Genomic DNA, 142265 nt, shown 5'->3' with positions numbered 1-142265 from the left:
TGCCGGGGCAATGTTGAACTAGTTTGGTTCCTAAACACACTATACTGTTCATGCCTCTGTGCCTTTTCACATGCTGTTCCTCCTTCCTGAAATACTCTTCCCCTTCTTTACACCTGGTAAAAAACACATCATGCAAAAACCTCTTTCTTCGGCATTCAAGTTCTCTAAAACCTTCCTGTATCACCCTTCTACTAAGGGTGATATGTATGCTTCATTCCATACATATCTGAGGCACCTCCCAGGCAAATTACCATTCTACTCTTTCTCTGACATGTATATTATATTAATCTTTGCATGAATCCCAAAGTTTTATAGTTATTTCATTATGGGCCTTTCCTGCCCCCACTAGACTATAATCATGTAGTGAATATTTGCTAAATACTTATTCAATCAAATTGGCTCCTGCTTTAAAATATTTTAAGTGACATTGTGAGTAGAAGCAATGGTTAAAACAAAGGAAATCTTAATAACTAGATTTTTTTTCATACTATCAATCAGTAGAGGAAAAATAATAACCACCATAGCTGCTTAAAGTGGTCACCTCAAAGACTAACAGATTCTTGTCAAAGAGCATATTATTATGACTCCAGTCATAGGATTATTTTGAATCAGTTAAGAAAACACTGGAAAACCTTAAATGGAGATTAATGTCATGTAGACATGTCATGTCTTTCTTATATACAATAACCATATTTGGGAGACCCCTTGAAGAGAATTAGGCATTGAAAAAAATGTAAAACACTGATTAGTAACACTGGTAACATTTATCAATTCTTTCCATACATTTTGTTGATTATTTATGTAATTATCTTGCTTCTCTTTTCTTTTTTTAACTTACTTTAAAAAATGTATTCATGCAAACAGTTCAAAGATCCAGAAAAGAGTAAATCATCTCTCCTCCCCCCCCTGACCTCTACCACTTCCACCTCTGCTGCCACTTTCTGCTTCATAACAACAACTCTTTCTACACTTGCAACCGACTCTTCCGGTATTTACTGCATTGTTGTACACAGCATGCTCACATAGCCCTCTCATGATTTTTCAGTTTGAGTCATTAGGTTTTATAATACTTCTGCATAAGAAAGATGAGGCTTTCTCACACACAACCTCCATTTCAACCACACACATAGGAAAATTTCCTGATCCTTAATCCTACTAGTATACTAGGCTCGGAAAACGTAACTCATCCCTTTCAGTTTTGTCTTTTCATTATGAGTCACTCAGTCCAGCACAAATCAAGGAAGGGAAATAGTCTCTATCTTTTGAAAGAAACAGTTTCAAAGAATTTGTAGGCATGTTTTAAAATGACGACACTCTATCTAAAAGGGGTCTCTGATTTTTTCCAGTAAAATATTAAGGACTCATAGTTTTATTAAAATTTAAACTTTTTTCCACTCCAACTCTTGAGATATAGGGCTAATTGTATTACGGAGGAGCTGATTTTGCCATCATGTAGTGTGCTTTCCTTTCACCATCAAGCTTAGGGATTTCCTTCTGCATCTTGCATAGGGCAGCTTGTTCCTTGATCCCATTACTTCACCTTGGTGTACTCACTTTTCTGAAAGAGTGCATATTTTACTAGCTCCCTTATAAAGAGTGAATAGGAGATAAAGTTCGTAAACATATGATCATCTAGCTTCCAATTGTTTTTCAGAATTTCCATGCCATTTGATTCTTTATGCTCAGTCTGTTCTTTCTCTCTGGAAAACTTCAGGATTTTCTCCATATCCTCAGTGTTTCAAAATGGCACCATGATGAGTCTCAATGTGAGCCTGTATCCTTCCTCTGTGCTGATTACCTAATGGAATTCTTCAATCTAGAAATCCATGCTCTTCCACTTGAATTATTTATTTGATAATTTCTTATCCTATTCTCTCCATTTTCCCTGCTTTCTCCTGGAATCTTATTAGCAGAATGTTAGATCTTCTAGACTGGGCTTCTAATTTTCTTTACTTTTAATTCCTTTCTTCCTATCTCTTTATCCTAATCCTTTTCTTCCTGAGAGATATCCTCAATTGTATTTCTAGACCTTCGATTACATTTGTAATTTCTAACATGCTGTTAATTTCTAAGAATTGTTGCATTTTCAACTGTTTTAAAATACCATTCTATCTGTATTTTTTATATACAATGTCTGTTCTTATACCTCGAAAATCACTAAGGGTAGTTTAAATTTTTTTTTCCTTTAAAATGCATAGTTTCAGGTTCCTCCAAGCAATTGTCTTTCTGTTTGTTTTGGTCTCTGCCTTTCATACTTTTCTCAAATCTCTGGAGCTCCTTGGTGCTCCACTTATATTGTATAAAATGTAAACTTTGATGAAACTTGTCGATTATGGGCTTCAACGTAGAATAAATTGGGAATTTAATTGTGATTTTCAAAATGTGTCATTTTTTTGAAGTCACTTCTTTGGGGGCAGTCAAATTTCTGATAAAGAAGCATCAGAAATGAGTCTTCTGATCTACTGCCTGGAGAATATTGGTTTAATTCCAGCATTCTACAAGCCAGGTGGGAAAGAGAGTGGGGAAATAAAATTTCAGTATGTACATTTTAACTTAATTTCCATTTGTTCAATATAGTATCCCTGCATTCAGCTATATCTATTGTTCCTCAGTCTGGAAATATTTTTGAAAAACTCTATCTAGAGGTTAAAACTCTCATCTTCTGCTAGGGTAGGGAGAAGCAGTTTGCTTGGCTGCATGGAACAGGGACAGATAATCTGAGAAAAAATTTTTCTTAAAAAGGTTTTCAACCAATTCTGCTTTTAACTCCACCTCCAGCCCCATATCTAGAGGTGAACGGTGCTGCTAATTCCTGAGAATTTTACAGATTTCACGGTGTAAAGTCGTTGCTTATCTTTTTTCACTTCTGACTTGGGTTTCAGATTTTTTTCTCAGGTCTATTAAACCAATGATCAGTTACCATCTACGCTTTTTGTTTGTTTTTTGTTTTTGTTTTTGTTTTTTGAGACAAGGGCTCTTTTCCATCACCCAGGCTGGAGTGCAGTGGGGCGATCACAACCCACTGCAGCCTCAACTTCCCGCCTTCAGGTAATTCTCCCAACTTGGCCTCCCCAGTAGCTGGAACTAGAGGTGCGCGCCACCATGCCTGGTTAACGTTTTGTATTTTTAGTAGAGACAGGGTTTCACCATGTTGGCCAGGCTGATCTCGAACTTCTGGGTTCAAGTCATTCACCCACTTTGGCCTCCCAGAGTGCTGGGATTTGTGTGAGCCACCAGACCTGGCCACCATCTACTTTCCAGGTCTCCAAAACTGTGTTGGTTTTTGTTCTCCTTCTTGTTCTCTGCTTGCTTTATGTCATTAAAAAAGATCCCTTCACTTTTTTTATTGTGGTAAAATGTGTACTTTCAAATCAAGAATTTTGAACAGAAATACCTATTCCGAATATTATTCATTGCCAATGATCATATTTACCAAAATTATTGTTAATAAGTGTAAATTGTTGGATCTCAAATTGAAGGGGGAATATAGAGGATGTGGAATAAAGGTGTAGATTTTAAGAAAATAAAATGACATTTTTAAAGAGTGGACTTTATCATACATCTGCAGCGAAAGTTAGGCTGCTTCTAGCTGGGATAAATGTGCTTGGCAGCCTGGAAAGATTGTGGAATTCTGTTGGTATGAACAGTGTCAAGCAGACTTAAACGTTAAAGAATGTGGACTTGTTAAAGTTAGCCCTCTTAGATTACATATGAATTGAATAGGAACAGTTGTTTCATCAAGAAATACTGAGCAGAGCTGAGAGCAGACAAAGAAGTTAGGATTGTTTTGATTTTTAAGAGGAAAAACATCTGTTTTTGATTTTATGCACTGCCCTCTCTCCAAGTGCTTTTAAGTATCTTTAAAGATGCCTGGATGCATGATGATCTATTCTCCATGAAATAAACCATGTCTTAATGAATCCCCTATGCATCCATCTACTTGCTTGGCCATTGAAATAAGTTGCCCTACAACTTGACCATATCTCAGATATGAGTTTATTTAAGTTGCCTTTTTTGGATTAGACTGTATGACTTAAATATTGTGAAGTCAATTAAACAGCTGTTGGTGGCCTTCTGCCTCTGATTATCTGAGGTACCATTTTACAAACTGCGTGTTCTGGGAAACATCAGTAACCCCTAAGTTGGTGCATACTACATGGAAAAAAACTTTCTTTGCTTTTAAAATTTTCTTTCTTTGCTATATAAAATAAAAATATGAAATATATTTATATAATTTTATAGTGCTATATATAATCTGCCCTTATGAAATGGAATGCCATACGAATAACACAAATAACATTAGCAATCACCTGATTTATGAACACATGGTTTTGAAGTCTAGGAATGATAATGCATTTACCAAAATGCCACATCTTGTTTCAGATTTATTATCTATGGTTATATAACTTGTGCCTTAAATTTCAATAAATATTTGCAATACTTAAAATTTTTTTCTTCTTAAAATAAAAACATATTTTTTCTCAAGTGTTTTTTAAATCAGTTTTGTCACTGTTTGTGGGAGTTAAAAACAGATTTTTAAAAAAATCTTCAGATGCTATAAAATCATCCTGGAAAGAGGAAACACAGTTTTATTATAATACAACAAGGTTTATGGTCAAGTTTTACAGTAAGTTTGAGAGGTGAAGTCATAGAATTCAGAAGAGAAAATTACTGTGGACTGATATAGTTGGGGCACACACTGATGAGAAAGTATGATTTGAAATAAGACTTGGAAAATACTGACAGGTGGATGATTGTCCTCCTCAGTCTCTCACACTCTCACATGTCTTGCTACATGCCAAGATTGCAAAGCTCTGACTGCTTTTTACCCAGGTCATTTCTTATCTCTTAAAGTTGCAGTAAGCAACTTTTAAAGTCTCCTTTTTGGACAAACAGCAGGTTTGATTAATAGTTCCTATAAAATGGCAGTTCCCCAAGCTTACTTTTCTCTCCAGTAATGTGACCTGCTGTGTATGCAAATATCTATCTTAGCCATCTCTGGTGCCCCTGTCAGGCTTAGGGACAAGGGGAACCGATGCAAACATGATGCTCATGCTGTGTGTGCTGTTGTGATTAATACAATTTTTGTCACTGGTCTAGACATTTCATCTCTTCTGCCAATTTTCATGATATAATAATAAGCTATTAGCTTGCAAGTAGGGTAAACTAAAATTCCAGACCTGACATTGGAGTAATGAGAGAAAAAAGAAATCAGTTGAGTGGAGAAGTGCAACTAAGCCAGGTATGTTTCAGCTGGTTGAATGATCAGAAGGCCTGATTGAGTCAGACATTAGATATTATTAGATAATATTGAAAAAATAAACATAGATAGATGGAATGAGGTAAGGGGGCTATTTTCCCAAAACTCTATATAATATTAGCAGATACATCTAAAGAGACCGTGACCTACAACCACAGCTCTCTTTGGCTTACCAAGCAATAAATTCAGCTTGTGTTAGAAATTGGGCAGTATTCTCCTTTAATACATGGAGCTTAGAGCCTAGATTTGATAAAACAGACAACAGGGATCTCTCAGTCAGGATGATACAATCAGTGTTTTAGGAAAATTGATCCTGCATTTTCATGAATAGACATGTCTCAAAAGAAGATACACAAACAGCCAATAAGCATGCAAAAAAAAAAATGCTCAGCATCACTAACCCTCAGGAAAACGCAAAGTAAAGCCACAGTGAGATACCACCTTACTCCTGCAAGAATGGCCATAATTAAAAAGTCAAAAAACAATAGATGCTGTCGTAGATGTAGTGAAAAAGGAACATTTTACACCGACAGTGGAAATGTACATTAATACAACCTGTATGGAAAACAGTATGGAGATTCCTTAGAGAACTAAAAGTCATTACATCAAGAAGACACATGCACATGCATGTTTAAGCAGCACAATTTACAATTACAAAGATATGGAACAAACCTAAATGCCCATTGACCAATGAGTGGATAAAGAAAACATGGTATATATACACCATGGAATCCTACTCAGCCATTATAGGGAACAAAATAATGTCTTTTGCAGCAACTTGGTTAGAGTTGAAGGTCTTTATTCCAAGTGAAGTAACTCAGGAATGGAAAATCAAATATAGTATGTTTTCACTTGAAGTGGGGGCTAAGCTATGAGGATGCAAAGACATACAGAGTGATATAACAGGACCGGGTACTGGGGAGGATGGAAGGAGAGTGAGCAATAAAAGACTGCATATTGAGTACAGTCTACACTACTCAATTGATGAGTTCACCAAAATCTCAGAATTCACCACTATAGAATTTATCCATGTAACCAAAAACTACTTGTCCAACAAATATTATTGAAATAATAAAAAATTTTAAAAAGAGGAAGAGACTGCAGATAGATAAACCAGGTAAGAAACTATTAGAATAACTCAGGATCAGAGGAGATAGTCTGTGAAATTTGAACTTCATCTCAGCATCTTACATCTGACCTTTTATACAAAGTGATTCAGTGCATTCAGCTATAGCAGCAAACATTACTAAAAAAACAGATAAATGACTCTAAAAAGAGGAAAATTGCTGACAGAAAGAAAAAATAAGGAACCACCTGAGAGCTGCATATATAGGGAGGAGTTGGTTTGTTTTGATCTACCATGAATGTCAAACCAAAATTATTTGTTGATATTGGGCTCTTGGTGACTGGCACAGTTTAATACAGAAGGAAGGATCACCAGAACACTGTGAACATGCTGAGAAGAGTTCTGAGACAGTTAGTTTTCCATTGGTTTGAGTTAGATTTTTAGGCTGCCACTATTTTTTTAAATCCCATTCATGGCAGGGAGCAGTGGCTCATGCCTGTAATCCCAGCACTTTGGGAAGCCAAGGCTGGTAGACTACCTGAGGTCAGGAGTTCAAGACCAGCCTTGCCAGCATGGTGAAACCCTGTCTCTACTAAAAATACAAAAATTAGCTGAGCATGGTGGTGGGCACCTCTAATATCAGCTACTCGGGAGGATGAGCCAGGATAATGGCTTTAACCCAAGAGGCAGAAATTGCAGTGAGTCAAGATCGCACCATTGCACTACAGCCTGGGCAACAAAAGTAAAACTCCATCTCAAAACAAAAAACAAAAAACAAAAAAAACCTATCCGTATTGAATGAAATATTACATCGAAAAATATAACAACCACCCCTGCACCGCCACCCAAAGAGAATGAACTGAAGAAAAGAACATGCCAAAGCGATGGGCCATTGTGGAGAAACCCTGAAACGACGCTTTGGTGGGGAATCCTTGAGGGTTTGATACTGATTAGCATGCTTTAGAAAGCACTGTTCAGTAGGAGTGTAATGGAAGGGACCTTCACTGGGGCCTCCGAGTAGCCAGCAAGTTTATGAGGCTATACTTTCAGTAGACCTGACTTTTCAGCCCTGATTATTGGAATCTAACTCATTCTCAAGCCTTAGCTAAAATATTTCCTCTTTAATGAAATTTATGTGAATATTCCTAGGGAGATCTGTTTTCTCAAAACACTTTGCTTATTCTTTTATTATAGTTTCTTTTTTTATTCCCATTATGGCTAATTGTTTACATATTTGCCTACTGATTCTTTGAGAGTAGAGGTAACATCTTATTTCTCTCCTTTCCTCTGATCCCTTTAACCTACTGCCTTATTATAATAACAATAAATTTTGTTTATTGAGCATTTTCTAGGCATTATCTCATTTAATCCTCACAAAATCATCTGGGTAAACTATATGATTATTCTACATTTTACAAATGCTGAAACTGAGATTTGGAGCAGCATTTAAAGTCACATCCTTAGTAGAGGCCAAGCCATAAACCCAGTGTTACCTGCCTCTAGTGTCTGAGCTCTGCATCATGGGATTATAAAGACGCCACATGTAGTATCCCCTTTCAATACAATCAGCTCTCCATATCCATGGATTCTACCAATTATAGATCAAAAATATTTGGGGAAAAAATTTCTACCATTGCAATTGTACTGAACATGTACAAATTTTTTTCTTGTCATTATTTCCTAAACAATACAGTATAACAATTATTTACATAGCATTTTCAATGTAGTAGATATTAAAAATAATCTAAAGATGATTTAAAATATACAGGAGGATGTGTATAGGTTATATGCAAATTCTACATTATTTTACAGAAGGGACTTGAGCATCCATGAATTTGGACTCCATGGAGGGTCCTGGAACCAAATTCCAATATATTAAGAAGTAGATGATGACCCTGAGGGCATTAGTTAAATAGGGCCCAAAACTTGATGAGGAGGATCACTGAAAAGTTAGTTGCAGCATTTTAAAGCAAACTATGACTAATGACTATACAAGTTCACTTCTCACCATTATCAATAATTTTATCAAACCAAGTTTCTCATGTAATATTCACCTAGCAAAGCAAACTATTTAAAAAGGTACTCAAAATACCATAAGAAAACTCATGCACAACATGCATATGTGCCCATACACTTGCCATCTGACTTTAATTCCTCAGTAACACATTCTATTTGGTCTTAGGTATCTTTCCTTAGCTCCAGGATTACAGCTACCTACATTCTAAAAGGGAGCATCACTGCCTGTCTTTTAAGTCAGCATGTTTTTATCTTCTGTTGATTATCCCAGAAAGTCCAATGGTCAGCTTCAGTCATCAGATCATTTAGGTATTGTAGGGAAGGGGTCCTTCACACTCCATGGCCTATTAGGAACTGGGCCACACAGCAGGAGGTAAGCGACGGGTGAGCAAGTGAAGCTTCATCTGTATTTACAGCTGCTCCCCATTGCTTGGATTACTGCTTGAGCTTCACCTCCTGTTAGATGGGTGGTGGCATTAGATTCTCATAAGAGTGCAAGCCCTATTGTGAACTATGTATGTGAAGGATTTAGTGAGGGATCTAGGCTGCATTCTCCTTATAAGAATCTAATACCTGATGATCTGTCCTTGTCTCCTGTCACCCCCAGATAGGACCGTCTAGTTGCAGGAAAACAAGCTCAGGGCTTCCACTGATTCTACATTATGGTGAGTTGTATAATTATTTTATCATAATTTAATAATACTAGAAATAAAGTACACAATAAATGTAATGCACTTGAATCATCCTGAAACCACTCACTCCCACCCCTGTCCATGGAAAAATTGTGTTTCACGAAACCAGTCCCTGGTGCCAAAAAGGTTGGGGACTGCTGTTGTAGGGAATGTGTGATGTAGTTATTAAGGTCATTCAGAATAAAAGCCAGAGTGCTTACAGTGGTCCAAAGCCTTATATAATCTGTCCTCAACCCCTTTATCTCCCTGACTTTGTGGCCTACTTCTGTCTCCTAATTCGCCATTCTCAGACCATGCTGATTAATCCTTCACCCCTTCAATCTTGGCTCAAAGGTCACTTCTCATGAGGGCAACACATCTCCAATCTCTAGTATTTCTAATGCTTCTTGGGGTGCTCTCCTTTTTCTTTTTTTCACAGTGTTAATCTTCTCCTTACATATCCAATTATTTACTTATTTATTATGTCTGCTCTTTTTTCCTCCTCTTCCCTCTAGAATGTAAGCTCCACAAAGACAGAGCTTTGGTTTTGCTTCATCGACATATCCTAGAACATGCCCAGAATGTATCAGGCACTCAATAAATATTTGTTGGTTTAAGTGAATGAAATAATAATGAAATCCTGCAAATCAATAAGAAAAAGGCAGACAAACTAAATATAAAAAATGGGCAAAGTGTTTGAATAGGCATTTCATAAAAGAAGATATACAAATGACTAGAAAAGAAATGTATAGATGCCTAAAGCCTGTAATGATTAAGGAAATGTTAATTGAAACCATAATGAGATATACCATTACATATTTCCCTGACAAAATTAAATAATTAGAAATACCAAATGTTGCAAAAGTGAGAAGCTATGAGAACTCTTATAGTAGTATAAATTGATACAATCCTTTATATTCAATATGATATAACAAACTGGAATATGTGCAGACTCCTTTGCTACCGTACATTCCCAGAAGCACACTCTGAAGAAACACTTGCTCATGTTTATCAGAGTACAAGTCCATGAATGTTCATACCAGCAGTGCTGATGAGAGCCAGAACTGGGAACAATCCAAATGTCCATCAGTAGTTAAATGGACTACATTGTGGTATATTTGAACAATAAAATACTACACAGTAATCAATAGAAACAAATTGTCCTAGGCATAATATGGAGTAATCTCTCAAAAACAAAAAGAATATCACAAAACAATTATCATAGCCTGATTTTATTCATTTAAAGTTCAAAAATCAGCAAAACAATTATTAGAACATGATTTTATTCTTGAAAGTTCACAAACCAGGATGGTTTAGGAATGCATATATATGGGTTAAAACTACAAAAAAGGAAAGAAACAATCACTCTCACTTCTAAGTGGAAAGAGTTGGAATTGTGAAGGGGTGTGTGAGGGGTTTCTGGGGTACTGGAAATGTATATTTCCTTCCACTCTGTGGTTGTTATAGAGATGTTTGCTTTGTAATCATTATTAAGTTGTACATAATGTTTCATATACTCCTGTGATTCATATCTCACCATTTTTAAAATGGCAATAAATTGCCAGGTCCTGTAGGATATTCATTTGGAACTTCTTAATATTCTAGTTCTTATGGCAAAGAGTCTTAAATGAATATACCCTTTTTTGATTTTGATCTTTTAAAAAATTACTTTACTTATGTATTTATTTATTTAGAGACATATCTTGCTCTGCCACCCAGGCTGGAGTACAGTGGCACAATCATAGCTCCCTGCTACCTTGAACGCCTGGACTCAAGTGATCCACTCACCTCAGCCTCCAGGGTAGATGGGACTACAGGTGCACAGCACCACACCCAGATAATTTTTTATTTTTATTTTTGGTAGAGACGGGATCTCGCTATGTTGCTCAGGCTGGTCTCAGAACTCCTGGTCTCAAGCAGTTCTCCTGCCTTAGCTTCCCAAAGGGCTGGGATTACAGGCATGAGCCACTGTGCCAGCCTTGAATTCAGTCTTTTTCACTGGATAAGCATATAATACTATCAATCCTACAGTCCTTACATTGCAATTTATAAGAGATATTTCGTAAGTAGGTAATGAAGACGAAAAGACAAAATTAGGTCAACTAAAGGCTTTGCTTTTGGGGTAGGCTGAGTGTGTGAAACGTGCTAGGCACAGGGTGGGAATGCGCTGCTGTCAAAATAGGCCCTGGCAGCTGCTGCTGGGGCTGACTCAGGGAGGAACGGTTTCTCCATCTTTTGTCTTGGGAAGAATAATTTACTGTAGGCCACCTGGTAGATAAGATGCAGGATGTTGTGAAATTTAGAGTTCCAAGATGTTTTTTTGGTCAGAGACATTAAGGTATTTGACTAATTCTATTTTCAGATACTTCCCTCAGGACTTGCTTCTTTAGACAGTTCATTGAGCACTGATATTTCTAGCCATGGCTTTGGATAGGGCAAGGAGACCATTCTTTTTTTTTTTGCCAATCAGTTTGAGCTTATGAGGTTGCTCAGGTTAGCCTTGAACTGATGACCTCGCCTTCGCGAGAGCCATGATCTCTGGCGGGAGCCACTTTGGACCCCAAGGAGACCATTCTTAACCTTATGCCTTGTAAGTTTATTATCTGTTCAGTACTAATACAATGTAGAATCATCTCTTATTACTGCTGGGCGCAGTGGCTCACGCTTGTAATCCCAGCACTTTGGGAGGCCGAGGCGAGCGGATCACAAGGCCAAGAGATCAAGACCACCCTGGCCAACATGGTGAAACTCCGTCTCTACTAAAAACACAAAAATTAGCTGGGCCTGGTGGCGTGCGCCTGTAGTCCCAGCTACTCGGGAGGCTGAGGCAGGAGAATTGCTTGAATTCCGGAGGTGGAGGTTGCGGTTAGCCGAGATCACACCACTGCACTCCAGCCTGGCGACAGAGCAAGACTGTCAAAAAAAAAAAAAAAAATCATTTCTTATTACAATGTGATTGTTTTTCAGCAAATATTAACAGCAGATTCTACATTCAAATCTCTTTAAAGGTTAAGGGTTCAGGACAGCATAAAGCTGGATAATGGTGAAGAATCATTTGGTAAACCAGCAAATAAATACGTGCTGAGTGTAGAAATGCTTCTTTAGTCCATGATGCAGACTGTTTGGGCCAGGCCTAGAGCAGTGGTGACTTCTGCGAAACAGCAGTGACCTTGCTCCCACCAAGAAACAACTTACTGTGTCTCAGTCTCACCATGTTTATTCAAAGTGATCTTTGCTATTAGTAGTTCCTGAGTTTCAAGATAAAAATGTCAAATATTGAGGGTCACTAGGGACATCTGTATCTCTTCTACTCACAAAGGCACATGGTGTAAGAAGGGAAAAATCTGACCCAGTAATAAAAAGCCAGTGTTCACATTAAACTACATCATCTAGGGAGGATCCATATCCTACCTTTAGTTCTACCTTCATTGATGTGTAACCTTGGATTAATAATGTAACCTCTTTAACTTTCAATTCCTCATTTGTAAATGTGAGTGAGGTGTTTCATAGGTATCCTGGAAACCTGTGAAAATGAAATGAAAGATGCAAAACTGCTTTGTTGACTTGTAAAAGTCTACACCAGGGTAAGGTTACTTTTTAAAATTTTCTAATTATACATTTAATATTTATTTTTCATTACTGCAACCCCAAAGATCAAAAGTACATGAAATTAAAAAAATTCCTGCACTAATCTTAGTCCTCTGAAGGACCACATTTGACAATCTAGTGCTTACTTTTCTACACTTTACAAATGTGTGTGCATGTGTATGGGAGCTGATGGAGGGGGATAACAAAAAAGGGATAATATCCTACTAACCAGTAAAATATTAAGTAGTAATTTTTTTTAATTAGGTAAATTGTCATATACTGACATGGAATAATGATGTTTTATGTGAAAAGTTACAGAACAACACTTATGATAGTGTTATGCAAACACAGAGTTCATGCATGGGTACCTCTGAGAAGAATATATAGCAAAGGAATGAAGTAATTATACTTTTCACTTCTCACCATTCTCTACCATTACAATTTTTTTTCTTAAGCAAATATATTTTCACAATAATTATTAAAGACTGTGCAAGAGGACATGGAGCATAAATCAACAAAATGGAGACAATATGATACTAATGAAGATGCAAGTATAAGTGATAGAACATAAAAATGTTTTGAAAGGGAAGAGTGTACAAAAAGATATTGGAGGCTGGGCACAGTGGCTCACATCTGTAATCCCAGCACTTTGAGAGGCTGAAGTGAGCAGATCGCTTGAGCCCAGGAGTTTGAGACCAGCCCGAGAAACATGGCAAAACTCCATTTCTACAAAAAGCACAAAAATTAGCTGGGCATGTTGGCACATGCCTGTGGTCCCAGCTACTCAGAAGGCTGAAGTGGGAGGATTATTTGAGCCAGGGAAGCAGAGTTTGCAGTGAGCCAAGATCTTGCCACCGCACTCCAGCCTGGGCAAGAGAGTGAGATTCTGTCTCAGAAGGAAAAGGAAAAGGAAATTGGAAAATGAAATAAAGGAAGTAAAACTGAAAGTAGGCACAATATGATTTTCAAAAGCATTCCTTTAGGGAATAGAAAAAAACTGACCATGCTGTTTCTGCTGCGAACTTTTTTGTTACACTTGACTCTCAACAACAGGATATTCTGCCCTACAGATTAGTTATTTTTAAGACCCTTATGCAGGAAAGTAAACAGAACCAGCATAAGCATTTCACAAAAGAGGAAGAATTGCGAAATATGACCAGTGCTCAATTGTTTTATAGTCTAAAGTTTTATATCTCTTTTTAAAACTCAAAAAACAGCCATATATTTGATGAATGGGCAGGAATGGAAAGCTAATAGAAGACAAGGATCTCTGAAAAGTCCCGGCATTATAAAGTCACAGAATTTTATATATAGATATAATTGCTCTCACGAAACCTTTAGAGTCTTTCTATCAACAAATCCTGTCACGTCTACATATAAACTTGACCTTGAATCTATACAGTTTTTCCATTTTGGTCTCGATCCACTCAGTTCAAGTTCACTCCCACCTATTTCTACTACAGTGGCCTCCTGATTAGTCTCTGCTTCTACCCTGGCTCTCTTGCTTCCTGTGTTGTTTCTTTTCTCTCAAAATAAAGCAAACCATCTTCCTAAAATGTTCACATGATGAAAACCAAAATCGTACTCATGGTTTCCAGGCACTGCACACTCAGTCCCTTGCTCATGTTTTCAGCTGCCTTTCAGGTTTCCAACTCTGCTAAAATCTTTCTCACCCCAATCTTTGCACATACTGTTACTTCAGTATGACTGAAATGCTTCTTCTTCCTACCCTACAGGATTTGGCTTTTTAAACGCTTCCCCAAATCCCTTCTCCCTGAATCTAAATCAGGTCACAATTTGTATTTATTTGTATGGTATAGGTTTTATCTGACTTCCCAACTCTGTTGAAGCTGCATAACAACTACTTAGGGCTCATAAAACTATCCTCTCGACTTTAGTGTTTATTTTAAATTTACCATAACATATAAGTTTTAACACTTTCCCTCTGATCCTACAAACTGAAAAAAAAAAAAACCTTTATTGCCTGCAATTCTCATAACTACTTTTTCAAATTTTGTATTTTACAAAGTTTATTTTCCTTTTCATGATTAATTTATTATCGTAACCTTAATAGAGTCATAAAATGCTCTAATTTTTGAATGACCACAGCAGGCTCAGCTAGAAGTCCAATGTGTCATCCATTGTGCTATAGAGCCAGCTAGAATGCCATAATTTTAAAGCTCCTAACAAGATGTTGTGGCCAAGAAAATGAACTTGAAATTAACATCAGATAACCTAACAGAAATGTCTTAAGTTCAATTGTCCTGTCACTGTTTTTGCTCCAAAAGTCTTTTATTTGAAAAGGACTCTAGAACAAGGATATAGGACTTCTTTTAGTTCTAGTTTTTACTACGGATGAATCACTTTTTTTTTAGTTTGTTTTACATAATATTATAAATAAAATAAATTATATATGTAAATATTATAATATTAAATATTATAAATAAAAATACATGTATTTAATTTCAGATATAAAATTCCACAATTTGGAAATAAAAAAGCTTTCATAAAAATACTAATTTTTATTTTTTAATGAAGTGGTAATTCAAAACTTTTTTTCCCTATTCATTCAAAAGGTCATAGCCCAGGAGTGCTATTTATACCAGTTGAATCTACAAAGCCAAGAATAGGAATCACTGTATCTCCTTCAGTAGACCTGATACTGTGAGTCTTCTCTTTTTTGTTAACATATTTGTGCAACAAGCTGTAGTACTGGTCCTTCGGGTTGAAAGTATACAGTGATGAAATTTGCTGCCACTCTTTCATGCTTGGAGTGTTGCATTCTTTTGGGCGTGAGCCCTCAAAGAAACATTTAACATTCTCTTTTGCCAATTCAGTTGCATGCTCTGTGGCTTCACTTTTAAGGATGTGCTGCTCCTGTTCCAAATAGATTTTCCAGAATTTCAGCTGCAGAAAACTAACTGGAGATAGGCATCGGCTGACAGACGTAAAAATCAGAAGGACGATGATAACAACTGCTATCAAGATCCAGCCCAATACCTTAAGAAAACACAACGGAAGAGTAATTTACTTTTTTTTTTTTACAAGAATTTTTAAAATCCTCAGATAAAGTTTGAACTACTCGCCAGTTATGATGATGAACAAGCAACAGTTTTAGGTCTTAATTCCTTAAGAGTAAAGAGTCGCAGTAACCTCGCTAGCACACCCCGCCCCCCCACCCCGCCCCCTGCCGCCAGTGCAACTGCTTGCTTGGAAAGTCAACCGTAGTCCAAGTCGTGCACTATGACTCTGCCCAGGGAGGAGACCATGTCATTCCCTTGGAACTCAAAATGTGGAATTTCTGCAAATCCTGGGAAAGAAGTGTTCGTTACTTTTAAAGAACCTCTGAGCTTTCTAAGCCCAGATACAATGTGGGGTGGTGGCTTTAGAGCCAGACGACCCATTTTATTGTATAGACCTCTTTAACTGTCACAATTCTTCTGCTTTCTATTGGCTGGGCAAACAACTCTACCTAGACTCAGTAGAAGTCGCTTTGTAGTGGAGATACGAAACGGTTACCTGTAATGGCAAAACAGCAATTTTGCACCCAACACAGCTGTTGTGAGACGTAAAAATAATGCAGGAGGTCAAGGGCCTAGCGCATTATCTGGCACAGAGTAGGTGTGCCCATTCTCACTCCCACTTTCCACGATTCATGTACAGTGCCAGATACTACGGGAATGCTTTTTTCTCCTTTTCATTCGTTTTATTCAGATACTCGTTTGTCAGCTCATGAGATGCAAGAAGCCTAGATTTTTGTAGGGCATTGTATATCTGGAGAAAAGTCACCGATTTTTCTCTCACCCGGCGGCCCAGCGAAACCTCAGCCCCTCAGCTCCTCCCAAACGCCCCCAGCGCCAGCGCCTGACCTGCGACTGAGCCTTCAGATCCTTCAAGAGGTCCTGCACGTCGGACGCCTTGGCCTGGTGGCAAGGCACCAGAGGCAGCTCGTCCGCGCAACTGGAGTGGCGGCCACTGCACAAGCGCTGCGCGAAGGCCGCGCTCCCGCTGGCGGCGCACTCGTAAAAGGCGCCCCCGAGCAGCGCCACGGCCACCCAGGTGAGGGGCGCGAGCGCGGCGGCCGCGCTGAGTTGCGCGCACACCAGGTAGCCGCGCAGCCCCGACCGGCAACATCCGCGGGCGCTGGGCGCACAGCATCCGGTGAGCAGGCGCCACGTGCGCGCGCTCAGCATGTAGCCCAAGAGGAAGAGCGCGAGCGCCGGCACCAGCAAGAAGACCAGGCCGTAGGGCAGGTTCCAGGTAGCGCTGCACGGGCACTGGAACACCACGGTGGAGAAGATGCGCTCCCCGCCCGCCGTCAGCAGGGTCACCAGGCCGTAGCCCAGCGCGCTGTGGTGCTTGAGGTGCAGGTCCAGCACCGCCCGAAACTTCTCCATGGCCCTTGTCCTTCGGGGTGTCGCGGCCTATCCCAGATGCTTCTGCCTCTTCGCTGTCCTGCTTGTCAAATGGTTTGGGTGAGCTGAGGGCCGGGGCTTTCCACTCTGCCGAAAAAAGGGAAGAGGGCTTCTCAGGCCTTCCTATAGTTTCACTTTCTCCTTTGGTCACCAGCTCTAGTTAACAGACACCCTGGCAAACAAAAACAGCCCTAGGACCCTTGACCTCTCTGGCACTCCCCATTCCAAAGGCAGAGGTACCAGTTATCTTCCTCCCCCAATTCAGGAACACTGACAGAAGATTGACTTTGGTCCTTTATTACCACCAATCTGACAACCAACCACGGGACTACGCCTTCTTGACCCAAGGCCACCAGTTGGGCAAACTGGGAAATAACAGATTTTCCTCTATTGCAGCCACCTTAGTTACTAAGCCAGATTGTAGTAAAACCAAATAATTAGCAACAACTGATTACTTACGGGAAACATTATTCAAGGACAAATTTCTGGTTTTTCTTTCAAAGGCTAAATCATAGCGAAGTCCAGCTCAGGTTATGGTACTTTACGATTTGCGGCACCCTTCCTGTCTCCCTCCTGGACAGAACTCCAGCCTAGTTCACACGGACTCTTCTCTCCTCTGCCTGATCTCCTTCAGGACGTTAGACCAAATATGCTGTATTGATTTACTCAAAAATACAATGTTCTTTTCTTTCAGGTATGTCATAGCACTGTCAGCGCCTGGAGGAGGGTCAAATTCTGACTCTGACCACCAAGTTGATCAGCACAGAAGGGGTTGAACTAATTCAAAGAATACTAGTTGAACCCAAAATTTCAAACTGCAGCTACATGTATCTAACATTGCTGTTTCCTTCACCTTCAGTCTTCTCAAGGCAGCATCGCTGTGACACAAACACTGTAATCACTTCTGTGATACTGAGCTTTACTCTGTGTGACTCCAGAGTGAGCTGAGGTGTGCTTGAAAGAACATGGACTTCGAAGTCAGGTGCATTGTGTCTGTGGTGTGTTTAACAAGTATGCCCCTCTAAGAAGCAGCATTCTTATCTGTAAAAGAAGGATAATCCACTTTTGAGGATTATTGACATGAGTAGACTGAGTAGCATATGTTGAAGTGCCTTTACATATAGGGTATGTCTATTAAATAAACGCTCAATGTGAGGGTTTACCCCTTAAAATGCAATTTGGATAATAGACAACAAATAATTACATTGTACATAACTTAAAAATACATATGAATACTGAATTTTGAATTTAAACCGAGGATCAATTCAGTGGATAGTATTAAGTGACTCAGTGACTCTACTACCTTAAGAGAATTGGTGTACACTTTAGCTCTCTGCTTCACCACAAGGAGGGTATCTGGATATGGAGCTTGCAGGGGAAGTTCACAATGAAATGGTTCTTATTGGTGCCCATCCACTAGGCTTGCCTTATTTTATCTGGGAAGAATAGATAACCCTTGGAACCAAGTGAATTGTTTGAGAAGAGACAAGAAATGTATTATTCTTTTCTTAGTCCAACTTGCCTTCTTAACTACTCTCCCTCCAAGACCACCAGGAGTGTGCCTAGCATAGTGCCAAAAACTATCATTCCATTGTGGTGTGGTAAATAGATATCTTTTTCTGTGTGTTTAGAGGTCATCCCTAGATGAGTGTCTTCATGGTCATGCGGGAAAGTTGGGACCCTCTTCTCTGAGCTTAGATGAGATACTGCCAGGCTTCCTGTCAACTTGCAGCAAAGTTGTATGTTTGAGGTGAATCACTTCTGCTATGACTATTATCTCTGTAATTTTTCATTTCCAAAGATAAATTTCTTCCCTTGTGCCTTGAGTAACTCCCCTCTTACTGCTGAACTCTTCTTCACCCCCACCATAATACTCTAAGACGTATCCTCCCTCCTCCACTCTTCCTATATTCCATCATGCACAAACATCAGTATATCCACAACCTTTGTGCAGATGGCTTTATCTAAATATCCCCTACTGAAACCTAATAAAACTATACATTTCTGTCTTCCTGAGTCAGATTAATTTATTCTCCCACATTTCTCAAATCAAGAGAGAAGGCTGGCATTTTCCTGGTTACATACTAACAGCCATACCAGGGTTTTACCACTGTGCTGTAATAGTTTATAATCCACTGAGGCTCAATCTAAACAGCACTCAGTGACTCTACCACCTTAAGTGAATGAATCTGAGGGACAAAGGAGCTTGGTTGGAAAGAAGGCCAGTGGGATAGGAGCACTGAGAATGACAGGTAAGTTGGCGCATCTTGCTGTGATGTGGAAGGTCAGGTTTAGGTGCTTCATAGACCAGAATATGTAGTCTGCAATTCTGCCTCTGAAACTTATCACAGACTGAGCTGCATCCTGATGTATTGTTTTGTCAGCTTATGTCTCTAAACACCACCTCCTGGGTTTGCTACTTCTGTGCTCTCCCAATCACAAATTTCCCAGATATAATGATTATTCAGAACTTAGTACAGGTTTCTATAATTGAGAGTCCAGGTTTTGCCTGCCAGCTTGAATGTTTCTCCAGCAACTGGCCTTGAGTCTAGTACCCTGCCATCTACTCCCAGCACCTCTGGATTGGCTATTTCCAGCTTTGGGTCTATTGAAGATTCCTAGCCCTCCATACCTAGCTCTGTTCTGAGAGGATATTGCTCAGAAGTTCAGCCCTTAGTGGAAATTGACGAACACCCTAATGGTGTGGAGAGGTAGTCTAAATAATGTTTTAAATGCCTTTACACTTTTGAAAGTCCGTTAAGAAATGAGTGGTAGAGTCTCACATTAAGTACAGTGTGAAGCCAATGGTTATGGGTTTTCTTTGGTTTCCTTTAACTGTAGTATTTGTTTTTCTATGTAGTACTTTGTTTTCTAGTCACTATCATTTTCAGTGTCAGGAATGGGTTTCAGAAACCACAGAACATTCTTGGAAAAGAAACTTCTGGAAAGTAAATGCACATACATGCTGTGAATCTGAAAGTGTCTTGCAATTGTCTTCATGTGTGCTAGTTCTCAAACATTGTTCCCTGCAGCTCTCACAAGAATGCAGACTAATGGCATGACCCTGCTTGGAATATGACTGCTAGATTCTAATACAGCATTAATCTTGGCTCCAGGACTCTCCTAAAAGAGGAAAATCAAATTAAGATTCAAATATCTTCAGTAACATGTGCAAGAAGAAGTGCCAGATGCCAAATTAACAAGTTAGTGTTCAAAATCTGACACTCTTACACTTAAAGGGACTATCTTCTGAATGTTACAATTTGTGGATATATTGCTCAAGTTAGATAACATATTTGAAAATATGGAACAGACTATTATCTTGAGATAGTTTAAATGTTTATAAAAGTTTTTCCAATGAAAGTATAAAGCAAAAGGAGGGAAAGATTAGACACTTTCCTTGGCACAGAGATGTCATTTGTTAAATGACAGTCCCATGACATTTCAGAAAATTCTTCTAAGGATTTTTTCCTCTCTTAGCATGAATTTCCTAAGCCTATCACAGAAGTTTAAATATTTAGTGTTTAACACACTAATTTTTTTTCTTGCAGCAGATAGTTATTTTAACTGTCAAAAAACCATAGCCAAATTAAATTTAACAGAGTTTACTTGAGCAAAGAATGATTCATGAATCTGAAAGCCTCTTGAGCTAGAGGAAGATTTATAGACAGAAAAAGGAAAGTGAGGTACGGAAAATGCAAGTGAGGTATAGAAACAGCCTGATTGGTTACAGCTTGGCATTTACCTAATTTGAATACAGTTTGAACAACTGACCCCCTTTGATTGGCCAAAACTTTTTGACTGGCACAGCAGTAGGTTACAGTCTGCTTACATTACAGAGAAACCTTTAAGCTGAACTTAAAATACATAAGGAGGTAGCATTAGGCTAAACTTGATTTAACAACCTAGAGAGCCTTGATACGGCCAAGTCTCTGTTGGCATCATCATTGCCACCATTGTTGTTGTCACCACCATCAGCAACATCATTTTATACTCTGAGGCTATTACAGATCCTAGTGTTCCTTTTTTTTTTTGAGACGGAGTTTTGCTCTTGTTACCCAGGCTGGAGTGCAATGGCACGATCCTGGCTCACTGCAACCTCCGCCTCCTGGGTTCAGGCAATTCTCCTGCCTCAGCCTCCTGAGTAGCTGGGACTACAGGCACACTCCACCACGCCCAGCTAATTTTTTGTATTTTTAGTAGAGACGGGGTTTCACCATGTTGACCAGGATGGTCTCAATCTCTTGACCTCGTGATCCACCCGCCTCGGCCTCCCAAAGTGCTGGGATTACAGGCTTGGGCCACCGCGCCCGGCCTTTCTTTCTGTGCTTTTAAACGCCTATGTCTATGAGCAATTTTGGTGAAACAATGTTTTCTCTATGTCTTAGTCTTTCAGTCTGATATAACAAAATACCTTAGACTGAGTAATTTATAAACAAAAAATTATTTCTCACAGTACTGAAAGCTGAGAAGCCCAAGATCAAGATCCTAGCGCATTTGGTGTCTCATGAGAGCCTATTCCTCATAGATGGCAACTTTCCTGTGTCCTCACATGGTGGAAGAGACAAGGCACCACCCTTCAACCTCTTTTATAAGGACACTAATCCCATTCATGAGAGTGAAGCCTTCATAATTTAATCACTTCTCAACAGGCCTCACTTCTTAATACTATCGTATTGGATATTAAGTGGCAACATATGATTTTTAGGGGACACCAACATTCAGACCATATCACCCATTAAATCAAATTGTTATTTCAAAGGTGAGAGAGAGACAGAGAGAGGCACAGAAAGAGAGAGAGTCACAATATATATGAACAATATATTCACAAATTTATATATCCACAATATATATCCAGAATATATCCACAAATTTTAACATTCAGAAAGATACTCCCTTTAGGATTAGGAGTGTCAGATTTTATAAATTAACTTGTTAATTTTGGCATCTAGCATTGCATCTTGCACATGATACCTAATATATTTGAATCTTAACTCGATTTTACTTTCTGTGGAGGGTCTGGGACCAAGATTAATTCTGAATTAGAATCTAGCAGTCATATTCCAAGCAGGGTTATGTTATTAGTCTGCATTCTTATGAGAGCTGCAGAGAGCAATGTGTGATAATGTATGACAGAGCTTTGTGGGCAATGGGCACTTATCATCACAAGCCCAATTATCCTGAACTCAAATTTGCTTTACTAATTTATTACATGTGTTAAAAGATATGGGTTTCCAAAGAAAACAATAATAAATAAGATTAAAGAGTAAGAATGAAGAAAATGAAAATAATAAAACAAAATTTTGAGTTCTTCAAATTATAGGTGACATTATCACAAAATATCAGAAATTTAAATGAACTCTATGGAAAGCATAAACTGTCACGGAAGATCTGTCCAAAAAGAATGTGTCACTTGAAACTTGCTGCATTGTCAAGTAGTAGAGTACTATTTAAATAAATTTAATAAATAAATGAATAAATAAAATAAAATAAATTATGCAGGATTTATGCATAGAATGCAAAATAGATTCATACCATTGAGGTAGATCTTTATGTACTGGTATGGATGAAAAGACATGAAAGACATACTATTTGGAAAAAGTAAGCAAAAACATTTCATGCAATCCATTTGTATATAAAAGAAAATTTACTTTGCAAGAATGCAAAATAATGGAATCATGTCTTGAAAAGAACTGTTGTTTTTTGTCAATAGCTAAGCTATTGACAACTTTAGCCTGCTGGAATCAAAGAGATAAGAAGTTTACCAAAATTTGGGAGAGATTTACAGTCAAAGTTTGACTCACAAGCCCAAGTACACCTATGGTCTTCTGACATGCACATAAGTAGGACATGCACTAAGAAAATTACACAATCCCAAGACAGATATATGCCCATTAGTGTGTGACAAAGGAAGATAACAGAAGACCCTCCAGAGAGTGGAGTACTGAAAATCAAGGAATATTTATGTACACTCAAGGTAGGGACCTTTGTGGCTTTTGCCAAGCGGTAATTTAATAAGCTTTTTATTTCTTTGATTTTGGTGAACTGTATTTGCCAATATCCACCATTCTTTCCAAGATATGGTTATCAGATATACTCTTATTATTTTGCTTTCTTACCCCATCCTCCATGTCTCTCTCTCCCCTCCCCCGTCCTCCTTTCCCTAATCCTCCCTTCCTCCCTGCCTTCCTCTGTCTCTTCCTCTCTCTCTATCTAGATCTTCATCTCTTTCTATCTTTATTTCTCTCTTGCCATTACTGATAACCTGAATATACATGAGTTTATGATTTTGTGTGGAAAAGACACAACTTTAATTTGATCTTTGCCCTGAGTATCCAATTGAACACCTTAATTTCATCTGCCCTGAAGTTCCTTAATCTATTGAAAGGCATTATCAATAGGTAGAGACACCACACTTTTAATCTGATCTTTCCACATGTTATTTTAATGGACTTTAACTTTCAAGGCTTTCTCAATTTCTGACTTATTGTTTGGGGTCTAAAACCTGTCAGGATTTCCAGTTTTGCCAGGCTCCAATTTTCTGAACTATCTCTAATCCTTCTTATATTTGTTAACAAATCAACCAATTCCTTTTATTTTTTGAGTTTATAAAGCCTTGCCAAAAAAAATAGCAAGTAGTTGCCAACACAATAGACACATTATTTTGCAATCCTTTCCCCTAGAGTCATATTTTCTTTAGCTACATAATCTTCCTCCAAGTTAATACAGAAGTTGGTTTTTACAACCACCACATGACAAAAATTGTGATCTCTCTAGCCCCCATTATCGATTTCCATGCTGTCCACCAATGAACCACCAAGCCCATGCCACATATTTTAGGGTTTTTTTAATTAAGCAAGCATCCTGCTTCAAATACCAATATCTGTTCAGAACTAGCCACAAAGTTTCATCTAACTGAAATAGAAAGAGGAAGTGTGGTGCTTTCCCATGCCTTAAAGGCAGAGAACCTGACACCAACAAGTATAGGAAGTGTCCACCACATCTTCCATGACCAGTTTTTCTAAGTAGTTCCCCATCCACCTCTTCCCCTTTCTTAGCTGTATTTTTCCTTATTACATGTGGGAGTTTTATCTTTCATTTTTCTTTGTTAATTTTTGTTTGTCTCCTCCACTACATTATACATTCCAAGAGGGCGTGGATAACACCTGACCTAATCCTCTTTTAGTTACACAGGTATTGGCATAGTGCCTAGGACATTGTAAGTGTTTAGTACATATTTGTGGGAATAGTGAGTGAATCAATGAATGAATAAATGAGAAGCAGGCTTAAATTTTCTCTTCTCTTACTGCAGAGCCAGCAACATGCCTATTTTATTCAGCTCAGAATGTGAGCCCTTCTGCAGAGGCCATGCCCATCTGAGCATATCATACATCACAGAATAACTTAAGGAATCTTTAATTGCCAACCTGTGGAAAACAGTAGGTAGCCAATCCACAGAGGAACAAGACAACACCAGGAAGAAACAGGGTCATGGGGTAGGTTCCAGGTGCATCTGAAGGGCCACCTGGACACCTACTCCCACCCACTTTCATCAGAGTCACCAAACCACAGTGGGGGAAGGTGGAGGTGCAGGCCTGGGCAGAGCAGGGACTGTCCCAGACTTCTTCCTGTTCTCCTTCCTACTCAGCTCAACTGCTTTGGTCTTGTTTACTCAGCACAGTTCTCTTGTCCACTGCCCCAACTCCCCATTGTTCACCATCTTTCCATACCCACACATAACTGAACTACTTGCGGGAGGGATTTTTCTTTTTACTTTAGCTGAGAAAGCAACCAAAGGGCAAGAAATATATATTTTATTTTACTTTTCTTTAAAAAGTTCAAAAACGAGCAGTTCACCTCCTTTCTTGGAAGCAATGAACCAATTTGGAATAAGTTTCATTAGTAGGTAGATTCAGAGCTTGACTATCTGTGACTGTACTTTGGCATGATACCTGACCTCCTCTGGTGGTGTCAGGCACCCGCAGTACTTACCTTACTAAGGTAATTTAAGTTTGGCTGCTAATGATATTCTCTGGCTCTCCTCCAGACTCCATGACTATTCACCCAAGTCTCCTTCCAGGCTGTCCCTTCTCCTCCCAACCATTAATATTGGTACTCACTAAAGTTCAGTACTTGCTACATACAAACCCTGAATTATCTCCTCTTGGCACTACTACCGACTAGACATGTGACCTTGAGCAAGCTAATTGACCTCTCTGTTAAATGAAAATATTACCTTCCTCACTTGGTTATTGTGAAAATTAAGAGTCGATACATGTAACATTCTTCTAATAGTGCCTGGCACATAGTAAACACTCAAAAGTGTTGGTAATGATCATTATTCTCTTTTGCTATGGCTTCAACAACCAACCCTATGTTAACATTTCCAAATCTTCATCTCCCTATCCTAAGTCCTCCATGGGCATTTCTAACTGCTTAGCAGATATCTTCACTTAAATGTCTAGCAATCACTTCAAACTAAAATAGAACTCACTTTATGTTACACCTTATTTTTCCTCTAGAATTTTGATGTCAGATAAGGATATTAATCTCTCAAACTAGGAAATTCAGGGTCACTGGTGATGCCACTCCATTTCTTGTGCAGCTTAAGTCTGCTTCAGGTCCACCCCTTGTTTGAACTTTTCCTCTCCAACCTCACTGAATGTAGTCCACATTTTCATTACCTCACCGCACTGCAGTTGATAACACTCAGTCCTGTCAGAGTTAACTTCCTGAAAAATCAATATGTCATTTGTTGCTGGTGGGGATGCAAAATGGTGCAGACACTTTGGAAGGCAGTTTGGCAGTTTCTTACAACCCTAAAATACTATTACCATATCATTCAGCAATCATGCTCCTTGGTATTTATCCAAAGGAATTGAAAACTTATGCCCACACAAAAATTTACACATCAATGTTTATAGTAGCTTTATTTATAATTGTCAAAAGTTAGAAGCAACCAAGATGTCAGTCAGTAGGTGAATGGATAAATGGTGAATAAACTATCATACATCCAGACGATGGAGTATTATTCAATGCTAAAGAGAAAGGAGCTATCAAGCCAGGAAGAGACATGAAAGAAACAAATGCATATTACTAAGTGAAAGAAGCCAATCTAAAAGGCTACACACTGTATAATTACAACTATTCTGGAAAAGGCAAAACTCTGGTAAAATAATCAGTGGGTGCCAGAAGATTGGGGCAGAGGAATCAACAGGCAGAATATAGAGGATTTTCAGGGCAGTGAAACTAATCTGGATACTATAGTGATGAAAAAAACGTCATTATACATTTGTCCAAACATGTAGAATATACACAAGAGTGAACCCTAATATAAACTATGTACTTTGGGTGACTATTACGTGTCAATGTAGGTTTATCAGTTGCAACAAACACATCACTCTGGTGGGGTGCGTTGATAACGGGGGAAACTATGCATGTGTGGGAGCAGAAGGTATGTGAGAAATTGCTATGCCCTCTTCTGAATGTTGCTATGAACCTAAAACTGCTCGTAGAAAAATTATATCTTTTAAAATATAAATTTGAGTATACCCTAGAGACTGTTATGCACCATGTGAACGGGATACAGACTACAAAAGCTCACATTGTTCATGATTACTATTTTTTAAAAGCTGGTATAAAAGAATTAGTAATAAACGTTAAAACTGATAAAATAAACATAAGAACTGATTTTAAAAACCAAAGAAAAAATATACAACAACAGCAGACAAGATAAACTGTGAAATAGTCAAAGAAGAAAATATTATATAGCAATGTAAATAAAATGTTTCTACAGGAACAATCAATAAGAATGAATGTTTAAAACATAAAACTCAAACAAAAAGAATATGTATGTTCAGTATGATTCCATTTATAAAAAGTTCGGAAATAGTCCAAATAGACTGTCTTTTCTGAGCATGTATACATAAGTGAAAAAGCTGTAAGGAACAACAAAGAAGTCATTCAGAATCAGGACAGCGATTACCATTTTGGGGGCTTCAATGACGTATGACTGGGGAGAAGATGAAGAGTATTCACAATGTTTTATGTTACAGAGGTGGTTATAATTATGCTTTATACACTATATCTCTTTTAATGTTTTAGTATTTTTTCCTCATTAAGGATTATATTTCTTAATTTTTATGGCAGGTCAAAGAAAGCAATCCAATTATGTTATTTTCCAATTGAAAACCGCCAATACTTCCAGTAGTCCAGAAGACAACTTCCGTATCCCTACATTGGCACAGAAGCATGTTCCAGACTTGCTCCATGCATCTCCACCCCACTTCATCCCATGCACCCCTGTTTCCGGCACCACTGACCCCCTCACATTTCCTGCGCATACATATCACAGCCTTTCTCAATACCATGCCTCCTCACTTGTTTTTCTTGCTTCCTTGAATGACATTTGTGTTTTTCACCAGGCAAACTACTCTCTTCCTTTAACACTCAGTCTGATGTAACTTATTGATTGAAGTCATCTTCAAAACCTCCAGAGTTAGCATTTCTATTTTATTTGATTTTTTGCTCTTACACAATTTAAAAAGAAATAACTATGCAATAGTTCTTGACATGCCTATTGCAACATTCCTTTCCAGGGATCTGTCTCTCCTACTACGGTGGGAGCTACCAGGGATCCAGGGCCTCTTCTCATTCATCATTGCCTCCCTCAGTAGAGTCAGCGGCTCTCTGCCCACAACTCTCTTTCCACACACGAAGTAGCCCTCACTATATTGCATGTTAGTTTTATATACTTCCAGAGCTGTCTCAAGCTATGTTGTACAATTTTATGAGAATTTAAAACTAGATAGTATAAAAAGCCCAGCACAGTGTTTAGAATATTTTAGTTTCAGTTACATTTTTTAAAAGGTTTTTTTTTTTTAAAAAGTAGTGACTCAGAAATGTGCTAGAGGGCGCTGATTCACTGGTTTATAACAGACTATTGTGCTCTGGTTCTTAACATTTGACTCGCTCCTCTAACCTGGAACCAAAGAAAGAATCAGATGTTTAGTTAGCAAAATGTTAGCCATTATTATTTAATAAATTAATTAATACAATTCAAGGGTTTATGTCTATAATTGACTTGAAATTATTTGGGGGAAGATTAACGCAACAGCCAGACTGACGGCTGATGGCATGATGTTGCTTGTTTTAGTCCCTGTTTGTCTGTAGTCCCCATCCTAGGGTTTTCCAACAAGCAGTGGAAAAGTCAAAGCAGGCAGTGTTGATTTTGGCAGTGCCCCAACTTTCCCTAAAGTAAAGAAATGCCAAACAAGGTGTTTCCTCAACTGTCAAATGGGAAGGTTGAGCTAGATCATCTTCGGGGTCCCTTTCAATTCTATAAAATATACCTTTAGCTCATTAAAGAAAAGAAACAGGCATGACCTCTTTAAAAAACACACACATGTATATGTTCGACCAAGAACTGACAAAATTCAATCAAAAGCAAACAAACAACAAAAAATTAAAAATCTGCCTTAAGAGAAAAAAAAAAAATGAAGTAAAACCAAACGGGGGTGGCATTTGTTCCTCCCATGTAATGCTGGTTTTTTTTTGTTTTTTTTTTTAAGTTTTTTATTGGATTATAGGTTTTGGGGTGTACATGCAAGACAGTTGCGTAGGTACACACATGGCAGTGTGCTTTGCTTTTCTTCTCCCCTTCACCCACATTTGGCATTTCTCCCCAGGCTATCCCTCCCCCCTCCCCCTCCCACTGGCCCTCCTCTTTTCCCCCCAATAGACCCCAGTGTTTAGTACTCCCCTTTCTGTGTCCATGTGTTCTCATTTTTCATCACCCACCTATGAGTGAGAATATGCGGTGTTTCATTTTCTGTTCTTGTGTCAGTTTGCTGAGGATGACGTTCTCCAGATTCATCCATGTCCCCACAAACGACACAAACTCATCATTTCTGATTGCTGCATAATATTCCATGGTGTATATGTGCCACATTTTTCCAATCCAGTCTATTATCAATGGGCATTTGGGTTGATTCCAGGTCTTTGCTATTGTAAACATTGCTGCAATGAACATTCATGTACATGTGTCCTTATAGTAGAACGATTTATAGTCTTTTGGATATACACCCAGTAATGGGATTGCTGGGTCAAATGGAATTTCTATTTCTAAGGCCTTGAGGAATCGCCACACCGTCTTCCACAATGGTTGAACTAATTTACACTCCCACCAACAGTGTAAAAGTGTTCCTTTTTCTCCACATCCTCTCCAGCATCTGTTGTCTCCAGATTTTTTAATGATCGCCATTCTAACTGGTGTGAGATGGTATCTCAATGTGGTTTTGATTTGCATCTCTCTGATGACCAGTGACGATGAGCATTTTTTCATATGATTGTTGGCCTCATGTATGTCTTCTTTCGTAAAGTATCTGTTCATATCCTTTGCCCACTTTTGTATGGGCTTGTTTGTTTTTTTCCTGTAAATCCGTTTGAGTTCTTTGTAAATTCTGGATATCAGCCCTTTGTCAGATGGGTAAACTGCAAAAATTTTTTCCCATTCTGTTGGTTGCCGATCCACTCTAGTGACTGTTTCTTTTGCCGTGCAGAAGCTGTGGAGTTTCATTAGGTCCCATTTGTCTATTTTGGCTTTTGTTGCCAATGCTTTTGGTGTTTTGTTCATGAAGTCCTTGCCTACTCCTATGTCCTGGATGGTTTTGCCTAGATTTCCTTCTAGGGTTTTTATGGTGCCAGGTCTTATGTTTAAGTCTTTAATCCATCTGGAGTTAATTTTAGTGTAAGGTGTCAGGAAGGGGTCCAGTTTCTGCTTTCTGCACATGGCTAGCCAGTTTTCCCAACACCATTTATTAAACAGGGAACCCTTTCCCCATTGCTTGTTTTTGTCAGGTTTATCAAAGATTGTATAGTTGTATGTATGTTGTGTTGCCTCCGGTGCCTCTGTTTTGTTCCACTGGTCTATATCTCTGTTTTGGTACCAGTACCATGCTGTTTTGATTACTGTAGCCTTGTAGTATAGTTTGAAATCCGGTAGTGTGATGCCCCCCGCTGTGTTCTTTTTGCTTAGAATTGACTTGGCTATGCGGGCTCTCTTTTGGTTCCATATGAAGTTCATGGTGGTTTTTTCCAGTTCTGTGAAGAAAGTCAATGGTAGCCTGATGGGGATAGCGTTGATTCTGTAAATTACTTTGGGCAGTATAGCCATTTTCACGATATTAATTCTTCCTAACCATGAACATGGAATGTTTCTCCATCTGTTTGTGTCCTCTCTGATTTCGTTGAGCAGTGGTTTGTAGTTCTCCTTGAAGAGGTCTCTTACGTTCCTTGTGAGTTGTATTCCAAGGTATTTTATTCTTTTTGTAGCAATTGCGAATGGCAGTTCGCTCTTGATTTGGCTTTCTTTAAGTCTGTTATTGGTGTAGAGGAATGCTTGTGATTTTTGCCCATTGATTTTATATCCTGAGACTTTGCTGAAGTTGCTTATCAGTTTCAGGAGTTTTTGGGCTGAGGCAATGGGGTCTTCTAAGTATACTATCATGTCGTCTGCAAATAGAGACAATTTGGCTTCCACCTTTCCTATTTGAATACCCTTTATTTCTTTTTCTTGCCTGATTGCTCTGGCTAGAACTTCCAGAACTATATTGAATAGGAGTGGTGAGAGAGGGCATCCTTGTCTAGTGCCAGATTTTAAAGGGAATGCTTCCAGTTTTTGCCCATTCAGTATGATACTGGCTGTTGGTTTGTCATAAATAGCTTTTATTACTTTGAGATACGTTCCATCGATACCGAGTTTATTGAGGGTTTTTAGCATAAAGGGCTGTTGAATTTTGTCAAATGCCTTCTCTGCGTCAATTGAGATAATCATGTGGTTTTTGTTTTTGGTTCTGTTTATGTGGTGAATTACGTTGATAGACTTGCGTATGTTGAACCAGCCTTGCATCCCTGGGATGAATCCTACTTGGTCATGATGAATAAGTTTTTTGATTTGCTGTTGCAATCGGCTTGCCAATATTTTATTGAAGATTTTTGCATCTATGTTCATCATGGATATTGGCCTGAAGTTTTCTTTTCTCGTTGGGTCTCTGCCGGGTTTTGGTATCAGGATGATGTTGGTCTCATAAAATGATTTGGGAAGGCTTCCCTCTTTTTGGATTGTTTGAAATAGTTTTAGAAGGAATGGTACCAGCTCCTCCTTGTGTGTCTGGTAGAATTCGGCTGTGAACCCGTCTGGACCTGGGCTTTTTTTGTGTGGTAGGCTCTTAATTGCTGCCTCAACTTCAGACCTTGTTATTGGTCTATTCATCGTTTCAGCTTCCTCCTGGTTTAGGCTTGGGAGGACACAGGAGTCCAGGAATTTATCCATTTCTTCCAGGTTTACTAGTTTATGCGCATAGAGTTGTTTGTAATATTCTCTGCTGATGGTTTGAATTTCTGTGGAATCTGTGGTGATTTCCCCTTTATCATTTTTTATTGCATCTATTTGGTTGTTCTCTCTTTTCTTTTTAATCAATCTGGCTAGTGGTCTATTTTGTTGATCTTTTCAAAAAACCAGCTCTTGGATTTATTGATTTTTTGAAGGGTTTTTCGTGTCTCAATCTCCTTCAGTTCAGCTCTGATCTTAGTTATTTCTTGTCTTCTGCTGGGTTTTGAGTTTTTTTGATCTTGCTCCTCCAGCTCTTTCAATTTTGACGATAGGGTGTCAATTTTGGATCTCTCCATTCTCCTCATATGGGCACTTATTGCTATATACTTTCCTCTAGAGACTGCTTTAAATGTGTCCCAGAGGTTCTGGCATGTTGTGTCTTCGTTGTCATTGGTTTCGAAGAACTTCTTTATTTCTGCCTTCATTTCGTTGTTTACCCAGTCAACATTCAAGAGCCAGTTGTTCATTTTCCATGAAGCTGTGCGGTTCTGGGTCGGTTTCTGAATTCTGAGTTCTAACTTGATTGCACTATGGTCTGAGAGGCTGTTTGTTATGATTTCAGTTGTTTTGCATTTGTTGAGCAGTGCTTTACTTCCAATTATGTGGTCAATTTTAGAGTAGGTGTGATGTGGTGCTGAGAAGAATGTGTATTCTGTGGATTTGGGGTGGAGAGTTCTGTATATGTCTATCAGGTTTGCTTGTTCCAGGTCTGAGTTCAAGCCCTGGATATCTTGTTGATTTTCTGTCTGGTTGATCTGTCTAGTATTGACAGTGGAGTGTTAAAGTCTCCCACTATTATTGTGTGGGAGTCTAAGTCCTTTTGTAAGTCATTAAGAACTTGCCTTATGTATCTGGGTGCTCCTGTATTGGGTCCATATATGTTTAGGATCGTTGGCTCTTCTTGTCGTATTGATCCTTTTACCATTATGTAATGGCCTTCTTTGTCTCTTTTGATCTTTGTTGCTTTAAAGTCTATTTTATCAGAGATGAGAATTGCAATTCCTGCTTTTTTTTTGCTTTCCATTAGCTTGGTAAATCTTCCTCCATCCCTTTATTTTGAGCCTTTGTGTATCCTTGCATGTGAGATGGGTTTCCTGGATACAGCACATTGATGGGTTTTGTATTTTTATCCAATTTGCCAGTCTGTGTCTTTTGATTGGTGCATTTAGTCCATTTACATTTAGGGTTAATATTGTTATGTGTGAATTTGATACTGCCATTTTGATGCTAAGTGGCTGTTTTGCCTGTTAGTTGCTGTAGTTTCTTCATTATGTTGAAGCTCTTTAGCATTCAGTGTGATTTTGGAATGGCTGGTACTGGTTGATCCTTTCTATGTGTAGTGCCTCTTTTAGGAGCTCTTGTAAAGCAGGCTTGGTGGTGACAAAATCTCTGAGTACTTGCTTGTTCGCAAAGGATTTTATTTTTCCTTCACTTCTGAAGCTCAGTTTGGCTGGATATGAAATTCTGGGTTGAAAGTTCTTTTCTTTAAGAATGTTGAATATTGGCCCCCACTCTCTTCTGGCTTGTAGTGTTTCTGCCGAGAGATCTGCTGTGAGTCTGATGGGCTTCCCTTTGTGGATGACCCGACCTTTCTCTCTGGCTGCCCTTAGTATTCTCTCCTTTATTTCAACCCTGTTGAATCTGACGATTATGTGCCTTGGGGAATGCTGGGTTTAAAAAAGCAATATGAGTGACGGATGATTGGCTGTCTGAAAGATGTATTAATTGTGAAAATTTTCTAGTCTCTTCTATAGCTCCACATCTTCTGTTCATAATTATTCTAGCCAAATCTTCTCTTCTTTAGGAAAGGATAACAAAGTAGATTTATGTTATATAAAGCATTGTCAGCTGATTGAAAGCATTTTACAATGACTCCATTCACTTCAACCACCTGAAAAACCACAAACATTAATGACAAAGAGTCTTGAAAGTTCAGGAAACAATACTAAATTAAGAGATGGAGACTGTAGATAGATTGTGAAATAATTTGTTTTTATGTTTATGAAGCTCAATCAAAGTGACTCACGTTTAGGTACAAGATGAGAGTACACACAAAAAGCGGAAGTCTGGTTTTGCAACTGATTATCTTATGATCTCTGTAGGCTGTGCTGCAGGACCCTAAGCTATGACAAATAGTTGTAGCAATTTCTAAAATGTGAGGATGTTCAGTAGTCTTAGTCCATCTCTTTTTTTTTTTTTTTGAGACAGAGTTTGGCTCTGTTGCCTAGGCTGGAGTGCAGAGGCCTGATCATGGCTCACTGCAAACTTTGCCTCCTGGAGGTCCACAATCCTGCCACCTCAGCCTCCACAGTAGCTGGCACTACAGGTGTGCATGACCACACCCAGCTATTTTTTATATTTTTAGTAGAGACTGGGTTTTATCATGTTGTCCAGGCTGGTCTCAAACTCCTGGGCTTAAGCTATTTGTCACTTCAGCCCTGCGAATTATGGGATTACAGGTGTGAACCACCTCACCTGGCCCAGTAGTCTATCTTTAACAAAGAAAACCTACTTTGACAATTTTTTTGCTTGTTCATTTAAGTTTCATGAGACTAAAGGTAAAAATTATAATAAAAGTTTAATAGTTTTGATATAACTATGCTTAATGTCAATATTTTTAATGGTTATAATATAGCATTCTGAGCACTCTAAATTAAAATTCAAGTATTAGTACATGGATTCATTTTGAGCTTTATGCTATAATCCGTAATTACTGTTGACTGTATGTCTCTGATCACAGTTCTTAGCCTCTCTGTCCTAATTTATAAGATGGGGCTGTAGCTATTATCTTCCTCACAGTAGGCAGATGTGCACAGATTTCTTCAAACTTTGCTAAGCTTCAGTAAGACTGCTATTATCATTACCATCCAGTAAGCTTTAGCATAATAATGGTGTAAACTTGGACTAGGCAGTTTTTACGAATTTTAGCACATTTCATAAAATAAGCCTGCATGTGGTTTCATTACATACCATTTAAGAAACAAAACTTCTTTTACAGAATTATAAAATATTCTTTCATTCCCTACTTCTTCCTCTGACATCCAAATTATTATTATTTTTTTAATAAAAAATGACCTCTCTTCAGTAGTGAATTCACAAAGGTCCTCTCATCATCCATAAGATTCTTAAAACATGGGCTAGGCAACACAGAAACCCTATTTAGAAGTAGAGAAAACATGCCTTAACTTATATAAGATATTCTCCCTGCAGTCATTTTCAGGAAATCCGGTATACTCTGAGGTGCCATGGTTGACTCTCCACATGTGCAGGTGTGGCAGAAAAGCCAGCTGAATAACCAACCCTCCCAACCACACTCTTTGCCCACACCCTTGACACCCACACCACATTGTCCCATGTTCTCTAGGAGGTCTGCTTTGCTGGCATGGCCATGCTTGCTGGATTGCACAGTGCCATGAACTCAAAAGGCATTCTTATGGACAATGGCTGAAGCTTAGCAACAGTCTGTTGATTACTGATGGTTTACAGCATCCCACACAAATGTCGTGTTAAGTTGTGCTTTGGCATCTGGGCTCTCTATCCCACTTGGGGTTGCCCTGTGGTTAGCAGGCCTATAGCAGCTGCTTGTTTACCTTGTTAACATATGTCTTTCACATATCCCCTATCCTGGAGACTGAATTTTAAGGCCTCCACATAGCTTGGAGGTGACAGTGTTGAAACAGCTCCAGGATCTAGTTGGAGCATCTCTCAGGGCCAAAGTTCACAGCTGAGAGGTTAGTGATGTTAGCTCCTTATAAGAACCATGCTCTATCTTATCTCATTCAGGCTGCTTTAACAAAAACACCATTGACTAGGTGGCTTACAAGCAACAGAAATTTATTTACCACAGTTATGAAGACAGGGAAATCCAACGTCAAAGCACAGCAGAAGTTGTATCTGGTGAGGACTCACTTTCTGGTTCACAGATGGTCATCTTTTCACTGTAGCCTTACCTGTTAGAATGGACAAGGGACCTCTCTGGGATATCTTTTATTAGGGTCCTAATCCCATTCACGAGGGCTCCGCCTTCATAATCTAATCACCTTCCAAAGGCCCCACATCCCAATACCATCACATTAAGGTTTAGGTTTCAGCATATGAATCTTTAGGGGAGGCAAACATTCAGTCTGCAGCAGGCTCAATGTTAAGGTCTTCTGGGACCATTCAGTCATCGATCCACCAGTGTATTCATTCATTCAGTCAGTCAATTCATCAAGCATTTTTTGAATACCAAATATATGCCAGGCACTGTGTAAGCACCATGTATATACAACGAACAAGATACACAATCGCTGCCCTCAAGGACTGTAGTCCAGCGACTTTGTGTCTCCTCAGTGTGAGTCACCTAAGGGCAGTGTTCAGTTGCTATTGCAATTGCTATTTCAACTGTGATAAAAAATTCTGTGAATTAATCTTTCAAAACAATCGTATCTTCCTTTCTTCAGTCCTTTTTGTATAAAAAAAATACAGAGGTTTGAATTCTACTAAATGACCTGGATCCATTCTTTTGTCAATAAAACAAATTCCTTCAAGAGAGGAGTAAAGGAGTTTAGAAATCAAGATTATCAAGGAGACAATGAAGAGGAATTCTTTTATTTTATTGGAGGTCTCTGATCCTGGACAAAAAGTGGTAAACAAGATAGACTGAAAAGTATCAAGTAAAGAAAACTGACAAGATGATCTCCTTACGCAGAAAGGTGCTTCTGTGTTCCGTTATTACCATTTAATTGGAAGAAAAAGAAAGTGACTAGACCACTGAAAACATATTTTGTTCAGAAAAGAATTCCTAAATAAATACTAAAACCACTTCTCATTATTTAATTTGGCATGTGCTGGGCTGACTGAATGTTTTTACAGGCTATTGTCTTAAGAAATTCTACCTTAAACTAAAGCCTCAAGGGTCCAGCCTGAATCATTCATGTTTCCAGAGACTCATCACTGAAATTTTATGAACATTCTTTGATAAAGAGTTCCCCATAACAAATTTCTAGAGATATGCAGAAGGAGCAGCAGTTTTCCTTTTCTGATTTAGAAAGTCAATCTAAAAGACACTTTAGAAACTGTCTGCATTAATCACGATGCTAATATAATTGGTACTATTTTTTTTTAAATTAAATGGAATGCGGAAAAGAGACCCTCCTGCCCTGGATCCTGGTCTACTTTTCCAGTCTCATTTTATATCACCTGCCACTACATACACATCCTGTACTCCAGCTATACCATTCTAGGTGAAGCCCTGAACAAGGGAAGCTGAAAATAAAAATGGCAGAAATATTTGGACAATTTCCTGTGCTTATTAAGGGATAGCCAGGGTGACTGAAGCAGAGCCATGGCAGGCAACCATGCTTTTCTTATAATAAACTATTCTCAGACACATACACCATTAAAGATCTTCAATTCATTATCTTTCTGATCAATACTTTCACAAAATATGCATTCCTTTGGTTTTATATTTTGCTCGTGAGCTAGGAGTTAAACATTCCCTCACCAGACATATTCAGGGAGCTAATTGCCTTCTACCCAGACTATGAAAATTGCTTCTTCACCTCTTCATCATTGGGTGCACTTTCTACACTGAAGCTAAAATTGCCTTTCTCATATGCAAATCTGATTATTTAAAAAAAATTTTTTTAATGGCTTGCCATTGCTTGTTGTGATTTCTAAGTAGGGGGGATCCCCTCACTGCCCCCCCCACCCCAGGGGGTAAACATATGGAATATGGGGGGGGCATATCATAACCACCTCGGGGATTTTTCAAAGTTTTGCATGCACAGGTACGTGTGACATCATTGCCACCCCTCACCCATGTCCCTTTTGCTCCCATACACATTTCCTATCCCATGAAAATTGCTGCCATGCTTGCTGAGTGATGGGTTTTACATTGTAGCCCTCAGTTATGCTGAGGCATAAAAATGGTTGAGCAGCCATCATGGCAGAATAAAGACCAGATTCCTTAGCATGTCTTACAAAGTCCTGCACAATAGCTCCCTGTTTGCCTTTTCAGTTTGATCTTCACACATTCCCCATCACATGCCCTGTGGGCCAACACCACCAATCTGGAGAATTCCTGAACCAGGTTTGCTTTTTCGTACTTGCTTCTTTATGCTATTTCACTCAACCAGAATATACTTCTCTTACACAGCAAGTAAATTTCTGTTTAACCTTTAAGAAGGCATCAGCCGGGCAGGGTGGCTCACGCCTGTCATCCCAGCACTTTGGGAGGCCGAGGCGGGTGGATCACGAGGTCAAGAGATCGCGGCCATCCTGGTCAACATGGTGAAACCCTGTCTCTACTAAAAATACAAAAAATTAGCTGGGCATGGTGGCGCGTGCCTGTAATCCCAGCTACTCAGGAGGCTGAGGCAGGAGAATTACCTGAATCCAGGAGGCGGAGGTTGCAGTGAGCCGAGATTGTGCCATTGCACTCCAGCCTGGGAAACAAGAGCGAAACTCCGTCTCAAAAAAAAAAAAAAAAAAAAAAGGCACCAACAATTACACCTTCAGCTAGAACCTGCCCCTGGATTCCAGGCTTGCACATCTCCACTTGAATTTTAGAAAGTATCTTAAATTTAACATGGTCACAACAACCTTTGGGACCCACTTCCACTACTTATTCCTTCTAGTCAGCCACATCTCAGTGCATTGCAAGTGACTCCCCACCTCACAGTCCAAGTCTTTGCTGTAGTCTATCACAGTATGTATGATCTGATCCTGTTCCTATCACCCTCCCCTCATCCCTTTGCTCTAGCCACCCTCTCCTCCTAGTCCTGAAGGCACCAAACACATACTGAGCTCAGGGCCTTCACACTGCTGTTCTATCTGGAATGCTCCTCTCTCTTAGATGTCCCTGTGGTCATTCCCTTATTTCTTTCAAGTGTCTCATCACAAGTAATCACATCAGAAACCACTGTTTATGGGACAGTACCAGTTCATCATCACCTTACACACCCCCTTTATTCTCCATGGTACTTACCACTACTTGACATCCTGCACTATTACAGCTATTATTATTATTTGCCCCCACTAGAACATAAACAATATGAGGACCAGCTTTTATTATTCCTATTCTCTTCCATATCTTCAGTTCCTAAGCAATACTTTACATATAGTAGATGCTCTGTAAACATGTTATTGTCATTCTTGTTATTTGTCAACTCAACTGAAAAGTGATATGGGACCTCCATTTAAACATACTGCACTCAATATATAAATTTCCTTGAGTTCCTTCTTAAAACCCCACTACATTGACAGTAAATAGATTTTTAAAATGACAAATAGAAGTGGAGACATCAACAAAGGCTAGCCTGATCACGACATTTAAAAATTACAACCTCCTCTTCCCAGTCTCCTTACCCTGCCTTTTCCTTCCATAGCACCTATTATCTTCCAATAGGTATAAAGAAAGAGGGGAATGGATAAGAGAGCTAAATCTTCATTAGTAGCTAGTTTTAGACCTTATTGTAAACAAGTACATAATAGATATAACAGCAAAAAGAATTAGAAATTGGTTACTTCTGGGAAGTACAAACTAAGAATGAGAAGGGAAGGAACAGAGGATTTATTTATTTATTTAAATAAGCCTTCTAATACTATTTTACTTTTCCCATCATGGATGTTTATAATTTATGCCAAACAAAAATTCAGTTTAAAAAATCTCAAAACCAAGAGGGAAACTGTATACCCAAGAAGAAAAGTCATAATGCAACGTTGTCTATTTTTATTCTTCACAGAGTGACTACATGTCTTGTTTAACAGAAGTCGAACATATTAAAATAGATGACCAAACTAAATATTTAGACTATGTAGTGGAATGTATGATTTATCTCAGTCATTTCTTGAAAACTTATGAGTACTTCATTGACATTACATGCATAAAGCAAATATCTAGCTGAAACACTGCTGAAAAAAAATACGTCATTTTGCCAGTAAATTAAATAAGCTGCAGAAACGACTTCTCTACATGAAGCTAAAGAGAAGAGAATCAAGCCAATGGGCTTTGCCACAGACAAGGAATACACAGGGAACAGGGAAAGGATCAGGTCCCCCGGCTTAAGCCTTGATTTCCTCGTCTGCAGATTTAGGGGACTCATTCAGGTCATCTCAAGTTCCTTTTTAAGCACGAAGCTTTGAGTTAGACCTTCACAGACTTCCCTAACTCCTTTTTCCTGAATTGATCTATGACAAAGATGACCATATGCCCCAGTTCACCTAGTATAATCTCGGTTTATTTCTGTTGTTTGGGAATAACAATTAATTGCTCCACCTTTAACTCTTTGAGACTTGGAAGATAAATTACATACCCCTCATACCCATGACTATATCCATTTTAATCTTGTTTTATATTTATAAGAAAACACAGGAGTTTACATTTAAGTTTACAAATATAGCATTTCATAGTTTTCTTTCTCAAACACTTGGGGAAATTTCAGATTCTTTTGTGAGTGGTTTGTGAACTATCACATTTTCTTTTTAACTTGGCTGGGGGTGAGGGCTCATGCCTCTAATCCCAGCACTTTGGAAGGCTGAGGCAGAAGAATGATTTGAGATGGGGAATTTGAGGCTGCAGTGAGTTATGATCACGCTATTACACTTCAGCTTGGGTGATGGAGAGAGACCCTGTCTCTAGAAATAAAAGTAATTTTTTAAACACTGAGTAAGTCAAATGTAAATTTTCGTTTTTAAAAACAAATTATTCAGTATGCAAAACATTCTGTTCAGATATTTTCTGATAACCTAAGAACATGTGGTACTTTAAAACTATGACTAAAATATTTGTGGAAAAATATCTTAGGTGATACAATACATTTTAATAATTATGTTAGTTCCAGAACGAGGTCTTCCACCTAACTTTCACAATTAAAAGAATGTTCTCAAAAGAATGTTATCAGAAGATTCTGGGTCTCTACCATCATAAATTTCATCTACCATCAACTGAAATAAGCTGATCAGTTACAAACAAGGGAATATACCAAAAAAATAAATAAATAAAACCAAAACAGGGTCAGGACCAAGAGTCCCACCAATCCCCTGAACAATAGCTCACATATTATCCAATAAACTTGAAACACTCCTGTCATAGTGAGCTGCAATGAAACAGATTCCATAATTGATTACTCAGTTTCAAAAGAGATTTAACTTGCTTGGTTTTCAAGTTACCAAAAGTTCCTTAGTTTTACTCAAATATGCACTATCCCTGATAGAAAACGTGTTTCATTATAAAGACCTGTGATTTGTTTTAGCATTTTTTTTTTCACTTAACCACTTAAATCATTGCCTGAGGAAATTTCTTTTTAAGGAAGTAAGTACCAGGTTCATTAGAAGAAAAAACATCACATGTAATTTTAATTCATTTTGTTTTAAAGATGTATAATTTAAAAAATGAACCAATATGTTAGACTGGATCAGGCTGTGGTGACTGAAGTATTGTCTAGCCTTAACCTAATGAAAACAAAGGAAAAGCGAGTTTGGCACTCACTTACACTTTTCATCTCTGTTACAAAGTATGTCTCAGTTTGGATCTGAGATCAGGTTTGCTTGGTAAACCTCAAAGAGTAGTTTTCCTATTTTTTTTTTTTTTCAAAATTTCCTTTTGATCATTTCAGACAATTCCTCCTTTTGAATGAGAAAAAGAGAGGAATGTCGAATGAGGTTAAGTAAACGGAGAATCTGTCACATAAAGCAAGTTTAAATCCTAGTAAGAGCATCCATGCAGGACAAACGGAAGCATTATTCTTTTGAAAACATTATTCTTTCAAACAGTGTGTAATGACATCCTCCCTAGAGACTTTCCAGGAGAGGGGGAAAAAAATTACTTCCTCAGAAGTCGTTTTCTAGATTCCAAGCATAATAAGTAAAGCACAGTTAAAAGTCAAACGTGTGTTGTCTTTATGTAAGACCGTTCAAAATTAGAACTGCAAAAAGATACACATAAGTTTTTCCAACTTGACTTTTGGTTACATACTGGTATTGCTGTGAACTAAAAGAGCAAGAGGAAAGATTACTATTGTTATTATACACCTATATATAAATCAGTGAGTGTGTCCTTAACTGTAAAATTTGAGCTGAACATATTTTCTATTTCAAAGGAGAAATATATGACTCAATAATTTATTATGTTCCTTTTAAGTATGTCATTTTCTTATGCTCAAATAGAAACTGTGGAATATTTTTCTAGTATTCTACGCTGTGTTACCTTCTGAGGAGTTGACTGAAAACTTTACGCTTTTAAAAGTTGGGTGCTACTTAAATATCAGAAGTTGGCCATTGTTTTAAATATTTAAAATGTGTTTAAACAATTAAGGTTAATAAGCAGAGAAAATACTTCTTTTGATTCAAACGCTACTTTATACATTTAATGAATACATGTCTAGATATATATCTCTCTTCAAAAATTTTGAAAAATGTTAATGTATCTTGAATATAATGGAACAAAGAAGAAAGATATTAGAGAGAATTCACAATTATAATCTGTTTATTTAGCAAAATAAACTTGAAGAAGGTTTTCTATTAAAAAACATAAGAATCATTTCCAAATTTTAGATTTTCCATCTTCTTTGGTATTAAAATCAACATCCATCACAGATAATATTTTATTTTGAAAGGTTTAGTCATGAGTCTACAACAGTTTTCCATATAAGGAAAATATGGTATTAAGTTATCTGTAATCATCTTACTTACTGAACAACCAATGAATGCCTACAAGTAACCAATTATATGTGTGCAGAGACCAGCATCAAGGAAATATTCCTTCATAGATAAATGTTTTCTAACAAAATATATTTTAAGTTTTTAATGACCTTCTGCTATCATTTTTGCTATGATATCTGAACAGCCATCTGGATCTGTAGTAAAAGATCCTGTTAGTTACCTAACTAAAGAAGTACCTCCCCAAGGAAGCTGACACCATCATACCAGGACTTAGCAACACTTCTTTCAACATGACTATGCCATTAAACATTTTTAAATATTTCTAAGAATTGTATTCTTCAGTCTTTTCCATAATATACTATATGGAAATTGTTAATAGCATTAAATTAATATTAATAAAACCCAATTCTATCTAAACCTTCTTCTCATAAGCAAAAACATTACTTTAAAAAACAGACTTTTTGTTTCTTCTAAAACTAGTTCTATATGGACTGCTCAGTTAGCAATGCCAAATACTTCCAGAAACACCATAGGACCCACCAAGCTATTTTTATTGCTTTGATAAATTTTTTTTCTGCTTCAATTTCTCCATGTTCCTGCTTTCTTGTGTCAAAATATCTTCCCTTAATTTGTTAAAATGAATTTGAGGGAAAAAATCTGATAAACTGGGGTAATAAAATTATTTTGCATAGACTCTTGTGATCACAAAATAACCAGGCAATTTATAGTTTCAGTGCTAACACTGTGATTGGGAACAAGAAGAGTACAACCACAATAAAATACAGCTATCTATTAGAAGAACTGCATAAAGACATCTTTGGCCATGTAGGCTCTGGGCCCTCTGGAAATAAGTCAGTTGCATCGCCAACATGACAAAGAAAATAGCAATGTTCAGGATCAGGAACAACCTGGTATAGGAAGCAGACAGTGATGGGGCCCTGCTGTGAGTAGTCGTCACCATCCTTGCCTCTCCAAACCGGCCTTTCATCAAGCCTCCATTTTTATGTTTCTCATATGTTACATCTGCAAAATCTAAAAGGTCTTTCATTTCTTCATCTTCATCTATGGGTAGTTCTTTCTCTGCCAAAATCTGAGCTTTCTGTCTAATCTTTTTCTCATTGACTTCAATCTGTGCAAAAATATCAGGGACAGCATCCACAAATTTATAGCGTTTGCCTGCCCTTCGGTTTTTCTTTGACTTGCTTTGCTGCTGCTGTTTCTGTGATATGGCAAAAATCCTGTCAATGGCCTCCTCAGTCTGTCTCTTATCTGAAAATCTCAGCAGGCGCTCAGCAGTCTTCCGAAAGCTAGCTGTGTTCCGGACTCGGGACAGTATCTGCTTCTCCAGCAGCTGAAACACTGGCTTAAAATGCTGCAGGTTCTGTTCCACAATAGCAGCATAGTCCTTCACCTCAGGGACAATGCTGGTCTTGATGGCTGAATTCTGGTCAAACAGAATTTTGTGATGATCAGCAATGACCTGAGCAAAGGCAGACTGTCCTGTGGCCTCATCTGTCCACAGGTATGTTGTGTAGGCATGTTCACTGGTGGCTACGAACACATCCAGTTGCTGAGAGTCCCCGTGGATGGTGAAGCTCTGAACATCTATAGATGGCCCTATGAAGAGGTAAGCTGCCCTAGTGATGGGACTTCGGAGGTGCATGGTGACATTCACATAGTTTGTCCCATTGTAGGGATAGCCCCTAGGATAGGTCACTGAGGCAAAGGTTGCTTTCTCACTGTAGCCAGTATCATCCATCCAGTACATTTTATAGAGACCGTCTCTCTGCCTGATGAAAGCCCCATGGACACCATCTACCATAGTCTCCTCAAAAGGAACATCCACATTGTGGAAGAAGCTTGCTGCTATCTCCAGAGGACTCTCCTCTCCCAGGTGTATTTGGTCTACAAGGAGAAGCAGCTGTGGATGTAGGAGGATGAGATTCCTCTGAACATTCTTCAGATTGAGATGGGGGTTATAAGCTCCCACACCTTCTCCTCGGATGAAAACCACCCCATTTTTCTCCTCTGCTGCAACTACTCTCCCCTGACAACTAGCTGCCAGGTCGTGCTTGTATTTAGACCATTTTGATGAGCAGTCTTCTGTGACCTGACCCTCCCAAGGAGAAAAGCAGCTCTTTGACACAGCTGGGGAAAACATCAAAACATTGTTGAAGAAGGTATACTTTGGCCCATACAGAGCCTCAGTAATGAAAGGTACACCATTGGGAGCAAAAGTAAATGAGTTTTGATCAGGATGTTCATGTCCTGCATTAAAATTTCTCCATCCTTTGATCCAATCTTTGTATTTGTTTCTGTGGACAATGTCATATATTGCACGTCCCCCCAATTTTCCAGACTTGAAGGAAAGGAAAGATCTATTGATTTCTGCAGGTAGTGCACTTCCATAAGTCACGACACCCCAGTCTTCAAAATAATGCAGTGTAGGGGTGCCAAAGTCCGGAGGGGGAACCGATTTCAAGCTGGCATCATACCTGAAATTAATTTTTAAAAATTAAATGGTTTTCTGATGAAAGTAAAAATAACACATACCATGGTAATGTGGAAGAAGTGACACACAAATGCTACCCAGAGCACTGGCAGTGCAGAGTGTATTAGGGACATTTCTGAAAACACCCAAGGACAATCAGTATGCACAAGGGGAAACCCTTGGTGACTGGAAGAGGAGTATTTCTTTATTTCTTTATCATTTGTGATCCTTGGGTTTGGGGTTGCAATGATTTCTGCCCTAATCTCTACATGGACCATCTTCACTTGATGGTCAGAGTGACCATCCAAACTCCTGGGCCTCATGGATTTTAGTACTTCATCCAAATTTCTGGTTGAGAAACTCCTCTTCTAGAAATGTCATGTTTGGATCTGGACTCTTAACAAACCTTGAGTTGTAACGAAGTACAGTTCTGCAGTAACTGATATTATTGAATGTTGGGTTTTTTGAAAACAGCTCTCCCTCAAGATGTTTTTCCTTGAAAAAATAAACTAAAATAGAGGAGAACTTCCAATATTAGATGAAATGTATCACCAACACAACATCTCAGAATATGAATGGATGAAGTTTCAGGAAACTGTCTTATACCGGAGGATTTATAATTGTGCCTACCACTGACTAGCCAGGACCAAAGGTTTGATTTTGTTTTAATTTGCAGATGATTCCATGCTTCCTGGACAATAAATTACTTCTTATTTTTATTCATAATAAATGTTTATTATTAGCACTATATACTTTTCCCTAATGTGAATCCATCATCTACAGTAGAGTTAGTCTTATTGGTTTTGACTTTAACTGTTTCATTTGCTGTTCTAAAGTCTCAGTTTCAAGAAATTAAAATTATATCTCTACTTAGCTCTAGTATAATGTTGGCTTAATTAATGTGATTTAACAAGGGGAGATGTAAGCTGAATTGGCCATCCTACTCTCAGTTTTTAGTTAGTTTGCATATTGCCATAAAGGCAGACTTTTAATTTAGACTTAGCATTAATCTGAGCTATCATATTAATCCTGTAGTTAGCTTTATAGAACTCTCTTGGTTGAATATTTATGTGTAACATTGATGGATCACACTATAACTAATTATGTCATACTTCTGAGAGAACTCAGTGATAGTTGCATCTTAATGTATTTAGTTCATTTATAAAAATAATCTTAAAATGTTTGTTAAACTATAGACAGTTACCATTTTACTAATATTTTTTCCTCCTTAATTTTTTATATTTTGGAAAAAAAAGAATAAAGAGAAGCAAATCACAAGAAAGCTCGTTTTGGAGTTGAATGCAAATTTCAACAGCTTGAAAAGACACCAGGGATTAATGATTAACAAGTTCCCTGTAATTTTGATTTTGACTTATTGGATGCCAACAATATATTTGGCAATACTTTAAAAAGGAGATCCAAGCTTCTCTTTCTGGGCTTAAAAGATTAAGGCAAAAAAATTTACACGGTTCTTTTATTATCAAAGTGAAGCTGTCAACTACTGTCAAACACTTCTAAACACTTTTGAAAATTTAGTAACAGCTTGGCTATTAGAAGATTATAATGCTCCATTTACTAAAATAAAACAAAATATTTTAATACCTTTTTTGGTGAGATTATCAGAATAACCTAGTCTCAATTTTGTGTGTTTTGTTTTATATGATTTGAAAAATGATGTAAAATCAAAACATGCTTATTTATGAACTAGTGCAAGTGTAGGACATCGCTGAGAACAGTAATTAGATGTTAAACATACAGAAATGTTTCTGACACTACCTATTAGGAGACAATGCTCATTACCTGGATATAGTATACATTACCCTTAAAGTTGAAATTTAAAAAAAAAAGCTTCTAACAGTTTCAAAAACTGTGATATGAGTTGAAATGAAGCTTCATATACTTAGGTGGTATGGAGAAAAGATTTAAAAAGTGTTTTAGATAAGTTTTTCTTTTTAAATGCAAAAAGCAAGTGCACAGCACGAATAGTACCCTTGGGTACCATTCCTCTTTACAGCTAGCCCAATGTGTCATACCAGAGAAATTCCGTGTGCAGAGTGCACCAGCGCTGCCCTTTGGATGGTGTTCCCGGACCTTCCACCACACGGTTCCTTCTGATTTGGTCAGCTAGCCAGTTACCACTGCCGTTACGCATGACAAATTTATCAAGGAACACTAACTGGCTTTCTGGACCATAAAACCAGTTGTAATTTGAGTCTGCAATAGCCACAGTCCTTTGAAACCCTAGGCAAACAAAAGATACATTTAAAACTTCATACTCCTACACAGGTCTAAACAATGATTTTTAAATCTAATTGTAAATTAGAATTGTGTAATGGAAGGGATAAAATAAAAGAAAAGTCACAATCTTCACATTTTATCCCTAACAGTTAATCAGAATCCCTCAGAAGATTTTCCAAATAGATTGTGTGCAAGCTTGTATTTGTTATGTGGCAGCCTGTCATTGGTAACAGAAGTGCTACATTTATTTCCTGCCTTCCTCATTTTCCAATGTTCATGCTATATATGATTATATTTGCATATATACATGGGATATTTTCTTGTATAGTTTGGGTTCCTGAACCTGGAATGAACACTAGCTCTCCCACAATTCAACATGCGTTCTAGGCCAAGATAATAAAATAACATGCTTCAATTTGGCTTCAATAAAGTGTAAGTTATACTATATATAAAGTTCAGGGAAGAAACTGAGTTTCTACAGGAAGAAAATTTAATTCCCAGAATAGCTCCTGCCAGCATGTGCTGCTGGAAGTTAAAGGAAAGAAAATGCGAGGACCATAAATCCATATATCATTTTTCGAATAGGGAGGAAAATAAAAGCAGGTAACACTGGATATGCTCCATGTGTTCATGAAAAAAGGGGCAGCATGGGTGAAAACTCAGACAGACAAAAAAAAATTGCTACTAGAATATCAACTGTAGAGAAAAACTGTTATGTAGATTGCAATAACATAGCAATCTGTTTTCAACTACATTTCAACCTCTTCTAAAGTGTTATCACGATTATATTTACATAATTTACAGCTAATGTTTTTGTTACTAATAGTTTAGTAAATGATCTTGTAAGTACACCTTATTATAAAATGCTATTTTCTAAATCTACTAGTCTGTGAATTCCTTGAAAGCAGGAGATGTGTTTTATTCCTCTTTGAATCCTCTGCCTAGTACATTGCCTGGAATACAAATGTTCAGTAAGTTTGTTTAATTAACAGAAACATATAAATGCTGCTCTTAGAGATGTTCATTCTGTCTTTTCCATTTTAAGAAGTAGCCACAGACATAGCTTATAGCAAACACAGTTCCTGATAGAGTTAGCCTTTAGATCTCAGCTTAAATTACAAAGCAGAGACCTCTTAAAGGTCCCTTGTTCAGGTAGCCTTTGTTTACTAAGATGAGTTGCAAAACAGCCTTCTCCTTCAGGTCTAAGAAAAGCAACAAAGCAAGATTTTTTTTAATGTAAGTCTAAACTAAATCTTAAAATGGTTTTTATGCTCTGCAATATTTTTTGGACAACTAGTCCAATAATAAACATTCTATCTAATCTGTATGTGTACTACCATAGCAAAAATATTTAAATACTGAGTTCTTTGTTGTAGATCTAGAATCACCATCTAAAAATTACATTTCCTTTGGGAGAGGAGAAAGAAGTGGGGGAATCTATCCTGTAAAAATTTCCCTTTATAACTTGTTCTAACATCTTAGTCCTGTTTTAGAAATAAAAAAAGTTTACAAAGTTCTCTAGAAATGAATACATTATTAAATCATGTATATCTTTTTTTTTTTAGAACTAATTCTCTTAAAAGGCTAAATGGCACAGTGACAAGAAATTAGAAGTTTTACAGCAAATTATTTTTTGATTGCTTTTCTATACTATTTACTTCAATAAAATATTAAAATACTAAAGCTCCAACTTAACTGTGTAGGTGTAATCTTTCATTTTGAATCATGTTGGTATAATTTGAAAGAAAAGATTAAAAACTAAAAATTAAAATAGGATTGATCAGGGATCACATATAAAGGAAAACTGACGTGTAATCATAAATATTTACATTTTCCTTACAGTGATAAAGATGAGTTTGTATATGAACTCAAGTTTGGATATATAAAAAAATTAAAGTACTGTGGGGTGTAGAAATTGTATTTAATCCATTATCCTCCAAGCTTTATAATACCTAAATCATAAATATTCATATTAGCTTCCAAAATATTCTAGCTATATGCAACTCTTGAATTCAATTTTTCTTTGATTAAAGAAAAATCTCTTTAATTTCAATATGACAACCTCTAAGGACCTCATTTCTCTGCCTAGTCTGGCTCATTTTGATAATCAGAAAAAATTAAAATAGTTTAACATTTTCACACTTCAACTCCTCACTATACCTGGCAGGATGGTTCTATACATAAATGCAAAGTGCTGCTTAAGCCACGGATGGCCAAAGTGGTTGATGTCGAAGTGCCTCTGGACAAGAAACATGTATTGGAAGAGTGATCTAGTGGTGTAGGTGCCATAAGCAACTCCTTCATAGAGGGAGCCATCCATCACCTCCCTGAGCAAGACCAGAGATTTCTCCATGATGGTCAGAACTTGTTTGGTCCACAAGTAGGCTTCTTGAAGATATCCTGAAGGATGAAAACACATGGAAACAATGAATAAAGGCTATAACAAAGCATAAACAAAAATATGGCCAAATAAAACCCTCTGAGTTATCTAGTTTATATTACAAATCATATTTTATAAAACTCCAACTTGTCAGTGTAGATAACATCCTGTAATACCAGTTTGTGATGGTCCATGATATAACCTAAGAAGTTCTCGACTCTAACTAAATGAAGATAAACTCTTAAATGAGTATCAGTCACTTTCTGATCTTTAATAAATTCTAACACATATACGATCACAAATGCATATAACTTTATGTTGGCAAGAAAGGATTTATATATTAAGGCTTTTATTGAATGTTCCAACGAATAATACTTGAAAATATTTTTAAAAGTTTATCCCTTCACAAAACTTGCATCATTACTTTTACAGAATTGATAATAGGCTACACATATTATAAATGTTAAACAGTCTTCAATTTGTATTGTCATTAGAAGGCAACCTCTCATCCTTTATGTGCTTTAGATTCCACAGGCTCTGAAAAGGCAGCACAGTGGGGCTGAGAAACCATTGGAAAGGCACACTAGTAATGAAAAAAATCAGCTAGGAGCCCTGAATCTGCCAAAAACATGAGCTACATGATTTTATCTAAGCAATTCTTCCATCTGTCACATTTCAATCTCCCCACTGAAAATTAAGTCTAAAAAATTTTATAAAACCTTTTAACTCAGAAATCCTAGCTTTCTAGAATTCTTGTACTTAGTTGACAATAACAACTCACATTTCTATAGCATTTATAATTTATATAGCACTGAACAGAATCTTAATTCTTTTAACAACCCAGTTATGTGTTATTGCTCCAAAGCCAGAAAGGCTGACTTGTTCAAGACCTCTGGCACATGATTAAAAATAGAACTTTAATTTGAACCTAGGTCTTTAGATTTAAGGTTTCACTTTAAAACACGCAGCCCTTGAGAATAAGATAAAGCCCACTGTCTCCTGGTGTGGGTGTAGCCACATTACTTTATGTCCACAAACATGTTGACCACACTACCTTGGCCTACTATGTGCCAGGTGTGGGGCTTCCAGAGGCCCAGGTCCAACCAGCTCTCGGCCTAAATACAAGTTCCAGGCTAAGATTTGGCTCCTGACTAATGGGGTCAACTCAGCTCTCAGGCTTGGGTAGGCAGAGGTGACTATTCATTACACCCTGGCCTCTTCTGCCACCCAGCATCATACCTGATATGTCAATATTCCAGATAGTTTTCAATTTCCATTCTCTACCATTCTGGTTTAAAATTCCAGTTATCTTCATCCTTTTCCTCGGTGCCCCCTGTCTCCCACCAGATACTAATGTGACTAAAACCAGGCCACTCTTCCCGGGACATCACATTACCTAATTTTCCTTATTTGTTCTTTACAACAACCCTCTTCAGAAGATATGAGGCAATGTCTACCAAAATACTTTGTAAACTGCAAACCTCCATCAATACAAGGTACTGACATTGTTAACTGCAGCTATGCCCTGAATTTTTCTTCTGCCACCCTTATGCCTTGCCTGGAGTGTTCTTTATCTTCACCTAAGTTCTCCTACCCATCTTCAAAGTTACATGAAGAAAATTACTGAAAGAACACTGCTCTCTTGAATTCAAAGTTAATACACTCATTTTATATTTAACCATAAGGCTCTTCATGGCATTTTTTATTTCACTCTCTGGAGTTACTGTAACTACAGTGTAATCATTTAAACATTTCACACCTGTCTTCTTTCCATCGGACTTCTACCTTCTTCTGCCCAGTCTTGTCATACATGTGTGTACTTACGTGGGTTCTCTGGGAGAGTGTCTGCCAGGGCCACCATAAATTTAATCAGAAAATAAATGTATAGGAAAATTCCTGCCAGGGCAAAATGACGTCTTTTGATTCAATCCAAACCAGTATTTTTGGTGACTGCTTATTATTTGGAATAACTTATTTACAAAGACTGAAGAAAGAAACTCTACCCCTTTCCTTAAACAAAAATTTATTTAAGAAAATAAAACTTAAAATTAAATTTAAGACCTGAAGCAGATATTTGGCTCGCCCCAGGGATCCTTTCACCATTTCATGATGGTGTCTCTTCACAGGCCTTATAAATGGTTTATTAGTGAATTCTCACATTGCTTGCATTTTGATGTTTTATTTTCCTTTGTGTTTTATTTATTTATTTATTCATTTGAGACTGAATCTCACTCTGTTGCTGAGGCTGGAGTGCAGTGGTGGGATCTGGGTCACTTCAACCTCTGCCTCCCAGGTTCAAGTGATTCTCCTGTCTCAGCCTCCTGAATAGCTGGGATTACAGGCACGCACCACCACACCCAGCTGATTTTTTGTATTTTTAGTAGAGATAAGATTTCTCCATGTTGGCCAGGCTGGTCTCGAACTCCCGTCCTCAAGTGATCTGCCAACCTCGGCCTCCCAAAGTGCTGGGATTACAGGTGTGAGCCACCGCACCCAGCCTGATGTTTTAATTTTCTTTATGTTTTTGTGAGAGTAGGGGACAAGGGGAGCTAGCACGAAAATTCACTCTTATAATTAATCTTTGTTTAAATTATTATAAATGGAATTTCCCTTCTGAGAGAGGCAACAACATACCGTGGAAAGAGACTGAACTTCATGGATGGCCAGAAATTGGCCCAAATCCCAGCTGCCTTATATGGTTGATGTGAGAATGGAATAAAATATGGAAAAGGACTAGCACATGTCATATGCTCAGTTAATGTTAGTTTATTTTCCTCTAAACCCTAATTACAAGTGAAAGTTGGTTGATGTGATAAGAAAGAAAGCTAGATTTGGGTAAAATCTGATGTTGGAAATCAACAAAATGCTCATTAATTCTTATGATGAATGTAATTGAGTTAAATTTTGTTCATTTTCCAAGCTCCAGTTATATATTTAATCTTCTGATAATTTCCTGTGATCTTAGGACTGCTTTTCTTAAACACAATCTTAGTAATTTATAGATTTCTATAGAAGTTGTAATTTAGAGTTAAGAACAAAGAAAATGTAATATTGGCAATTACATATTACGACAAAGCAAAGTAACTACACAATCCATAGAAGTTGCTTCCAATTTTGATGTAAATAATCCGGATTGGTTGTTTTAAATCTTACAAGGAAAAAAATAGTGGTGGTGTTATGATTTACATCTGTGTGCTGGGAATCTTCATTTCAAATAACAAAGCACCTGTTTAGCTTTTTAATATTTCATTTATTCCAGGCTGGCTGTCTTCACTGTCAAAAATTCTTTGGAAAATGAATATTCTTCACTGATCCTGCGCTGTGAGGATTTGTTCTGGGATAATCATAAGCCATAATTAGATAATGTGCAGGCTAATACACTAGCAGAAAATAAGGAAGAGATGTCCCTCAAATAAGAGATACTCTAGGGATTAGTTCATCTCGTGGATTTAGTTAGGATCTAAGCATGAATACGTACTAAGAATGGTTATAAAAATGCTTTGCTCACAACATGGCAAGTATGAATTCTGTCAGCTCAGGCATGACCTCGGCTGTGTCCACACACACCTTGATTCATCAGGACTAGGCTTCCTGTGAGCAAAGCCATGCAGTTGGTGGGCTGATGATTGTGCAGGTATTGAAATCCCCATCCTCTCCTGTATGAAGTTTCATACATATATCCTGAGGCATTGGCAATCACTTCAAGAAACTTCTCCTGTTGTGTCTTGCTCAGGTAGTTGTACAAGAAGTCATAAGCAGTGGCGAAGCCAACCAGGGAGTGAGCTAGCGGGACCTCATCCCAAGGAGCATCTTTCACCAACCTGTAAAGAAAAATAAATTATGGAAATGAGTTCATCAGACGCACAGCTTTCATCACACTTCTAAACCATCTGTTTCTTAGAACTAAAGGGCACAATTGAAGATATAAAACAGGCTTAATGACACACAATTGACTTCCCTCCACATTAGAAACAAGCATAAAGTTTGTCTAAAATGTGAAAATTATACAGTTAACAGTTTTCTCTCTCAGGATTCTGGCAACATCAAGATGTTGATAATTTTTACTTTTGATTTTTTATTCATGACAAGAGGTAGTAGAATATATTCAAAGAGATCTAAAGCATAGAACATGTGGTGGCAGGGCAAAATTCTCTGGAGTACCCGTTTAACCGTGCTCACCCCTCTCCTCCTTTTCACTTGAATAAGATGTTCTCAGTTCTATTTCTATGGCCACCTTGCTAAGACAGTTGAACGTATGTATTTCCTCTTATTTCCCAAAGTTGGTCAATGAGAAGGTATCATGGCCGATAATCCATGACCTCTCAATTTGGACAGACCCACTTGGTCATCACCATGGAGGGAAAAGTGGCTAACAGGCTGATATACGTGAGTGGGAGCTGATTCTAACTCAGAATTTTTATATCCCTCTTTCCCATAAACTGAACTGCACTGCCTTAAAGATCCTTCAAATATCTTTCTGAGAAGCCTAAAAGTTGATTTTCTGTTCAAAATTACATTGTCATTTTCCAGGAAGCCAAATTTCTGCTTGACTAGCTATATTATTCTGCAAATTAGTGTGTGGCTTGAATTGAGCAGGAAGCAAAAAAGGATCTTTCACAATCAGAATTCTAAGGAATTATCTGGAAAACCCTTCCCATCTGTTCAGGATATATTTGAGTAATCTCTGAGTGAGGGATAAATATCAAAAGTGTGCCGCACCTGTGGGAGGTAGAAGAAAGTACTCAATTAGGGATTAAGCTAAAGCTTAACATTTCTATGCCATGAACCTCTTTTGGCAATCTCATGAAGTCTTAACGTCTTTCTCAAAATGCTTTAAAATTCATAAGACATAATATGTAAGGATACATGAAAATCTATTATTTTGAAATATAATTGTCAATACATATATTTTAAAAAATAATACAGGTGCTTTATTAAGATATTAAATACCAACATTTAACTGCAGGGATAGTAACTACCATAATTTATAAGTGGTAATAAGCATAGATTTTGGGATGTCTATAACAACTGTAATGTGATATGAAAATATCTGTGACACCTATCTGTGACTTTGTTACAGACTCTTCCAATACCATTACAATTGGCTATCTCTACTCATGATTGGAAGAAATGTTGGATTTCAGTTAAAGTTAGTAAAAATTAAAATGTAGTAGTTCTCTCAAACAAACCATACAGACCTCAGTTTAAAAATACTTAAAAATAATCTAAGAGACTACCTCTTCAAGATTATGTTCTTCCTTTAGAAGTTTATGCTAAAGAAATGGCCTAAGTGAGGACTTCCCTGGTCACCCTATCAGAATTTCATCATCCTCCCTAAATAATATTTAATTCCCCTTTTCTTTTTTCCCTTTAGCAAATATATGTACAAACATGTCTATGCCTATGTATCCCCTCCTGGAATTTAGGTTCTACAGTGGCAGGGCTTTTTTTTTTTGACTATTGTATTCACAGTTGGATCCCCAATCATAGAACAGTGTGGCACATAGAAGATGCTCAATAAATATTTTCAGAAAGAAGGAAAAAACCTATAATTCACTGTCAGCCACACTGCTGCCAATGATTATGTGATCATTATAAAATCAGGAATTTGGAGAGATCCCTTTATGTTTAGTAATAATTTCAGTGTTTGGTTAGCTGTACTAGTGATACATCCTGGTGCTGAAAATACTAACACTGTTTAATTTCTTAGCAATTTAGTAGCAGACAAAGCTGCTTTGCTCTAGCCAGTCAGCTTGCCAGTGTGTGTACTGTTTGTAACAGACTATGAGAGTGTGAATCAATTCCCTACTTCTAGGAAAAAAACAATTCATACTTCACACTCTACTGCCAGGGAGTTGGGAATACCATCTTCACTGACTCATGATGACTGGTGAGCCAGGTAGAGAAGCCAGGTCATTTGCTTCCCAACCTTGTGTCATTGTAGCACGTCATGATGCATCTATAAATGGCAGTATATACATCTACCCATGATAAAGCTGATGTCAATGAATTGCTACCAGCCAGCAAACCCTCACATGTGATTAACAAATAAGCTTATTTTTATAGATAACCACAACATTTGATATAATTCTCATTCTTCATGAAATGTCATGCAAATTTCTGTGAAAATGTCCAAGGCCCAACATAGTTTGTTTATATCAAGCAGTTTCCAATTCAACAAAACACTAGCACACCAAAAGAAAAAGTTTATGGCACCTTCAGGTTGTCCCTATATCATTACAAAAGCTGACCTGTAATAGCTGTATTTCTAAAAAGTCATCTAAATCTTTTACCAACAGAGTCTTATCCAGCCTTAGATACAAAGTACAATAATGGAAGAGACTATATTTTATAATCATAAAAACAAATGAAAATTTGCTCTTAGTTCAGGGATGGTAGCTGAGAAACTATCTTATTTAATGTGATCCTGACCAGTAATAAATCAGGTCACTGGGACAGCTGCTTAAATGGGAAATTTTTTTAAAAACCAGACAGACATTAATTTATGAATTGCATTTAAACTTAAAATATATCCATGTGTACACACATTCACTAATCTTTTGAAGGTGAGCCAAAGCCTATTATCTGAATACAGGTCTGCAGATGGAGTTTCATTGTTCTTTCCTACAAAGAACATACCTAACACATCATCACAATTTCCAGCTTTGATTTCTTTATAATATGGGAAGAAATTAAAGATATCTGTGAGGGAACGCAGAAGCCTTCTAGATTTTTGCGAGTTTTTCCCTAATCTTTGACAAATTTCATTCACACTATATCATGACAGCAATTTCTTCTATAGTAAGTTATTTCAAAGTTTTTAAGTTGGTTTTGGAAACATTAGCTTTTTCTTTTTAAACTCATACTTTATCTATTTATACCATTAAAACTATCTTATTACAGGTATTAGTGAACTGTCTTACCTGGTTGAGAACAAATACAGCTGACGCGTGCTCAGCAGGTAACTCTACTGGTGGGAACAGAAATAAATGTAAAGTAAAGGGCAACCTACAAGCCCTGAGATTCAGCTATTGTGTTACACAAGGAATGGAAGTTAGGTTCACTGGCAAATTAGTTAAGAGGAGTTTAATCAAGAAAATATTTACTCTATTCCGTTTTTGTAAACTGTACTTTCTCCCCTTAGAGCATCCGTTCTCAAAGTAAGGCCCATGGAGGGGATTTCTAAGATGATTATATTTTAAAGAATTCAAAATTACAATTATTTTCATAATAACATAAATATGTTATATGTTAATATTTGCACTGATGGTACAAAAGCAATAGTAAGCAAAACTGCTGAAACCTTAGCAAGAATCCAAGCAGGGCACTAACTGCCCTAATAGTTCTTGCATGATTTTGCACGTCCATGCACTCAGGTTGTTTTTTTGTTTTGTTTTAAGACGGAGTCTGACTCTATTGCCAGGGTGGAGGCAGGGGCAATCTCAGATCACTGCAACCTCCACTTCATGGGTTCAAGTGATTTTACCACCTAGTTTCCCCAGTAGCTGGGATTACAGTCACTTGCCACCCCGCCCGGTTAATTTTTAGTATTTTTTAAATTTTTTATTGCATTTTAGGTTTTGGGGTACATGTGAAGAACATGCAAGATTGTTGCATAGGTACACACATGGCAGTGTGATTTGCTGCCTTCCTCCCCATCACCTACATCTGGCATTTCTCCCCATGCTATCTCTCTCCAACTCCCCACACCCCACTGTCCCTCCCCTATTTCCCCCCGACAGACCCTAGTGTGTGATGCTCCCCTCCCTGTGTGCATGTGTTCTCATTGTTCAACACCCACTTATGAGTGAGAACATGTGGTGCTTGATTTTATGTTCTAGTGTCAGTTTGCTGAGAATGATGGTTTCCAGGTTTATCCACGTCCCTACAAAGGACATGAACTCACTGTTTTTGATAGCTGCGTAATATTCCATGTTGTATATGTGCCACATTTTCCCAGTCCAATCTATCATCGATGGGCATTTGGGTTGGTTCCAGGTGTTTGCTATTGTAAACTGTGCTGCAATGAATGTTCGTGTACATGTGTCCTTATAGTAGAATGATTTATAATCCTTTGGATATATACCCAGTAATGGGATTGCTGGTCAAATGTAATTTCTATTTCTGGGTCCTTGAGGAATCGCCACACTGTCTTCCACAAATGGTTGAACTAATTTACACTCCCACCAACAGTGTAAAACTGTTCCTATTTCTCCACATCCTCTCCAGCATCTGTTGTCTCCAGATTTTTTAATGATCACTGTTCTAACTGGCATGAGATGGTATCTCAATGTAGTTTTGATTTGCATTTCTCTAATGACCAGTGATGACGAGCATTTTTTTCATATGTTTGTTGGCCTCATGTATGTCTTCTTTTGTAAAGTTTCTGTTCATATCCTTCGCCCACTTTTAAATGGGCTTGTTTTTTTCTTGTAAATCTGTTTTAGTTCTTTGTAGATTCTAGATATCAGCCCTTTGTCAGATGACTAGATGGCAAAATTTTTATCCCATTATGTGGTTTGCTGATTCACTCTAATGACTGTTTCTTTTGCTGTGCAGAAGCTGTGGAGTTTGATTAGGTCCCATTTGTCTATTTTGGCTTTTGTTGCCAATGCTTTTGGTGTTTTGGTCATGAAGTCCTTGCCTACGCCTATGTCCTGAATGGTTTTGCCTAGATTTTCTTCTAGGCTGTTTATGGTGTTAGGTCTTATGTTTAAGTCTTTAATCCATCTAGAGTTAATTTTAGTGTAAGATGTCAGGAAGGGGTCCAGTTTCTGCTTTCTGTGCATGGCTAGCCAGTTTTCCCAACACCATTTATTACATAGGGACTCCTTTCCCCATTGCTTGTTTTTGTCTGGTTTGTCAAAGATCAGATGGTTATAGATGTGTTGTGCTGCCTCTGAGGCCTCTGTTCTGTTCCGTTGGTCTATATCTCTGTTTTGGTACCAGTATTATGCTGTTTTGATTACTGTAGCCTTGTAGTATAGTTTGATGTCTGGTAGTGTGATGCCTCCCACTTTGTTCTTTTTGCTTAAAATTGACTTGGCTATGTGGGCTCTCTTTTGGATCCATATGAAGTTTAAGGTGGTTTTGTCCAGTTCTGTGAAGAAGGTCACTGGTAGCTTGATGGGGACAGCGTTGAATCTGTAAATTATTTGGGCAGTATGGCCATTTTCACATTATTGATTCCTCCTAACCATGAACATGGAATGTTTCTCCATCTGTTTGTGTCCTCTCTTATTTTGTTGAGCAGTGGATTGTAGTTCTCTTTGTAGAGGTCCTTTACATTCCTTGTTAGTTGTATTTTATTCTCTTTGTAGCAATTGTGAATGGCATTTTGTTCTTGATTTGGTTCTCTTTAAGTCTATTATTGGTGTATAGGAATGCTTGTGATTTCTGCACATTGATTTTGTATCCTGAGACTTTGCTGAAGTTGCTTATCAGTTTCAGGAGATTTTGGACTAAGCCAATGGGGTCTTCTAAATATACAATCATGTCATCTGCAAATAGAGACAATTTGAGTTCCTCCTTTCCTATTTGAATACCCTTTATTTCTTTTTCTTGCCTGACGATCTGGCTAGAACTTCCAGTACTGTATTGAATTAGGAGTGGTGAGAGAGGGCATCCTTGTCTAGTGCCAGATTTCAAGGGAAATTTTGCCCATTCAGTATGGGATTGGCTGTTGGTTTGTCATAAATAACTTTTATTATTTTGAGATACATTCCATCAATACCTAGTTTATTGAGGGTGTTTAGCATACAGGGCTGCTGAATTTTGTCAAATGCCTTCTCTGCATCAATTGAGATAATCATGTGGTTATTGTCTTTGGTTCTGTTTATGTGGTGAATTATGTTTATAGACCTGTGTATGCTGAACCAGCCTTGCATCCCCAAGATGAATCCTACTTGATCATGGTGGATAAGCTTTTTGATGTGCTGTTGCAATTGGTTTGCCAGTATTTTATTAATTTTTTCATCTATGTTCATCATGGATATTGGCCTCAAGTTTTCTTTTCTTGCTGAGTCTCTGCCAGGTTTTGGTATCAGGATGATGTTGGTCTCATAAAATGATTTGGGATGGATTCCCTATTTTTGAATTATTTGGAATAGTTTCAGAAGGAATGGTACCAGCCCCTTTTTTTATTTCTGGTATAATTCGGCTGTGAACCCATCTCGACCTGGGCTTTTTTTTGGGTGGTAGGCTGTTAACTGCTGCCTCAACTTCAGACCTTGTTACTGGTCTATTCAGGGTTTCGACTTTTTCCTGGTTTAGGCTTGGGAGGATGAAAGTGTCCAGGAATTTATCCATTTCTTCCAGGTTTACTAGTTTATGTATATAGAGTTGTTTGTAATAATCTCTGATGATGGTTTGTATTTCTGTGGAATCTATGGTGATATCCCCTTTATCATTTTTTATGGCCACTACTTGATTCTTCTCTCTTTTCTTTTTTATTAATCTGGCTAGTGGTCTATTTTGCTGATCTTTTTGAAAAACCGGCTCCTGGATTTATTGATTTTTTTGAAGGAATTTTGTATCTCTGTGTCCTTCAGTTCTGCTCTGATCTTAGTTATTTCTTGCCTTCTGCTAGCTTTTGAGTTTTTTTGATCTTGCTTCTCTAGCTCTTTCAATTTTGATTATAGGCTGTCAATTTTAGATCTCTCCTTGCTTCTCATGTGGGCATTTATTGCTATATATTTTCCTCTAGAGGCTACTTTAAATGTGTCCCAGAGTTTCCGGTATGTTGTGTCTTCATTCTCGTTGGTTTTGAAGAACATCTTTATTTCTGCCTTCATTTCATTGTTTATCCAGTCAACATTCAAGAGCCAGTTGTTCAGTTTCCATGAAGCTGTGTGGTTCTGAGTTAGTTTCTCCATTCTGAGTTCTAACTTGATTTCACTGTGGTCTGAGAGACTGTTATGAATTCCGTTCTTCTGCATTTGCTGAGGAGTGATTTACTTCCCATTATGTGGTCAATATTAGGGTAAGTGTGATGCGGTGCTGAGAAGAATGCATATTCTGTGGATTTTGGGTGGATGGTTCTGTAAATGTCTATTAGATTTGCTTGTTCCAGGTCTGAGGTCAAGTGCTGGATATCCTTGTTAATTTTCTGTCTCTTTGATCTGTCTAATGTTGACAATAGGGTGTTACAATCTCCCAGTATTATTGTGTGGGAGTCTAAGTCTCTTTGTTAGTCATTAAGAACTTGCCTTATGTATCTGGGTGCTCCGGTATTGGGTGCGTATATATTTAGAACGGTTAGCTCTTCTTGTTGCATTGATCGTTTTACCATTATGTAATGTCCTTCTTTGTCTCTTTTGATCTTTGTTGGTTTAAAGTCTATTTTATCAGAGATGAGAAGTGTAACTCCTGCTTGTTTTTTGACTCTCAATTTGCTTGGTAAATCTTCCTCCATTCCTTTATTTTGAGCCTTTGTGTATCTTTCCATGTGAAATGGGTTTCCTGGATACAGCACACCGATGGGTTTTGGCTTCTTACCCAATTTGCCAGTCTATGTCTTTTGATTGGGGCATTTAGCCCATTTACATTTAGGGTTAATATTGTTATGTGTGAATGTGATCCTGCCATTTTGATGTTAGCTGGCTATTTTGCTCATTTGTTGATGCTCATTCGTTTCTTCATTGTGTTGATGCTCTTTAGCATTTGGTGTGTTTTTGGAGTAGCTGGTACTGGTTGCTCCTTTTTATGTTTAGTGCCTCTTTCAGGACTCCTGTAAAGCAGGCCTGGTGGTGATGAAATCTCTGAGTGCTTGCTTGTTCACAAAGGATTTTATTTTTCCTTCACTTATGAAGCTTAGTTTGGCTGGATATGAAATTCTGGGTTGAAAGTTCTTTTCTTTAAGGATGTTGAATATTGGCCCCACTCTCTTCTGGCTTGTAGGGTTTCTGCTGAGAGATCTGCTGTGAGTCTGATGGGCTTCCCTTTGTGGGTAACCCAACTTTTCTCTCTGGCTGCCCTTAGCATTTTCTCCTTCATTTCAACCCTGGTGAATCTGACAATTATGTGACTTGGGATTGCTCTTCTTGAGGAATATCTTTGTGGTCTTCTCTGTATTTCCTGGACTTAAATGTTGGCCTGCCTTGCTAGGTTGGGGAAGTTTTCCTTGATAATATCCTGAAGAGTATTTTCCAGCTTGAATTCATTTTCTTCATCACATTCAGGTACACCTATTAAACGTAGATTAGGTCTTTTCACATAGTCCCACATTTCTTGGAGACTTTGTTCATTCCTTTTTACCCTTTTTTCTCTAATCTTGCCTTCTCATTTTATTTCATTGAGTTGATCTTCGACCCCTGACATCCTTTCTTCTGCTTGGTCAATTTGGCTGTTGAAACTTTTGTATGCTTCACGAAGTTCTCATGTTGTGTTTTTCAGCTCCATCAATTCCCTTATATTCCTTTCTAAGTTGTTTATTCTTGTTAGCATTTCATCAAATTTTTTTCAGGGTTCTTAGTTTCTTTGCATTGGGTTAGTTTGTTTAGCTCATACAAATTTCTTATTACCCACCTTCTGAAGCCTAATTCTGTCAATTCATCATACTCATTCTCCATCCAGCCTTGTTTCCTTGCTGGTGAGGAGTTGTGATCCCTTGTAGGAGGAGAGGCATTCTGGTATTGGGTGTTTTCATCCTTTTTGCACTGGTTTCTTCCCATCTTTGTGTATTTACCCACCTGTTGTCTTTGTAGTTGTTGACTTTCAGATTGGGTCTCTGAGTGGACATTCAGTTTGTTGATGATGAAGTTATTTCTTTCTGTTTTTTTTTTTTTGTTTGTTTGTTTTTGAGACGGAGTTTCACTCTTGTTACCCAGGCTGCAGTGCAATGGTGTGATCTCGGCTCACCGCAACCTCTGCCTCCTGGGTTCAGGCAATTCTCCTGCCTCAGCCTCCTGAGTAGCTGGGATTACAGGCACGCACCACCATGCCCAGCTAATTTTTTGTATTTTAAGTAGAGACGGTGTTTCACCATGTTGACCAGGATGGTCTTGATCTCTTGACCTCGTGATCCACACGCCTCGGCCTCCCAAAGTGCTGGGATTACAGGCTTGAGCCAGTGCACCCGGCCTCTTTCTGTTTCTTACTTTTCCTTCTAACAGTCTGGCCCCTCTGCTGTAGGGCTGCTGAGGTCCACTCCAGGCCCTGCTTGCCTGGGGATCACCCGCAGTGGCTGCAGAACAGTAAGGGTTGCTGCCAGTTTCTTCTGCTGCTCTCTTTGTCCCAGAAGGATACCCGCCTCATGTCAGTGTGAGCTCTCCTTTATAAGGTGACTTTTTGGATATACAAGGGTCAGGGAGCTGCTTGAGGAGACACTCTGTCCTTTATAGGAGCTCAAGTGCTGAGCTGTGAGCTCCATTGTTCATTCAGAGATGCTGGTAAGTACGTTTAAGTCTGCTGCAGCAGAACTCATAAAATCCTTTATTTTCCCCAGTTGCTCTCTCTGGGGAGTTAGGGCTTTATTTATGAGTTTCTGTTGTGCTGCTTCCTTTTTTCAGGGCTGCTCTGCCCATCGAGGAGGCAGCCTTGTCACTGTCTGCCTGCAGAGGCTTTGCTGAGTTTCTGTGGGCTCTGCCCAGCTGCCATGTGAACTTCCCTGAATTCCTGTTTATAAGGGTGTAGTTAGAACTGCCTTGGCAATGGTGGCCCACCTCTATAATGGTGGACTCTCCCTCTAATGGCGGGCTACCTCTGCAATGGTGGGCTGCCTCAGCAATGGCAAACTTCCTCTGTAGTGGTGGACTGCCACGGTAATGGTGGACACCCCTCCCCCATGGAGGGGTTCAGCTGTGCTTGCTGTGAAACTCTCAATCCAGAGCATTTCCAATTGCTGTTTTTTTGTACGGGTGGGACCAGCCAAGCCTGATCACCTGGCTCTCTGCCTCAGAGCCTTTATTTATTTATTATTTTTATTTAATTTTTTTTTAGTTGAACGGTCGATTGTCTCCCAGGTGTTCCAGTCGCCTGTTGAAAAGGCACCAGGATATGTGTGATTTCCCATGTGGCAACCCACTGCGTCAGCTGAAACAGCAGCCCTGAGATTTGTGGCACTTTTTTGCCTCAGAATTCGTGGCACATTTTTGCCTGGCTCCCTGTTACAGTCTCCTTTTTAATCAGATGAATGGGCGACTCTGCCTTCTTGGAGCTCCAATCGCCAGCTAAAATGGTGCCTGGACCCATGTATTTTGTATGGAGAACTGCCATGCAGGGGCACCGGCAAAACAGCTGCGCCGGCCAAACCAGCAGCACCAGCCAAGCCAGCCGTGCTGGTGACCCGTGGGGATCCTCTGCCTGGGAATCTCCTGGTCTGTGGGCAATAAAAATCCATCTGGAAATGTGGCGTCCACTCACCCTCTGCACTTTCACTGGCAGCCGCAATCCTGAGTTGCTCTTAATCAGCCATCTTGGATCCCTCTCCATTTTTTGCATTATTAGTAGAGATGTGGTTTCACCATGTTGGCCAGGATGGTCTTGATCTCTTGACCTCATGATCTGCCCACCTCAGGCTCCCAAAGTGCTGGGATTACAGGCATGAACCTCTGAAGCTGGCCTTTTTTTTTTTTTTAATTTTTAAAGCCAGTTTTATTTTAAATGTCCTTGATGGAGTGGTAAAAATGATTAATTTTTATAAAATCTCAACTCTTTGAGTATACATCTTTTAAATATCCTATGTGATTAAATAGGAAGAATGTAAAAAGCAGAGTGAGTACCAAAGTATAAGAATGTCACAAAGAAAAGAAGTCATGCACTGAATTCAGAGCTGAAATAGATGGGTTTTTTTTCATGAAACATCATTTTTATGTGATGGAATGATCAACTGACAAATCATAGTTATTTAGATTTGGGTGTTAGAAGAGAAATTTTTCTGAAAATAAATAAGGAAGGCCTGCCAGTTCAAGAAAAGCTGAAAGCCTTTGTTATCAATGACACACTTGGAGCTTTTAAGTAGAAATAAGAATTCTGGAAAATTTGTATTCACTACCAACAACTTATGAGCTTACCAATACTTAAAAGATTTTTCTAATGCAATCAGTGAGAACATCAACAAACAAGATTTTTATATTGTATAATTAAATGTGTCAACATTTGGTAGACTAAAATAACTCAGTGAACAAACATGCAAAATAATAAATGCATGATGTCATAAAACCATGCATGGATTAGAGAGCCAATCCAAAGTGTAAAATACATCAGTAGATTTTAATGCAAAAGAGTATGAAGAGTCCATTAACATGGCTTCAGATTCTATACTGCAATTAATTTTTATGGAACCAATATGAGTCAAGTTTCAGTGTAGTATCAAATAAGGATATTCACAATTATTTGAAAAGATTATTAAAATACTCCTCCCTTTTCAACCACATATTCCTGTGAGGCCAGATTTTCTCCATGTACTTCAACCAAAACAACACATAGCAACAAACCAAATGCAGAAGTAGACACAAGATTTGCAAAAATGTAAAACAATACTTTCCTTCTATTTTTTGTTTTAAAAAATACAGTTTGGCTGGGTGCAGTGGCTTATTCCTGCAATCCCAGTATTTTAAGAGGCCAAGGCAGGAGGATTGCTTAAGCCCAGTAGTTCCACAAAGCAAAATCCTATCTCTACACGAAATAATTTTTTAAAAATTAGCTGGGCATGGTGGTATGCACCTGAAGTCCCAGCTCAGAAGGCTGAGGCAGGAGGACTACTTGAGCCCAGGAGTTCAAAGCTGCAGTGAGCTATGACTGCACCACTGCACTCTAGCCTGTACCTAAAAAAATAAAAATAAAAATATATTGTTATTTTTTCCTAAAAATGTAATTAACATGAAATGAGCTTTAAAAAATATAAATATGAGTAAGTGAACAAATGTTTCAAACTTCTCAGTTTTAACTTCTAATAAGGTAAACTTTGATAGATACAGCACAAATAAACAAAGCTGTGTGAGGTCCTCATTAATTTTTAAGACTACAAAGTACTTCCAAGTCCAAAAAGTTTAAAAACTAATGCTTTGAATGTTTTCAAAGGTGAACTTATGTGAAATAAATTAATCTGAACACAAGAAAGAGCTACTGATTTTCTGGGTGGGAGGGTGTAATGTTGGTGGGGAAAGACATAGAGTGCTGTGTCTGTGAATTAAGCTGTGACTCTGAAAGGAAGAATGAACCATAATCATTTTTCCAAAGTTGAGCAGTCTCATTAATCTAAATATCTGTACCAATTTTAAATGGATGGACTGCTTCTATTATCATAATGCTTTAAAAACTATTATGGACAGAGTATAATAGTAGGCAATCTAAAAATCATTGTATCACTAAAAATGTGAGTTTATTTGATTAAATAACAATAAAAGGAATTCTAAAAACAATGTTTGTATCTATTTTTATTGGTATAGATTTGAACCAAAAGTGATTCAATGCTTCCATTTTTAAATTTTTCATATAGTGTTAATAGATATAAATAGCCTATAGAAAATAATTACAAGTTAAAAGATTAATATTTAATATTACAAGGTTCACATATTACAAGGTTCACAGGATATTATTTAAATTTGTATACCATTGTCTTAGCCCATGCTTCCATAACAAAATGCCATAGACTGGATAGCTTAAACAACATAAATAATTTATTACAAGTTCTGGAAGCTGGAGGTCTGACATCAGGGTGCCAGCATGGTCAGGTTCTGGTGAGAACTCTGTTCCTGGCCTTTAGAAGGCTGCCATTTTGCTGTGTGCTCACCTGGCCTCTCTTAGGTGTATGGTGTGGGGATAGGACAAGCATGAGAGAGAGCACACAAGTCTACAAGCTCTCTGGCATCTCTTCTTATCAGGGCACTTATCCCATTACAAAAACCCCACCTTTAGGACTTTAATCTAAATCCAGTTCTCTACTAAAGGCCCTATTCTCCAAAACACTTCCACACGGGGGGGTTAGAGCTTCAATATGAATTTTGAGGAGGGGCCCATTCAGTCCATAGCAACTGTCTATTTCATTTACACAAATACTGTTAAAATAAACACTTGGAATACAAAGAAATTAGGTCTTTGAAACCAAAGAGGTGCCAAGAAATCACTGATATGTATTTAAAGTAATCAACAGTATACAAGAAACAAATATTAGAAACAATAGGAGTACTCATAACTCCCGTTATAATTGATCCTGTTTCCTAGCACTTTTCAGAACTTAACAATTTTACAGCAGGCTCTTCCATATGTAGCTATGTTCCAAAGGTCACGATTTGATCCACGGTATAGGCAAATCTACATATTTTTTGAAAGTGTATTTAAATGAGGCTTCTATCATTCGTCAGACCTTTCCAACAAAGGAGTAGAACTCCATTAAAATGATCCATCTTCTTTTTCTTATTTTCAGAATAACTATAGTTTTACCAACCTATAAAATATTTACTTACTAAATTCATAAAGTTTATGTTTAAAATCTGATTTTATATAATAGATAATTATGGAACTACAAATTTAAGATAAAATGAAACAAGCTTTACAAAAATTGTAAATTTGTTCAGAACAAAACAGTAAGTGAACTCCTTAGAAATTGCAAAATCTAAAAGTACCAGGGTAGTGCACCACCAGCTTCCCATTTGCCAGCTTTGCTGCAGCTGTGTCTACTGCACATATGCCACACCTTTGCCCACGTGCACTTGGCCACATCATCAAAATAGGCCAGAATTAGGTCAGCTCTATTTAAAAAATGTAAATTAGTCTATTCATTCTAAAAGTCTCCTGAACACAGTAACTTGATAGAAAATCATTTAACTTTTAACCAAAAGCCTTTGTGTGTTTGGAAACAACCTCCAATAAGTTAAAGACAGTCATGTATTATCACTCCTTTTAAAAACATGACTAATGCAGTAGTGATGCATCTTTTTTCCCTCCATTTTAAATGTGAAAACTAACCATGAATGTTAAATGTTTGTAATATGTTAAATTTGGTATGGAATTCCTGTAAAATGTGGCTAAGGGAGGTGGATTTCTCACCTCTGTGGCCTCATCTGTAAAGCGAATTGAGCCTTGGCAGAAACCTGGAAGATAGAGACTTGATCTAGGAAGCTCTGAGTGAACTCCAAGGGGAATGTTCAGCTAATTTCCGGCCTGGCCCGGCATCCATATTCCAAGTGTTTGATCAGGTGGCTAAAGGTTAGCACTGGCGTTGTGAAGCAAAATGCACAGGGAGAGAAAGGAGAAGGGGGTGTGCTTCCTAGTAATTAAGCATATGTTATGTGCCCAGGCCTTTACATACATTATTTTCATTTCATCTTAGCAACTCAGTGTTACGTATTCCATTCCCATTTTATAGATCGTGAAAACAGAATTTGGATAGGAAATAACTTGTTCAAGACCATACAGTTAAACGGTAAAGCCAATAATGGAATCCAGAATTATCTGAATCTAGAATGGTTTTTACTTCTTAGTGACAGGAAGGAAGTCACCAAGTTTGCAATAAGAACTGATTCAGAACATGCCAGTTTCAGTGGCATTACCAAAAACTAGGCAGAAGGACCCACATGCTGAAACACAACACAGGGTTCAAAGCCTTGCCATTTTCATGACACCAAGACAGAACAAGCCATAACATCTGAGAAAAGGGGCACACATTAGAAGAAGAGATACTACAATTCTGTGCTCATTTGGTTACTCAGGGCCCACTCAAGGAACATGAGACATCAATCATATAGAATTTCTGAATAACTCTTTCCCTCCCTGATGAACCTGGGCACCTAATGTACTACTCTAAGGTAGAGTTGGCCCAGGGGATGGTGGTTCTGGCTTGCATGTTCAGAACCCTGAGCCCTTTAAGGTAGTAACAAACATTTTCTTCTTGATCAAAACCTAGCCAGGCACCTCTGTGCCTTCGTGGCTAGGCTCTTCAACCTTGTTCTATGAAGAATTAACACTAACATGTTTCTAATAGCTCAAGGTCATATCCCTGAGATGACCCTCTCCCCACTTGAAAGTGTCTGCCTAAGAAACTCAAGGCTGCCAAAAAAATTTGTTTGTTCCAATCAATATTTGAGGATAGAGTCTCTGTCTCCCAGTCTCTGTGGAAGGATAGAATTCCACCTTTGATAATTGCCACTTAGCAGGCATGTGGGTTAGCTAGCCTAACTGAATGTACATTGATTACCTTTGTAATTTTTCACTTTCCTGGCTCTACTAAGCCCCTGCTTGCCTTCCTCCCTTTAAAATGCCTATTCACCTCTGTAAAAATTGAAGTTCAGTTCGGTTTACACTGAACTCGTTTCCTTATTGAAATAGCTACTACTGATTAAAACTTACCCTTGCCACTTCAGTGTCTAGTATTGTTTACCTTTGACGCTGGCCAGTACACAGAAATGGGCAATGAGGTTTCCTTTTTCAGTATCTATTTTGGGAACAAAACTACTTTTCCTTTCTGGAAACAACTGCTAGTACGATGAACAGTATGACAGAATGGGGACTCATTATATAATAAGACATCTTCAGGGAAAATAACCTATGAGCTCTGAAATGTAAAAACTATTTCCCTTTCACAATCTATTTCTACATTAATTAAATCACTGGATTTAATAGAGCAGCATATTATCACTTAATTTCATTTTAATACTACAAATTCAATATCCCAAATATTAAATTCTAAAATATAAAACTTAAGTCAACTTGGCCCCACTCAAGCAGAATATTGAGTCAATTGTGCCAAATCAGAAACTGAAAGAAACACATTTTACTTAAATGAAAAGTTCTAGATGATTTGTAAATAAAAAGAATTGAAGTGTCAGAATATACCAGGTTAATGCAAGTAAAATGTATAGTACTGTTAAATGGGAAAAAGCATTTCCACATCATCTCAATGTTTAATTCAATAACATGAAGTCTTATAACACAAATATCAAAGGATACCACCCAAACATAATCTATTTAAATGGAATCAAACAACATTTATAATTATAATCCCTCTTAACTGAGTAAGTGTGCTTTGCCCTCGTATTCAACCTAAAAAGATAAGAGGAAGAAACATAAATAAAAATTATTCAAATTTAATAACAAGACCTCTGTTTTGGTAGAATGGCAGACCTCAAAGGACTAGAGTTAAAAATATTCTTACATATTACATTCTAATGACAAATTCTAAAAGAATCTTTTATAATGGAGCAATTTTGAAACCTGGAAAGGCAATATGAGGGAATAACCAGGTTTGCCCGTATTGTTCACAAAAAGCATAATTAAATGATATTTACCCATTTTAAAAAGTAGCCTGATATTTTAAATGTCTAACGTTTTACAATTATATGTGTAAAATGTTTCAAAAAGTTCAGTTGGAGAACTTATTGATGTTATCACTCAGTCAATGTCTATACAGGCATCCAGTGATCATATGAGAAACCATACAGATAACTGCAGTTAGCAACTGTCAGTAGTCAGTATAATTTTAAGAAAAAAATAACATGCAAGAACAGCCAGGATGATGGACAGTGGCAGCCCTGTCACAGGAGAAAACATAATATATAAATGTTGGCTTGGGCAGGAACTGAGCAGTTATAATAATTGTATGTACTTGACATATTTATTTATGTTATAAAAATTTAATATAAATTTTATAACACAACATCAAAAATATACCATCTATTTAAAATATAACACAGCTCAGGAGGGCAGGAAGTCTATGATGAAGAATAAAAATCTAAAGATTATGAATACCAAGTACTTCCCAATGAAAAAGGTTTAATCAAACTATCAACCTTATAGTGCAGTCAAAAAGCTCATCACACACACACACACACACACACACACACACACACAGTGGCTACTCAGCTGTTTAAAACCTGTGACAGGCAAAATCACAGTCCCCAGGAATCTATGTAGATATGATGAAAAATCTTGTGATGGGAGATTATTCTAGACTACCCAGGTGGTCCCAATCTAGTCACATGGGTCCTTAAAAGCAAAGAACCTTTCCTGGCTGTGGTCAGAGAGAGTTGTGACCATGGAGGAAGAATGAAAGAGATGCAAGGTTGATAGCTTTGAAGGTGAAGGGAGGGAGTCATAAGCAAAGGAATGTATGTGAACTCTAGAAGCTAGAAAAAGGCAAGGAAAAGAATTCCGCCCTAGAGCTTCCAGAATAAAATGTAGCCTTACTAACACCTGGATTTTAGCCCTGTGTTAGTTACACTTCTATAAAACTGTAAGATCAATCTGTGCTATTTTAAGCCACTGAGTATGTGGTAATTTGTTACAGCATTCTTATGCATTTTTAGGCAGTCAAGGACTACCAGAGATTTGAGGAAATCCCATAATAGGACAAAAGAGACCCAAATGAACAAAATGATTAGTGCATCTGGGGAGAAATTAAATCATGTAGGTAGAATGAAATCTCAAGACAAAAGAAATGGAAAACAAAATAGCAGGAAGGTAAGTGCAATAAAAGGGCTGGGTGAGAGTTGAAGAAATGTTGAAAATGCAAACAAGTAAGAAAATGAAATAGAAAACAGGAGAGGAAAAAAAAAGAGGACTGGCCCAAGAGTTTAAACATGTTAAAAACAAGAGAGACCATAAATAAATAAATAAATAAATAAATAAATAAATAAATAAAAGGAAAAGATCCAAATACATCAAGGAAAATTGCTAGAACTAAAGGGCATGAGTTTCCATATTGAAAGTATCCATGAAGTGCACAGCACATGGATAAACAGATACATCTCAAACCCAGACACGTCATTGTGTAATCTCAAAACACTGGTAACATTAAAAAAATCCTAAATGCTTCAGAGTAGAATATCAGGTTTCATTCAAAGCATCAGGAAGAGGGGGTCAGACATCTCAACAGCAACACTAGACACTAGAATACAACAAAATTATGCCTCCAAAACTCCGAGAGACAATTTCCAGACTATAATTTCATAACCAGCCAATCTACCCTTCAAACATGAGGGCAGAAAAAACACAGGCAGACATCCAAGGTCTCAAAATTTACACTCATAAATGCTTTCTCTGGAAGCTAGTAGAAAATATCTCCACCTAAATTAGGATGTATATCAAAAAGAAGGCATAGCACAAGGAATTCAATACAAGAGAAAAAAGAACAAAGCAATGGCTATACAGCAAAGCTGGCCACAAGCAATCTAGATCAGAGCAAGTCAGAAAGCTGCAGCATTACTTCTTCAAGAAGATAAAATTTTTTTAAAAAAATATTTTGTTTGAATAGATAAAGAGAAAACTTACACAACTGGGTGTGAGTCTGGCTAGTCATTAGAGATAAACATATAAAAAACTAACCAAATAAAACAAAAAGCTATTATGGATCCAAGAGGAAACAGAGTTGTACACACACTGAAAAGTCACTACAGTACACAATATAGTTCAGTTATCAATAACTTTTGCCTTGTTAAAATATGCAAACACTTGATATTCCTCTCATTAAAATTATGGCATATTTATAAAAATGACAGATCTATATTGTAATGAAAATAACTTATCTGTGTCAGAGTGAGAGAGAGATGAGGCATCTGCAAGCCAAGGAACACCAAAGATTGCCTACAACCGCCAGAAGCTAGGAGAGCAGCTTGGGATAGTCTCTCTGCTAGAGAGCCTCCAGAAGGAATGAAGCCTGTTGACATCTTGATTTCAGACTTCTAGCCTCCAGGACTGAGACAGAATAAATTTATGTTGGTTTAAGCCACCTAGTCTGTGGTATTTTGTGACAGCAGCCCTCGCAACAAATACATCAACATTAAAAAACCTGATCGGCCACTGCTGCCATCTCATACCCTCCCCATCATCTTCCTGCCACCGCCTGAACACTCAGTTACTCCCCTGTTTACTTGAAAGAGCACTCGCCTAATATTCTGAGAACATGACCTGCAAAAGAGCAAAGGATTACTTGAGAAATGAAGTTTGAAAATATGAGGAACACTTTTGTGCAATGGCAAAAACTAGACAAATTGCCAATTCTTGCTGCCCTCATGATGAGACAATGTCAAATCCAAAGTGAGGTAGGCCTGAAGGAGCTAGCATACGTCAAATGATATTTTGCTGTCTCTTAGAGTAAGGTTAATTAATATGTTTACCCACTATTCTTGCTTTTAATGTTTTATCAAAATTTTTCTTTGATAATATGCTTTTTAAAGGTTTTGCTGAAATTACACAGAGCTTCATAAAATCCAGAGGTCTTTTTAAAACAGTGGATGAACTGTGGCTGATTTTACTCTGGTGCAGTAGGAAATAATGTGCTGCAGATTTTATTCCATTCAGCCCTGGAAACCGGACATGTAATCATTAATCACAGGCCTGCACTGTTTCTTAATGAAATAAAGATGTGTCCCAATACATTTTAAGAATAAGCATTCTGAACTCTAGAATTATAGAATAAAGAGGCCACCTCAAAGCGTGGAATAGTCCCCTCAGTGGAGATGTCCGAGAAGGGATATTGGGAAGGGATTCTCGAGAAAAAAAATTTATATTTATCAGAATGTTAGGCAGGGCTTTCAAACTATAAATATACTGTGAAATGAATGTAATGGGTTGTAATCAGCATATTTTTAATAGAATGGAATAGGAAATGGAGGACTAAGCATAATTTAAATGCAAGGGCTATTTCATGAAACACTCATATATTTATATATGTAAAGTTGAAGTTATGTGTACATTGGCTTGTATGTTTAGTGCAGTACTATTCACAGCAGCAGAAACACAAAATCAACCTGGATGCCCATCAGTGGTGGATAAAGAAAATGTGGTGTGTATAAATTATGGAATACTAAGCAGGCACAGAAAAGAATGAAATCACGTCCTTTGCAGCAACGTGTAGCTAGAGGCCATTATCCTAAGCAAAGTGATACCGAAACAGAAAACCAAATACCTTAATACCACATGTTCTCACTAGTAAGTGGGAGCTAAACATTGGGTACATGGACATACAGGAACAAAAGACAGTGGGGACTACTAGATGGGGGAGGGAAGGAGGGGAAACAGGCAAATAGGAAGCAGCTAAAAGTAAAGCTTGAGAGACATAAATTGGACATCCCCTATTGGGCCCACAGACACTTCAATTCTCTTTATCCAAATCCAAACCTTTATTGGCATTCCTTTATTAGTATGGTGAATTCACTGTAAATCAACCACAAATATGAACCAAGTATTTCTCACTACATTGTTACAACCCAAACTTCATCATCTACTTTTTAACAAGCGTTGAAAAACTTCCTACTGAGTACTATGCTCACTACCTGGTTGTCGGGATCAATTGAACCCCAAATCGCAGCATCATGCAATAAACATACTATGGTAACAAACCTGCACACGTACCCCTAAATCTAAAAGTTGAAATAAAAATCAATAATATGCTAAAATTAGAAATAAAAATAAAATTAGAAACTAGAAACAAATAAAAAAAGTTATGTATGTACTGGGTTGTTTCTTACTGTAGGGAACAGTGAAAAAGTTTCAAAGCCACTATCTTAGAGGGTAAATGTGATCCATCATAAGCCACCCATCAGAGGCATGCTGCTGGCAGAGAGGGCTGCTTCAGTGGGAGGAGCTGTGTTGAAATCCAGACTGCCCAGGCATTTCCCAGCAGAGGGTCTGAAGCCAGGACTGAGAAAAAATTCTCACCGTTAGATTATCAGGAAGAAACTCAGGAGACCCGAGAAGTTCAGAATGTTCAAAGTAGAGGGGAGATGGTGCTGTATGAAGGAGGTAGACATGAAGACACTTTGGGTTCAGTCAATTCAGGAAGGAAAATGTAATTTGTCATGGTGTGGAAAAAAAGAAAAAAACAAGAAAAACATCCCTTGCCCTCCAAAACAATTTTATTTGGCTTTGAAGCCATTTACATTCAAGAGAAATAACAACACCCTGACCCCATAATATTTATTTTATGTCCTGGGAATACAGTTTCTAAGAGTATGTCTTTAAAAAGTAATTTGGCAATGGAGTGGACAAAAGTCAATTTAGAACTTTTCTTTGTGAATCGTAAAAAATGTTCTGGGATATGTTATCTCCTATGTTGCAAAAACAGAATAAATTTCAATTATGAGCCAAACTTAGGAGCTATCTTCAATATGCCCAGGCATTAAAAACATTCCCCAGTTTTAGATCTACAGTTACTACCATACTGAAAATAAAAGTTGACCCCAAATGCTGAATATAATCATACTGTCCCAAATTCTCTGACCAAGTGACAGGTTATAGTAGAAAAGCAGAGGGGAAAAGGTTCAAACTGGATTCAGTAATACTTTAAAGCATTTTTCATATCAACAGGCTCTTGAAAAAAGGTAAAATAGTAAACTTCATGTGGTTTCTAGAAATTACGATTTAGAATGGGAAGATACTGAAGTTAATACAAAATACTAGCAATACATACAGATTTTATTTATTCTTATCTCTTCATTTCCTGATATTTTTTCTTGTAATAGTGAATTCACTGTAAATGAATCACAGATATTAGCTAAAAATTTCTCACTAAATTATTACAAGCCCAAATAGCTATCTATACTTCAACAGGAACCTTTTTTCTTTTTCCTTTTTAACTTGAGAAGCAGCAGCATGGCTCACTCAAGCTATGCTCTCCTCCCAGGGTGCAGCCTACACAATGTTTCTTTGGCTTCAGCTCCAGAAAGTGATTTGAAGACACCCACATGGCTACAGTGCTGTATCAGCACCTCGACTTCTCATTCTTCCAGCTATTCTTCATTATTATTGTAGTAGGTCAACTAGAACTAAATCTGAACTTTGGACTTTCTGCATTTTTCTGTCATTAACAGAAAGGATATATATTGTACCTGAAAGCATATTTCATATTGGATACACTTTTTCTTATAACACACTCTCTCTCTCTCTTAAGTTACAGCGTACCACTGGCAAACAGGAAGCAGCTGAAAATAAAGCTTGAGAGATATGAATTGGACATCTCCTCTTGAGCCCACAGGTACTTCAATTCTCTGTATCCAAATCCAAACCTTTATTAGCATTCCCCAACAGCTCCAAGCCTTGTAAGCCCACTGAGAGATCCCACCATCCCATAAAGGAAACTCTTTGTGTCCTTTGGCCCTCAAATACAATTGTCAAGTCTTATAAATGCTAATTGTTTATCACTGGAACCTATCACTTATTTCCTATCCTAGGCTTTCACTTAGATAAACACAAAAGGCCTACTTGACTTCCTGGTTTGACCTCAGCAGTCTACTCCCACATGAGATTCTTCTTAAAATACAAACTGGTCACATGAGGAACCAGCAGTCCCTTTTATGTCTCCTGATGAGAGAACAGCCACCACCTATGCTTGCGTATGAGTGATTAAAACTGAGCTGGATCAAGCCTTGGCATTCAGTTGTCAGTTTGCAGGAAAAACCAAGGTCAGAGTTATTCATTGAACTTTACCATGCAATCAATCAACAACATCCAACCTGTGGGAAGTTATGCCTTATAAGTTTTAAAAATGAGCAAGACTAAATGATAATGCCTAGGCTTTAAAAAAATCTGCAGTTTCCCTTGCATTCCTTTATTTTCTTCATCCTTTACCTGTGGAAGAACCTGGGCACTCTGGCCTACATAACTTTCCACAGTCTGGATGTTGTTGACACTTGGATGTACTATGCAGATATGATGACTGCAAACACTGGGGCATCAGGGTAGTCTTCGTGGAAAGGCAGGGAACTGTGACTGGGATGGGGCCCATGAAGGGGCTTTGGGGGTTAACTGGCAAAAAGTTCTATTTCTTTTTTTTTTTTTTTTTTGAGATGGAGTCTCGCTCTGTCACCCAGGCTGGAGTGCAGTGGTGTGATCCTGGCTGATTACAACCTCTGCCTCCCAGGTTCAAGTGATTCTCCTGCCTCAGCCTCCCAAGTAGCTGGCACTACAGGCATGTGCCACCATGTCTTGCTAATTTTTGTATTTTTTAGTAGAGATGGGATTTCAGCATGTTAGCCAGGATGGTCTCCATTTCCTGAGCTTATGATCTGCCCGCCTCAGCCTCCCAAAGTGCTGGGATTACAGGCATGAGTCACTGCAGCCGGCCAAGTTCTATTTCTTGACCTGTGTTGTACTTAACAGGGTGTTTGCTTTACAATACTTTATTAAGCTATATATTTGTTCACATAATATTCTACTTTTATTTTTCAGTGAAAAGGTTAACATACAAACATAAATCTGATCATGTCACTGCCCTGTTAAAACTTTCAGCGGCTTCATAGTGCTTATAAGAAAAAGTCCAAGCTCCTTTATATGACAGACAAGGCCTGGCAACATCAGGCTCTCTACCTGAAGCCTCAGTGCTTGCTAGTTTCCTCCCTACACTAAATTTTCAGTTCCTCAAAAGCACTCTGCTTTCTTTTATCTCCAGGCCTTTGGACATCAGTGACTTCTGCTTGAACAGTCAAGCGCAGCTCCTTTTTCCCCTTCACGTGGTTGGTTCCTGTCCTTCAGGCCTCAGCAGGAAAGCCTTCCCTGATACCCCAATGTTGGGCGAAGTACTCCTGAACTTCCCATTACACATTGTACTTTCCCAGTCATGCCTTTATCCCACTACTAGTATAAATATGCTAATAGTATTAGCATTTATATCTTCCACAGACCAACAACTCTAGGCAAAACAGATACATAACATGGCTCGAAATTTTTGTATCTCCAATGCCTAATAAAACACCTAAAACAGAGTAAGTATACAATAAACTTACATCAAGTGAATATATGCATACATTTATCTAAAAATGAAAATTGCCTTTGGCATCAATTTATAAGAACACAAAATATAAGCTAAGTAATAATTAAAGGTAATAATAGTTAACACATTATGCTACATACTGTTTCAATAACCAGTCCTCTAATCAATAGTATGAAGTATGTATCATATATATCCCCAAATTAGAGATGAGGAAACTGTGCCACAGAGAAGCCAAGTAACATTCTCATGGTCACACAGCTCATAAATGGGATTGGAACACAGACAGACTAGCTCCACAGTCCTTGATCTTCATTCCAACAAAGTATTACCTCCCCTTGCTTAACAGCACTGACATTCATTTCAAGGCCTGAAGCAGATGGCTTTTAGTGAATAAAAACAAAACTCTGTTGTGGTTACTTTATAAGGAGCACACATGGACATTACATGCATGTAAGAAGATGAACACCAAAATTCAAGGGATCAGGGAGGAAAGAAGGCCAGGTGCAGGAGGAATACTTCAAAGACCAGGTAATCTGAGACTCTCTGCTGAGCTATGCACCAAGATGTCAAATCTTGACATTCTTCCTACTGGCCTCCAAGTAGGTTAAAGATACAGTGTCCCTGTGATTACAGGCTGATAGACAAGTGGCTGATGGCAGGCAGGTGAAAGTGAGACCAGATAAATATGAGCAGCCACAGTACACATGGGACCAAATCAGCTTCAAAGTTGTGTACAGATCCAGGACTTCTGCTCTCAGTAAGCTTAGATTCTCAATACAAATAAGACAGATCATTCACTCATACATTCATTCAATATAATTAATTAGTGTCTTTGTGGCAGGTATACCATGTGGCTCTTAGAACCCCCAAAAATGCTGGCGCTACCCTCAATAAACTTATGTGTGAGGAGGGGAGACAAATAAACCAAGAATTACAGTGCAGGCAAAACATCCTATAAAAGTTTTGCATGGGTTCCTTGGAACATATGAATCACAGTGGAATGCAAATATAGACGATGGAGTCTGGGAGGTTTCTAGAAAGAAGTTTCTTTGGAGCCGAATCTAGAAGATGTACATTCCTGGTCACATAACCAGGTAGGCAACCCAGCTATTACTGCAAACCAATGAATTAAATAAAAAGTAACTATAGGAATTGAGAGGGATGAAGGGCTAGAGAACATGTAATGGTGAAAGAAGTTAAGGTGGATCATACAGTCTGGATAGGGTTGGAGAGAAAGGTAAGAGACAAGGTATAAATGAGTCTGGGATCCCTGTAGGCAGAAAGGCCAGCTCAGGGGTGGTCTGCAAACTCATTACTGACCAAATGCAAGGCAGAGTGTCACATGATCCAAATGGACCACTGGGAAGAATATACATAAATATCTATCAGTTAAAAGCTTTAAAACAATAAAAACCACAAAATTCCAGGGAAAAAATATAAAAAATATCTAAGCTCTGGATAGGTGACAACAGGGATTTTTTTTACTTATCAAGGTACTGTTTCCTGAAGAGCTCACTTACATTCAAAAATGACAGAATAACCAACAGCAAAATGCATTCAAAGAGTAGCAAGAGTGAAGAACAGACCAAGGGGAGGGAAGAGAAAAATGACTATGGATAAATAATGAGCACAGTAGGGACAGTGCAGAAACCACAGAACAAGTAGAAGTGGAAAATGGTGAATTTGTAAGAATGACCAGATATGGTCAGGAGGTCCTAAAAGTTACAGTAATAACTATACACCAAGATACCTGCTATGGGTATCTATGAGCCCTTGCAATGTAACAGGGACAGAGAACTTTGAAAGTCATCTGTCCACACAGTTGGCAATATCAACAAAGTGAGACACAGTAGATAGGAGAAACAGAGTGACACAAAAAGACATGTAAAAAGTGAACCATCTTCTCTCTCCCACAAACCACTTTCTCCTCCTCATATTCTCCATCTCATTTGGGTATCAATATGCAACCAGTCACACAGGACCATCATTTATGCCTCCCTCACTCTTACAATTTAAATTTTAGTACATCTAAGAATCCCATGAGAGACATGTTAAAAATGCAGGTTCTATGGCCTACTCTAAGAGGCTATGATTCAGTAAGTCTGAGCAAAACCCAAGAATCTGTCTTTTTTTTTTTTAATTTTTTATTGGATCTTAGGAGGAATCTGTCTTTTTAAGGATACCCAATATGCTGAAAGACTCACACTTTGAGAAAGAGTGTCCTATATCCAATCAATCTCTGTGTAGATTTTCAGTCCTACATGTCTCTTAAATTTATACTTTCTTCTCCCCACCCTCACTGTCTTAACTGTGGTCTTCATTTCCCTCCTGCAGTAATACTATAAGCTTCTAACCAGTTTCTTTTTTCCTAAGTCATCCCTTTGAAGTCATCCTAAACACAAAGCTTTCTAAACCACAGGCTTATGTGGGATAAGCAATGATCTGATCCCCAACTATGATATCTCCTCCTGGAAAGGAAAGATGAAAGAGAGAGATTGAAATGTGTTCCCTTAATGGACATGGCAGAAGGAGACGAAGTAAAAAGGCCATGCTGAAGATACCTAAGGTAAAATGAACTACCCGGCTTTATAAGGGACTCCATGAGCATACTCATATCATTATCGCTCTTAAGTTATCATATATCTATATGGCATTAGCATGAACTTAATGTCAGCAAGACCCTACATCTTAAGTGGTGTTAGATGTGAATATTTTATCCAAAAGATAAAGTCAACTTTTAAAAAGTGATTATGAAGTATCAATGAAAGATAATACAGACATATATGCAGCACTTGGCCATGAACATTTTCCTTTATGATATGAGGCAAGAAATGCACAAAATTCAAACATCATGCTTGCCAGACTTTTATATTAGAAAAATTTAAGAGCCAGGTTGTAAAGACTACATGGAACTTAATGTATTCATGTTGCCTTTGTTCGTATGTGGTAAGGGGTATCGATTTATGCCCCAATTAAAGACGGATGAGCACTCCTCTGGCTTTGAGCACAGTTCCCTGTGACAACTCTAAAGGCCCACCCATGTTACATTTAAAAAGGTAACAAGTGACACTGAAAGAGTGGGAGGCAGAAGAGTCATCACAGAGATGTATTGACAGTCATACCAATACTGAATCTTAAGATTCAATAAACATATCCTATAAAGAAAATTAACTTCAAATTTCTGAAGTTAACTAAATCTTAAGATTCAGTATTGGTATGACCCTCAACACAGAATCTCAATATTGAATCAATCAACCCTCAATACTGAATCATACCAATAATGAATCTTAAGAGTCAATAAACATATCCTACAAAGAAAATTATCTTCAGACTTTTTCAATCGTGTCTGATTTAGAACTGTCATAATATTCCTTAAAGTTATTGTGAGAAAGAAGCATTATTAGAATAACTTTATCTTCACCTGCATTTGAAACAGATTGGAAGAGTTTAAATTAGTTGAGCGCTAACAGTTTAGGTGTGATTGTGCAACACACAACTGTCCAGTGGCACCTAACCGGGCTGCTCAGCTAATCTGCACACCTGCCTATGCCTCCCCCTCGGCTCCTCTTCACCTGCTTCCTCCCACCACCAGGGCACCTGACCTTGATTCCCGCCCAAGAATACATTTGTAGCAATGCTGGCCACAACCTTAATAAACAGCATTCAAGAAGTGAATTCCCAATTGCTATGTGTTTCTGTAAATTTTAAAGAATCTGTTGTAAAAAGCCTCATAAGTTCTTTTACCCTTCTATAATATTTTTAAGTCTCTGCAGCAGGATGAAAGGGAAGTTTCCCTCAGGTCGCAGAATGAAAAGAGAGGCAGAAAGAGTGAGTGGGGAGGGTAAGAAAAAGGCAAAAACATGAATGAGAAAAAACCAGGGGAATTAGGGGCTGGGTTTTCTGACAGCCCAGCATTTGTCTCCAGGAGTCCACTTTAATGGATTCCAGGTGCATTCTGGGCCAAGCTGCACCCAGCCTTCGTCTTCCTAAGGTCATGAGAAGAAAACCTGATCTTTTTACTCACAGGGCTGTGGTTCCACGTGTTGAGGCCCAGCTATATTCTCCCCACTTTGGATTCTCAGTCTTAAAGTGTAATTTTGAAAAGTAAAAAGCCTGAGAAACAGCTGCAGAGAACTGCATTTGAAGTTCAGCAGGCAATGCTGAGCAAGGCAGGCACACTCCTGATTTTCATATGTACAGCAATGAAACTGACTGGTTCATTTCAATATGCCGTAGATTTTTCTTTTTTCCTCTCTTTATGTTTTATAATTGTATTTTATTTTTGCAAATACACTCTCAGATGACACCATCCAGAAGTTTGCAATCACAGGCAATAATTTAATACTCAGTCTGTTGCAAAAAAAAAAAAAAAATACAATTACTTCTCTGTTCAAAATTCAACTTTCTTTGTTTCCCTCACCAGTTCTCTTGATTTCCTGTTGCTAACTGGCTCCAATGCAAGAGTGAAGTAATTTCTTTCCTCTGTGATTTATTTTCTGTCTGATGATAAGTAAGCAAAAATACTATAAAGAAAAAGAGAACTAGTGATTCACAACAAATACTTTTCAAAAACACAACTCCAGTGTGACAGCATAGGTAAAATGGAGTACTGTGTGCCAAGAAACTTAGCAAAAATAAAGTTATATATTCATACCTATTTCTGTGTAATAATAACAAACTTTTCAGTAAAACTATGTGCCAGGCACATAATGCTAAGAGCTTTATATGCATTACTGCATTCAGTCCTTGGGATGATCTGGTGTGGGAAAAATAATCCATATTTTACAGGTGAAGAACCAAGTTTACAGAGCGTAAAGAACCTGTCAAGGGACAAGTGGCTAACACAATGGCAGAGCCAAGATGCAAGGACAGATCCAAAGATCACTGAGGCAGGCCTGTTCCTCAGTTTACAAATTACAACAAGATCCCTGAAAAGCCTGCTGCTTGGAAATGGATGCTTGGATGATTCTATGTTATCAACCGGGGCTTGAACAGTAAATGGCTCTCAGTTACAATCCTATCCTAAATTTGTCTTAAAAATATTCATCTTCTCATATTATTCAGAGAAATATGGCAAACTTAACTGCACCTTTCCTAAGTGATTCAGAATCTGTAGCATTTTCTAATAATTATTTGAGTATACTTTGTTTGTTTTTAGCTCTGGAAAATCACTAAGAATTTGCTGAGAAGTTTAATGTTAGGCTCATAGCAACCCATCTACCAAGAGCTTGGCTAAGACACAAAATGTATAGGGAGGCTGCCTGGTGGAAATGCAGTCATTTCATTTTTCTACATATACAAAACTCTACCAAAGGATTAAGCTAGACTAGGAAAGAGTGGCCTGGGCTAACCCATGTGTCCATCCTTTCCACCATCCCCACTCCCTCCCTGATCAAGGTTTTAGTAAACTATCCTTTGAGTTCCTACATCAAGGGATATGCATATGAGCAAAACAGGCATGGTCCCACTCTCAGGTCAGTCTGGTGTAAAGAAATAACACTGTGCAATGCATCATACGTGCACTGCAAGAATGAGAAGGCTGTGACGGTTCTTCATAAAAACCCATGGGAAACTTCCTTCTGATCCTTGGGCCAAGATTAGTCAGTTCTTTTACAGAGTAACTGATCCCATAGTCACTGTAAACTTCAAAACTTACTAAGCCTACTTTCGTTGCTGCTAAAACAAACAACAAACAAACAAACAAAATCTCACAGTATCCATTTGTGGCCCACTTTAGATGCCTTTTAGCAACTGTCACATTGCTTCTTTAGTCAATGTCTCCAATCTTTTCCCCCCATTTTTTCTTTCTCAGCTACTCCTAATTTGAAGCATAATATTTTATGCTTCCTTAATCTTCTAGGGGAAAAGTTACAGTAGAGATAAGTTATAAAAATTTTTAGAAGAGTGGAATAATATGTGCTGAGCCCCCCAAATCCTAAAAACCGATTAAAAAAAAATCCCTTTTAAATCTCTACTAAGCACTTTTTATGTTTTGTTTTGTTTTTGTTTTTCTTGCCTTATTTAGGCTCTCAAGAAAAGAAAAACTGATGGATGATTTTCAGTTATTTGGAATTCTGCTTTTTTTTTTTAAAAGCTATAATAAGAATTGAAAGCAGAAAGCAACCATTAATTATGAGGATAGCCCCATATGCCAATTGGCATATACAGAACTTGTATGTTTAATATCTAGGTGATACTATACCAAAAAAAAAGTGAACTCACTTTAAGTATGATAAACTATTTTCCATTGCTACCAGCCCTAGATTTACGATCTTAGTTCATTAAAGCTTTCTAAAAGTAGTGCCTGTTAAGTTCTAATAAAGCTTTTATATAACACAGGGCCAAATGCAACTTAAATCCTAGCTTTCATTTGGAAGGCAAGCTTTATAGAGGGAAAAAAACTTAATTAAAAGGGGAAAAAAAGACATTATTGGTGATATCTTTGCCATTATAATTTTTAAATTAATAATATTTTGCCATTATATATTGGATTAAAATCATCTTTTTATACTTTATTTTTAAAACTAAGTTCAGCACAAGCTTAAATTACTCTGTTACTTTTACTGTAATGAAGAATGTGTGAGCCTTAGCAAAAGGGAGAGAAACAGGAGAGAGCTTCTGAGGATGCAAGCACCTCTGAAAAAGTAGATATAGCACATAGATAAGTCTCATCTTTCTGTGTGCCCAATTATCTGGATACTCAGAGACACACACAATAAGGCTGTTATTTTTCAATCACTGTTATCATTATCAATCTATGAGATTCCCTTTCTACTTTGCAGGATATTAGATGGACACAGTACAATTGGATATTTTCCATTTAACCTTTCTTCTTTAGGATTCTTAAGTGAATCTATAGATGTGAACTTTAACCTCTGTATTTACTAGATATTCAAATGAAATGAACCCCATTAATAAACTTGTATGCATGTATATCTCATATGTACTTCTTTTTAATACCAAACAAATGACACATCATTGTTACTTTCCCCTAAACTTTCTTCATTAGTGTTAACATTAGATGCTTGTATACATTTTAAAAAGGGCCCAGGGGAGCATAAATGAGTTTTAATGGAACAAAGCCAAGGGAAAATTTTGAGTTAACCAGATGTTTTAGTTTTGACAACAATTAAGATTAGTAAAATCCCCAAACAGACACTATTTCCTTGGAGCCTACATATACCAAAATTATAAACCAAATAGGGTCTAAGTACTAGGTAGGTAAAACAACGGCATCAGTAATTACCATTATTGTCATTATTCTCATTTACTAAGGGCTTACTATGTGATAAGAACTGTGCTAAATACTTTACACTGGTTATCACGTTTAATCCTCCTAGTAACCCTATAATGTAGATAGGGTCGTCACTGCCACGTTATACAATAGGACGCTAATGCTCACACAAATTAAGAAAATTTATCTGAAGTAACATAGCTGAAGACTGAGGGAGCTGGGATTCAAAGGCCGCATGACTCCAGAGTTGGTGCTTTTCTACCACACTAGAGTGCAGCATGATACAAATGTTTACATCATGAATGAAAACTAAGGAAACTCCTTACGAGATGATCTACACACTCAATTCTGAGCAGAGAAAATATCCCTAGCTTAGCCTTTAAGAACCCAATGTTTGCACTCTTTACCTGAGGTACAAATTATAAAATTACTGGGCTATTTCTTCATCTTTGAATCCCCATCACCCCAGCACAGTGCACGGTACACAGTAGATGCTCAATAAACGCTTGTTCATCAAATGAATGAGTGAATGAAAATAATTTAGTTACTGGTTTTCAAAAGAGTGGAAATGCTCTTCAAGTAAAATGGCAAATGCAACCAGCCTGACAAAGCTATTGTAAAAAGTTTTTTTAACTTTCATAATATTAATTATTGATCTCTTTTGTAAATAACAGCTAGATTTTTGTTTTTTCTGAAATCTATAGGTAAACTATATCTGAAGACAATGACAACACTCACTGTATACTTCTTGGTATGTAGTGAGGATGATTAATTGAGCAATTGAAAAAGAGGTAATTGAACTGTAAAATCACTGGACATTGTTATAAATTATTACAAAATGATTGGGTTTCAACCACAAATCTAAATGAAAACATAAAAGTCTAAGGGTTGGATGTGGTAGATTTTAAGATGTTAAAATTTCTGCAAAATCATTAAAAACATAACTTAATAATAGTACCTGCCAAGACAAAATGTTCAAGTAGCTCATCTTTCTATGCCAAGATCACTTCTGGAACCAGAAACCAGATGTATAGGTACATTCCTAAGATTATACCTTGAAGGTCAAGAGAAAAAAGTCAACTCTTCAGCTCTATTAAGTCAAAAACTGGCTTTTAGTTTACTAGATAATGGCCTAGAGTTATACCTATTTCTATCAATACTGTCATGAATAAAGAACTAGACCCCTAGTAAATTTCTATACACCTCCAATGATCAGTAAATCTGGACTTGTGGAAACTATGTAAAAATTATAATTTTCCTTTGAAGTTATTTACTTCTCTTATCATAGAAGGAGTCTCATCCTAAAGGCAGCATTCATTTATTGGTAGTTGTATACACAAATATTTTACATTATAATGAGAAAATTGTATTAGTCTTGTACAATTCTCACAATGTTATTGTATTGTGCTAAACAATCTCCATCAAAAACGGTATTTCACAGTCCGTTACTCTCTAGTGAGATTAAATACACGGTCCTCTACAGGCACTATCTCTGAAACATTTACATCAATATCTTAATTTGCCAAAATCCGCTTATTTCAAACGAAAAGAACTTTGATGAGAAAGAACCTTCTAGATGACAAAGGTTTCTTTCTAAATAATGTAAATATGGTTGCCATTTTAAACAATTGAACAAATCAATTAGTGAGTTACTGTAGCATTTGATAATGTAATCTGGTAGTTCAAATATAAGAAATGTTTTCATACATCTTCTATTTTCTTTCTTGGTGTCAAGAATAGAATAAGATCAGTTAATGTTAGTCAAAGTCAGAAACAATTACATACATGGCTAAGCTTTAAACAAATCAGATAAAAATTCTTTTCAACCTACAATATTGTAAGTTTCAAAATGAGTGCATATACTTAGCAACAGGCCTAAAATATCAGCTCTGATATGGATTTAATGCCAACTCTTGCATAATACTTTTCATTAAAAAACTCCAGAAATTTATTGGAACCCTTGCAAACCACCATCCTTCACTGCTGTGACATGTAAGATATAATTCATTATAGCATTAGGTGTATTCACTGATTTTTTTTAAGCACTTAAAATGAGCTATCTCTAGCCCTATGAAAAGAGACAGCTTACATAACCTTTAAAAAAATATTTCACACAATCTGTAAATTCTTTTGGTGCAACTGAACTATAAATTTATATTTAAAAATAGTATAAGTGAAAACATCTGTAGAATCCTTTGTTTAGGCTGGGTGCGGTGGCTCAAGCCTGTAATCCCAGCACTTTGGGAGGCCGAGGCGGGTGGATCATGAGGTCAAGAGATCGAGACCATCTTGGTCAACATGGTGAGACCCCATCTCTACTAAAAATACAAAAAATTAGCTGGGCATAGTGGCGTGTGCCTGTAATCCCAGCTACTTGGGAGGCTGAGGCAGGAGAATTGCCTGAACCCAGGAGGCAGAGGTTGCAGTGAGCCGAGATTGCACCACTGCACTCCAGCCTGGGTCACAAGAGCGAAACTCCATCTCAATAAAAAAAAAAAAAAGAATCCTTTGTTTAATCAACTCATCCCATATCTTTTCAGAAGCATATGAAGCATTAATTATAAATTAATAAAATAAATTTAAGCTAATTAAAAAGACAGCAATTTGTTCTCGGATCATAAACTTCCGAAACTAAATTATTACAAAATTAAAATTCCTCACACAATTACACGATAATGTTGGTTTTTCTACAGGTCTCAGAAATCTGCTGGTTACTGAAGAGGGTGTGTTTATAAATTGCCACCAATCATATCACATTCACCTTTAGTTCCTTATCATCATAAAATGCAAATAAGTCTTAATTACTTGAAATGTCTTGCTGCAAAAAGTTTTAACCATTTGGGGTCAATAAAACCTAACATCAAATGATAGTAATATATGGATGCTGAACATGAAGGAAAAACTTCTCAAGAATCAAGATGATACTCTTTACTCAATTCCACAAATTATTTTTTCCTTAGATTAGGCTGCATCTAAATACTTTCCTTCTAACTTTACACATGGAAGTTACCACATCTTTTGAAACTAAGGCCATTCATAAGACCCTGGCAACACAAATAACAACACCCCCCCAACCTACACACACACGCACACACACACACACACACACACACACACACACACAGAGGTATGTAGAGATCTGGCCTCTGAGATTCCATATGGACTCATTTCTTTATAATGCAGAATTACTACAATAAGAAGAAAAAGACAAAAATCTACCAACTAGGCTGCGCTGCCATCCTCTCCATGTAGTCTTTGGCCATGTCTCGGGCTTCAATGTTCTCAGGATACAGCACACAGAACATTGCTAAGGCACCCAAGTTGTTTCCATAAATTTCATTCCAGCGGGCACTGTAGTCCTTGGGATCCCAGGGAGGAAGGTATTCCAAGGGGCTGGACAGCATCGTGTGCACAGCCTCCGTGAGACGGGCCGCAATATGCTCGTGTGAGCTGGCAGCCCTGAGCTGCAGCTCCGCCACCTCTGCTCTGGAGAAGTACAACATGGGGTGGCTGTCGTAGTTGGCATTGATGAAGGGAATCATGACTTCTGGGTTCTCGTCGGTGATGTAGGCTGACACAAAGCAAAGAAAATATATGAAAAACACACTGGGAGCCCCCCGTGTGTGAGTCCTCATCGTGGCATCAGATCTCCAAATCTCCAAGGCAGCCAAACCATCTTCGAAAGATCCTACATGAGATAAAAAGGAAAAAAGTGTCTGTCAGCCAAGAGAAGATAGTAAAGGTGTGGAAACATAGGGGAGGTATAAACCATATTTAAAAATAAAGCTATGAATTTAGATTTTAAAAAAATAACAAAAAATTGAATTGGGAAGAAAATTACCAAAACAATAAGTTCTGATTTTATAGAGTTAAACATACTGCATCAGAATTGTGTTCATTATGGAAAACAGAATTTTAGACTTAAGGAAAATGTATAATATTTGTTCAAGTAAGGAAAAAATTATCCTTGGTATTCTACTCATATAATATCATGCAAAAAAAATTAGATCGTATGATATTTTTTAGACATTAATACATAAACCATGATAAACAAAAGCTGGTTATGAACAATCATCTATCTGAGTAGATGTTACAAAAACCCAGAAAATCCTGTATTTCTTTCTTTTTTTTTTTAATTTTTTATTGCATTTTAGGTTTGGGGTACATGTGCAGAACATGCAAGACAGTTGCATAGGTATACACATGGCAGTGTGTTTTGCTTCCTTTCTCCCCTTCACCCACATTTGGAATTTCTCTCCATGCTATCCCTCCCCAGCTCCCCTCCCTGCTGGCCCTCCCCTTTTCCCCTCAATAGACCCCAGTGTTTAGTACTCCCCTCCCTGTGTCCATGTGTTCTCATTTTTCATCACCCGCCTATGAGTGAGAATAATCCTGTATTTCTTACTACAGCCTCTTTCATTCTAACATATCTCCTCCTAACATTTCTGAACCCGGTATTAGGATCAATATATCTGTAAAACTGTAAGCAGACAAAATAATATGAATAAGGTTAAATACTCTCTTTATGTGAGCAGAAGGTGGAGACAGAGAAGACAAAGGCTGTGTAAACCTCTGCCAAGCCTGTGTGTTTCCTGGGCTGACATCAGCAAGCATGTAGCAAGACCAGCCACAGAGCTACTGGGACTAGAAACTGACATGCCTTCATTTGGAGAATAAAATCCCAGAATTAAAAGGCTGAAATAACACGTGTGCATTTTCCCCTTATTATTTGAAACTACTGTCTACTTCTTCATTGGGCATATGGGATTTTGGTGTCATTCAATAAGTGAGAAATTTAAACGAAGTTCACATTTTTTTTTAACTATTTAACTTTCTTCAAAGCCCCTTTTTCAGTGGCAGATTTGTGCACTGGTTAACAGAACGTCTTTCAAATGTAGAAATACCAAAAAATAAAAATAAAAAAAATCCCCAAAACCTCAGCCTAGTCAATGTCCCACATCTGGGATAAAGTAGGCAGAAAATCCCCCAGAGGAAAGTCAAGGAATTCTTAAAATTCTTAAGAGGGGAAAGGTTATAGAAAGCAGACCAGAAAAAGACAGTTTTATGTAAATAATGAATAGTGGTTTTCAATTATTAAAGGGAGAAACCGATGGTGAAAAATCAACCTCCCAAGCTGAACACAAACTGTTTTTCCAAGGAAAAACTGCCTCATCATATTCAGAAGAAGGAAAACTAATAATTTAACAGATATTGAAGATCAATCCACATTTTCAACTGCCTGTGTGTGTTTCCAAGAAAAACGCAATGTGGCATCAATTGAGGATGCTACCTTATTCTGGAATTGTTTATATTTCTACATATATATATGAAATTTGATGGCAGTGGTTTTGTAAAGCATTTTACGTTTATTTCAAGAGCAGAACTTCTGATGAATAAAAAAAATTATTATAGCCATACTAAATAAATCATGTGAAATAGAAATAACTCTTGGACTCTGCCAGTATTATGTCTAGCACCCAAAGTTTCAAGGCGGCTGGCAGGCTGGATCCTTCAAGGTCAGAGACTTGGCCAAAAGAAATAGTCTTCTGTGGTTATGTGTAAGGAGGGGTGTGGTCTCTGGCAACATAGAAAAATGGCTGGGTCTGAAGTAATGCTCAGTCCCCCGAGGGACTTATTCCTTGCTCCTTTTAGAGAACAATATACCGGCAGTCACAGTGGCTTACGCCTGTAATCCCAGGACTTTGAGAAGCAGAGGCGGGAGGATCACTTGAGGTCAGGAGTTGGAGGACCAGCCTGGCCAACATGGTGAAATCCTGTCTCTACTAAAAATACAAAAACAACCTGGGTGTGGTGGTAGGTACCTGTATTCCCAGCCACTGGGGAGGTTGAGGCAGGAATTGCTTGAACTCAGGTGGTAGAGGTTGCAGTGAGCAGAGATCGTCACTGCACTCCAGCTTGGGTAACAGAGCAAAACTCTGTCTCAAAAAAAGAGAGAGAGAGAGACAGAACAATATTCTACTAATGATTAAAAAAAATACTGTATATATTAAAAGAAAGGATGTATATATTAAGAGAGAGGATGTGGAGAAATAGGAACACTTTTACACTGTTGGTGGGAGTGTAAATTAATTCAACCATTATGGAAGACAGTGTGGCGATTCCTCAAGGACCTAGAAATAGAAATTCCATTTGACCCAGCAATCCCATTACTGGGTATATATCCAAAGGATTATAAATCGTTCTACTATAAGGACACATACACACAAATGTTCATTGCAGCACAGTTTACAATAGCAAAGACCTGGAACCAACCCGAATGCCCATTGATGATAGACTGGACAGGGAAAATGTGGCACATATACACCATAGAATATTACACAGCCATAAAATAGGATGAGTTCATGTCCTTTGTAGGGACATGGATGAACCTGGAAACCATCATTCTCAGCAAACTGACACAAGAACAGAAAATCAAACACTGTATATTCCCACTCATAGGCAGGTGTTCAACAATGAGAACACATGGACGCAGAGAGGGGAGCATCACATACTAAGGTCTGTTGGGGGGAAATAGGGGAGGGACAGTGGGGTGTGGGGAGTTGGGGAGAGATAGCATGGGGACAAATGCCAGATATAAGTGAAGGGGAGGAAGGCAGCAAATCACGCTGTCATGTGTGTACCTGTGCAACAATCTTGCGTGTTCTTCACATGTACCCCAAAACTTAAAATGCAATTTAAAAAAATGAAAAATAAAAAATAACATTAAAAAAGAGCATCCAGAGCAACAAGTTCATAATATTTATTGTTTACTGAAGCAGACTTAGAAAGAAGGAATAAAGGGGAGGAGGACTCAAGATGGTGCTGTGAGAACAACCCAGGATTGGAGCGCTCCTTGAATCCGCGGAGAGGTGAGTCGGAGCTGCATTTCCAGACTGATCTTTGTTGCCCACAGAACGGGGAAATTCCCAAGTATAAAGGAGACACGGGACACCAGGCAGTACCTCTGCGTGGCAAAGCCGGCAGCCGGGGTGGCGGCGGCTGGCCCTACCCAGCGCTTCCCACAGGGCGTGCTTGTCCGTGTGCCCTGTTGAACCGGCAACCTGAGATTTGAGAGGGCTGGACTTGAGACTGAACGAGACTTGGACAGTGGGCCAGCCCAGGGGATTGCAGGGACAGAGCGTCTGGGGCAGCCCAGTGGGACGAACAAAACCGCGATTTCAAACAATCCCCGTGCAGATGGTCCGAGACGCTCTGTGGGGGAGGGGCGTCCACCATTACCGAGGCAACCCGTCCCTACTGAGATACACGCCCACTGCTAACGCAGCCTGCCGTTGCCGAGGCAACCCGCTACAACAGAGAGACTCCGCTGCAGGGCGTGGCGGAGACCACAGCAGAACAGCAGAGCCTGCAGCAACAGGGCGAACCACACAACAGCAGGGCGGAGCCTCGGCAGGCAAACAGTGGCTAGTCTGCCTCCTAGCTGGGCAGGACATGTCAACAGAAATCCAAAAATAAAGCCCGAACCCCCCACCACAGAGCATTTGAGAAAAAAAGGGTTTTTATAATGAGCTCTGTTGCAGCAGAATCAAACATAGCAGCCTAACAGCCCTGAATGAACAACAGAGCTCACAGCTCAGCAATTGAGCTCCTATAAAGTACAGACTGTCTCCTCAAGCAGCTCCCTAACCCCTCTATATCCAAAAGACTGACCTTTGGCAGGCATCATCCTGGGACAAAGATAGCAGAAAAAGAAACTGGTAGCATCCCTCGCTGTGCCACAGCTGCTAGAGGTGCACCCCAGACAAGCAGGGCCTGGAGTGGACCTCAGCAGTCGTGCAGCAAAGGGGCTAGACTGGTAGAAGGAAAACCAAGTAACAGAAATACTTCATCATCAACAATCTGAGTGTCCACTCAGAGACCCAATCGAAAAGTCAGCAACTACGCAGATGACAAGCGGATACATCCACAAAGATGGGAAGAAACCAGCGCAAAAAGGAGGAAAACACCCGAAACCAGAACACCTCGCCTCCTAGAAAGGACCAAAACTCCTCACCAGCAAGGGAACAAAGCTGGACAGAGAATGACTGTGACGAAATGACAAAATTAGACTTCAGAAGGTGGATAATGAGAAACTTTGGTGAGCTAAAAGAACATGTATTAAATCAATGCAAAGAAACTAAGGAACTTGAAAAAAAGATATGTGGAAATGATAACAAGAATGGATAAATTAGAGAGGAATATGAATGAATTAAAGGAGCTGAAAAACACAATACAAGAACTTCGCGAAGCATGCACAAGTTTCAATAGCCGAATTGACCAAGCAGAAGAAAGAATATCTGAAGTTGAAGACCAACTCAATGAAATAAAATGAGAAACCAAGATTAGAGAAAAAAGTGCAAAAAGGAATGAACAAAGTCTCCAAGAAATGTGGGGCTATGTGAAAAGACCTAACCTACGTTTGATAGGTGTACCAGAAGGGGACGAAGAGAATGAATCCAAGCTGAAAAATACTCTTCAGGACATCATCCAGGAAAATTTCCCCCACCTAGCAAGATAGGTCAACCCTCAGATGCAGGAAATACAGAGAACACCACAAAGATATTCCGCAAGAAGAGCAACCCCAAGGCACATAATCGTCAGATTCAACAAGGCTGAAATAAAGGAGAAAATACTAAGGGCAGCCAGAGAGAAAGGTCGGGTCACCCACAAAGGGAAGCCCATCAGACTCACAGCAGATCTCTCGGCAGAAACACTACAAGACAGAAGAGAGTGGGGGCCAATATTCAACATTCTTAAAGAAAAGAGCTTTCAACCCAGAATTTCATATCCAGCCAAACTGAGCTTCAGAAGTGAAGGAAAAATAAAATCCTTTGCGAACAAGCAAGTACTCAGAGATTTTGTCACCACCAGGCCTGCTTTACAAGAGCTCCTAAAAGAGGCACTACACATAGAAAGGAACAACCAGTACCAGCCATTCCAAAATCACACTGAATGCTAAAGAGCTTCAACATAATGAAGAATCTACAACAACTAACAGGCAAAACAGCCACTTAGCATCAAAATGGCAGTATCAAATTCACACATAACAATATTAACCCTAAATGTAAATGGACTAAATGCACCAATCAAAAGACACAGACTGGCAAATTGGATAAAAATCCAAAACCCATCAGTGTGCTGTATTCAGGAAACCCATCTCACATGCAAGGATACACAAAGGCTCAAAATAAAGGGATGAAGGAAGATTTGCCAAGCAAATGGAGAGCAAAAAAAAGGCAGGAGTTGCAATTCTCATCTCTGATAAAATAGACTTTAAAGCAACAAAGATCAAAAGATTCAAAGAAGGCCATTACATAATGGTAAAAGGATCGATACAAAAAGAAGAGCTAACGATCCTGAACATATATGGACCCAATGCAGGAGCACCCAGATACATAAGGCAAGTTCTTAATGACTTACAAAGAGACTTAGACTCCCACACAATAATAGTGGGAGACTTTAACACTCCACTGTCAATATTAGACAGATCAACGAGACAGAAAATCAACAAGGATATCCAGGGCTTGAACTCAGACCTGGAGCAAGCAAACCTGATAGACATTTACAGAACTCTCCACCCCAAATCCACAGAATACACATTCTTCTCAGCACCACATCACACCTACTCTAAAATTGACCACATAATTGGAAGTAAAGCACTGCTCAACAAATGCAAAACAACTGAAATCATAACAAACAGCCTCTCAGACCATAGTGCAATCAAGTTAGAACTCAGAATTCAGAAACCGACCCAGAACCGCATAGCTTCATGGAAAATGAACAACTGGCTCTTGAATGTTGACTGGGTAAACAACGAAATGAAGGCAGAAATAAAGAAGTTCTTCGAAACTAATGACAACGAAGACACAACGTGCCAGAACCTCTGGGACACATTTAAAGCAGTCTCTAGAGGAAAGTATATAGCAATAAGTGCCCATATGAGGAGAATGGAGAGATCCAAAATTGACACCCTATCGTCAAAATTGAAAGAGCTAGAGGAGCAAGATCAAAAAAACTCAAAACCCAGCAGAAGACAAGAAATTACTAAGATCAGAGCTGAACTGAAGGAGATTGAGACACGAAAAACCCTTCAAAAAATCAATAAATCCAAGAGCTGGTTTTTTGAAAAGATCAACAAAATAGACAGACCACTAGCCAGATTGATTAAAAAGAAAAGAGAGAACAACCAAATAGATGCAATAAAAAATGATAAAGGGGAAATCACCACAGATTCCACAGAAATTCAAACCATCATCAGAGAATATTACAAACAACTCTATGCGCATAAACTAGTAAACCTGGAAGAAATGGACAAATTCCTGGACTCCTGTGTCCTCCCAAGCCTAAACCAGAAGGAAGCTGAAACTATGAATAGACCAATAACAAGGTCAGAAGTCGAGGCAGCAATTAAGAGCCTACCACTCAAAAAAAGCCCAGGTCCAGACGGATTCACAGCTGAATTCTACCAGACACACAAAGAGGAGCTGGTACCATTCCTTCTAAAACTATTTCAAACAATCCAAAAAGAGGGAAGCCTTCCCAAATCATTTTATGAGACCAACATCATACTGATACCAAAACCCGGCAGAGACCCAACAAGAAAAGAAAACTTCAGGCCAATATCCATGATGAACATAGATGCAAAAATCTTCAATAAAATATTGTCAAGCCGATTGCAACAGCAAATCAAAAAACTTATTCATCATGATCAAGTAGGATTCATCCCGGGGATGCAAGGCTGGTTCAACATACGCAAGTCTACCAACATAATTCACCACATAAACAGAACCAAGGACAAAAACCACATGATTATCTCAATTGACGCAGAGAAGGCATTTGACAAAATTCAACAGCCCTTTATGCTAAGAACCCTCAATAAACTCGGTATCGATGGAACATATCTCAAAGTAATAAAAGCTATTCATGACAAACAACAGCCAATATCATACTGAATGGGCAAAAACTGGAAGCATTCCCTTTGAAATCTGGCACTAGACAAGGATGCCCTCTCTCACCACTCCTATTCAATACAGTACTGGAAGTTCTCGCCAGAGCAATCAGGCAAGAAAAAGAAATAAAGGGTATTCAAATAGGAAAGGTGGAAGCCAAATTGTCTCTATTTGCAGACGACATGATAGTATACCTAGAAGACCCCATCGCCTCAGCCCAAAAACTCCTGAAACTGATAAGCAACTTCAGCAAAGTCTCAGGATATAAAATCAATGTACAAAAATCACAAGCATTCCTATACACCAATAACAGACTTAAAGAAAGCCAAATCAAGAATGAACTGCCATTCACAATTGCTACAAAAAGAATAAAATACCTTGGAATACAGCTCACAAGGAATGTAAGGGACCTCTTCAAGGAGAACTACAAACCACTGCTCAATGAAATCAGAGAGGACACAAACAGATGGAGAAACATTCCATGTTCATGGTTAGGAAGAATTAATATCGTGAAAATGGCTATACTACCCAAAGTAATTTACAGAATCAACGCTATCCCCATCAGGCTACCATTGACTTTCTTCACAGAACTGGAAAAAACCACCATGAACTTCATATGGAACCAAAAGAGAGCCCGCATAGCCAAATCAATTCTAAGCAAAAAGAACACAGTGAGGGGCATCACACTACCGGATTTCAAACTATACTACAAGGCTACAGTAATCAAAACAGCATGGTACTGGTACCAAAACAGAGATGTAGACCAATGGAACAAAACAGAGGCACCGGAGGCAACACAACATATCTACAACTATACAATCTTTGATAAACCTGACAAAAACAAGCAATGGGAAAAGGATTCCCTGTTTAACAAATGGTGTTGGGAAAACTGGCTAGCCATGTGCAGAAAGCAGAAACTGGACCCCTTCCTGACACCTTACACTAAAATTAACTCCAGATGGATTAAAGACTTAAACATAAGACCTGGCACCATAAAAACCCTAGAAGAAAATCTAGGCAAAACCATCCAGGACATAGGAGTAGGCAAGGACTTCATGAACAAAACACCAAAAGCACTGGCAACAAAAGCCAAAATAGACAAATGGGACCTAATGAAACTCCACAGCTTCTGCACGGCAAAAGAAACAGTCACTAGAGTGAATCGGCAACCAACAGAATGGGAAAAAATTTTTGCAGTTTACCCATCTGACAAAGGGCTGATATCCAGAATTTACAAAGAACTCAAACTGATTTACAGGAAAAAAACAAACAAGCCCATTCAAAAGTGGGCAAAGGATATGAACAGACACTTTACAAAAGAAGACATATATGAGGCCAACAATCATACGAAAAAATGCTCATCGTCACTGGTCATCAGAGAGATGCAAATCAAAACCACATTGAGATACCATCTCACGCCAGTTAGAATAGCGATCATTAAAAAATCTGGAGACAACAGATGCTGGAGAGGATGTGGAGAAAAAGGAACACTTTTACACTGTTGGTGGGAGTGTAAATTAGTTCAACCATTGTGGAAGACAGTGTGGCGATTCCTCAAGGCCTTAGAAATAGAAATTCCATTTGACCCAGCAATCCCATTACTGGGTATATATTCAAAAGACTATAAATCGTTCTACTATAAGGACACATGTACACGAATGTTCATTGCAGCACTGTTTACAATAGCAAAGACCTGGAATCAACCCAAATGCCCACTGATAATAGACTGGATTGGGAAAATGTGGCACATATACACCATGGAATATTATGCAGCAATCAGAAATGATGAGTTTGTGTCGTTTGTAGGGACATGGATGAATCTGGAGAACATCATCCTCAGCAAACTGACACAAGAACAGAAAATGAAACACCGCATATTCTCACTTATAGGCGGGTGATGAAAAACGAGAAGACATGGACACAGAAAGGGGAGTACTAAACACTGGGGTCTATTGGGGGGAAAAGGGGAGGGCCAGTGGGAGGGGGAGGTGGGGAGGGATAGCCTGGGGAGAAATGCCAAATGTGGGTGAAGGGGAGAAGGACAGCAAAGCACACTGCCATGTGTGTACCTACGCAACTGTCTTGTATGCTCTGCTCATGTACCCCAAAACCTAAAATCCAATAAAAAATTTAAAAAAAAAAAAGAAGGAAGGAATAAAGAAGAGAGAACAGTAATTATGTACCTATTTTATCCTTCTTTACACATCTTTATAACAATCTGGAGAAAACTGAGGTTCAGAAAGAGTAAGTGATTTGCCCAAGGTCATCTACCTAGTACGTGGCAGAACTAGGACTCTATGTTCTAGCTCTCCATCTGATCAACATCCATGGACAATAGCAGGTATGTTTTCTTACAAAAGTTTAAGAAAATAGGGCAGCACTCTGTAACTGGTGACCCAATCTTAAGATGCTATGTGAGGAATGGAGATTACACAACTCTGCTTGTAGTTTATCACAACACTTAATCACTCCTGTGGTCAAGAAAGTCTTTTGGTCCCTTCTAATTATAATAGCATTTTACTCTGCTTTGAATGTATGTTTTAAATTATTTGAAGAATAATTTACATTGATAATGCTCAGTATAAGTGTATGGAACATCATTACATTACTACATTTAACAATTCTTAAAATAGCCATACAAATGAGAAGTCAAGTTCAATTCCACTTTCCTGATAACTATATTAAGAAAATAAAAAATACAGTAGTCAATACCAAAAGAGTATTCTGGGAATAGAATCCTCAGCTTCAGAATTTAAAACTCTCCTAGATTCATCCTCCTCCCAATCAAGACCACTACTATCAAATTAAACATGCCTTTAAATTTGCAATTGCTTGTAAATTCTGTAAGGTTTAAAAACATCAACTTCTTATTTATTGGTTGAACAGTGACACAGAAGGCACAGTAGAAAAGAACTAACATTTCTATTAATTTACACTTGAATTTAAATTACTGGAAAAGTTTCACTGGACAAGAAAAAAAAAAGTCTAAGTCTTAATGCTCTCATCAATGCAATCAGCATTGTGGGGGGTTTTAGACACTTTCTCCTTTAATTGAACTCCCCGACCCATCCAATATACATGCAGTAAAGATCTCTCAACTACCAGCTTTGGAATGTGTGGAAGCTCAGGTGGGAAGGGGAGTGGCTCCGGCTGTGAGGATATGGGTAAGAAGGTATCAATACATGGAAACTAGAATTTTTCCATCTCACATTCTGTACAAACTTCCCAAAAGGTGTGTAAGAGTAATGTGTCATGTTCTTTCTCCTCCCCTATGCAACCACACTCCCATCCAAGAACAGAATCACTGGATATCCAGGGCTACTCCAAAGATTCCCTCACACTGTGGGGTCTACATGCCTAACTCAGCAAATCTCACAACGTGACCCTTGCCACTTCTGCCACATTGCTTCCAGTTACATAGGACATGCCTGAATACATTTAAACAAGAAGAGCTGATCCTGAAGCACAGAACCTCATTAAGATGTTGTTTTGGGAAGGATGCCATCTCAACATGCCAACTGTTATTGAAGGTTCTCTAGCTATTACTTGGAATTTGTGCAAGGGAGTCAGAGCAGCAAGGCTGTGAGTTACTGTACATTAAAAATATTAATTTCTGTCAGAATACCATGTTAGCCAATGCAGAACCCACAGAGATTCTACAGAGCAATCATCTATGAAGCCTGAGGAAAAAGAACCATGGCATTCTCAGTACCACAAATGGTATATTACCTTCCTCATATCCCATTCAGTGTGCCTAGCCGTCACTGCTCTCCCAACTGTTAAAGGTTTTGTTGATTCACCCAAAGAGTTGATCTCTCCTGTAGCTGGCACATACCTATATCACTGGACTGTCTGGGTTGTTTATATGCCATGCCTCACAGAAGGTGGGAACCTTCTTCCTCTATGTATCACTGAGCTTAGCACTGAATCTGGCATTTAAAAGGCACCATGCCGGCTGCGCTGAACTAAAGGAGTTGGTAGAGCAGCCCTGATCACTAAAATGAGCATGGAGAAACTTTGTTCCCCCTTATTTAAAACCAAGGCAACTTTGGAACTTTCTAGAAAAAAGTCCCGCTAGGAAACTAATGGGAGAAAACATATATGAAGCCTAGAAACTTATGCAGCCTAAAAACTGTCCAGTAGTTTAAAAAGAAAAGAAATTAAACCTAAGTAAAATCTAATCCAAACTTGTTTTAGGCTGGTAACCTAAAAGGGGAAGTAATACCCATCCATCACTTTAACTCAGTCTAGAAAATTTCAGTGAAAAATCTCTACCTCCAAACATTGGGTTTTCCCTTTGACCTCCTACTCTGGACATTGTGTGTGTTCACTCCACAAAGAAAAGGGCCAAAATTAAATGAAAGGAGTGTTTCAAGATAATTTTAGGTGGACCAAAAATGGACAGGTTTTATATTAATTTTATGTACTTATTTTAATGTGCATTAGGAAAAACTATACCACATCAAATCTGAGATTTCAACAGATATGCAAAATTCCTGTTTAAAATATATTTAAATTTAAAAGTAAATGGATATAGGAAAAATTGTTGAAGATGGTGCCTAAGTAACTATAGTTTGAGAGATGCTGAAAATGCTCGCTGAAACAAAGGCCATTAAAGGTTAATGAGTTTACAGGAATGGTCAGTCCCAACCCTCACACTTTCAACACTATGAAACAAACACAAACACAGACACTATCTTGAAATGTGCCTTCTGTCCTGGAGAAATAAGTTTGAACTTCAAGATGTCTGTGGATGATCTTTCAAGATATTCACTCCCTCTTTCATTGTGTTTCAGAAACAGCAGAGCACTTCCATTCCCTTTAAATCTTTAAGTTGCACCTGGCCCAGTTCAAGAGCATAACATTTTCAACATGGCAAAATTACCAGCTACTCTCAGCAGCTGATGCTACTAATAATCAGTTTATCCACAATTCAATTATCAGACTGTTTCTGAGTGATTCTGTTGAGCATCATTTCCCCCAAAATTCTCTTTTTCTTCTCCTCACTCTACAACTTTCATGATCGAGTTTTTCTTCCCATTCATTTTTCTTATGTCATACAACTTGGATAGTAAGACATTCCTAAATCTCTGAGGTAGGAGGATTAGTTGAGGTCAGGAGATTGAGACCAGCCTGGTCAACACAGTGAGACTCCATCTCCACAAAAATAAAATAACATAATAAACAATTAGCCAGATGTGGTGGCATGTGCCTGTAGTTCCAGCTTCTTGGGAGGCTGAGGTAGGAGGACTGCTTGAACCCAGCAGTTCGAGGCTGCAGTGAGCTATAATCGTGCCACTGCACTCCAGCCTGGGTGACACAGTGAGATTCTGTCTTTTAAAAAAAATCACTCTGTTACTGTTATAATTCAGACAGCAATTTGATAATCTCTCTGCCTATAAATCTGCAGCAGTCCAAGTCGGGCATTATGTTCAGTAATTACGTGGGGCCAAATGAATTATGAATTATAATTACCTTGAGCAGATCTTCATGAAGCAACAATAGGCCCCAAATTATTTTGCTTTAATTCTGGTTCCAATAATCCACTGCAGCTATTATGATTCAGCTATTATAATTCAACACAGAAAAACTTTGTTTCTGTGATTCTAAATGCTTTTCACATATTTGACCTTTTATTCTTCCATAACTTAATATAGCAAAATAGTATTATTTGTTCCACAGTAAATTTCAGAGAAAGAGCTAGAACTTGCACCTCCTAAATCCTAATCCAAGATTCTTTCCTTTAACCAAACTAATTGGTGAAAATGTTCAATAACATTAGAAGTTCCTTTTTTTGCCATCCTTACACAAAGAAAGCATAGAAGAGTATGCTGAGAAGAAAAAACTGAACATTAAACTAGTACATCAAGTTTCAAAAAAGATGTGGGTTTCAAACGATCTGGGACAGTTTATAGAATAAAACAAACGGTAGTACAAAAGTTCTTTCAATTCCGCATGCTTTAGAAAACAAAGAAAGTACAAGGACGGAAGAAAGAAATCACCCTGTAGAAAGTAAAACATGCCCCAAATTAAGATGGATTAAAAACCCTCTTATAATATATGCCAAACCTGAGGAACACAACATGATGGTTAACAGTATGGAGCATGGAGTTGGGCAGACAAGAGCATAAATCTCAGCTCTGCTGCCTCCTGGCTCTTTGATCAACTGACGTCCACTCTCAAAACATCCCTTCTCTTATCCATAAAATGAAATATGTATTCAACATATGCAAATCAATAAACATAATCCATCACATAAACAGAAAAATTACAAAAACCACATGATTATCTCAATAGATGCAGAAAAACTTTTCAAAAAAATTCAACATACCTTCATGCTAAAAACTCTCAATATACAAGGTATTGATGGAACGTATCTCAAAATAGGAAGAGCTATTTATGACAAACCCGCAGCCAATATCATACTGAATGGGCCAAAACTGGAAGCATTTCCTTTGAAAACCAGCACAAGACAAGGATGCCTTCTCTCACCACTCCTATTCAACATAGTATTGGAAGTTCCGGCCAGGGAAATCAGGCAAAAGAAACAAATAAAGGGTATTCAAATAGGAAAAGAAAAAGTCAAATTGTCTCTATTTGCAGATGACATAATTGTATATTTAGAAAACCCCATCGTTTCAGCCCCAAATATCCTTAAGCTGAGAAGCAGCTTCAGTGGTCTCAAGATACAAAATCAATGTGCAAAAATCACAAGCATTCCTATACACCAATAATAGAAACAGAGAGCCAAATCATGTGTGAACTCCTATTCACAATTGCTACAAAGAGAATAAAACACCTAGGAATACAACTTACAAGGGATTTGAAGGACTTCTCCAAGGAGAACTACAAACCACTGCTCAAGGAAATAAGAGATGACACAAACAAATGAAAAAATATTCCATGCTCATGGATAGGAAAATCTTATGCATGGAGAGTGGAAATGGCCATACTGCTCAAAGTAATTTATAGATTCAACGGTATCCCCATCAAGCTACCATTGACTTCCTTCACAGAATTAGAAAAACACTACTTTAAATTAAATATGGAACCAAAAAAGAGCCCACATAGCCAAGACAATCCTAAGCAAAAAGAACAAAGCTGGAGGCATCATGCTACCTGACTTTATACTACAGTAACCCAAACTGTATGGTACTGGTACCAATACTATAGTAACCCAAACTGTATGGTACTGGTACCAAAACAGATATATAGACCAACGGAACAGAACAGAGGCCTCATAAATAACACCACATCTACAATCATCTGACCTTTGACAAACCTGACAAAAACAAGCAATGGGGAAAGGATTCCCTATTTAATAAATTATGTTGGGAAAACTGGCTAGCCATATGCAGAAAACTGAAACTGGACCCCTTTCTTATACCTTATTCAAAAATTAACTCAAGATGGAGTAAATACTTGAACATAAGACCTAAAACCATAAAAACCCTAGAAGAAAACCTAGGCAACACCATTCAGGACACAGACATTGGCAAAGACTTCATGACTAAAACACTAAAAGCAATTGCAACGAAAACCAAAATTGACAAATGGTATCTAACTAATCTAAAGAGCTTCTACACAGCAAAAGAAACTATCATCAGAGTAAACAGGCAACCTACAGAATGGGAGAAAATTTTTGTAATCTATCCATCTGACTAATATCCAGACTCTACAAAGAACAAACAAATTTACAAGAAAAAAAAACAAACAACCCAATCAAAAAGTGGGCAAAGATATGAACAGACACTTCTCAAAAGAGGACATTTATGTGGCCAATATATGAAATATATGAAAAAAAGTTCATCATCACTGGTCATTAGAAAAATGCAAATCAAAACCACATTAAGATACCATATCATGCCAGTTAGAGTGGTGAACATTAGAAAGTCAGGAAACAACAGATGCTGGAGAGGATATGGAGAAACAGAAATGCTTTTACACTGTTGGTGGGAGTGTAAATTAGATCAATCATTGTGAAAGACAGTGTGGCAATTCCTCAAGGATCTACAACCAGAAATACCATTTGACCCAGCAATCCCATTACTGGATATATACTCAAAGGATTATACATCATTCTATACTATAAAGATGTATGCATATATATGTTTATTGCAGCACTGTTCACAATAGAAAAGACTTGGAACCAACCCAAATGCCCATCTGTGATAGACTGGATAAAGAAAATGTAGTATTGGTCGGGCGCGGTGGCTCAAGCCTGTAATCCCAGCACTTTGGGAGGCCAAGGCAGGTGGATCACGAGGTCAAGAGATAGAGACCATCTTGGTCAACATGGTGAGACCCCATCTCTACTAAAAATACAAAAAATTAGCTGGGCATGGTGGTGCGTGCCTGTAATCCCAGCTACTCGGGAGGCTGAGGCAGGAGAATTGCCTGAACCCAGGAGGCCGAGGTTGCGGTGAGCCGAGATTGCGCCATTGCACTCCAGCCTGGGTCACGAGAGCGAAACTCCGTCTCAAAAAAAAAAAAATGTAGTATTTATACATCATGGAATACTATGTAGCCATAAAAAAGGATGAGTTCATGTTCTTTGCAGGGACATGGATGAAGCTAGAAAGCATCATTTTCAGCAAACTAACACAAGAACAGAAAACCAAACACTGCATGTTCTCACTCTTAAGTGGGAGCTGAACAATGAGAACACACAAACACAGGGAGGGGAACATCATACATTGGAGCCCTTCAGTGGGTGGTGGGCTAGGGGAGGGATAGCAATAGGAGAAATACCTAACGTAGATGACAGGTTGATGGGTGTAGCAAACCACCATGGCACATGTATACCTATGTAACAAACCTGCATGTTCTGCATATGTACCCCAGAACTTAAAGTATAATGAAAACAAAAGAATATTTACTATTCAAAAATGAAATGTGCTTCACAGGGCTATTAGACGTGTACCATGCACTTAGCATAGAACCTGACATGAAGAGCTCAATAATATTTAATAAAAAGGAAGAAGTTTCAGACATGTAAGATTATACTAACATACTAAAAAATATATTATTTGAAAGATACTAAATCTTCATACTTTACAGGCAAAAAAATAAAAACCACAGGTGTTAACTGACTAGGGCCAGATCATACTGCTTATTAGAGACTTCACTGAAATTGGAACACAACGCTTCTGACTCTTCACACATCACTCATAGTAAGCTCATCACTCACTGGAAAGTAAAGTATACAACCCTTTAAATTGTTCAAGTATTTGTTAAAGGTTTTGCCCCAAAGAAAATCATGGATTTAATGATCTATTATCTAAATTTTCTTCACAAGATCAGTAATTTAATTCTTCTTATACAAAAGGCAACCGCTTCTTACTATATTCTGTCAAGAGAAAGGCTTGCCAATTTAACAGTGGCTGGGAAATACAGTCTCTGGCTGGAAAGCTGTTTCTTAGTAGCACATTTATATTACGGAAGGAGTACATGAAAATTCAGGGGACACCTGCTGCCACTGCCAGGCAGAGGGGTTAACCTCAGTCCAGGATCTGGTCCTGGCTCCATCACTACCATCAGTATCTCAGCTGATCATCCTGGAGATGAGACGCTACTTAAGGTTAAGCTTCCCCATCTCTCATACATGTAAAACCAGAATGTCAGCATATTCATCTACCGTCAAGCAGAAATATTTTCTGATTTTGCAGGAAACCAACACAGGAAGTGAATTATTAGATAATTGTCTGGTGAACAAGGAAAGAATCAGAACAAAGGCAACAGGAAAGGCGCTGACCTTGGGGCAACTTGACCAGTTAAGATCACTACCGTAACTGCATTTGAAGGAGGCTGCTGCAATTGCTGGCAGTTGTCACAGATATCCTTGGAGCAGCTGCTCCAGTTTGCTCAACTTGATGGGCACCATAGTTATATGATTAGGAATAACCCCCACACTAGAGCCAGTATGCCCATATCCATGACAGGATTGAATAGGCAGGCCTGACAACTGAATGGTCCCAACATTGCACCCTTTCCCATGAAAAATGGGCAGACATTGCTGAGGTTAGGCACTGTGACTCGATTGCTCATGCTTCCATTTAAGTCCAAGTTCCCTTTTCCTTCAGGCCTCCAGTGATGTTTTAGGAAAATCTTGATGGCCTGAGAGCATTAGGATATACTAGACAAGGCTGCACATTGCCTTCTCTGATTCATTTTAGGATTTAACTCTCAGAGAAACCTATTTCCAAGTGTGGTCTCATGTACTACTTCACTGCTGCCACATATTTTAACTATGGTAATAAAATGTATATATTTTAAAAGGTCTCCTTACTTTCCTATTTCAGTTTTATGAAATGCATAATTAAAATATTTTCTTGAAGAAGAATTTTTCCTGAATACCAAAATAAAATCTTACATGTTGTTGGCAAATTTTTGAAGTGAAATAAATCTAACCTTATTCTTAAATATGTCAAATACTAAGAAAACCTGTGGTTTTGGGACCACACAATCATTCCCTAAAATTATACTCCCTGATGTACAAAGCCTGTAAACTCAGACAAAAATGAAAAATCTTAAAAACCAAGAGCTCTTAATCAAAATAAAGATTACTTTTGCTCCCTAAAAGGTAATTTCCAAACAAAAATCCACAATATGAAATGATAGTCTATGGAACCTCCAAGAATTTGCAGACACTGCTGAAGGAGTAATTAGAAACCTGAGGCCACACAGCAAAACCACACCATGTATAATAACTGTGTTTATCACCTTCATATACAACATTAAAAAAGCTTTAGGTCAGGTTTTTATTAACTGCAGCTCTGTACAGTCAAAGAATATTTCTATCATTGTTGCCTGAAAGGTTTTCATGAAGGCACTATATTTTTTCATTAATGTGAAGCCCACTTTCTTTCTCATACCAGTGATAATTATATAACTTCCTTATATGAGAAGTACAATTCATGCAAATACGTTTAAAACACTCACAAACATTTTCTGATGTCAAGTCTGAAGGCTTCCTCCCCCATACACCAGAGATCACGTAAGCGAGAAATTTAGTGGCTATCAAACTAAATCCACAATTTAGTGGTAGAGGTTTGCCTGGTGCACATTACTACCAAACTACAAACCCTTAATAGCCAGCTTTTCAGAGAGTACTTATCATTTCATATGTTGAAAGGAAGTAAAACCTGTATTATTTTCATGGAGGCAAAAGGAAACTAGGGTAGAGATGGGAGTATACAAAGTCACTCATCAGACTGCGGGGGCATCTAATTTTCCTTACGGAAAGGCCAAAAGAGAAAATGAAATGATTATACTTTCTAAGATAAGCTACAAATAAATTCTAGTTTATCTAGCAGGCTAACAATTGGACATTTTCTGATTAGTATTTCTTTATTACAATTTTACTTGATTTTCTTAATGATGGCTTTTGAATACACTATCCTAAAGAATTTTCAAAAATTTTTATTTTGATATTATTTTCAGAATAATTTAATACTGTGCATAATTAAGTGTACTTTTTGTATGCTGAATCACTTTAAAAGTAGTAGTTTTTGCCTGTTATGCTGTGCAGTGCATTATGATTCAGTATTGGTATATCAATTCCTTATCCAAATTGGGGATAAGAACTTCTTATAAATACCAATAAATTATGCTATGTATTAAAAAGCTATTCAATCCAGGAATTATGGGTCAGGCACAATGGCTCATGCTTGTTATCCCAGCACTTGGGAGGCTGAGGCAGGTGGAGCACTTGAGCCTAGAAGCTGGAGACCAGCCTGGGTAACATGGTAAAATCCTGTCTCTACAAAAAAACACAAAATTTTTTCGGGCATTGTGGCATGCACCTGGGGTCCCAGCTACTCAGGAGGCTGAGGTGGGAGGATAGCTCGGGGCTGGGGAGCAGAGGAACTTGCAGTGGGCTGAGATTGCCCCACTGCATTCTAGCCTGGGTGACAGGATTAAACCCTGTCCAAAACAAACAAACAACAACACAAACCCAAGAGCTATGTTAGGCATTGAATATACAACGTGGGCAAGAAAATCTATACCTTCCCTAAATAAATATAGTATAAAAATATAAGAAAATGATGTCTCTGAGATTTTTTTTTAAAAACTGTAGTATTATATTACTCTGTCTGACGACAATGAGGTGAATAGTCAGTCTCCCTTAGTCCTAAGCAATTTATTTAAAACTGTAGTATTATATTACTCTGTCTGACAATGAGATGAATAGTCAGTCTCCCTTAGTCCTAAGCAATTTATTTAACCGATTGAACTTGGCCACTAAAGAAAATTTGCAATTAAAAAGAAAATGTCTCTAAAGAGTAAGTAAAAGATTTTCTGTAAGGGTCTGAAGGACAAGCTATGGCTCTCTCAGCAATAGTTTTAACCATAAAAACACTTTTGTGGCATTACTAACTAAAAAAATATAGAAAGGAGAATGAATAAAAATAATGAAGCCAACGGCTAAATCCCAACTCTATACAGTTTCAAATAACAGTTAAACTAAACCACAAAAATGCTCCTGAAAACTGAAGTAAAATGTTTCTTCCTGCAGTAGATTCCCGAAGGCAGACTGGTGAGGTGGTTAAGAGGGCTGGCATGGGCTCACAGTTGTTTGTCACTGTATGACTTTGGACAAACTATCTAAACCTATTTTTTCATTTTAAATAAAATGCTATTTGTCTCACTGACTGGTTGGGGGATTAAAGGGGGTAACACGTTTAAAGCCCTCATCACTTCACAGTAAGTGTTAAAAAAAATTTTTTTAAAGCTAGTTATCATTTACCTCAAAACACTAACGGTGGTTGAGATTGCAAGCTACAGCCAGCCTTCCTGGGTTTGTCTCCTGGCACCATCACATCCTTACCTACATTCCTGTTTCCTCCTCTGTAAAATAAATAAAGTAATAGTACCTCCCTCACAGGATTTCTATGAAACTTAAATTAGCTGATATACTTAGAGCATTAAAATGGTGTCTAGGATTTAGAAAGGGCTCAATAAATACTAGCAGCCAGCATCATCTTCTCAATGAGAACATCAAGGTCAGTCCAGTTGAGAGGAAGTGCACCATGACCCCAGGAGGAAATGCTCACAAAATTATCACTCAAAGAGTGCTGTTTTAAAAATACGTACAATGCATTGTTTATTCTCAACATTGCAGTCTCTTCAGGAGACTAAAAATATCAAATATTTTGAGAAATATAAAGTATTTGGTGCCAAAAGGTTTCTTCTTTTTCCTGCTCAACTGCACATTTATAACTTTCAGGCAACATATTTCAAGTAACCAAACAGATGTGAGGAAAAAAGCAATTACCCAGTCTATTTCTTCATCAACCAAAGTCTATATATAGATAAAGCTCACTGATCCACCATACTGATAAAAACATGCTTACACAGTCACAAAAAATCCTAAATGCATAAATGTAAGTCCTGATGAAATGCAACAGGTGAAAAAAATTATTTACAAACTTAAATATGATTTTTAAACATTTGATGTTTAATCAAATACATTTTCCACTTTCCACAAATGCCAATGTACATTATCTCTCAACTGGCAATGTAACTCCTTGAATCTGTAGATTAAATATCTTTAATTCTGTATCACCAATTCTCCCCCTTTGGTTTTTACATATGTGACTTCTTTTCTTACCAGCTGTGATGGATAATTTTATGTGTTGACAAAGTCATAGGGTGCACAAATATTTGGTCAAACATCATTTCTGGATATGTCTATGAGGGTGTTTCCAGAAGAGACTAAAGTGAGTAAAGCAGACCGCCCTCCCAACCAGGGTGGGCCCAAACAGAACAAAAAGGCAGAAGCAGGGAAAATTTTCTCTCTGCCTAAATGCTTGGGCTGGAACATTGGTCCTCTCCTGTTCTTTGGCTGGGGTTTACACCATCAGTGTTCCTAGTTCTCAGGCCTTTAGATTAGGACTAGACCTATTCCATCAGCTTTCCTGGGTCTCCAGATGACAGATGGCAGATTGTGGGACTTCTCAGCCTCTATAATTGCATGAGCAAATTCCGATAATGCCCAATTCTCATAATCTAGCCAATTCTAGATATAGATAGATAAACAGATGTAGGTGTGGACGTGGATCTATTGGTTGTTTCTCTGGAGAACCCTAATATACTAATTAAAGCTGCTCAGGCCAAGCCCTTTTTCAAATTCCCCTTAGAAAAACCCAGCAGCCCATTCCCAGTGCTCACTCTCCAGAATCTCACTACCTGTGATAATACACCACATTCTTCCTTGACACTTTGGGAAGTTAGTTTCTGGGATACCATATTCTGCTTCTTACTACCTCTGTGGACATTCCTTCTTACGTTTTTACCAGAAAACTGTTACTGCTTTTACTGTGCAAAGAATGTGTATTTCATTATCATATTTAATCCCCAAAATTATTTTATGGGTAATCTTGTTGGAAACAGATGAGGAAAGTAAGGTTTAGAATGGTCAAGTAACTTACCCAACGTTGTTCAATGAGTGATCAGGCTTATTTTTGGCTTCAGGTGTGTCTGAGTCACATCAAGATTTTACCTATTATGCCTTACTTCCTCTCTCCCTGCAAGCTGCCTGCAGTGTCTCAATCCTGGGACTTCCCACAAGCATATGGCTGCATGGCCACATGTGCAATAATCAAGATCTACATCTCGTTTGCTCACTCCCACCTCCTTCCTCATAACCTGCTGTCCAAGGTGCTCATTTATACATCTAAAACTAAATTCTTCCATTCAGAACTTTCTTAACTTCTTCTTCACTGTATTTTCTCAAACTGATTATTTGGAAATCCTCTTCAGTTTCTTCGTATCCTTTTTCTTCCACTTCCAATTTTCTCACCAAAGTCATGCTTTTTGTTCTAAGTAATGTTTCATTACCCTGCAGTTTTTCAACAGATTCCTGGACTGTTCCAGAATTCAACATCAACCTCCTGGATAACTTTACTCATTTTGACCTCTTTCCCGAGTCCAATAAATATCACATATACATGTAGGTCAGTTTCTTTGTTCCTCTAGCCCTTTATCTGCAGAATTCTATAGATAAGTTACGAAATCGATCATAGATTTTCAGGGGAAGTACCACACAAAAAAAGCACTACTACCCTCTCTTATGTTATCTACTCCGGTTCTCTCATTTATGAATTTAGCTAAACCATTCTTGACATTATGTGTATTTTTGGTATGTCCTTATGTTGCATCTTCTAGGATAAGGTACTATAAATCTACCCTCTAATGACAGTGATGCCTCTAATGTTCAAGGATCTACTATGCTATATGGGAAAGGGTTATATTATATTGAGTTGTTCAAACCATACACATTCCCAAGAGAAGTCTTCAGGATTGGCCCTTGACCAGCTCATGGGAGATGAGCCCTTGGAATATTCTGCCTGATAAAGAGTCTTTTATATACTCGAGGCCTTGGGGTTACATGGCAGTAACTGTTTAGTTAACTACGTGATTTATGATAAACTCCTATCTTTTCTCTGGAGAGGCTGGAATATGAATAGCTGAAGTCAGTCACACAGGTACTACATGCCTATACAACTGAACTCCAATAAAAGCCCGGGACACGTAGGCTCAGGTGATCTTCCCTGGCTAGCAATACTTCACATGTGTTGGCACACATTGTTGCTGGTAGTACAACTCCAGTAGGAGTGAACACCTAGAAACTTATGCCTGTTTTCTCTTGGGCTTTGCCCCACGTGCCTTTGCCCTTTGGTAATTTTATCCTTTGGCTGTATCCAGTATGTATCCTTTGGCTGTGTTAAAGCATAACCAGATGATAACAAATGTTGTATGTCTTTCTAGTGAATTGCCAAGGCTGATAGTGGTCTTGGGGACTGCCTCCCCATCAGTAAGCAATTTTTCTTCTTTTTAGTTAAATCATCTACGTTGCTGTTAGTTATGAGTGTCCTGCCATAATACTTTGTCCCATTAGAAAAGAAAATGTGATGCTTTCACCACTTCTTTCTCTTCACTCAACTGTTGCTATTTTTCTCTGACTTACAGCCAGAAAAATGACTAAGAATGTTGATGAAGCAAAGGGCAAAGCAGAATATACTGAACTGACACATTTTTTAAGGGCTTTGGGAATATTCTTGGAATATTCCCAGGAATGAAATATATAGATGGTAAGCAAAGGGCTTAAAGGAAGTCCATGGGAAAGTAATTTATTGGCATTAAACCTGTAATTGCAGTACATTTGATTAAAACAAAAACTGTATATATTGCATGAGTATATATGGAGTGGTGCTTTTATTACTACACATGAAGGTCTTTTACATTCTTTACTTATATACAAGCATTCCTCATTTTTCCAGACTTCTACTCATCAGTGATAAAATTTACTTTTTTTTTTTTGCTGTCTTTAACATTTCCAGACATTTTTATATGTACTTATTTTGATTCTCACTTTTGTCTCACAGATGAAAACCTGTGAGTTCTTTGACATTAAAATCCCTGCATACTTTTGAAATGTTCTCCTGTGAATCATAATGAACTCAGAATACCACAGACTTGGTTTGTAAAACAATGATACATAGATGTAGTTAACCGGAAGACACAGGCATTGCCTTCTTAGACTTCCCCATCTCAGTGACTGGCAACCAATACTGCCAGTAACTGGGACTCAACCCCACCCCCTCCTTTTCTCTGTTCCCTATTTCACCGTCCATATCCAAACTATTAGCATATTCTGTTGGGTCTAGTCCAAATCAGTCCAGAATCCAGCAATTTTTGCCACCACCATACAGCCACACGGTGCCTTGCCTGCAACAGCCTCCAAATTTGTCTGTCTTCACTCTTACCTCCATTCTCCACGTAGGAGCCAGAGTGATCCTGTTCAGTCCTAATTCAGAGTATGTCACTGCTCGGTTTAAAACAGTCTAATGGCTTCCTACTTCATTCAGATAAGCATCAAAGTCCTAACTGTGGCTCTGGAGGCACTAAGCAGCTGACCGTGCTGCCTCTCTGCCTTCATGCCCTGCTGTCCAGTCTCTCTTTCTATTCCAGCCATGCTGGCTTCTTTGTTATTCATGCACACACGAGGTGTGCTCCCTCCTCAGTGCCTGTGCATTTGTTCCCTCTGCCTCGAATGCTTACCCTAGGATATCCATGTGGCTTGCTCCCTCACCCCCTTTAAGTTTTTGCTCAAATGTCACTTTCTCAGTGAGGCCCACAATGACCACCTTATTTAAATAACATTGTTACCATGTCTGACCACCACCATTCTCTAATTCCCTTCTGGGTTTTAATTTTCTTCATGGCACTTAAGACCTTCTAATCTACTACATAATTTACTTATCTATTTTGTGTGCGTGGCTCTCCCATCTAGAATATAAGTTTCAGGAGGGCGCTTCACTTTCTGCTTTATCTCCATCACCTAAAAGTGTATCTAGCATTTAGTAAACACTTAGAAAATACATATTGATCGGGTAAATTTAACTGTGTCAAGACGTAAACTTTTAAATCCTCAGAGATAACTATACATATAATTATACAGCTACATAAATACAACTACATGAAAAGAAACAATAAAATTTGTGTAGGAAGACAAACCATATGGAGATAAAATGTTGGAACTCTGAGGGTTACTCCAGGCAATTATCACAGACTTTACTGAGAGCTGTGGTCATGGCCAGTGCCTTCCCAACCTCCCCTGAGGCACAAAGCTCTCACTAAGTCTGCCCCAGGCTGCTAGGCGGCTTGCTTTACCCCCAGCTCTCGCTATCCCATTATAAGCATGCCTAACTAACATGTCTCTAATTGCAGTCCACTCCCTGAATGTTAGTTATTTCTTGACATTCCAAGGAGCATTTTCATGAGTCCTCTATGGGTCTTTTTCTAAATGCCACTTCAAAATTTTCAGCCCATCTTGCACAGGAATAGGCACCTCCCACTCTCCCTACTCTATCCATGTCCAGACCAGTCAAGCCTTCTTTTCTGCTGAATGACTGTTTCCATGCTGACTTTTATTTAGGTTGCTCTGTTTTGAAATTTAAAATGATTCTCTCATGTCCTCATGTCTAATCATATTCTCAAAGATTTTAATTATTATTTAAAGGTTTGGTATAAGGACTTGATTAGTATTACTATTTGCAAATTTTAAAAATCTGTACTGTTAACTTTTATCTAGAGAATTCAAAAGAATAATCTCGAATTATTATTTCTTCTACATCTATACCTTTGCTATTATTTTCTGCTAAAAAACTTGCTATGGTGTATATTTAAGCCTATGAAATATTACTAGTCAGGAAACAATTTTTGAGAAAAAGCAAAGCTCTAGTAGATTGCTAGAGACTACATATACTATGTAGAACAAAAGGGGAGAAATTTCTGAATTGATGGCCATGGATCCACAGGACAAAAAACATGCTCCTGCAAATATTCCAACTCAGTTCCATATCTATAAAATGCCTATGTCCCAGGACTATAAGGATGATTAACGATAATATGAGGAAGGTCCCCAGAGCCATGGACTGGCATATGAAAGATGCTTAATAGTTATGATTATTTTAAAAAATTAAAAACTCCAACTGAGGGCCTGAAATATGGCCAGATATTTAATGCCCATGTCTGTGTGCATGTACAAGTTGGTGAACATTTAACTCAGAGTCTATATCTTCATCTGGGTGAATAAGTTGTCCTTATTTCATTCTGTCTCAGCATTCTGCTCTGGTAGTGATAGTCTCATTCTTTCCATCTCCTAATCTAGGCATATACTTCTCACTGGCATACTTCTCTATCCAAACTTTCATATCCACCCTACCCATTTTTACCCCACGTCTATTCACAGCCAGATTTCTTCTAGCTACTTTTCTTCTGATCAAACCTAATGGAATTCCTCTTTGTCCATGCTGAAAAAAACTCCCTTTTGTACTAAGCTTATTTTTCAAACTTTCTTCTTATGTCTAGCCCTAAATGGATGTGGAGACAAATTGATCACCTGTTAGGTGATTCCTAATTTAAATGGGGTGGGGTTGGGGAACACTTAAGATCCTTCCAAATCACAGATTTTATTTAACAACTGAGTCTTTCAATAACACCTTGTCTCCAGTTGTACTCTCCCATGCAGTCCAAATCTCACATCCTACCAATTCACAAGCAACATGGAGCCAACCTCTTCCATTCCTGAGACAGCCTAGTTCTTTAAATGACTCTAGGCATGACTTTCTGGGCACTTTGATAATTTGAAATCACCATTTGTCTATGTATTCTTTTAAACCTTCACCAGTAATTTCTATTGCTCTAGGGATATTTCTAACTTCTCAGTGACTTAAGGAACCTTGTTCCTATTTGTCCATTTACCTTAATCCCTACGGTAAGTCTGGGAGCAGGGGGAGCATCAATTTCTATCTTGCCACACAGCTGCATACCAACTCACTTATCAACTCCAACTTGCCACTGATACTTCAAGAGTTTTGCCTCTTTCCAAAAGCATTCAGTTCTTCCTTTGTCACAAAATTTGTTCCACAAAAATTGGTATGTTGAAGTCCTAACTCCCAAAACTCTAAATGTAACCTTATCTGGAAAGAGGGTCATGCTTATGAGGTCATATTAGAATAGGGCAGACACTTACACCAATATGACCAGTGTCTTTATAAAGAGTGGGAATTTGGAGACAGACACACACACATACAGAATGCCATGTGAAAATGAAAATAGAGATTGGAGTGAAGCATCTGCAAGATGAGCATGCCAAAGATTGCCAGAAGCCACCAGAAACTCAGTAAAAGGCTTGGTACAGATTCTCCTTCGTAGCCTCAGAAGGAATCACTCTGCTGACAGATTTTAGATTTTAGACTTCTAGCCTCCAGCACTGTGAGACAATAAACTCTTATTATTTAAGCCACCTCATTGGTAGTACTTTGTTAGAGCAGATAACTAACAGAGTCCTAGCTCTAGAATTTTCTCATCTCTAAAGTAGGCACTGTAATTCTTTTATCTATACCAATGAACAATAAAGTATCTTTTTGTGCTTGCTAAGTGCCAACAACTATGCTACATATTTCATGGAGATTAACTAATTTAATCCTTACCACAGCCCCATAATGCAGTTACTTGTATAATTTGTATTGTCACCTTTTGAGGTGATGGAACCTGAGGAACGGAATAATTAAGCTATTCAAGGTCCCATAGAATGCAAACAAGCCAAGATATAAACACAGGCAGTCTGACCAAATTACCCAGGAAATAACTATCTTTAGAAATAATAAAGTCGGTCGGGCGCGGTGGCTCAAGCCTGTAATTCCCGCACTTTGGGAGGCCGAGGCGGGTGGATCACGAGGTCAAGAGATCGCGACCATCCTGGTCATCATGGTGAAACCCCGTCTCCACTAAAAATACAAAAAATTAGCTGGGCATGGTGGCGCGTGCCTGTAATCCCAGCTACTCAGGAGGCTGAGGCAGGAGAATTGCCTGAACCCAGGAGGCGGAGGTTGCGGTGAGCCAAGATCACGCCATTGCATTCCAGTCTGGGTAACAACAGCGAAATTCCGTCTCAAAAAAAAAAAGAAAAGAAAAGAAATAATAAAGTCACCATCATCATATCATTTCTCTACTCAAGAGCCTGTAAATCCCTCAGCAAAATGAGCAACACTCTTGTCCAAGAGCTTCCACAATCTAGCTCTGGCCTCTCTTCTCAATCTCATCCCTCATTTCCTCTCTACCTAAACCATAAACTCCCCCTTCAGACTTACCTGCACATCTTTGCTTGAGCATGACTCACATTTCTTTCCCTTATTCCCTGTGTTACTGTTACTCTCTCTTATCTGCTCCACCCCCACTGTGGTACTTTTCTCATTCAAAGAACACAACACTCTTTAATGAAGCCTTCTTGGCAACTCTAGCCATACATAGTCTTCCCGGGAACCCACATATGCACTGTTCAATATTCTTTGAGAATTCAGGGATGGTGCCAGCCATGAAGATGCTTATATCATCTTATAAAATTATAGAAGAAATATTTATACAAACACTAAAATAAACTGATGTTCGCATAAGAATAACAAAGTACAAATGAAATTTACAGAAGAGAGCTGACACATCTGGCTGAGGTGAAGAAGGATGGATGCACTGAGGAGGTAGTAGTATATGAATTGGGCATTAAAAAGGGGTCAGTAAGAATGTGTACAGATTTCACTGTCTCTGCTATACACAGTAGTATGTGCTTACTGAGTTATGTGAATAAATATATATTATCTTTCTATCTAACATTTATTATTTCAGTCCTCTTGGGATCCTAAAGGGATTACCACTCAGGTATCAGCTGCTGGGAGGCAGGGTCTGAGATTTGTCTTTATTGTGGAAAACAATGAAAAAACACCTTTGTGGAAACAATGAAAAAATATACAAAGAAAGGAAGGAGAAAAAGAGAATGTCATGAAAGGAGGTAAGTGAATTCCCACAACTTTTCCACAAAGTTCTTGACCCAGAAGCCCCTCCCTATCTGTTTGCTCTTCTTTTTGTGCCTTTTCTCTGCTGGCTGTTCTGCTTGTAGTGCTTTCTCCTTTCCTCTTTTTTGTATAAAATCCTCTGAGACCCAATTCATTCTTCTGCTTCTATCCTTGGAACCCTCTGGATCTCTTCCTTCCTGCAATCCTGCTGCATACATTTATGTCCCTTCAGCAACTAATTGTTCTCACAAAGTTTCATAGTTAGTTATTCTTCTCCAAACAGATTTTATAGCTCCTCAAGGCTAGAAACCATGTGTTATATTTATTTTGCATGCCTTCCCCTCTTCCGTCCACCTAGACATCCCCTCAAACACAGAAGTATCTGGCAAATACTTATGCAATGACTAAATCCTTTCAGTATTTCTATCACTAAAGTAAAATGTCCTTTCATCTGACTCTCCAAGTTCAAAAGTACACTGGGAAAAGTTATATAGCAAAGCATTCATTCTCAAGTAACACAGATTTATCTTTTCTAAAACTTGCAATCACTGAACCAAACATCAGTGACTTCAACAACAAGAAAAAAAGATAGAAGCACACAAAGAAGGATCTGTAATATAACCACTCTAACACCACTAACTCAACCCCACTTCCTTATGTTCAGGGTTTATCATTTTATGGCAATATAGTAGTCTAAATACTGCCATACATAACCTTTCTCAAGGAAGAGATATTGGAAGTGGTCCAACAATCTAAAATTTGCAAGATGAAATTTAACAAGACAAGGTGAAACTGAACTTTTAAAGTTACCATAGCAGACACTTAAATGCCACTTCTTAATTTGAATTTTATACAGAATAATTCTATGCAAGCCTTATGAAGTCTAAAAATTTTAATGGTGAATATCTTAGGACTATAACAAAGCACACAGATAATAGAATGAATCTACCCTAAATACTTGCTTCCTTAGAAAAAAGAGAGTGGATCTTAAATTTTCACACAATAGTTTAAGAAAGGATAAATTGAATTTGCATTAAAGCAACAGATCAATTCCTATTTTGCTCCCTATTTCTCCTGGGTTCTCATTAAAACCAAAAGCTCTAACTTTTTTTTCCTCAAAAAACCAAAAGCTCTAACTTATGGAAGAATTAAGGTAAAGATAGATGAGAAGGAGGAAAAAAAGTAATCTGGTAACTAAAGGGGCCAGCAAATGACAGCCTTGCCTAAGATAACTTTGGAGGTTTTCAGTGCTCCCAAGAATCAGTTTCTTTTGAGAAAGGTAATTTTAAAAAGCATTTTGAAATTGCTTAAAAACTATAGTCTATAAGACTAACCTGAAACAAAACTCCAAATACCTAAAACATTAACTTAGCTGAGCTCCACTTCTTGGCATTCTTCAAGCCCAATGATCTACTTACTATTAGCTCAGAGTGCATTTTCCAACACCTTATGCTACATCAAAATGAACTTGCTTTTAAGATACTTATATCTTAATTTCAATAAGCCTAATTTTAATATTGAGAAAAAAACAGAGCCACAGGCCTAAAACCATGGGATCAATTCTGCTGGAGACTGCATCTTCCTAACAAAATAAAGTTAGCATTCTGTTTATAAAAACATCATTACTGTTTTTAACCATAAACACTGCAATAAGAAGCATGGTATGACAGAAGTTTTCAGGTTCTTTCTGTCATGGGCAACCTCCATATTTTGACCACATGACCGATGAGTGTCCTCTATATTCACACAACTATTGAAATCCTTTCCCTCTCACTACCACTCTGGCCCTACCACAGAAAATGATATAAAGAAAGGTAAATGACAAGACTTTTTTTTTTTAAAAGGTTATCTCTAGAATGCCAAAGAAATGTGGATGGTGACTTTAGGTACAGTAAGGTGGTAATGGATGTGTTAATTTGATTGTGACAATCATTACATGATGCATATGTATATCAAATAATCAGGCTGTACACCTGGAATATAGATCATCTTTATTGTTAATTAAGTGTTTCTTTAAAAATTTAGAAAATCAAAAAGAGAAATATGGAGAAAAAATGACCTGTTTGGGGAGATAACAGATTAAGCAGGGAATGGAGTTTTGCAATGTTTACCTGAATGAAAGATTGCTCTTATATATGATCAATATTCAGTCAATAAGTACTTTGATCTTATAAAAATACTAAGTAGAAAATGTAAAGGCATCTTTTATGTAAAACATTAAAACCTTTTCTTCTATATTTATATAATTAAATAATTTCTAATTTCTAAGATTTTTAACTTCAAATGAGCAGAAGTTGTAAATTAGAGTCCCAGAAGACAAATTTAGCATCCCTTCAGGGCAACCCCATTTAAACCTTTCTAAACAAAAGAAGAATTCTAAAGTCTTTCTTCAGAAATCCACCCTAAAGGATAAAAGCATTCAGAAAAACTTCCCTGTATTTAGCATAAATCCCTCTTGATACTTGCTTTAAGTCAATTTCCCCCTTCTTTTTCTTCAGGGAAGATGGAAAACAGCTGTTCAACATTCCCTTTCTGGCTACTTTTTCCCTTCCTGCCAGGTCCCTACCCTCCTTGGGAGAAATGTAAACACTGCAGGTGACTCCAAAATCCAGCTGGTCCAAGCCTGATTATTCCCGGGGTTGGTGAGTCAGGTCCCACTCATACCACCTTAGAATGATATGATCAAACTGCAAAGGCCTGAGAAAAGATTTCTCCCCAGAATTTGTGGAATTCTAGAAATCCATTGCATTTCGTCTGTCCTTGAGGCTATGAAAATGACAAAAATAGTACAGCTTCAAGAATGAAAGTTTAGTCAGGACTGTCCAGAAGGTAAACGAGGTTGTATTGCAGCCGGGTACCTTAGTCTTCACTACTGGTCTAACTGTGTGTCAGATACTGAGTGCACCTTGGAATGAAATGTTTTTAAATGACTTGATCATGCTATTCCTATATGTCACTGAGGTGACTTTCTCAGTGACAAAAATAGTCATTTCTCATTTCTAAAATTGAAAAATTCTTGAAATCTCTTTCAGTACCCCAGTCTAAAGGACTACTCGGTAAACAAGCATCCATTTCTAGTCAGTTTTTTTCTTTTCTTTTTTTTTTTGAGACAGAGTTTCACTCTTGTTACCCAGGCCGGAGTGCAATGGCGCAATCTCGGCTCACCGCAACCTCCGCCTCCTGGGTTCAGGCAATTCTCCTGCCTCAGCTTCCTGAGTAGCTGGGATTACAGGCATGTGCCACCATGCCCAGCTAATTTTTTTGTATTTGTAGTAGAGATGGGGTTTCACCATGTTAACCAGGATGGTCTCGATCTTTTGACCTCGTGATCCACCCACCTTGGCCTTCCAAAGTGCTGGATTACAGGCTTGAGCCAGTGTGCCTGGCCCAGTTATTTCTTTAAATGGACAATGTATATGGATTCATGACTTTATCTGCAGATTACTACACTTTACAAAAAAATTTATACAACACTAATGTTGCTACCTCTTATTCCAGGAATTGCTAAGAAACATCATTTTTCTTGCAACAGCCATTTGACAGCAACAACAGAGCTGATATATTGCCTTTGTACTTCATCAATTAAAGACCCACAAGCTTGGTGAGCCTATTTCCTTTACAAATTCCTTTAGAGTTAGGAAATGCTGATTCAACTTTGTTGTAATATAATGTTTGCATGCATTAAACGCCTACTGTTTAGTAGCTAAGTTTGTTATTCTTACACATGAGAAAAATGCAAAAGCCCTGATTTAAGCAACAAACACAACTTTACAGCTCTATGAATATTTCCAATGTAAAGATTTAAATGACATCTTTTTAAACTATGTACCTGTTCAATTTCTACTAAAAGACCAAGAATGCTAATTTAAACACACACTTCAGATATGATTATTTGAATTTCAACATGATCATTCTGCTACAGTTCACATTAATAACAGAGAAGAGAGAACTATTAAGTCTAGAAAAAATCCTCAGAAGGTGAGGGTTGGCATGCAAATGCATACATTCAGTTGCAAACTCTTTCTGACTCTGTCTTGGACAAAGCAGATGAACATAAATAATTTACAACAGATATGTCACATATGTGTAATTGAAAGCCAATTGCCTATCTGTCTTTTGTTATATTTTCTCTAACAAGACTACACTCACCTAATATGTATAACTATTCCCAAATATAAAATGCAAAAGCAAATTATGCTTATTTGTCAGTATTCTTTATAGCTTCTACATATTACTGAAGAGGCAAATTCTTTTCTTTCAGAACTTGTTTGCTAACATTTTATAACAACACTACCAAGATCACGTTTACGGAATACTCCAAGAGAGTTGAAGCAAACAGAAGGAAATCCAGTGGCCATCAATACACATTAGAATTCATGTTATTCTGAATTAAAGACCGACCAAACTACTCCATTCAAGAAATAAACCGATGGCCTCAGTAATCTTTTCTTCTCTTTCCAAATTAAAATCATTGCCTTTCTTCTTTGTGATCTCTAACAGGCTCTCTGAACACTATTCCTCCAGCAGGTTTATACTCTTCGGGGCATCTGAAAGAGGATCTGGAATCCACACCCTCAACAGGCTGGAGCTTGCCTACACATGGCAGAAGTAAGCAACACAATTGGTAAAGGTACAGCTAACGAGACTCAGCAATCAGCCTAGGGCTGTGCAGGAATTAGAAGAGGCCTACAATGGAATCCTTAGAAGGCATGAGAAGAGACAGGAGTGGAATAAAAGGGGGCTGCGGAAAGAGGATATGTAAAGAGCCAGTTACACCAGCCTGGGAAGCATGGAGGCATTTTAGGGAGCTGACAGTTCATGGGGAGTAGTGAGTAGTAAAAGGGATGATAAAGTAGAGCAATAGGAAAATGAAATGTTGGAGATTTTAATAGTATGAATTTGGAGTCGCAAAGGATAAAAGTAGAATTAAATGTGTACTTTAAGTTAATCTTCTACTTAAGGTATACCACTAATGACTTGAAAATGAAAGACAAGTCTCTTACCTTTAGTGTGTCCATTTCCATACCCCGAAAATGAGTGTAAGACACTAGCTCTATAATACTTTCCATTTCTACTAGGCTAGAACATTAAAATATTTGAATTCTTTGAAAAAAGTTAAAAGTACTAGGCAATTTTAAAATGCACGTATTTGTGTAGCTTCGTGATCAGGGGTTTTCCTTTACTGCAATTATCTAAATGCATATGAATTTCTAAGCAAGGGTTTATTAATAGTAATGGTCACTCTTTATCTCATCCATAATACCTTCTATTTTTCTTTCTAGTTTGATTCTTTTCTGCAACACTTCACCATCAACTAATCAACCCACTCTTGTATACATAACAAGAAGTTGTGAAACACTAAAGTGAGATGATAGAAATTTGGGATACATTTGTCTACCATACACCTAAAAAGACTTTTTTTTTTTGAGACAGGATCTTGCTCTGTCACCCAGGCTGGAGTGCAGTGATGTGACCATAGCTCACTGCAGCCTCAAACTCCTGGGCTCAAGTGATCCTCCCATCTCAGCCTCCCAAGTAGCTAGGAAGAAAGATTTTTCTTTGAAGAACAATTATTTCAATTAAAAATACTATCCACTTAATGAACAGTTTAATTTTTAAAAGCATTAGAATGGGGCATTGGAGTTGAGAAGACTTTGTGAAACATACATTCTTAATTATTGTTATCACCAAATGGGAGCATGGATCAGTACACCTCAAGAGTTTGGGATTTTAATCTCTACTTCCCATTCTAATTCACCATATGAATTTCATAGGAAAATAATTTTCCTTTTCAGTATTCTGGGCTTATATACAACTTGCCTCATTGCCATATTGGGCACCAACTTGAGGTATAAGGAATTTTGCTGTATCACCCAAACATTTGCTGGTAATGTGGTGCCCCAGAGAGTTTTGTTCTACCAATCACTATAGGGGAAGATAACATAATCCAATGATGAGAAAATTTTAACATATTTGCTATGGTTTGGATAACTGTCACCTCTAAAACTCATGTTGAAACTACCTCCAATGTGGATGTGGCAGTATTGGAAGGTAGGACCTAGAGGTGATCGGGTCATGAGGCTTCTACCCTCATAAATTATTAATCTATTCATGGATTAATAGGTTGATGGATTCATGGGTAATCACAGGAGTGAGACTGATAGTTTTATAAGAAGAAAAACCTGAACTAGCATGAACAATTCCCTCACCATGTGATGCCCTGCATCACCTCAGAAATCTGTAGAGTCCCCACCAGCAAGAAAGCCCTCCCCAGATGTAACCCCTCAACCCTGGACATAGACTCCATAACTGTAACAAATAAATTCTTTTCCTTTGCAAATTATCCAGATTCAAGTATTCTGTTATAAACAACGAAAAATGGTGTAAGCATTTAATAACTGTACTCTTCTCAGAGTATCCTCTTCTCAGACACACTCTTTTAAAAGGAGTGTGTCTATTCTCTTCTCAGACACACTCTTTTAGAAGGATTATGCCACTCCTTAGGTGCAAACCCACTCCTTCAGAATAGTAAAGAGCCAGCCCTTCTCAGAAAACAGAATAATAGTATCCACTATAATGAAGTTCCCTCTACCATAGATTCTGGCTCTCCTCAAAGGCCTGCCACAAATACATCCCAAGTCAATAACAGCATTTCTCTTTTTTTAGTTGGGGAACAGACAGTGGAGTGGTGAAAAAGGATATTTACTGTATTTAGGTTTCAAGTATGCCAATGGTTATGTATCATTGAATATATGCTACAAGCACAAAATGCTAGTCTTTCAGGAGTTTGTTCGTCCTTTTTGAAAACAAAGATTACCAATATACTAAAACAAAAATTTAAATACTTTTTTGTCTCTATAATTATTTATTGAAAACATGCTATTGAGTGAAAATCATACAATTTCTTTCATGCAACACAGTGTGGGGCAAGTCTAAATAAATACCAAAATATTCTATCACAAAATAACATTAAGAAATGTATACATATTCTATTGTTTAATTGCAGAATGTACTTTCATCAATGATCTTAAAGCACTTTTTCAGAAATTAAAACAAACTCTTTATAATGAGGCACTGGGAAGCATCTGTGAAGTTAAGAGTTTCATCTCATGGATGACCACTGGGTCCTCTTAGGGCAGTACTGCTAGATATTGAACCGGAGAGCCCATAAATCTCATTGAAATGAACTGTATTAGCTTGTTTGTGAATTAATTTCATAAATACTAAAACAGATGTACATACAAATATTAGTCACTAAGATGGTCCTGACCTCACATGGCAAACCTAGCTGATGTCTCACCCAGTGTTTTCTCTCCATCAAGTCCCCAAGATCAGAGGGAGGGACCACCTCTATCTAGCAGGATTCAGAATGGAACCTAATAACCCCATCATGGCAACTGCCTATAGTGTTACTGTGTTCTGCTGTCAAAAAATGTCTTGGTCAAAGTTTCTTTTCATTCATTCTTTTTTTTAGAATTTCCTTTTACTTGGTGACTGTACTATCAGTGTTTTTTAATCTGTCAAGATGCACTTTGTAGGCCAGTGTTTTTATTTAACTGAAACTTCATAAAAATTGATACTGATATAATATACTAGTCAATTAAAAATAACTCTTCCCAAGCTCAAACTTGGGAAGTGCTGCTTATTGATGTTTCCTCAGGTTCTGTATCAGCAGCTACAAGAGAGCTAAGGCCGATCTCATATTCCTCTGTATGTAACCTACATAACCAGCACTGTCTTGCACTTTTTGCTGACCCCACACAGAGGAGTCACTAGGTGATGGAGACATCAAATTCAATCTGTTAACTTCCCCATTTTTACTAGAACAGATCTTATCTACACACTTCAAAAAAGAACTTATATCTGTATCATGACCCTCAAAGGAAGAGGTCATGATACAGAAGTCTAAGTATTTGCATGAAACGAATACTCAGATAATCCTATATTTTATTTTCTCGTTGGCACATTAGGTTTTTTTGTGATGCCACTTAGTAATACAGTTAGAATACTCTATAAAATATTGTATATCACCATTTCACATAGAGATTATAATTGAGAAATTTTTTTTAAAAAAACAAGAGAATTATTGAAAAGTTTAAATTCTATAATGTGAAAAATACTGAAAATATGCCTGAGAAGATCTTTCACGCATTTAATTAACAATGATAAACCATGACTTTCTAAACTATAACCAACGAAAAAAATTTTTAAAAAAAGAACTTTATTACACGAAGATACCTAGAACTAAACGAGTCATTGCCTGACCTAAAGAATTCCAGGTAAGTGAAGTTCACCTAATTTTAACCAACGGCTTTGGTTTCCATCTGAATGCCAGCCGGCCTAAGAGGAGACTGCTGCCTTAAAGGACAGATGAAAACGAAAAAGTTCTCAGGTCACAAACTTAGCTCAGATTCCAGCCCCAACAGATCTCGAGCCTGTGTGGCATCGCTTTCAACAGATCTCGAGCCCATGTGGCACCGCTTTCAGAGCTTCCCAGTCTGAGTCAAGCCCCCGCCTCCTCCCCTCCCGGGGCTGCCTCGGGGTGAGGTTTACTAACAATTTCTCCGAGCGCCGGCGGAGCCAAGGAGTGCTGGAATCCAGCGTCTGGGAGAGGCTTGGGACACTCTTCCTCTGCTTCCGCAGCCGCAAAGTAGGGCTGCCAGCGCCAGGATCGGCTCACACGCCGCTGCCGCCTCCCCAGCCCCCAAACGGCTGGGGTACGGAGGGAAAGGAGGACGCGAGGCTGTGCTACCCAACTCGGTAGAGTGAAGCCGAGGCCCCTTTGGCTGTCGAGGAAATCGCGGCTGGGCCGGCCAGATCCGTCTCACGGAATGCGATTTCCAGGTTCTCAGCGTGTTCCCGGCTCGGTGCTCGGTGTTCAAAGGGGTGGGGAGGGGCGAAAAGCCGTCCCCGGAGGCTGCTCAGCCTCCTGGGAAGCCCGCGGCTCTGGCTTCACGCGTCAGGCGCTCTCTCCGAGCCCAGCCGAGCCGGGCCCGGGCGCTCAGCCCGCGGCGCTCCGCTCTCAGCCGGGGACGTGGCTCTCCGTCTCCCGCCCGCGCCGCGCCAGTCCGGCGGGCTACCGGCCCGAAATTCCAGAAGAAACTTGCGCCGCGCACCCCAGCTCGCCCCTTGAGCCCCCCTCCGCTTACCGTTCCCCGCCGAGGCTCCGTCCTCTCCGGCGTCGCCTCCGCAGCCTCCAGAGCCCGCTCCCGACCCCCCTCACTCTAGGGCGCCCAGGCTCCCGGCCCCCTCCTAGCCGAGCCCTCCGCGCGCCCGCCGCGCCATGGGTGCTGGTGGGCTCCGCGCCCCGGGATGCGCTGCTGCAGCCTCGGGCGACGCTACTGAGAGCCGGGCCGGCGCGGGCGAGTAGGTGTGGGCGAAAGGGGTGGAGGGAGGGACGCGGCGGGCGCCGAGGCTCCGTTGAAGAGCAGAGGAAACCGCAACGTCACCAGAGCCCGAGGAGGCGAGGATGAGGAGGGGGAAACGGGGATCCCCTCCCCCGGCCGAACCCCGACCACAGGCCCGCCCCGCTTTCTCCCGCTCCTCCTCTCCCGGGACTCGCCGCTCGCAGCTGCGCCCGGCCTTCACCGCCACCCGGCCCCGTCCACCCTCACCCCTGCCCGCCAGGCCTCTTTGGCTGTAACTTGTTCTAGTTTCTTAGGAGTCAAACGCTTGGGGTTCGAGAATCTCACCCAAAGGAAAGGTAACTTTTGGAGGCCCAGCGGGAGGAGCTAATGCTTCCGCACAACTCTGGGAGAGGAAAGCGAGGAGAACGTTAAGAATCTTACTACCGGGGCTGGTGCCCACTCCCGTCCGCCTCCTCCCGAGTAGTTACTGCCTCTTTTCTCCAGAATTCGGTTTTACTCTCTTCTCAAAGAGAAGTTCGTGGGAGGGGGGAGTACTGGGGGGGGGGCACCTATACAGAAGAAGTTCTGTCCTTTACTGTACCAACAAAATACTCTAAATCCAAACGCATCGAACCCTGCAAACTGAACAGGCTTGAATCATAGAAGGTCAGGAGCAAAGCGTTTAATGTAGGTAGCTAACAAGAGGAAATGTATCTCACAAGGTGGGGTGTGTGTGTGTGAGAGAGAGAGAGAGAGAGAGAGATCCCTTTCCTCATGCAGTTCACGTGGAGCATTTGCAACCCTGGTAGTCACAGCCTCTTGGAGAAGTGCCCTCTTGTTCTCCAGATATCAGCCACTCAGCCAGATACAGACACACTCAGCCAGGTCTAACCAGGCCCCAAGGAGATGTCAGGTATGATCAGGGCCATCACCTCAGGGATAATTCCCTGCCTCAGCGTGTACATGTAATTAACCTACCAGACCTAGATTGTACAGAAGTGAAAGATTTGTAGGCTACTTACCCATCCATTAAAATGGGAGATATTTTACTGGGAACAGTGCTGTTCTCCATTTTTGCTTCCGAGTGCTGTGAGTTCTGAAGGGTACCTCCATCCAATTCCCCTGTCCTCAGAGGTTCTCACTTCGCTTCGGCCATATTAGAAAAAAAGGTGGATGTCTCATTTTATGCTTCTCTTTTTCAGAAATTGCATTTAAGAGGAACTCCTTACAAACAAGTCAAGAGGAAGTGGTACTATTAAATTTTTTAAATGTCGCTCAGGTAAACCACTAATTTTCATAAACTTCTTGCTGCTTTAGGGAAAGCCTGTGGGTGAGAAAATAGGGCTCTGGAAATTGGAACTAAGTTTTGTTCAAATCCAAACTTTGCTTTTACTACTGTGGACCTTGGAAAACTAACATCAGAGCCTCAGTTTCCTCGTCTATAGTGTAGAAATAATACCTTGGTTGAAAAATTAGAGAGAGGATACAATGAAAATAGCTAATGTTTATTGAGAGTTTACTATACCATACCAGATGGTCACTGTGCTAAGGGATTTACATATACTAATTCAAGTATTGGAGAGAATAAATTGTGAAAGTGCCTAGCTGTACTATGTAATCCATAAGTGTTAATTTCCATTTATCTTCTCAAATTTGAAAGACTTTAGAAAAAAAAGCTGGTTTAATTTACTTATAATCTCTCTTCAAGTATCTAGTTCAATGATTCTCCAACCTAAAATTTTAGAATCAGCAGGGGAGCTATAATAAATTCTTTCCAATGGGGAGCCCCACACAGATCAACAAATCAGAATCTCTGGGGTTAGGGTCTAAGCATCAGCATCTGCATTTTAAAATCTCTCCCGTATGATCACAATGTGCAACCAGGATTGAGAATTCTTCAAAGGAGGCAATACTCACTGCCATTTGCTCCCCTTTATCCCCACACCCTCCACAATTTTGCTTTTGAATGACCTATGAATTGGCCTCTGGATGACATTCACTTCGTGCAAAGGGCCTCCCCATTGCAGTAAGTCTCAACGGATCCGCTGTTCTGCTCTCTGGAATCTACAGGATACACCTAGCCTTGATTCCACAGGAGAATACTTCAGTTTACCTGAGTACCTATTAACTTCATCAGATTTTCTTCATCCATTAGAAAAGCCTTCAGTAGATTTACTTTGCCAACATCTCTCTCAAACCCTGATTCCAAGAATTGAATTTAAGATTTAACCCAAGTGACAAAGTAGAAAGATGTTTAATGGCTTTGATGTAATTACTGTATTTCCCTAAGTATATCCTTGGAGCTTTTATGGCAGTAGTATTACCCAGTTGACTCCTATATTACAATCTACTAAATAAAATCTTAAAATGTTAAAAGGTTAATTGGAAAATCACTGAACTAGACAACTACACTCAATGCAGTGTTCGGCACTTAACCTGTGATTCTACTGAATTTTATTGTGTTAAATTAGACCTTTTAGCTTGTTGACATGTTGGGTATCATTGATATAACTCAATTTCATGACCTCTGTAAATCCAGTTTGTATGCCATGTCATCATTTAAGTTCTCATTCTCAGGTACCTTCCTCTGCCAGCTGACACTGTATTTAAATGCTACTGATAAAATTCTTATCAGTTGAGGACCCATATGTTACCTTGTCCTGTTTTTGTCTATTGTCCCAGGGTAGCAGCTAGTGTACATGGGTGCATGGCATTTCTGTAGGAATTAGAAAAGGGTACCCTTACTCTCACCTTAGCTGAATGATTAAGAAAAAGTGGCCCCTTACTCCTAGATGCAGCCCCAAACAGACATCAGAGCTTTGTCTATTGGATATCTTTGCTCTACTGTAATATTGTCAAAAAAAGGAAATGGGCTGGGCGCAGTGCTCACGCCTATAATACCAGCACTTTGGGAGGCTGAGGTGGTTGGATCACGAGGTCAGGAGATCGAGACCATCCTGGTCAACAAGGTGAAACCCCATCTCTACTAAAAATACGAAAATTAGCTGGGCATGGTGGTGTGCGCCTGTAGTCCCAGCTACTCGGGAGGCTGAAACAGGAGAATTGCTTGAACCCAGGAGGTGGAGGTTGCGGTGAGCCGAGATTGTGCCATTGCACTCCAGCCTGGGCAACAAGAGCGAAACTCCATCACAAAAAAGAAAAAAAAAAAGAAGAAGGAAATGACTACTTAGTGAATTCTGGTTTGCAAATTTGTGCCTGCCTTTTCAAGTGCCCAGATGTCATTCTAATAATAAGTTTATTTTGCTCAGTATCTGGGAAAAGTTTCTTGCCTTGGTTTCAGACTAAGGCAAGAACTGGAACTCCATTTGTCCACCTCCAGTTTTTTAGTGTTCATCTCCCTCTGTGCTGATTCTAGCTGAGAGTCCTTATTGGTAAACCCTCTTTGCTGAGATGGAAATTTACTAGGCAAGAAGAAGTTAAGCTTTAGACAGCTAGGACATATTTTCTTACAAGTTTCTTCGCCTATCTTTTCAGTTAACTCTTTGAAAGTTTATTTTATTTCTTACATTTAATGGTTTGCTTTTACATAATAGAAGACAAAAAAGGGAATTAGTTTTGTTTAGTCATCGATTTATCTTAAGCAGAGGCATCCCTTCCATGTTCTTCTCATCTGAACAAAATGAAATGTATTTGTTGTTGTTGTTTTCCTTAGTTTTTTCTTGGCTTTAGCCTAAAATAACAGACTAACAATATTATAGGGTTGTTACAGGTATGTGGTTTCTGTTCTCCCCTTGAGTTTAATTTATTAAACTAAATTTTAAGCTGCCTTTTAGGTTTTACCAATCAGTCAGCTGGTCCATGACTGTGCATCTGCTTCCATCCTTAAAATGTTTTTTTTTTTCTTTCTCAGGCTAAAATTATTCTATTTGTAAAACTGCTTTGCCCTGCACCTATAGATTCTCCCATCTTCAGATCACAGTAGAAATAAGATCATTTTGGTTTGCTTAAGCCATACTGCTACATACTTGTACTTACTGACTCCGTGATAATCTCCCGAGCTTTCCCTTCCATTTCTGAGCATTCAGCCCTGGCTAGGCATTCTCCAGAGGCTTCTCCAAGGTTCCTTGCTCAGGCCTGCCTCCCTGCCTTTCTCAGCACTAACATGCTCTTCTTCATTACCAAGACTGCTCTGCTGCAGCTGCTTCATCTCCAGATGACTCAATCTTCCTGGGCTTAGTTTTCATCTTTAAAACAAAATGAAACATTTACCTACATTCTTAATCATAATTCAGTTCCATCTCAACTGTGAGTCACAATTTGAGATTTCTTCTGCAGGTACGTATTTCCTGGCCTTGCAACCTTCTAATAGGTCATGAAATAGACCAGGCACATTCACATGTGTCTCCTTTTATCCTCACAGGCACTGACTGATAAAGAAACAGAGGTTCTGAACCTTAAAGTGAATTTCCCAAGCCATAAGTGGTTCAGACCACATATGATTATGTTTTCTTATATAAAACATAGATCCTTCCACCAAACCACTTGGCATAGACTAACTTTTTGCATCTAAAGCCTCATTTACAGTTTGAGTATCCTGGCCTCAGTTGAAAGCTATTCGCCACTCATTGACAAGTGACTTTTGAAATGGATGATTTTATATCACCTCTTATAAACTACCCAAGGTGTCCCAAACACCTTCTAAATTATAGGATTGTTCTCTGAAATTGCAAAAATTATTGGTATTTGCTACATGAATGAGATTAGATATTGTTCTTTTCCTCAGATTTACTGAATAGACCAAAAGGAGTGATCATTTAATATTATAGCCTCCTTCATGGTAGAGACTCTCTTCTTCATTTCTACAGCCATTCCTTATATTTCTTGGCAGAGGGCATCTTTATTAAATTAGAATTCAGTTTTCAGATTGTAGTTGTGTCCCAGTCTAGATACAGCGGTGGTTAATATAATGTGTTCATCAAATAAGAGCATGGACTTTGAAGTTGAACAAAACAAGCCTGATATCTAGACTCTCTGTCACTAATTGTGTGACCTTAGGCAGGCGAGTCATTTAATATCTTTGAGTTCTACCTTTTCATCAGTAGGATTTTGATATGTATACTTTTTCATACAGTTTCTGGAAGGAGCAAACAAAATGTTGTATATAAAATACCTGTCAAAGAATGAGAACTCAATAAATAGGTGTTTATTGTCATAACTTAGAATGGTTCTGGGGGCTGTCAATGAGAGCCTTTGGAATCAGTCTTGTGTGGACTGGAACATGCCTGGGCATTTTTCAGGCAGGATCTGAATCAATTAAGGTGAGTGATACCCTATCTCTCACAACCCTGCTAAAAGTAAAACTGAGGTCATGCTAGTTTTTGCAATAGTTTGGAAACCAAGCCTTTTGTGCTCTTCAGGAGGAGATAAGGATTGTCCTGGCAATATTCTATAATAGTAATTCTAACCCCTGGCTGCATATTAGCATCACATGGGAGAAACAAAAACACACCATGCCCAATCACACTCTTAGAAATTCTGATTTATCGGCTGGGCGCGGTGGTTTACACCTATAATCCCAGCACTTTGGAGAGCCGAGGCAGGTGCATCACGAGGTCAAGAGATCAAGACCATCCTGGTCAACAAGGTGAAACCCTGTCTATACTAAAAATACAAAAAATTAGCTGGGCATGGTGGCGCGTACCTGTAATCCCAGCTACTCAGGAGGCTGAGGCAGGAGAATTGCCTGAACCTAGGAGGCGGAGGTTGTGGTGAGCCATGATTGCGCCATTGTACTCCAGCCTGGGTAACGAGTAAAACTCTGTCTCAAAAAAAGAAAAAAAAATTCTGATTTAATTCCATGATGAAGTCCAGGTACCCTATATGCTTTTAAAGGTACCAAATAGTTTCAATATGGAGCCAGAGTTAGGTAGGAATGCTGCATAGCAGTGACTCCCAAACTTTGCTGCACGTTAGAATCATTTGGAGAGCTTTAAGAACTTCTGATGCCCCAGTTATAGTCTGTACCAGTCAAGTCAGAATGTCTCAGGTATTAAAAACTCTGTCATTCCAATATATCAAAAGTTTCGGAACTACTGTTTTATAGAGTGTTACTAAATAGACTGAGCACAGTGGCTCACACCTGTAATCCCAGCACCTTGGGAGCCGAGGCAGGCAGATCACTAGAGCCCAGAAGTTCGAGATCAGCCTGGACAACATGGCAAAACTCCATCTCTACTAAAAACACGCAAAAAATTAGCTAGGTGTGGTGGTGCATGCCTGTAATCCCAGCTACTCAGGAGACTGAGGCATGAAAATTGCTTGAACCCAAGTGGTGGAGGTTGCAGTGAGTCAAGATCACACCACTGCACTCCAGCCTGGGCAACAAGAGTGAAACTCGATGTCCAGAAAAAAAAGGCATGTTACTAAACAGGTACTTGAACCAAAGGAGGTATTAATTAGACTTAGAGAATATGTTTATTTGCCACTATTGTTCTGGTTTGTTAATTATATAAAATATTGTCAAGATTGGTTTTTATTAACTCAAGCTCACTACTGTATTTCTTTCTAAATACTTTTGTTGGATATGCAGTTTGGGAAAAATAGTATTTGATGTCAATAGTGGCTGAACTAGTGAAGTTGACTTCATATTGTAGTTAATGTTTCGCTTCAAATTTCCGCTGCCTGAGTATTATAAATAGTGAATTCCAATAAAACATTTAATAGCCAGACCATTCAGACTTATGCTCAGACTTTTTCTTATGCTGATGAGATTACCTGTATCAGGCAAAGAAAATCTTGGCTATTTCACATCAATACTGTCTTTTAGATGAGAAATAGTTAACAGTTTGCTGACGTTAAACTTAAGTATGTAGTCCAACGACATGTTTCTATGATCCTTTCTCACCTAACTCCAAATAATGCACACTGTTTCTTCCTTCCATGTTTTCTTTCATTTATTTTTTATTTTTTTAGTAGTGCCATTTTGAATTTACCATTTTTACTTATCTTGGCCAAGTGTAAAACACTGCCATTTCTAAAAAATGTTAAAATAACAAAATTTTAAAACCCAACAACAGTTTAACAAACAAAAACACAGCATTCCTTAGAAGTTCTTGTCATCTAAGTGAGAAAATAGGAAACTTGGAGTAATTATGTTCTAACTGTTTCATTTTACAAAGAAACCAAGGGTAACATAGATGGAGACTTTTACCAGTTTCTGCTGTTAATTAGTTAGTAGTGGAAGGAGAAGTCAAGCCTCCCAATTCCTAGTCGGATTTTATTTTTCTCACTTCTTTTTGCTGAATCGTTGGCCAAAAATGTACAACTAACTTCTCCTTTTGGGATCTGCATATTTCATATTAACTCTGGGAATTTATGAAAAAATATAAAGATTCATTTCCTCCATTAACAAAATGTCAGTGCCTAAGGAGAAATAAGGTTTGTTTTTGGAGGAAATCAAGTGCCTACTCAGAATGTGCAGGGGATGGCACCTTTCATTTAGCAGCGTTAAGCATAATGTGTTATATTTTACTTATGATGTCATTTCTCCCCGATATATGGACAATGTAAGTTCACATCACTACATACCTAAAATCACTGTCTAACTAAATGCCTATACTTGAGGTGAAATCGCCAATAAACTTTCACCCATCTTGAGTTATTTTTCCTCTCATTATTGCTGGGAATTAAGGTATTTAAAAGTTCTGATAAATTTTCATCTTTTTATTGCTTGAATCAATTTTCTGAATTTTCTGTTATTATACAAGAAGGCTGATAGTTGATAGCAGTGCTTCTGTTCATGGTGGGCAGATTAATGTTGTGGTGTGAAGATCAGCTAAGTACCATATATACACACACACACGTGTGTGAGAACAAAATCTCACTTTCTGATCAGTCATTAAACATGTGGCAAGTATCTATCTATCTATCATCTATTTATCTATCTATATATCTCTCTCTATATATGTACACACAAGCACACACATATGTGTGTGTGTATATATATATTTAAAAATCTCCCTTTCTGATAAGTTATTAAACGTGGCAAAAAAAAGCAACTGTTACAAAGTAGAAATAGACATAGGATACAACAATCTTGGATTGTAATATAATGGAAAAGTTACTTGAAATGAATCTGCCTGAAATTGAAAATTTCAGTGTTGTCTGGGGGAAATGAATGGGTTAATTCTAGAAATTGAAAGTTCTAGGTTCTAGGACTAAATATTTCACATATAAGCCATTTGACCCTAGAAGAAATTCTTTCTGTTCTTTCTTACCCTATAAATTTGGAAAAATCAGCAACAGCATAAACCATGATAACTTGGGCAAATCACTTAACTTCTTTTGAGTCTTAATGTCCTTAGCTATAAATAGAAGAAACCATCCTACTTCATTTGTTCTCAAGTGTGGTATACTTTAGGATCATCTGGGAAACTCTGGGGGAAGAAAATGATGCCATGTACTACCTCCAGAAAAATTAAAATGAAATTTCTGAGGGATGTGGCCTAGGTTAGAAGTGCTCAAAAGTGTGGTCCATGAACCACTGCTATTAGCATCACTGATGTATTAGTCAGCCTGGGATGCCATAACAAAATACCATAGACTGGATGGCTAAAGCAATAGAAATCTATTTCTCACAGTTCTGGAGACTAGGAAGTTCAAGATCAAGGTGCTAGCCAATTCCGTTTCTGATGAGAGTTCTCTTCCTTGCTTGCAGGCAGTAGGCTGTGTTCTCACATGACCTGCACATGGAGAGAGGGAGATGTGGAGAAATATTCTTTCCCTTTATAATTTTTTGTAAAATTTAAGTTCCAGAGTACATGTGCATGATGTGTTTTGTGACATAGGTAAATGTGTGCCATAGTGGTTTGCTGCACCTGTCAACCATCACCTAGGTATTAAGCCCAGCATGCATTAGCTATTTCTCCTGGTGCTCTCCCTCCCCTGTCACCCACAGGCCTCAGTATGTGTTGTTCCCCTCCCTGTGTCCATGTGTTCTCGTTGTTCAGCTCCTACTTATAAGTGGCAACATATGGTGTTTGGTTTTTTGTTCCTGTGTTAGTTTGCTGAGGATAATGGCTCTATCCATGTCCCTCATGGATAGAACATGATCTCATTCCTTTTTATGGCTGAATAGTATTTCATGGTGTAATATTCCTTCTCTTTAACCAAGTTTTTTTAAGTAAAACATAATTTTGTAGGGAATCATTTGAAAATAATGTTGCCATATGAACTGTGCTTTCTTTGGATGCTACTAAGAAAGACGATGGCTTAGCAAATTAACCTAAGAGATCTTGCCTCACAAGACAACAGATACCATTTTGTGAGTAAAATGAGCTACATCAACACTTAGAATCACAGATGAGCTGAGTTAACATATGCTTGAAAAGAAAAGGAAGTATTATAGATTCCAAATTTGTAATAATATTGCAAAACCTATCTGTTTCCACTTAACCACATCACCTGTCCTATACACTGTACTGAAATTAAAGATCTGTATTATAGTTTTGGTTCTGAGTGTGAAAAAACAATACTGACTTTGTTTGTCCCTGATTTATCAGCTGTCTTTCTCTGAAATTTAAACCTAGACAAGAAGCTTCTGAACTTTACTAATGTTAAAACAGTATTTGCTATATATAGGAAATACAAGCTATATAACTACAGTAGCTGAACTAAAATTATAAGTAGAAGAGTATATATAAATTTGATCATAGATGGTTGACAACAATTACTAAAATTCTTAAGACTTACTATTACCCCCTTTTCTAATCTCTCTAGAATACAGTTAAAAAAACAATATAAGGGTTTATAAGGAGGAAGTTGTAAAAGATATCATATATGCAAACCTACAAATGCTTGTATACTAAGTGTTCTCTAGCATGAAATCATAAGAATTGTTATGCAGTCTAATAATCTATTTATGATAAATCTCTTAAGGCAGATTTTCTTTAAAACAAATATGGAGAGGCAGATGATAAATAGGAAGATAGATGATAAAGATAGAGACATATATATATGTTAACAAAGTTACAGAAATCAATGTTTATATTTTTATTTTAGTCTGTTTCATTAAAAAAGAAAGAATTTGATCAACAAAACAGATTTCAAGACCAACTAATAGATTGCAACTTGAAGCTTAAAATCATTACACTGAGGTTACTGTGTATGTGGAAAGATACTGTTCATGTTTACTTTCAAAGTTTAAGTATATAGACCTCTAAGAATTATAAAACTGAAATAATGACTTCCTATCTCTTTCTAACCTACATAAATCTGACTGAGAAACACAATGAAGCAACAAGAAGATGGCTTGATGCTTTAGCCAAACAAAAGGCAAAGTAAAGTCAACTTTGATTAAATTCAAATACCTCATGGCATTTAGAGACATGCTAATATTAGCGGGAGAAGGAAACAGTAACTCTTCCGACAGGAAGATCATATGTTTATGAGACACAACAAGAAATGTTGCAGTAGAGTTGTAAGGCACCAGAGGTTCTCCACAGCCTAGAAGCTATCAGTTCATCAATGAAAAGGTCCATCTGGTTGATCAGGAGTCTTCAGTTCCTGCCACTGGGAAGGATACTTCCAAGAACTGCATTTTCAACTCTACACCTGGCATATTCTGTCACCACTTTGTCTTAGATTTTTATTAATTAAAGAATAACTCTTCCCCTGAACAAAGCTCCATTTATAAATAATTGCATGGCACTATACACCAATGTAGGCCGTAATCTGCTATTACAGGTGGTATTGACATTATATCTCTGAACATGACATTTTCATTTATTACTGTTTACAAAGTGAATATCATTGCCCTAGATCTCTATCACTATGATTGGAAACAGTAGCAGGAAAAAAACACCTACAAGTGACTTAGGAAAGAGAGTTATGATCAGAAATTTTTGTTGCATAGGATACTGAGCTTTGAAGACAGGCCAAGATTTGTCTGCCTTCTTCCAGCAGCAAGGATTCAACTAGACAATAAAAGACTGAACTTGGAAAGTATTTTTGTGACCTGTTCTAAGAAATCATTAAACAATCAGATTTATTCACATATCCTTATTTGCCTGGGGGCATTTTAATTTATCAGTGACTTGGGTTAATTACTCCCTATAAATTCTACACTAGATAGCTCAGATTAAACCTGAGGAATTCAGAAGGAAATACATCAAAATGCAACAGACATGGGCCAGGCATTTCTATGCATCTTCTCTGACTGAAAAACACACACACGAGAGTGCGTGGATTTTAATATATTTGGGGATGTATGTGCATGAATTGCAACAGGCTTGGAATCATCGGGAAAGTAAATCCCTGGAATGCACCCTTCAGAGCAACAAATATTTCTGTGGCAGGGAAAGTGGTCTCTAAATATTTTGGATGCTTACCAATAACACTATTTTCTTAAAGTTCTCTCATATTCTATGAAAAGATGAGAAAGAAAAAAACTATTTTTTGTCTTTAAAAACAATTATATAAGCAAGGCTCTGCTGATGCCATGCAAAAAGATACCTTGTTTTTATGGCTAAAGGGCAGGAGCCAGGGAGGGGTTCATCACCCATCAACACTTGATCCTTCTAACTAGCACTGGAGAAGGCAGGAGAAGGAACATTGCTCTCTGGATGCCAGAGAAAACCAGAATGCTAGTAAATATGGGGGTGGAAGAAACATTATTAGTGCATGTCACACCACTCAAGTAGAATTTATTTTTTGGAATCATGTTTTGGAAAGATACTAAGGGCTCACTAAAACCACAGCTTCATGTGGAGGCAAAACTAATAATGTGAGATGGTGAAAAGAGGAGGCATCTGCTTAAGGGCGTGACTATGGCTCTATAATAATGAATTTGGAAGCATTAGTTTTGTAGACAGAATCTGGTGAGCAGAGACTACAGCAGGGGCTATGAGTGGTGAGGCTTTCTATGCCTCAGAATTATAGGAATCCTAAAATACTCGGTGTGGCTACTGCTACAAAAAACGGGCAGCATGGGAAGGAGAAGCTAGCACTGGATGGAAATCCAGCGTTAGGGGATTCAGGGACATCCTGGCTCTACCAACAACTCAGGTTACCAGAATAAGTCACTTTACCACTGGGGTACCTGTTTGCTCATTCACAAAATGAGAGAATTGTATCATTTACAAGATTCCTTAAACTTTAGAATTTTCTGACTCAAAAGTTCCTGAGCTATGGAACCTATCTCTTTTAGATCAAAATTGTCCAGTAGAAATATATTGTAAGCCACTTATGTAACTTTAAATGCTTTGTTGCCAAATTGAAATATGTTTTTAAAGAGGCGAAATTAGGTCTTATCATACTTTTATGTAATCCACTATGTCCAAAACATTGTCATTTCAGTATAAGTCTTTGAAATCTTGACTAGCTATGCATACAAGAGGCCAATAGCCACATGTGGCTAGTGGCTACTGTCTACCATGTTAGATAGCAATGTTTAAATGAATTATGCATATAGGTATGTGTGCCTTTATATATTTATATGTGTATGTATAAATGTATAATGTGTTTCATGTATGTGAACGAATACACTGAAATTGACACTAAAGTTTGGAGTATTTCCATGGAAAGCACATTTCATTAAAAAGCCAATTACAAAATATATGAAACCTGTCACTATTTTAAGAAGTAATGTAACTAAAAATACAACTACAGCAAAAATTGTGGGAAAATAAGCAGATAATTATAATTTTTATATAGATGTTATAAGAATGCAAGTAATTTTCATTTCATTTACATAATTGTGAATATGGATTCCATGTTTCTGCCCAGTGAGGTCTGTTTTCAGATTGGACCCATTCTGAAGATAAATCATCACCAAAAACTGGAAAATACCATCCTTTCCTTAGATGGGAAGAGCAAGTTTCTTGAGCTCCTTCCCATTTTGACAGAGTTGTAATTGAAGTGCTTGTGAGGCCAGATTGTATGACAATTCCATGAACTTCCTGGTTCCCTTACTGTACAAATCCTCCACCCACTCTCCCTTAAAATAACCCATGCCTTTTGAGACAGCATGAGGGGGCGATGCTTTGTTAAACCAGAAAAAAAGAGCCTGACTCAAGAACAATGGCTGACCTCCAGGGCAGTTGTAAGGTCCACATGACGTTACTTTGTCTAAGCTTCTAGTAGGACATAACACACAACAGGCTTTCAATAAATGTTATTTACTGTTCTCCAATCTCCTCCAAAAAATTTAAAGGGATTTTGATCATTACATTTATACAGTCTGGGTCAATATTTTCTTAACAGATCTCTAATCCTTGCCTCATATCTCAAGGACCTGAACTAATACTATTTTTTTCTTTAAGAGAAAGACTATATTTCAGGAAATACTATATCCAAATATTTCTATAGATGTAAGTGTACATTTGGAAGCCATCTGAAGCCTAGATTCTTGAAAGTGATGTCATATCACTCTTTAAAAATAGATAGGCATTATAATACAGCATCTGAAGCCTGCTTACCTCTACTCTAAAATATTTTCTAAGAATCTCACTATATGACATAGGAGTATGTTTAGATTCATCATAAGGTATTTTACATTTAAAATAATTACCAAACTGTATTACATCAGCTGTTAAAGGTCACAAAAAGCAAACATCTTTATAGATAAGCACTCGCCAAAGAGGAACAGTTATAATATAAGCTACATATCTGTCTGAATCCCCTTATGTCACAGCAGCAAGTGTCCAGTGGTTGGAGCCAGTCAGATCTATGTTCAAATAACAGCTGCACAATGTATTGGTTCCATAACCTTAGGCAAATTTACTTAGCTTCCCCAAATCCCAGTTTTCTGGGAATATCAATGCCCCATCTTTTGAGAGTATAAGGATGAGAGAGAAAGAATGTAAAGTGCTGTGTTGGACACAATGCCAGGAAGAGTAAATGCTCAATGGTAGCCAGTATTATTATGATTGAAACAAAGTTTATTTAAAGAAACTTACTGAGAAATGTTTATAAGATTTTCTGGAAATTAAGAGGGTACTCATGAAGAAAGACATTTATTCCAAGTAACTGTCTATGACATACACAGATATATTTGGAATACTACAAAGGAAAATATCCCTAAATTTTCCACCCAATATTACCTAACACACAGATGCACGATTCCATCATGACTAGTCCCTCTTAGCAGTCTTTTCACTTTTCCAGAGCAAAAGTAGGACATAAAGTTCTTTCTCCTGAACCACAAGTTAGAGGTCATCATCAGTTCATTTGGAAAAATAACCGTCAGTGTTTACGCACACATAGACCCACACACACAAACACACATTTACTTATATGTATATTTGAACTATAAATTAGTAAAGACCTAGACATTAATACTTAGCTAACATAAATGAATGAGGTAGTGGGGAAGCCCAACCACTTGTGATGACCACAAGACTCATATCTCTCTCTTACCCTGTTAAGAGACTGTTAAGTCCCTGATGGACTTGTCTGACAAACACATTCCACAGTCACACAAATCATTCATTTTGGAGTAGAAAAAGAGAGAGAGGAAGGAGGAGGGGGGAAGGGGAAAAAGAGGAGGAAAGAAAGAAAGACTCTATGTGTGGGGCATGTATGTAGGGTGGGCTAGCAACCTAGGTGAGTTTTGGAAAGCCTATTTTTTGCCCACCCAGAGCTTGCCTAGACTTTCCCTAAGGCTGTGTTGCAAAATAGGTAATGATTTCTCTGCCAAGCATGTTATTGGAATGAGTGAAGTCCCAGACCTAACATTTTTTTTTTCTTGGCCATCTTACTTCTTCAACACAAACATCTGAGGCTGTGGTGGTTTTAAGTATGCTCCTCAGCATCCCAAAGTTCCTGTTTTTTTATTTCTCAATTTCTTGATGTTTACTATCCAGTTCAAGAGCTACTGACCTCTGTCTCACCCAGCACTAACCCTGTCGATTTTAAGCCCTTATGCCTTTCAGAACCACTATTCCAAGCACAACTACCTCCATTCAGAGTCTGGAAATTAGGATCAATAATCTATGCAAATTCAGCACCATATTGAGAGATATTTTGGAGCAGGTATTTATCATTTGAGGAAGGCTTGTGTTTGGAGAACCCTTGTAATCAAAAGAAAAAAATGTTTCTGACCAGTCATGTCAGTTGACTTGATCCTTAGACAGAGGAACAGGATAAGCTAAGGTCGGAAAGGATTGGTTGTACCAAGGAGGCCATGAGTAGATAGATAATAGTTGATTTGCTCATACAAATATATGGAGAGGCACCACCGATTCAGAGTGGTGATTCTAAAAATGTATAAACACCTAAAATCAGGAAATGTTATAGCTAGACATCTGATTTGTTCCTTTCATTTTACATATTTACAGGCAGAATTGAGGTTCAGAGATATTAACTGACTTTTCCAAGGGTTTGAGCAGAGACTAAAATGAGCTTTGTTTACAGGCCAGTGTAACCAAGGAGGTTACGCAAATTAATAAAGATTTAATACCGGGACTTAAATGTCTCATAAACTGAAGAGTACCACCATGGACACAAGAACTGCAGTTACTAGAAAGGTGCATGATAAAATGTTAAAGATAACTCTCCAGGTTCTACTAAAGTTGGGATCAGTATTCCTTTAGGCCTTTGTCACTCTTCATAGCTCACCAGGGAGTTTTCTGATTATAAACTGAAATTCCTAAATTCCCTGAGTTTAGATTTGGAATACTCGGATGATAGAAAAGACTATTTTAATTAGCAAAGACTGCTTATTTGAACTAAGTTGATAAAGTCGAGTTTCTAAAATCATTTACTGAGAACTCTGAATTCATGAAAAGCAATCCAAGATGGTCAATATCCTTTTTTCTTTTTTTTTTCTCTTTGTAGAACATTATTAAACATCACATGATTATGTAGCTATTTTAGAATGAGGTAAGAATAATAAAGTTATTAATAAATGGCAAACATCACCATAATAGAATGGAATAGAATGTAGTTGTGATATATTTAGCCAATAAAAATATAATGTCATAATCAATTATAAAGATGGCTCCTAGGAATTTAAATGTTAATGTTACAACTTGTTAGCAACATTTATTATTTCTTAAAAAAATAAAAGTTTTAAAATGTGAAGAAGTATCAAGTTCATTTTTATCTTCTATTATTCTCAAAACAGACCCCTTTGTTTTCTCTCACAGGTACCAGCAAGGGTTACTCTGTTGCTGCCAAGAGATCTTGATATGAGACAGCCAAACTGAGTCAGATGACTGTTCTGTTAAAATAAGGGTTTCGAGACTGTAGATTCATGAGATGAGGATTCAGCAGAAGGAAAGCATTCCCATCTCTGTTATAGGAAAGTTATAATCGTGTTGACTATGTGGAAGAAAAGAGAAAAAGAGACAAAGAAGCAATCTTGCTTAATCACAACAAATGTTCTATTAAACTCTATGTAAAAACAAACTACAATAGTAATATTAGTCAATTTGGGAGCTTTTTAACAAATGAACAAATATTCTTTTTTAAGACTGTAAGTTCTATGTGAAATAATATAATACAGAACAGAGACTAGAATGTTTCACAAAACAGAAGGACTTTCAGGACTTTTTTTTTTCCCCAAAAGGAAGATATGCCAGGAAAATCTTTATACAATTAAATAGTCTATGTTCG

At 38.1% G+C, this 142265-nt stretch overlaps 3 protein-coding genes across 5 annotated transcripts; 1 reads left to right on the top strand and 2 right to left on the bottom strand.

Moving 5' to 3' along the window:
• Nucleotides 1-15103: 15103 nt before the first annotated feature.
• CALHM6 (calcium homeostasis modulator family member 6) lies at nt 15104-17070 on the bottom strand. The gene is made up of 2 exons (XM_002747013.6): nt 16471-17070; nt 15104-15601 (listed from the first exon to the last, which is right to left on the bottom strand). Exons 1-2 carry the CDS (start codon nt 16996-16998, stop codon nt 15179-15181), a joined length of 951 nt encoding a protein of 316 aa, XP_002747059.1. The 5' UTR covers nt 16999-17070; the 3' UTR covers nt 15104-15178.
• A 24788-nt stretch (nt 17071-41858) lies between these two features.
• Nucleotides 41859-126179, bottom strand: DSE (dermatan sulfate epimerase). Of its 3 annotated transcripts, none has more exons than XM_035296550.3 (6): nt 126135-126179; nt 87258-87726; nt 52729-52982; nt 48942-49181; nt 46577-46784; nt 41859-44547 (listed from the first exon to the last, which is right to left on the bottom strand). In XM_035296550.3, exons 2-6 carry the CDS (start codon nt 87671-87673, stop codon nt 42789-42791), a joined length of 2877 nt encoding a protein of 958 aa, XP_035152441.1. In that variant the 5' UTR covers nt 87674-87726; nt 126135-126179; the 3' UTR covers nt 41859-42788. The 3 variants fall into 3 exon arrangements, with proteins under 3 accessions (XP_035152441.1, XP_002746933.1, XP_017826821.1); XM_002746887.7 differs by lacking the exon at nt 126135-126179 and adding an exon at nt 125493-125686; XM_017971332.4 differs by lacking the exon at nt 126135-126179 and adding an exon at nt 125493-125686 and having other exon boundaries at nt 87262-87726.
• On the top strand, nt 124906-142058 carry LOC108591067 (uncharacterized). The gene is made up of 3 exons (XM_035296552.3): nt 124906-126046; nt 126893-126969; nt 141797-142058. The coding sequence occupies exon 1, from the start codon at nt 125175-125177 to the stop codon at nt 125814-125816; it is 642 nt and encodes a 213-aa protein (XP_035152443.1). The 5' UTR covers nt 124906-125174; the 3' UTR covers nt 125817-126046; nt 126893-126969; nt 141797-142058.
• Nucleotides 142059-142265: the final 207 nt, after the last annotated feature.

Source organism: Callithrix jacchus, chromosome 4 (genome assembly GCF_049354715.1).
Source record: "Callithrix jacchus isolate 240 chromosome 4, calJac240_pri, whole genome shotgun sequence".
NCBI lineage: Eukaryota > Metazoa > Chordata > Mammalia > Primates > Cebidae > Callithrix > Callithrix jacchus.
This window is presented reverse-complemented; position numbering and strand designations above follow the sequence as displayed.

What these genes read in the sequence shown, in the direction of transcription:
- CALHM6 (XM_002747013.6), bottom strand. Translation starts at nt 16,998, where the DNA reads ATGGAGAAGTTTCGGGCGGTGCTGGACCTGCACCTCAAGCACCACAGC. An exon ending in ATCTGAAGGCTCAGTCGCAG is followed by an intron (nt 15,602 to 16,470) that starts GTCAGGCGCTGG and finishes TGTTTTCTTAAG; the next exon opens with GTATTGGGCTGGATCTTGAT.
- DSE (XM_035296550.3), bottom strand. Translation starts at nt 87,673, where the DNA reads ATGAGGACTCACACACGGGGGGCTCCCAGTGTGTTTTTCATATATTTT. An exon ending in ATGGCAGCGCAGCCTAGTTG is followed by an intron (nt 52,983 to 87,257) that starts GTAGATTTTTGT and finishes TTTTCTTTACAG; the next exon opens with GTTGGTGAAAGATGCTCCTT. An exon ending in CCTAGTCCTGATGAATCAAG is followed by an intron (nt 49,182 to 52,728) that starts GTGTGTGTGGAC and finishes TTCATCCTTCAG; the next exon opens with GATATCTTCAAGAAGCCTAC.
- LOC108591067 (XM_035296552.3), top strand. Translation starts at nt 125,175, where the DNA reads ATGCGATTTCCAGGTTCTCAGCGTGTTCCCGGCTCGGTGCTCGGTGTT.